Source organism: Arachis ipaensis, chromosome B8, assembly GCF_059453495.1.
Source record: "Arachis ipaensis isolate K30076 ecotype BB chromosome B8, ASM5945349v1, whole genome shotgun sequence".
NCBI lineage: Eukaryota > Viridiplantae > Streptophyta > Magnoliopsida > Fabales > Fabaceae > Arachis > Arachis ipaensis.
This window is the reverse complement of record NC_142443.1, coordinates 28901065-29045243: the sequence shown is the minus strand read 5'-3', so window position 1 is coordinate 29045243 and position 144179 is coordinate 28901065. Positions and strand designations below refer to the sequence as shown.

At 33.6% G+C, this 144179-nt stretch overlaps 9 protein-coding genes, 1 long non-coding RNA gene, 1 other non-coding gene and 1 pseudogene across 37 annotated transcripts; 3 read left to right on the top strand and 9 right to left on the bottom strand.

Annotated features, from left to right (window-relative positions):
- Positions 1–25767: 25767 nt before the first annotated feature.
- LOC148547554 (uncharacterized) lies at positions 25768–28415 on the bottom strand. The gene is made up of 4 exons (XM_088495495.1): positions 26603–28415; positions 26299–26503; positions 26048–26214; positions 25768–25936 (listed from the first exon to the last, which is right to left on the bottom strand). The coding sequence occupies exons 1-4, from the start codon at positions 28413–28415 to the stop codon at positions 25788–25790; spliced, it is 2334 nt and encodes a 777-aa protein (XP_088351621.1). The 3' UTR covers positions 25768–25787.
- Positions 28416–30598: 2183 nt separating this feature from the next.
- LOC148547553 (small nucleolar RNA R71) lies at positions 30599–30706 on the top strand. The gene has a single exon (XR_015898874.1). It is a non-coding gene; the product is annotated as a small nucleolar RNA R71 (small nucleolar RNA).
- Positions 30707–45856: 15150 nt separating this feature from the next.
- LOC107613539 (leucine-rich repeat protein 1-like) lies at positions 45857–51177 on the bottom strand. Of its 22 annotated transcripts, none has more exons than XM_088496969.1 (9): positions 50698–51177; positions 50017–50223; positions 49523–49655; positions 48096–48165; positions 47846–47920; positions 47408–47489; positions 46490–47158; positions 46269–46389; positions 45857–46103 (listed from the first exon to the last, which is right to left on the bottom strand). In XM_088496969.1, exons 2-4 carry the CDS (start codon positions 50138–50140, stop codon positions 48132–48134), a joined length of 291 nt encoding a protein of 96 aa, XP_088353095.1. In that variant the 5' UTR covers positions 50141–50223; positions 50698–51177; the 3' UTR covers positions 45857–46103; positions 46269–46389; positions 46490–47158; positions 47408–47489; positions 47846–47920; positions 48096–48131. The 22 variants fall into 22 exon arrangements, with proteins under 22 accessions (XP_088353095.1, XP_088353096.1, XP_088353104.1 ...); XM_088496970.1 differs by having other exon boundaries at positions 46269–46338; XM_088496978.1 differs by lacking the exon at positions 46269–46389 and having other exon boundaries at positions 46490–46575; positions 46988–47158.
- Positions 51178–56529: 5352 nt separating this feature from the next.
- On the bottom strand, positions 56530–72513 carry LOC107612507 (protein NUCLEOLAR FACTOR 1). Of its 4 annotated transcripts, XM_088496508.1 has the most exons (27): positions 72287–72507; positions 71661–71759; positions 71425–71540; positions 70066–70557; positions 69878–69965; positions 69535–69626; positions 69105–69282; positions 68716–68854; positions 67863–67986; positions 66733–66830; positions 66470–66586; positions 65272–65352; positions 64217–64395; positions 64004–64076; positions 62787–62846; positions 62616–62654; positions 62425–62513; positions 62098–62162; positions 61612–61658; positions 61258–61317; positions 60421–60492; positions 59680–59709; positions 59483–59577; positions 59193–59298; positions 57991–58053; positions 57503–57574; positions 56530–56948 (listed from the first exon to the last, which is right to left on the bottom strand). In XM_088496508.1, the coding sequence occupies exons 4-27, from the start codon at positions 70085–70087 to the stop codon at positions 56871–56873; spliced, it is 2067 nt and encodes a 688-aa protein (XP_088352634.1). In that variant the 5' UTR covers positions 70088–70557; positions 71425–71540; positions 71661–71759; positions 72287–72507; the 3' UTR covers positions 56530–56870. The 4 variants fall into 4 exon arrangements, with proteins under 4 accessions (XP_088352634.1, XP_088352633.1, XP_016169682.1 ...); XM_088496507.1 differs by having other exon boundaries at positions 70066–70551; positions 71425–71759; XM_016314196.3 differs by lacking the exons at positions 71425–71540; positions 71661–71759 and having other exon boundaries at positions 70066–70551; positions 72287–72513.
- A 1754-nt stretch (positions 72514–74267) lies between these two features.
- On the bottom strand, positions 74268–78868 carry LOC107612508 (uncharacterized). 3 transcript variants are annotated; one of them, XM_021109194.2, is made up of 2 exons: positions 78377–78868; positions 74268–76279 (listed from the first exon to the last, which is right to left on the bottom strand). In XM_021109194.2, the coding sequence occupies exon 2, from the start codon at positions 76226–76228 to the stop codon at positions 74378–74380; it is 1851 nt and encodes a 616-aa protein (XP_020964853.1). In that variant the 5' UTR covers positions 76229–76279; positions 78377–78868; the 3' UTR covers positions 74268–74377. The 3 variants fall into 3 exon arrangements, with proteins under 3 accessions (XP_020964853.1, XP_020964852.1, XP_088353449.1); XM_021109193.2 differs by lacking the exon at positions 78377–78868 and adding an exon at positions 77412–77606; XM_088497323.1 differs by lacking the exon at positions 78377–78868 and adding an exon at positions 76537–76720.
- Positions 78869–82000: 3132 nt separating this feature from the next.
- On the bottom strand, positions 82001–85247 carry LOC107612509 (protein IQ-DOMAIN 10). Its single transcript, XM_016314203.3, has 6 exons — positions 85116–85247; positions 84442–84540; positions 83825–84004; positions 82875–83102; positions 82636–82749; positions 82001–82491 (listed from the first exon to the last, which is right to left on the bottom strand). Exons 2-6 carry the CDS (start codon positions 84517–84519, stop codon positions 82204–82206), a joined length of 888 nt encoding a protein of 295 aa, XP_016169689.1. The 5' UTR covers positions 84520–84540; positions 85116–85247; the 3' UTR covers positions 82001–82203.
- LOC107612511 (uncharacterized) lies at positions 82071–83290 on the top strand. Its single transcript, XR_001613789.3, has 2 exons — positions 82071–82211; positions 82339–83290. It is a non-coding gene; the product is annotated as an uncharacterized LOC107612511 (long non-coding RNA).
- A 7527-nt stretch (positions 85248–92774) lies between the features above and the next one.
- On the bottom strand, positions 92775–92987 carry LOC107612327 (protein transport protein Sec61 subunit gamma pseudogene; annotated as a pseudogene).
- Positions 92988–96696: 3709 nt separating this feature from the next.
- Positions 96697–97710, bottom strand: LOC148547552 (uncharacterized). Its single transcript, XM_088495494.1, has 2 exons — positions 97392–97710; positions 96697–97211 (listed from the first exon to the last, which is right to left on the bottom strand). Exons 1-2 carry the CDS (start codon positions 97708–97710, stop codon positions 96697–96699), a joined length of 834 nt encoding a protein of 277 aa, XP_088351620.1.
- Positions 97711–97892: 182 nt separating this feature from the next.
- On the bottom strand, positions 97893–99489 carry LOC148547551 (uncharacterized). Its single transcript, XM_088495493.1, has 3 exons — positions 98774–99489; positions 98275–98653; positions 97893–98072 (listed from the first exon to the last, which is right to left on the bottom strand). Exons 1-3 carry the CDS (start codon positions 99487–99489, stop codon positions 97893–97895), a joined length of 1275 nt encoding a protein of 424 aa, XP_088351619.1.
- A 20556-nt stretch (positions 99490–120045) lies between these two features.
- LOC107611941 (uncharacterized) lies at positions 120046–122391 on the top strand. Its single transcript, XM_021109188.2, has 5 exons — positions 120046–120672; positions 120750–120848; positions 121110–121264; positions 121361–121562; positions 121958–122391. The coding sequence occupies exons 1-5, from the start codon at positions 120127–120129 to the stop codon at positions 122141–122143; spliced, it is 1188 nt and encodes a 395-aa protein (XP_020964847.1). The 5' UTR covers positions 120046–120126; the 3' UTR covers positions 122144–122391.
- A 4289-nt stretch (positions 122392–126680) lies between these two features.
- Positions 126681–132126, bottom strand: LOC107612773 (sodium/calcium exchanger NCL). The gene is made up of 7 exons (XM_016314513.3): positions 131275–132126; positions 129281–129466; positions 128682–128863; positions 128326–128471; positions 127940–128216; positions 127553–127861; positions 126681–127122 (listed from the first exon to the last, which is right to left on the bottom strand). The coding sequence occupies exons 1-7, from the start codon at positions 131702–131704 to the stop codon at positions 126874–126876; spliced, it is 1779 nt and encodes a 592-aa protein (XP_016169999.1). The 5' UTR covers positions 131705–132126; the 3' UTR covers positions 126681–126873.
- Between the last annotated feature and the right edge of the window lie 12053 nt (positions 132127–144179).

Here is a 144179-nt window from a genome sequence, read left to right as displayed (position 1 = left end):
AGTAAAAAGTATTTTCAAAGGTTTAACAAAATAGTTTTATTGAGTAAGTTAATTATTTGCATTATATTCATTACTTTTACGACATGCCCATACCTTACTGAGAATGTGTGGTTTGTTCTCATCCCAAAATCTTCCACCATTTCAGTAACACAGGTTCAAAGACTCAGTTTGAAGCTGCGGGCGATTACTAGTCTCATTTGAGTTAAGTTTATGTGTTGAGTTGCTTTCATAGAATTTTCTCGCCTTTGTTATTTAAGATATATTTTATACAGAGGGATTGGAATTGTATCTGAATTTCTTTTGAATTCTTTTGTATAATATTTATTATTATTAATAATTATGTGATTATTATTACTTGGTCCTAGATATATGATTTTGATAAGTAGAAAACAAAATTTTCAGGCATTTTTTTAAAAATCGAAACGCGATATCGACGTAAAGGCTCAATATTAAATAGATAATAAAAGAAAGCAGGTTAGTAACTCCTTACTTTTAATACGATCATGACGTGATAAAAGTTAGGGTGTTACATAATACTTTACTACAAGTAGTAGTAATAATAATAATAATAATAATAGTAATAGTAATAGTAATAGTAATAGTAATAGTAGTTAATATTACTTACTATTGTTATTATTCATATGTATGATATTAATAACATTAATTATTACTATACTAGTAATACTAATGTTATTAGTAATTAACCAATGAGCTATACCTCAAATGGCATAGTTTTACTCATTTAAAAGTTGTGAGTTCAAGTTTCAATCCTATCTTTGATAAAAATATTATCCAACGAGCTATACCTCAAATGGTATAGTCTTATTCATTTAGAGGTTGTGGGTTCAAGTCTCAATTCTATCTTTAGTAAAAACATTAGTATTACTAGTATAGTAATAATTAATGTTATTAATATCATACATACGAATAATATCAATAGTAAGTAATATTAACTAGTAGTAGTAGTAAAATGAGAACTAAGTTGTTTAACAAAATAAAAGGTAATATACTAATTTAGTGATTAAAATTTATTCAACATTAATTAAATAATAAAATAAAAACATAATGAATGAAAATGGAATGTGTTAAGTTTTTTTTTTTTTTTTTGTTCTCCGTGTTAAGGTTAATTAAGTAATGTGCAATTGCAAAGTAACATGGCCCTCCAAAGTAGTTTATGGTCTGAAATCTGAATGCTTATATTAGACTTGTGAATCCACAAAACAAAACACAAAAAAAAAAAAAAAAAAAAAAAAAAAAAAACTAACGACTTGCTATAAAAAAATTTTAAGCTTTTTGTAAGAACGTTCAGTTTTTTTACAATATCAGTAATATATAATTTGAATAATATATGTCATTTTTTTAAATAATATTTTAAATGTCTGAATAAATTTATAAAAAAATATAGAATATTACTCTAGATTTTTAAAAAATTGAATATTTTAATCGTTATCAAATTAATAATAATTCAATTTCTAAAATAATATTACGTCCAACAAATCAGTTTTTACATCAGACTGTTTAAAATAAAAGATTATAGACTAATTTAATAATTCAAATTTATTTAACATTAAGTTGCATTGTTCGATTAAATATTGTTTACGAATCGAATTGTGATATCACTAAAAAATATAAAATAGAAAAATTATGTCTAAATAATATTTAAAAAATTGTGATTGTATTATTATTCTACTAAATTATATTATTAACATCAATATTGTTAATAATCATATGACTTTTATTACTATAATAATAACAGTATAATAATTTCAATTACTATTAATTACTAATAACATTAGTATTATTATTATAGTAATAATTAATGTTATTAATATTATACATATATATGAATAATATCAATAATAAGTAATATTAAGATTATAATTATTTATTATTAGTCAATAATAATATTGTTCATACCCTGACCCAACGATAAGGCCCAGGTACAAATAAAAGGCCCAATCCGAAGGGATGAGCCTCACCTAGCACCGACCTTCCTCCTCAAAGTCGGTTCTCACCACGACTTACCCTAAAGAAGTCGGGACGAGAGTTGGCTGGCAGATAAACACTCGTTTGAATGAGTAACTGCCCCTAGAATCTCTCTAACCACTTCCAGGAGCCATATCTCAACCTCCCTAAGATAAAGGGACGGTTATCACCCTAAAAAAGTGGCACTACTTCAATGGTGGTTATTGGTTCACCACTATAAATACACTGACATCTCAGGTATCTCTAAGTCCCAATACTCTCTAGACCTGCTCACACCCTTGCTGACTTAGGCATCGGAGTGTCTTTGTAGGTACCACCCCCATTCGTTCATACACACAAGTCGGACGGAGGCCCCCAAGACGCAGACCCGCTCAAAGGCTTCCTTCCTCAAACGATTGGGCCAACCCAGCGAGTCCAACCCAACAATCTCCGGTTACCCATCATAACATTGGTGCCGTTGCCGGGGACCCGAGAGATCAACCAGTGATGGAGGACAGATCCCCTGAGGAGGGTCATGTGGAGACAGATTCCGAACAAGAGAATCTGAACACCGAAAATAATGACGTGGACCAAATCCTCCACCAGGGAACCAACGATCAACACAGAGAAGGTACCTCTGGAGTCAAAAACCCGAAGGTAAATTCCTCAGAAGGACGCGAATCGGAGAAGGACGGGCAGTCCCACGCAACTGAACTTATGGGATTAGTCCATGTCCACCAAAGTCGCTTGGAACAGCTAGAACAAGAACGGGAGCGACAAAGGGAGATAGAAAAGCACCTAAGAGAGGAGATGGATCGACGAAGAGAGTTAGAGAAAAAACTCTTAAAGTTAGAATCCTCCCTCAAAGGTCGGAACTCCCGTGACGATAGAGAAGAGTCGCCCCCAGGAGGGGAGGATCCTTTTAGTGAGGACATAATGAGGGCAAAAGTTCCAAGAAACTTTAAAAGCCCCGATATGGACCTCTATGACGGAACCACAGATCCGAAGCATCATTTAAGCAACTTTAAAAGTCGGATGTATCTGGCTGATGCTTCTGACGCGACGCGCTGCAAAGCTTTCCCGACCACCTTATCGAAAGTAGCGATGAAGTGGTTCGACAGCCTCCCCCCGAGGTCGGTCACCAGTTTCGAAGACCTCTCAAGGAAGTTCTTGATGAGGTTCTCCATCCAGAAGGACAAAGTAAAACATGCGCCAAGCCTCCTGGGAATAAAGCAGGAGGTCGGAGAATCCTTACGAGCCTATATGGAAAGGTTCAATAAAGCGTGTTTGGAAATCCAAGACCTGCCCACCGAGGCAGTCATAATGGGGTTAGTCAATGGGCTTAGAGAAGGTCCCTTCTCACAGTCCATATCTAAAAGACACCCCACCTCCTTAAGCGATGTACAGGAAAGAGCTGAAAAGTACATCAACATGGAGGAAAATGCTAGACTGAGAGACTCGAGTTGGGGACCTGGGCATCTCCCCTCAACAAAAGAGAGGGAGAGGGAACCCAAGAAGAAGGAAGAACTCGGTCTCGATAGACCAAGGAAATATCACTCTTATACTCCTCTAAAGGTTTCCATAGTGGATGTATACAGAGAAATTTGCAATACTGAAAGGTTGCCTCCTCCCAAACCTATTAAAAATAAAAAAGGGGGGAGTCGCAGCGACTACTGTGAGTACCATAAAATATATGGTCACTCGACAAATGACTGTTACGACCTTAAAAATGTGATAGAAAAGCTGGCTAGAGAAGGCCAGCTCGACAGATATCTCATAGAAAGGTCGGACGGTCATGGGAAGAGAAAGCGAGACGATATGGATAGAAGAGACCCACCACCGCAGACTCCGGAGAGACATATCCATATGATCTCAGAAGGATTCGCGGGAGGGGGACTCACCAAGTCATCTCGCAAGAGACACCTCAAGCGAGTCTACCAGGTCAGAGGAGAGTCATCCGACCTCCCCACCATTTCATTCACAAGAGAAGATGCGCAAGGAATAATCCCTGTGCATGATGACCCAGTAGTAATCACTATGATCCTAGCCAATGCCCATCTCCACAGAACCCTAGTAGATCAAGGAAGCTCAGCGGACATCCTTTTTAAGCCCACTTTTGACAAACTAGGGTTAGATGAGAAAGAATTAAGAGCCTACCCTGACACCTTGTACGGACTAGGCGACACGCCAATAAAGCCACTGGGATTTTTGCCCCTTCACACCACTTTTGGAAAAGGGGAAAAATCCAAAACCCTGAGTATAGACTTCATAGTCATCGACGTAGGGTCAGCATATAACGCTTTGATCGGCAGAGCTACCCTTAATCGACTCAGAGCGGTGGTGTCAACCCCACACCTTTGCATGAAATTCCCAACCTCAGCAGGAATAGCAACGGTGAGGGGTGATCAGAAGTTGGCAAGAAAGTGCTACAATGAAAGCCTGAACCTGAGGGGAAAAGGCAAAGAAGTCCACACCATAGAGCTCGGCGTTGCAAGGGCCCGAGAAGAGCTGCGACCACAGCCGGGAGGAAAAACTGAGGAAATACAGGTCGGCAAAAAGGAAGGAAAAAACACCAACATAGGAGCCAACCTAGGGGAAACCCTAAAGCAAGGGTTGGTTAAGCTCCTAAGAGACAATTACGACCTCTTTGCCTGGAAGCTTCCGACATGCCCGGGATAGACCCCGAGCTTATGTCCCACAAGCTCTCGGTATACCCAGGGTCCCGACCTGTACAACAAAGAAGACGCAAACTCGGCCCAGAACGAGCCCTAGTAGTAGAAGAACAAGTACAAGCACTCCTAGAAGCCGGCTTCATCAAAGAAGTTAAATATCCAACATGGCTAGCCAATGTAGTGCTAGTCAAAAAGCAAAACGGCAAATGGAGAATGTGTGTCGACTACACCGACTTAAATAAGGCATGTCCCAAGGACCCTTATCCACTACCAAGTATTGATACCCTAGTAGACTCTAGCTCGGGATATCAATACTTATCGTTCATGGATGCCTACTCGGGGTATAACCAAATCCCGATGTATGAGCCCGACCAGGAGAAAACATCATTCATCACGCCCAGAGCAAATTTTTGCTATGTGGTCATGCCATTTGGATTAAAAAATACGGGAGCCACATACCAAAGGCTGATGAACAGAGTGTTTGCTCCCCACCTTGGGAGCTTAATGGAAGTTTATGTAGACGACATGCTGGTGAAAACCAAGAAAGAAGCCGAGCTCTTAACAAACCTCTCGCAGGTATTCAACACCATAAGGTCACACGGGATGAGGCTAAATCCCGCAAAGTGTACCTTCACGGTAGAAGCTGAAAAATTTCTAGGGTTTATGCTGACACAAAGAGGGATCGAAGCAAATCCTGATAAGTGTAGAGCTATCCTGGAAATGAAAAGCCCGACTTGCTTAAGAGAGGTCCAGCAGCTAAACGGCCGACTTGCAGCCCTTTCCAGATTCTTGGCAGGATCAGCACTAAAATCCCTTCCACTATTCTCCTTATTGAGAAAGGGATGTCAGTTCGAGTGGACTCCTAAATGCGAAGAGGCGTTCCAGGAGTTCAAGAGATTCTTGAGTCAACCTCCGATTCTGACCTGACCTGTAGTTGGAGAAGACCTCGTCCTATACTTATCTATAGCAGACAAGGCTGTCGCGTCAGCCCTGGTAAGAGAAGACGAGGTCGGTCAGCATCCAGTATACTTCATCAGCAAAGTTCTACAAGGCCCCGAACTAAGGTACCACAAACTAGAGAAGTTTTCCTACTCCTTAGTAGTAGCCTCACGAAGGCTACGGCCTTACTTCCAAGCTCATACAATAAGAGTCCGCACGAACCAACCCATGAAGCAAATCCTCCAAAAGACGGATGTTGCGGGGAGAATGGTTTAATGGGCAATAGAGCTCTCCGAGTTTGCAGATCAAGATAATAAGCAAACTACATGGGAACTCTATGTAGACGGATCCTCAAATAAGACAGGAAGCAGTGCAGGCATAATATTAGTGGACGAAAGGGGAACCCAAATAGAGGTTTCCCTCAAATTTGAATTCCCAGCTTCAAATAATCAGGCCAAATATGAAGCCCTGATCGCCGAGTTGAAGCTGGCAGAAGAAGTCGGTGCTACAAAAGTGATCGTATATAGCGACTCCCAAGTGGTGACCTCCCAGATAAGTGGAGAATATCAGGCAAAAGACCCAAATATGAAGAGGTACTTGGAAAAAACTCTGGAGCATCTTGGGCACTTTGCGGAAACCGAGGTCAAACATATAACTCGGGATCTAAATAGCAGAGCAGACGCCCTATCCAAATTAGCAAGTACCAAGCCAGGAGGAAATAACAGAAGCCTGATCTAGGAAACTCTCCAGGAACCCTCTGTGGTAAAAACGGAGGAAACGCAAGTGGTCCTTGAGGTAACCAGACTAAACCTCGAATGGATGAACCCCTTGGTCGAATACATGAAATTCGACATCCTCCCCAAGGAGGAAAAAGAGGCTAAGAAAATCCGGAGGGAAGCACAACACTACACTCTGGTGAAAAATATCCTCTATAGAAGAGGAATATCAACACCATTGTTAAAGTGCGTACCGACCTCAAGAACCACCGAGGTATTAGAGGAGGTCCATAACGGGATCTGCGGAAATCATCTCGGAGCCAGGTCGCTAGCCAGGAAAGTAATCCGAGCTGGATTCTACTGGCCGACCTTGCAGAAAGATGACACAGAATTTGTGAAAAAATGTCAACCATGCCAAATGCATGCAAACTTCCACGTGGCTCCCCCCGAGGAGCTCATCAGTATAACTTCTCCATGGCCCTTCGCAAAGTGGGGAATGGATTTGTTAGGTCCCTTTCCCCAAGCGCCAGGACAAGTTAAATATTTGATCGTGGGAATAGACTACTTCACAAAATGGATAGAAGCAGAACCACTGGCTACCATCACAGCCCAAAGAAGTCGGAGGTTCCTCTACAAAAATATCATCACAAGGTATGGGATCCCTTATTCCATCACTACAGATAATGGAACCCAGTTCACCGACTCTACCTTCAGAAGCCTGGTGGCCAGTATGAAAATCAAACACCAGTTCACCTCGGTGGAACATCCACAAGCCAATGGACAAGCCGAGGCAGCCAACAAAGTCATACTGGTAGGGCTGAAGAAAAGGCTACAAGAAGCAAAAGGAGCCTGGGCTGAGGAGCTCCCACAAGTGTTATGGGCTTACAGGACAACCCCCCAATCTGCCACTGGAGAAACGCCCTTCCGATTAGTCTATGGGGTAGAAGCTATGATACCAGTAGAAATCAGCGAGCAAAGCCCAAGGGTGATTCTCCATGATGAAATTGGAAACACACAGGGGCACAAAGAGGAGCTAGAGTTGCTCCCCGAAGTCCGAGAACAAGCCCAGATAAGAGAAGCAGCGCTGAAGCAAAGGATGGCTACAAGATACAACAAAAAAGTCATTCGAAGAACCTTCACCCCAAATGACTTAGTCTTGATCAGAAACGACATTGGAGTCAATAAATCGGAAGAAGGAAAGCTCGCCGCTAACTGGAAGGGACCCTACAAAATTAGCGAAGTCTTAGGAAAAGGTTATTATAAGGTGACCGACCTAAGCGGCACCGAGTTACCAAGGTCGTGGCATGCTTGTAACATGAAAAGGTACTATAGCTAAAAGCAAACTCTACTCCCTGATGTACTCTTTTCCCAACTTCATGATTTTTTCCCAAAATCAAAAGGGTTTTTTCTGGAGAAGGATTTTTAACGAGGCATCATAGTAGAGGCTAAGGAAAAATAGGCTACCAAAAGCCCTTAGTAGCAATAAGGTACCTCCCCAATAAATAAAGATCTTTTTCATTCCACAAATATCTCTTATAAATTCCTTCTAGTTTTCTTTCTACGAAACGCGCCAACTTAAGCTCGACAAAATGTAAAAATCCCATGAACCGACCTAGATGGTCGTCAGGATAAAACGACGAGGTACAAGTCGGTGTAAAGAGGTTATAAAAGATGATCGCGAAGAACTCGGAAACGTTCAGACTCATAAGTCGAAATGCAAATCCGAGTAGAAAAGAAAACGCATCGCAAAAATAACCTAAGTCATAGGAACTCAATAAATCACAAAATTGAGTATAAGGAATAGCAAAAGAGATCGAAAAACCTATTAAAGCGTAAGTACTGTCCTGAAGTCCTTAGAGAAGAGGAACCCAAAAGGACAGACAGCCAGGAAAAAGGTTTTCAAAACTGAAAAGATCAAAAAGGGTTTTTTTTTTTTTCAAAGACTGAAGTCAGAAAAGCATACACGCAAAAGGTAACTAAGACCCTTATCCAAAAAAGGGTATTTTTCGAAACTCAAAACCCTTATCCAAAAAAGGGTACTTATAAATATTTTGTTTACGACCTTAAAAGGCCAGAAGAAATTGTTCAATCATCACCAACACAAACAAAGAAAGAGTTTAAAAAAGGGGGGACCCACAGGCCAGGCCCCCATATAGCCAATAAAGTTATTTTTTCGGAAGAGGAGTAGATGGATCACCACCAGAGCCAGAAAGAGTAGTCGGAGCAATGTCAGGACCAGGGAGAGAGGCATCCATAGGAGATGGAGAGGAAGTCGGAGGAACCTTTGAAGAGCTTGGAGCATCCTTTGAGCGAGGAGGGGACTCAATAATCCTCTGCCCCCGAGTCTTCAAGTCTGACTCAGAAACAACTTGGGGGGCAGGAGGAGACACTATAGCACCATCAATGATGACCTTGTCAGGATCTAAAGGAAAGAGATCCATGCCAGGAGCAATGACTCCAACTTGCTCCTTAAAAATCCTCCAGGCCTCTTCAGATCCCTCGGCAATAGAGTCCTCCAACTCGGCATAGGCAGTCCGAGCATTCAGCAGATCTTTTTTCACAACCACAAGGTCCTCAAAAAGGCTTGAATAGCTCTCCTGTGCCTTCAGCCTTAAACCGACCTCCATGTTGCACTGGGCCTGCAACTTGCTCTCCCTCTCCTGGAGACCCTTCCTCTCCTCCTCTAGTCTGGTGACCTCCTCCTTCAACTTCTTCTCATGTTCTTGATATAAAAGAAGTCTCTCCTCCAGCACTTTAGCCCTCGAGGACGAACCAAGGGAGCTAAGAGGAGTCTTCTCGAAAATATCAAGAAATTTGGTGCACACCGCCGCCGCCCTGATACTCTCCTGAGCCAGAATAGTGAGGTGGTTCCGGATGGAAACATCATCCAAGCCTATACGGGCATGAGGATAGATGTACTTCCGGATAAATTCAGGGGCATCCACCTTGCGCTTCTTCCTTTCAGGCTCAGGGGAGGATCGGGGGGGAGGGGACGGCTGAGAAGGAGCAGAAGAGGAGATAACAATAGGTTCAGAAGGAGTCCCCAAATTTCGAGGAGGAGGAGGGGGAGAGATAACTGCCCTGGCACCACCAGTCCTGGTCCGAGACCTCGCCCTAGCCTCCTGGACCCTCTGGTAAGACTCATTCGAATTCCTCCTCACCATCTCTGTAAAAACAAGTAGTAGCCAAATGTTAGACAAGTTGGAAAAAGGTAGTCAGACAAGTAGGAAAAAGGTAGTCAGACAAGTCGGAAATCCAATAAAACAAATAAAAGCTACCTAATTGTGTCTGAACAAAGGTCGGAGACCCTTGGAAAAATTTTTTAGTATCCAGATATGGGGCCCTCCCCCATACTTCTCGGAGGAACCCCACAATGGCAGCCTCCACCTCATCCAGGTCATCCAGACCATATTTCTCACAGGGAGAGGCCTCCAACCAATACAGAGGGAAGCGAGGGGAAGAATTCTCATCCAGGAAAAAGGGGTGGTGACCCTCTACAGCTTGCACTTTGAAAAAATAATTTTTGAAGTCATGGAAAGATTCATCAAAAAGGGTGAAGACCCTCCGACCTTGTATAGCTCGGAAGGACACCCATTGTTGTTTATTATTTTGCCCACTGAAGAGCTTAGTCATATGGAAAAGAAAAAAGAAAATCCTCAAGGAAGTCGGAAAGTCAAAAGCATGGCTGACAAATTGATAAATTTTCAGAAAACCCCAGGAATTGGGATGAAACTGGGTAGGTGCAACACGGCAGTGGCGTAAAACATCCATCTCAAAGTCAGAAAAAGGAAGGAAAACGCCCAGGCGGGTAAGCATGCTCTCATACATAAAAAAGAAATGAGGGGCTGCCTCCGAAGCCCTCCCAAAACAAACCCGGTCTTCTGGACCCGGGGCAAGTAGCTCATACTTCGGCTCATCCTCATCAGAGGTGCAGAGCCGGTGGCGAGTGCGAAGATCAGTAAGAAAATCAGTGTCAACCAAAGGTTCCTCCCCCAGGACCGTAACATCGACCCACTGAGTGAGACTTTCAACAGAAGACATTTTCTTTCTTTTAAAAAGGGTTTCGGTAAAACCTACAAAGGAAAAAGAAAAGAAAATCAAAAACATGGTCTCTAAGGGGGAAGTACGGAATCAAATAGAAACCTATGAATCAACCTATCCATCCGAAAAATAAAAGCATGCAAACCGAAAGCATGTTGCAAAAGGAGAAGAAGAAAAATCTAACCTTTATCTGAAAAAGGGTTGGAGAAAATGAAAGCCTTCAAACGCAAGAGTGCAGCACGAACAGGTGAAGGAGAAATTTGAAAAATCGCAGAAACGAAACAATGAAAGAGAGGGAAAGTATTTATAAACACGTTAGGGGCATAATGGTAAAAACGGAGCAGTCATTAATGGGTGCACCGTTACCAAGGTAATCAATACCTACACAAACCTCTAACAGACGCGACGTTTGATTAGATGTAACTGTGAAAAATCAAAAGTCACGAAAAGTCACGTCGGTTCCTAACAAACACGTCGGTCCCCTCCCAAGTCGGCGACGTCCCCGAGTAAAATACTCGAACCCAAAATCTTAAAAGAAATTGGGCTCGAGTAGGGGCACTGTTCATACCCTGGCCCAACGATAAGGCCCAGGTACAAATAAAAGGTCCAATCCGAAGGGATGAGCCTCACCTAGCACCGACCTTCCTCCTCAAAGTCGGTTCTCACCACGACTTACCCTAAAGAAGTCGGGACAAGAGTTGGCTGGCAGATAAACACTCGTTTGAATGAGTAACTACCCCTAGAATCTCTCTAACCACTTCCAGGAGCCATATCTCAACCTCCCTAAGATAAAGGGACGGTTATCACCCTAAAAAAGTGGCACTACTTCAACGGTGGTTATTGGTTCACCACTATAAATACACTGACATCTCTCAGGTATCTCTAAGTCCCAATACTCTCTAGACCTGCTCACACCCTTGCTGACTTAGGCATCGGAGTGTCTTTGCAGGTACCACCCCATTCGTTCATACACACAAGTCGGACGGAGGCCCCTAAGACGCAGATCCGCTCGAAGGCTTCCTTCCTCAGACGATTGGGCCAACCCAGCGAGTCCAGCCCAAAAATCTCCGGTTACCCATCATAACGAATATAATTATTTATTATTATTATTATTATTACCTGTACTAGAGTATTAGTGGGGCACGCATGTTTTTTATTCCTTTTTTTCTTAATGTGAAAGGACATCGTTTCATTTTTTTATTTGGATAGTGTCAGGCCCACTAAGAACCCAAAGCACAACAATCAGTTAAACCACCCAACCCAGAGATCAAACCCCATCAGTTTTTTGTGCGCCGTTCTTCCTAGTTTTCCTAAGGAAGCCAATGATGCCCAAACCCTCTTTTTTGTGCCCCATATGCTTCAACTAAGAATGCAGTGATACCAACTTCAGATTAACCATTTGAGCATGATGTCTTATGTTGTCTTCCTTCCGATTACATGCATTCCTATAGAATAGTTGTCCGCGCATGCACCCTCCACAACCTTCTAAACTATCAACTCACACCCTTTCTTAATGTGACATCGTTTGATTTGAGTAATTTTTTTTTAACTAGCATGACTAAGAGTCTGTTTGGAAAATTTTAAAAATTATTTTTTTTTAGTTTTTGACTTATAAAAAGTTACATTAATAGTGTTTGGTACAATTTTTTAGATAAATTTTTAATTTTTCAAAAAATTATTTAAAAATTTTTAAAGAAGTTAAAAAATATGACTTTTTCTATTTTTAAAAGCTATTTTATCACTCCTATTTAATGCACAATTTTAAAATAAGGACTTCTATAATAACTTTTCAAACACAAAATAACTTATTTAAAAATTATTATTAATAAAAATCCTTATATTTTAATTTTTTTATCAAAAAAATTTATTTAAAAAATTTAGCCAAACTGATCTTAAATTTTTGTTTATTTTAATCATTCATCAAAAGTACTAGTTGTATCAAATTTTCAATAGGCCTAATATTATGCATTTCAAAAAATAAACAATACAAAAGAAGTTCATACTACTGAGACATAATTATCATGAGAATAAATTATTAATTATTGTGTAAACTCTTTAAGTATATACCCTACAACAACTGCAATAACAACTTGCAAATGTGCAGAAAAGATCTAAACCCTATTAACATTTGTCACACTCAAGAGTTGTTAAAGCTTATCTATACATATAGATAGAAGGAAAATTATAGTATACAGATCAATGATTATACAGAGAGCATACAGAGATTCGCATATTCCTTCTGCTTGAGTTTCTGGTCGACACGTGGTTATGGTGCGGAGGCAGGGGGATGCGGGCTGACAGGGTTGGCGAATAGAGGGGCTCCTCAAGCGTGATGACTAGCTTGCTGCAGGTGTAACGGCGTCACCATAAAGGCCGTGCAAACCAAACGTTTATTTGTGCTGGACCTTGTAATCCCCATAAAATGGGCCCGTTAATACCTTTCTTGTAATTTTTGCTCCGTAGAAGTAGTGGACTGAAAGATGAATTTTTGTAGTGAAAATAAATGGAGCCGGAAAAAAAAACTGAAGAAATGAAAAAGACGCTGAAGGGAGACGGGCCAAAAGGGTAACTGCCCGTAGAGTGTAATTGCAACACCCATGGGGTTATAATAAAGTTACTAAATCAAAAGGAAAATACAATAGAATAAAATATAATCCAATGGAGATAAAATAGAAAAATTAAAAATGTGCCTAAATGCTGTGAGTTATGTGTATTCCAATGGATAGTTTTCATATTAATTTAGTTTAAAATTTTTTATGGTTACTTTTTTGGAAAAATGAATTATTTTTGAGTTATGTGTATTTACTAAAATGAGAAGTAGATTTTGTATTTGTTTGGGTGCCATTATTTTGATAAAAAAAAAAGATCTTTTCTCAATGTATTTACTAAAATGGTGAAGAAGATGGACGTTAGTTCTAGCGGTGTTATCGATTCGGTTTGCGTCGATTTTGAACCTATGAAAAATTGAGCCGGCATGTACAAGAATGAGCTAATGGCAACCATTTTGGTTGCTGCTTTACGGACAACCGAACCAAATAGAACCGATAGCGGATCGGCTCGGTCGGTTTTCTCGGTTATTTAAAGGCGGATAATCGTTAGGGGTGTACATGGGTCAGGCCACACCGGGGTTTGCTTAACTCAGACCTGACCCGAAATATAGACCGGAGGTCTAAAGTCTTATGCATTTTAAACGTAAAACATTAACTTATAATGTTATAATGACTAATAACACAAAGTATTAACTTTGACAATAGTTAAATTCCATATAAGAGTAGCCATCATCCATGACTAATAACACGGAATATTAATTGTGTGTGATGAACGGGCCATCGGGCCGAGTTCGGGTGACCCGAGCTATGGACCGGACCCTACCCGAAATAATGACCGGGTCTATTTTTGAGACCCTTACCCGGCCCTAGACCCGATAAAATCACACTAAATTAGCCCTTAAAGTGTTTGGGGCCGGACCGGATTTTCGGGCCGGGCCGGGCCATGTACACCCATAATAACCCCTAAAGTGTTCAAAATATTATTGTGTTAGTAGTAAGTAATTGTTTCTTTCATAGTTATCATAACCGAACCGGTGATAGGATCGGTCAAACCACCGGGTCAATTGGTTATTGGTTCAACCGGTGGGTAACTGGTTGAACTGATTGGCCCTGCACTATAAGAAAAAAAAATAGAAAATACTAAAAAATTTAAAATTACATTTTAAAATACCTAATTTCACTAATATTTTTTGAATATGTAGCTATTCTAAAATAATACAGAGCATGAACAATAAGTTTTTTGTGAAGTTTATTCCATCGTAAATTTTTTTAATTTGTTTTTACATATAAAAAAACTATTATTTTAAAATTTTAATAATTTGTTAATTGGTTTATATATATTATACTATTATATATTATATATTATAAGTATTTACTTAAAAAATAATGTTAATGAATATTTTATTATTATGAAAAGAAAAAATAGGTGACTTTGTTAACATTGGTAAATAAAAGTATAATTAATTTAAGAATGACTGACTTTATGAGTAAGATTAAAATAAGTTAAATCGAAGTAAACTATTTGATGAAACATACCTAGATGTATTATAATTTGTATATATGTTAGTAAGGTGCATGATAGCTCAGTGGTTATGAAAGATGCTCTTTTTCTATGAAGACAGGGGGTGGAACCCCACGCCACACGTTTCGTGAAAGTTTAATTTCAAGCGGTTCGGTAAGAGCGGTCCTCAGCTAGCTTCACCGGTTAAATCCGGGCCTGACTGTTTCGTTTCGGTTGGTAACGTTGTACGGTCTAAATATCGGGTCAGAGCGAATATGCTTCCGGTTCATCAGTTTTTTGCTTGAACCGGCTGGTCCAGTCCGGTTCAAATAACTATGGTTTCCTTACAGCCAGACCCTTTACCAATAACTTTGTTGGTGTGTCAGAATAGTTAATAAAACCGCACTGGACAGGCCGGTTTGACCGAAAAACAGGTGAACCGAATTTAAAATTAGTTCAGTCCCCTTTTTGGGTCCCATAAGGTACAGAACCGGAACTAACCGGTCAATTCCGGAGTGCTCCGGTCAAAAAGCAGTCAAAGTAGGTAAGCCCGGTCTAACCAAATCGCTTGAAAGCCAAACTTACCCGAGATGTGTGAACTTGGTTTCGTCCCCATGTCTTATTTCTGAATAACGTATGTGCAAACTATAATATATATACTTGTCGTTCATCAAATTGTTTTCCTGTATTTAACCTATTTTAATTTGAATGATAATATCGCTCGTTGTTAAATTATTTATGTTTTTATTCAACAACAATCATAAAGTCAGTTATTTGTTCTTTTCATACTTGTATAACATATGTATATTAATTTCTAATAAATACTTGAAGTATATAATAGTCTGTTATCGATAAACTGCATGATAAATTATTAAAATTAAAAATAATAGGTTTTCTAATATAAAAAGAAAATAAACATACTCGTGATAGAACGAAAATTAAGCGTTCGGATCGGATGACTCTGTTCCTTAAAACCGAATCAAACCGCACCGCAAACACCTTTACCGACACATGGCAAAATAAATCTATGACCAACAGCAATTCTCTTTCTGTTATAATTTTTTCTGATTATTTTTATTAAAATCATTTGTTTTAATTATTTTAAACATTATAGAGAAATATCAAAAAAATTAAATATCACGAACATAAATTTGTTGATTATATTTATAATAATTATAAGATTATTATTTTAATTTTGAAGGAATAATTTATCATATTTATTTTGTTTTTATATTTATTTTTATTTTTTATTAATTTCTATCATTATTGTTTTGAATAATTTCAACAATAACACCGAACTTATTTTATAATAATTGTTGTTACTATTTTTACGAAAATGATTGCGTTGTAATGAATTTTTTTTTAGTTGTGAGAACCTAACATCTAAATGTTATTTTGTCTGTTGGTGTTAGTTTAATATTTGACTTTGAAAAACTATAGGAGAGAAGTGTAACCTTTTTAAAACTGCGAGAAGAAAATTATAGAGAAAGTTATAATAGCAAGAATAATAATGTAAATTATCACAAGAAGTTTTTTTTTAAAAATAAAAATAATTTTGACGTTATTTCAGAAATTATTAAGAATAGTAAAAATAAAATTAATTACAAGAAGATCAGGTTAGTAAAATAATTGTAAGATATTACTTTGTAAAAATAATTATAACAAAACATTTTATAAAAATGGAAATAATAATTATAAGTATAATGAAAACATTATTTCTGTGTTGTTTTAATAAAGGTATGTTATATAATTATAAACATGATTATAAAAAATTATTTCGATAAAAGTAATCGTAACAAATTATAAGAGAGAGAAAAAAAAATCATTCTTAGTAGAAAATTTGATTTTTTTTTTTGTACAGATACCATTTTTGGTTATTACGTTTCGTTAATTTTTTTTCATCAATAATTTTGTTGAAAGCAGATGTAGGCTTTGATCCTTGTAACCATCGTAACTCTACTACTTGAGGAAAAGTAAAAAAATTTAACTTTAAAATATAATAATTAGAGAGATTTTATCGTGTTATAAGTTTTGGAGATTTAAAAAGGCAAAAATTTAGCCTATAAATAAAGGTTTAAGACATAAGAAAAACTTCTATTTCAAATAAAGACAAATTTTATCTTTTATAATTTTTTATATATGATTATTTTTATTAAAATTTTTTTTTTAATAATTATGTATTTAATTTTAAATATTAATTGTTAAAAATTACAGAAACATACTGTTTTAACTGTATTTACAACTAGTGTTTTATTTTTTTTATTTATAGAAAATAACTGTTTGCATTTTTTTTAGAAAAAGACCTATTATAATTATTTTATTATTATTATCTTTAATAATGTCTTAAAACAACAGCAAAACTATTTAAGCCGTTTTTAATATTGGGTCGAATTTTTTTTTTTCTGGGCCCCAGTTGTGTTATTAATCCATTTTGTCTTAGAAGATTGTGGGAAGTAAATTATTTTTACGTTCTCAGCATTTTGTTTTCTTTTTTTTGAATATTCTCCCTTTGGGTTTGATCCACAGCAACGACTACCTTGTCTACCCCCACTCTTTTTTGGGTCAAACCTCAAGGTCCAACAACGGCACTAACGGGACCTTGTGCAACGCATACCCCGTTCTCAGCTGACTTATCTAACCGGCTCAGCCAGCCCTTTTCCAACTTTCTGAGAGCTACCTCACAGAAACAACACGTATCCCAGCAGATTTAAAAAAGACAAAAATCTGTAAATTTGTACAAAAATACAACTTTACCGTAGATGAACCCTTTTATGATTGGTTCTTATTTGCTCAATTTTGGGTGGAGTTGAAAAATTTAGAGCGTAAATAAAATTTAAATTAAAAAGTTTAAATTTATGGATAGAATTTGGATGGACCTTAAATTTTATCATATTTATTGTTATCCTAAAATTCACTAAAAATATTTTTTCTCAAATAAAAAATTAATAGTTTTTATTTTTTTTAAAAAAGAATATTTTTTTAGTTATTTAATTTTTAAATTTAATTCTTTTTATTTTTAAATTAAATAAATTGAAAAATTTAAATCGTAGTATTTTGAGTTTAAATATAATTTTTGAAAGTCTATTTTAAATTGAGAAACTATGTTTAAATTAAAAATATTTTAAAATGATATTTTTTATAAATTTATTTAAATAGATATAATTTAAATTATCAAATTTTAAATTTTTATATTCAAAATTTTGTTTATTAATTTAAATGGATAGTATTTAATTTTAATTATTATTTTGTATATTTTAAATGATAATTAATTAATTATTAATTTGTTTTAGGATGAAATAATATCCGTGTGAATAATGGTTGGTGTTACGTCTTACATAGGTATAGAAAGAAATTTTGATCCCCTTTTAATTCATTGTTATTGTTATTTAACACTAGTAGCAGGAATAAAAAAAAATAGCTATCTGCTTCATTACGGATTTATAATAAAAAATCATATTTACAAATTTGTAATTGTTGACAATTTTTTCATAGAACTTGTCCTTTAAGCACCACAAAATACAAAGTACCAAGGTTGCGAGAATCGGACCGGTCAATGAACCAGTGAGGCGATTAGTTCACTGGTTCAGTGGTTCAACTGGAGTTCAACCGGTTTAATTAAATATTAAATAAAATTATTAAAAATTTAATATATAATTTTATATATTTAAATTCATTAAAATTCATGAATTTTTAAGTAAAAAAAATTTAATAGAATTTAAGATATAAAAAAAATTAAAGATGAAAAGTTCATTGATAATATTCAGATTGAGTTAAATTTATTGATAACTTTAAAACAACTAACTGAGGCAGAATTTCCACTCAAGCTGCAAAAAATTAAAGATCTTGCAGGCAACATTGTCAAGCCTAAGGCTAATTATTTAACATCAATTCTCTTATACAATTCAATTATCCCTTTTTGGGCTGCCAATATACAATTCAATTGAATAACACATTAATGAAATTTTTTATTGTGCAACAAGCCTCTTATAACTAACCAAACCCTAACTAGATTCAACAAATTCAATGCTTTTCAACAACAAAAACTCAGAATACAGAGTTACAGACAACTCAACCTCCAAATCCAGAAACAGAAAAACTAAGTGAAACAATTCAAATTAAATTCAGACTCACATTAAGGAACAACCCAACTCAGAACACAATTCCTATTCAGAATCTAGTACAAAAAATCAACTCAGAAGCCAGAATCTTAGAAATCAAAACTAAAGAAGCAGCGACTTACTGGAGACACGACGAGGGAGGAATGACGGTGGTGACAGTGAGCTCAGAAGAGGATCATCAGTTTCTTTTTTTTATTTTAATTAAAGTTTCAAAATCAGATCAATTTCAGTATTGCACCATTCAAACAAAACAAATCAAATTCAAAACAACACAATTTACACAAAAATGTATACATATATATACAAAATTGAATCAGAGGAAACAGATCTAGAGAGAAAACCAGAGAAACCGAATGAAGCCATTATGGACGAGGAAGTTGAAGGTGTGGTTGTCGCAGTTGTAGGTGAACTTGTTGTTGGAGGAAAAAATATTCATCATGATCATGATACTGTTTGTATATGCATGAATATATTGATGACACAGAAGATTATGTCAACATACAGGTATATATGAGCTTCATTTGGTCATGTATATGAAAGATAAATTTTGCTGCCTAGATAATTGACACTGTTCATAATGTATGTAATTTGTTCATGCACCTTGACAGTCACAGAAATCAACTGATTCAGGTAAAATAAAAATTTCAAACTATTTCCATTCAGAAGCAACAAAAATATTCATGAAGCAGCAAACCGAAGCAGCAAACAGAACATGCAGCATAGAAAATCAAAAACAAAAATCAAGATCAGAACATATTCAGAAGCAGCAAACAGATTGAAAGGGTAATAAAAGTGTTCGAGACTCAACACGACTTGAAAAACAGATTGAACCTGAAGCATATTTAACTGGATTCATATGTTTTTTTTTTAACTCAGATACCCTGTTATTTATTTATTTTTTTTTTCAAACAGAACAGGCGAGGTCAGAATTCAGAAGGAAGCAAGTTCAAAATCAAGAAGACAAGAACAGAGTCTTACCGGCGAATGAGGAGGCGGGCTCGGCGAGCTCGGCGACGTTCGGCGACGAGGAGGCGGGCTCAACGCGGTGGTGGTCGGGCTGCTGTGGATTGGTTTGGGTGGCGAATGAGGAGCGCTGCTGCTGTGGATGGCTGTGGGTGGCTCGGTGGTTTCTGGAATCTGGAGCTTGGTGGGCGGTGGCAATGGTGGCTGGTGCACGAAATTGTGATGTCCAGGCTCAAACAATCCCTGGCAACGTGAGCAACTTGGTACGCGCAATCGTGATTACGCTTTGATTATGTAGAATTCATGGCTCTTTCTTTCCCTGGCAATGGCGCCAAGAACATGGTGCCAATACCATAGTTCATAACTTCGATACAACTAACCAGCAAGTGCACTGGGTCGTCCAAGTAATACCTTACGTGAGTAAGGGTCGAATCCCACGGAGATTGTTGGTATGAAGCAAGCTATGGTCACCTTGCAAATCTCAGTCAGACAGATATAAATTGATAATGATGTTTTCGAATACTAAATAATAGAATAGGGATAGAGATACTTATGTAAATCATTGGTAGGAATTTCAGATAAGCGAATGGAGATGCTTTTCGTTCCTCTGAACCTCTGCTTTCCTGCTATCTTCATCCAATCAGTCTTACTCCTTTCCATGGCTGGCTTTATGTGATACATCACCACTGTCAACGGCTACTTTCGGTCATCTCTCGGGAAAATGATCCAATGCCCTGTCACGGCACGGCTAATCGTCTGGAGGCATCACCCTTGTCAATGGCTTCATCTTATCCTCTCAGTGAATAATATGCTCACGCACCCTGTCACGGCACGGCTATTCATCTGTCGGTTCTCGATCATGCTGGAATAGGATTTACTATCCTTTTGCGTCTGTCACTAACGCCCTGCAATCGCGAGTTAGGAGCTCGTCACAGTCATTCAATCATTGAATCCTACTTGGAATACCACAGACAAGGTTTAGACCTTCCGGATTCTCTTGAATGCCGCCATCATTCTAGCTTACGCCACGAAGATTCTGGTTAGGAGATCTAAGAGATACTCATTCTAGCTTATTTCATGTAGAACGGAAGTGTTTGTCAGGCACGCGTTCATAAGGGAGAAGGATGATGAGCGTCACACATAATCATCACCTTCATCACGTTCTTGGGTGCGAATGGATATCTTAGAAGCGAAATAAGAAGAATTGAATAGAAAACAGTAGTACTTTGCATTAATCTTTGAGGAACAGCAGAGCTCCACACCTTAATCTATGGAGTGTAGAAACTCTACCGTTAAAAATACATAAGTGAAGGGTCCAGGCATGGCCGATATGGCCAGCCCCCTAAACGAGATCACAGGATCAAAATACAATCCAGGATGGTCAAAAAGACTAGTAAAAGGTCCTATTTATAATAAACTAGTCACTAGGGTTTACATGAGTAAGTAATTGATGTATAAATCCACTTCTGGGGCCCACTTGGTGTGTGTTTGGACTGAGCTTAAGTGTGGCACGTGTAGAAGTCCTCCTTGGAGTTGAACGCCAGTTTTAGTGCAGTTTGGGCGTTCAACTCTGGTTTTGGCTCCTTTTCTGGCGCTGGACGCCAGATTTGGGTAGGAAGCTGGCGTTGAATGCCAGTTTACGTCATCTATTATTGACCAAAGTATGGACTATTATATATTGCTGGAAAGCCCTGGATGTCTACTTTCCAACTCAATTGGAAGCGCGCCATTTCGAGTTCTGTAGCTCCAGAAAATCCACTTTGAGTGCAGGGAGGTCAGAATCCAACAGCATCAGCAGTCCTTCTTCAACCTCTGAATCTGATTTCTGCTCAAGTCCCTCAATTTCAGCCAGAAAATACCTGAAATCACAGAAAAACACACAAACTCATAGTAAATTCCAGAAATGTGAATTTAACATAAAAACTAATGAAAACATCCCTAAAAGTAACTAGATCCTACTAAAAACATACTAAAAACAATGTCAAAAAGCGTATAAATTATCCGCTCATCACAACACCAAACTTAAATTGTTGCTTGTCCCCAAGCAACTGAAAATCAAATAGGATAAAAAGAAGAGAATATACTATAAATTCCAAACTATCAATGAAACAGAGCTTTAATCATATGAGCGGGACTTATAGCTTTTTGCCTCTTGAATAGTTTTGGCATCTCACTTTATCCATTGAGGTTCAGAATGATTGGCATCTATAGGAACTTCAGATTTCGAATAGTGTTATTGACTCTCCTAGTTCAGTATGATGATTCTTGAACACAGCTTCTTTATGAGTCTTGGCCGTGGCCCTAAGCACTTTGTTTTCCAGTATTACCACCGGATACATAAATGCCACAGACACATAATTGGGTGAACCTTTTCAGATTGTGACTTAGCTTTGCTAAAGTCCCCAATTAGAGGTGTCCAGGGTTCTTAAGCACACTCTTTTTTTGGTTTGGACCTTGACTTTAACCACTCAGTCTCAAGTTTTCACTTGACACCTACACGCCACAAGCACATGGATAGGGACAGCTTGGTTTAGCCGCTTAGACCAGGATTTTATTCCTTTAGGCCCTCCTATCCACTGATGCTCAAAGCCTTGGGATCCTTTTTATTTGCCCTTGCCTTTTGGTTTTAAGGGTTATTGGCTTTTTGCTCTTGCCTCTTGGTTTTAAGAGCTTTTGGCTTTTTCTGCTTGCTTTTTCTTTTTCTTTCTATTTTTTTTTCGCCTATTGTTTTTTTTTTTCTGCAAGCTTTGTTCTTTGCTGCTTTTTCTTGCTTCAAGAATCATTTTTATGATTTTTCAGATTATCAAATAACATGTCTCCTAGTCATCATTCTTTCAAGAGCCAACATATTTAACGTTCTTAAACAACAACTTCAAAAGACATATGCACTGTTCAAGCATACATTCAGAAAACAAGAAGCATTGTCACCACATCAATATAATTAAGCTAAGTTCAAGGATAAATTCGAAACTCATGTACTTCTTGTTCTTTTGAATTAAAACAGTTTTTTTATTTAAGAGAGGTGATGAATTTACAGGACATTCATAACTTTTAGACATAGTTAGTACTACTAATGATCATGTAATGAAGACACAAACATAGATAAGCACATAACATAGAAAACGAAAAACAGAGAAAGCAAGAACAAGGAATGAATCCACCTTAGTGATGGTGGCGTTTCCTTCTTGAGGCACCAATGATGTCCTTGAGTTCTTCTATGTCTCTTCCTTGTCTTTGTTGCTCCTCCCTCATTGCTTTTTGATCTTCTCTTATTTCATGAAGCTGGAGTGCTCTTGATGTTCCACCCTTAGTTGTCCCATATTGGAACTCAATTCTCCTAGGGAGGTGTTGATTTGCTCCCAATAATTTTGTGGAGGAAAGTGCATTTGAGGCATTTCCGGGATCTCATGGTAATGAGCTTCTTGCGCCTCTTGAGCTCCATGAATGGGCTCTCTTGCTTGCTCCATCTTTTTCTTAGTGATGGGCTTGTCCTCTTTAATGAGGATATCTCCCTCTATGTCAATCCCAGCCGAATTGCATAGGTGGCAAATGAGGTGAGGAAAGGCTAACCTTGCCATGGTGGAGGACTTGTCAGCCACCTTGTAGAGTTCTTGAGGTATAATCTCATGAACTTCCACCTCTTCTCCAATCATGATGCTATGGATCATGATGGCCCGGTCTATAGTGACTTCAGACCGGTTGCTAGTGGGAATGATTGAACATTGAATAAACTCCAACCATGCTCTAGCTATAGGCTTGAGGTCCAATCTTCTTAGTTGAACCGGCTTGCCTTTGGAGTCAATCTTCCATTGAGCTCCTTCTACACATATGTCCATAAGGACTTGGTCCAACCTTTGATCAAAGTTGACTCTCCTTGTGTAGGGGCGTGCGTTCTCTTCCATGTTTGGCAAGTTGAACGCCAACCTCACATTTTCCGGACTAAAATCCAAGTATTTCCCCTGAACCATTGTAACATAGTTCTTTGGATCCGGGTTCTTACTTTGATCATGGTTCTTGGTGATCCATGCATTGGCATAGAACTCTTGAACCATTAGGATGCCGACTTGTTGGATGGGATTTGTTAGAACTTTCCCAACCTCTTCTTTGAATTTCATGTCGGATCTCCGGATACTCATTTCTTTTGAGTTTAAAAGGGACCTCAGGGATAACCTTCTTCTTGGCCACAATATCATAGAAGTGGTCTTGATGGGCTTTGGAGATGAACCTTTCCATCTCCCATGACTCGGAGGTGGAAGCTTTTGTCTTCCCTTTCCCCTTTCTAGAGGATTCTCCGGTCTTAGGTGCTATCAATGGTAATGGAAAAACAAAAAGCTTATGCTTTTACCACACCAAACTTAGAATTTTGCTCGCCCTCGAGCAATAAAAGAAAGAATAGATGAAGAAGAAGAAATGGGGGAGAGGGAAAGTGGGAAGGTTTCGGCCAAGAAGGGTGTAGAGGGGTGTGTTGTGTGAATTTGATGAAGAATGGAGGGCTTTATATAGGGAAGGGAGGGGGGAAAGGTTTCGGCCATATGGGTGGGTTTGGGTGGGAAATTGGTTTTGAATTTTGAAGGTAGGTGGGGTTTATGAGGTAGGTTTATGGGAAAGAGTGGATGGATGTGAGTGGTGAAGAGGTGATGGGGAAGAGAGTTTGAGGTGATTGGTGAAGGGTTTTTTGGGGAAGAGTGTTTTTGGGGTTGTGTGAAAGAGAGTGGTGAGAAGAAGTGAGTGGAGGTAGGTGGGGATCCTGTGGGGTCCACAGATCCTGAGTGGATCCTGTGGGGTCCACAGATCCTGAGGTGTTCAAGGAATTACATCCCTGCACCCATTAGGCATGTAAAAATGCCTTTGTACCCAACTCTGGGCGTTCAGCGCCAGGTTGGTGGCCATTTTGGGCGTTCAGCGCCAGCACCATGCTCTGTTCTGGCGCTGAACGCCAGACAGATGCTCCTCCAGGGTGTGATTTTTCTTCTGCTATTTTTGATTCCGTTTTCAATTTTTATATTTATTTTGTGACTCCACATGATCATGAACCTAAGAAAACATGAAAAACAATAAAAATAAGAATTAGATAAACATTGGGTTGCCTCCCAACAAGCGCTTCTTTAATGTCAATAGCTTGACAGTGGGCTCTCATGGAGCCTCACAGATGTGCAGAGCTTTGTTGAGACTCTCCAACACCAAACTTAGAGTTTGGATATGGGAGTTCAACACCAAACTTAGAGTTTGGTTGTGGCCTCCCAACACCAAACTTAGGGTTTGACTGTGGGGGCTCTGGTTGACTCTGCTTTGAGAGAAGCTTTTTCTGCTTCCTCTCCATGGTTGCAGAGGGAGATCCTTGAGTTTTAAACACAAGGGAGTCCTCATTCTATTGAAGGACTATTTCACCTCTGTCAACATCAATCACAGCTCTTGCTGTGGCCAGGAAAGGTCTTCCTAGGATGATGGATTCATCCTCTTCCTTTCCAGTATCCAGGACTATGAAATCAGTAGGTATGTAAAGGCGCTCAACCTTTACTAATACATCTTCTACTTGTCCATAAGCCTGTTTTCTTGAGCTGTCTACCATCTCTAGTGAGATTTTAGCAGCTTGCACCCCATAGATTCCCAGTTTCTCTATTACAGAGAGGGGCATGAGGTTTATTCCTGAACCAAGGTCACACAGAGCCTTAAAGATCATGGTGCCTATGGTACATGGTATTATGAACTTTCCAGGATCCTGTCTCTTCTGAGGTAATATCAGTTGATCCAGATCACTTAGTTCATTGATGAACAAGGGAGGTTCAACTTCCCAAGTATCAATGCCAAATAATTTGGCATTCAGCTTCATGATTGCACCAAGAAACTTGGCAGTTTGCTCTTCAGTAACATCCTCATTCTCTTCTGAAGAGGAATACTCATCAGAGCTCACGAAGGGCATAAGGAGGTTCAATGGAATCTCTATGGTCTCTAGATGAGCCTCAGAGTCCTTTGGTTCCCCAGAGGGAGGCTCCTTATTGATCACTGGACGTCCCAGGCATAGTTGTAAGAACCGGACCGGTAATCGAACCGGTCAGGTCACTGGTTCACTGGTTTATTGGTTCAACCGATAAACCGCTAGTTGAACCGATAAAACCGGTTTCACATAAATAAAAAATATAAAATACTAAAAATAGTCATAAAATTAATAAATTCAAAATACATATCGTTAGTTCTTCACCAACATTTTAAAAACAACCAAGTTTCAAAGTCTAAATATAACTAATACAAAGATAAACATGAAAGTAGTTAGTACTAGTACATTAGTATCTTAATTAAACACAATATGGATAACAATTCATAAACTAAATCCAAGGAGTGATTTCAAAGTCGGCAAGTTGCTCTTCATCTGACAAATGTGGAGCTACATCCTGATTGGTTTCATTTTGATTTGCATTTTCCACAGAATTATTAGCTCCATCTTCATCCCGATCATCTTCCAAATCCAATTGATCTAGCATTATAGATAATGTTTCACAAATCAAGATAAAAAATAATATAAAACATGTTATAAGGCATACAAAAATCATAGTTGATCAAAATTCATAAATAAATAAAAGCATACCTAAATCATCTAAAGGTGATTGAAGAGACATATTTGCAAGATCATTTCGTAAAGCATCAATTTCTTCAGGAGTTAAAAATGGTGGTGAATCTTCCAGTATCCATTCCGAATGATCCTCAAATGCATCAAGACAAATTGGATCATAAACTTGGTTTCTCATTTGGTTCCTATGTTATCAATATATTTCGTTACTCATGTGATGATTAAGATTTTAAAATAATGCTTTCAACTTAAAACAATAAAAAAAGTACCTTTGTTGTAACCTTAAGTTGTAATGAACATAAACAAGATCATTAAGTTTTTGATGCTCTAACCGATTCCTCTTCTTTGAGTGAATGTGTTCAAAAATACTCCAGTTACGCTCACAACCTGAAGAGCTACAAGTCTGGCTTAAAACACGAATAGCCAACTTTTGCAAATTTGGGGCTCCACAACCATAAGATTCCCACCATTGATCTTAACATAAAAAAACAGATAAATAATTTATCACAATCATAATATCACATAATTAATACATCACAATAGTAAAAGACCAAATTTATGAAGAAATTTCACCTGGCATAACAGTGGTTCGTTCACGTATTGCAGAGGGTCTTCCAAAATCTTTCTCAGCATTCTTAAAGATCCTCTTCTCACTTGTCAGCTTAGAATTCAGTACAGGATCATCATAAGCATATTTCTCAATGACATCCAACAAGCCAGAAATCGTTTCTTTGTGCTTTTCAAATTCTCCAGCATTAAATCGAAAAGCTGGATTTAACCAATAACCAGCGGCATGAAGATTTTTCTTAAGTTGTGCATCCCAACGGGTATCCAAAATCTTCAAATAAGGATCAACAACCTTCTTTCTTTTCTGAAACCTCTTCACCATTTCTTCTCTAGCCTTATAAATAGCTTGATAAAGAAAACCCATGGCAGGTCTGTCTTCACTATCCACAATACGTAAAACACGAACAAGTGGCTCAGTAAGCTTAACAATATCAGTGCATTGACTCCAAAATTTAGAATCCAAGACTTGATCCACGAATTTCTTAGCTTTGGCTTCTTTGGAGTAAGCCGAGCTTGTAAATTCTCTAGAAGTCACCATAGCTCTCAAAGGATCCTTTTGAGCTAAAATACTTTGCAAAGCAATGAAATTAGTAGCAAACCGAGTTGGAGCTGGACGAAGTATTTCCCGCCCACCTGTAAACTTTCTCATCAAGAACAGTGGATAGCAATGATTATAGATATACTTAGTGATCAGTGAAGCTTGTGACACAGTTTGACTCACTTCTTGCAACTTCCCAATATCTTGAAACATCAGATTAACACAATGAGCTGCACAAGGGGACCAATATAATTTAGGAAACTCAGCCTCCAACAACCTTCCCGCAGCAACATAGTTTGCAGCATTGTCCGTTACAATATGCACAACATTTTCAGGACCAACAAACAATACAACATCCCTAAACAACTTAAACAAATTTTCAGCAGTTTTTGAGATATTAGAAGCATCAACCGACTTTAGAAAAACAGTTCCTTTAGGACAATAAACTAAAAAATTAATCAAAGTACGCCTACAACGATCAGTCCATCCATCGGCCATAATAGTGCATCCAGTTTGCTTCCAAATCTCACGATAACCATCAATCATTTTCCTCACATCCTCAACTAATTTACTCAACAAATACCCACGGACTCTTGGATAACTTGGCCCTTTATACCCTGCACCCATGCTTGCAATAGCATCAATCATTGGCTGATAGTAAGCTGAATTAACCGCATTAAATGGAACAGAGGCATCCACCATCCATTTCGCAATAGCAATATCACACTTCTCCACAATTTCTTTGCTTTGAAGAACGCTTTTGATACTTGGTTGAGCTCCGGGTGTTGTTGCCGGTGGAAAATAGGATTGTAAACCTTTGACTTGTTTTCCTTTTCTAGAGTTAGGTGTTGGAACCCTGGATTTTTGTTGTTGTTGCATCTCATTACGTTCGATCTCATCAAATTCTCTTTCAACATCATCACAAGCATTATAACTTTCGGCATATTGTTCTTGAGTTTTTCTTTTCTTGCTTCGAAGCTCTTCAATACTTTCATGGAATTGGTGTCTCACTGCAGCTGGCACCTTTCGACAAGACTCAACATCTCCTCCTTTTCCAGCCAAATGAAGCTTAAACCGATGAATTCCTCCACCCCTAATAAGCTTCTCACAATATATGCATAGCAGAATTGTTTTTCCAGACTCCACAACTTGTTTACAATGACCCCATGCAGGATCGTTTTTTGCTCTATTATTGTTTTTTTGGGTTCCGATTGATGCATCAGCAGTTGATCCTTGTTCTTGCGAAGATGGTGTTTCTGATGGTGTATTCGCAGCAGACATTCTAAAAGAATATGGAGTAGCAAAACCGCAAAATTATAAAACAATAACAATCCTAAATTAGTAAATTCCCTAGTTCCTATTCCCTATTCACCAAGACAGCAACCTTAAATGCTTAAATAGTTAAATTCCCTATTCAGCAAGACAAACATATTCATATTTCATAGATTCAAATTTCAAATCAAGCATATAATTCAACAGTTTCATATTTCCAGTACAAATCAACAAAACAAGTAAACAACAAATTTACAACTTACAAGTCAGCAACGATATTCAGCTTAACAATTTCAATAAGCATATTCAACAATTTCATATTTCAAGCTTTCAAGTTTCAACAAGGATATTCAGCTTAACAATTTCAACAAGCATATTCATATTCATAACAGCAAGTCAGCAAGAAGTGTAGAAACAAAGTAAGTTTTTCACAGAACAGAGCGGGTGTAATGCATTTTTCACAGAAACAATCATTAAACTTCTAGCGCAGAACAGAGCAGAAGCATATTACAGAAATATTACAGAAATATTACAGAACAGAGCAGATTAGCAGAAGCATATTACAGAACAATCAACTGGAGCTTACCTGTTTCACAGAGTCACAGAGCAGAAGGGTGAGGCAACGGCGAGTTCGACCGGAAAAGCAACGGCGACTGGGCGAGGGCGACGGCGCTGGAACGGCGACTTCGACTGGGCGAGGGCGACGGCGCTGGAACGGCGACTGCGACTGGGCGAGGGCGACGGCGCTGGAACGGCGAGTTCGACTGGGCGAGGGCGACGGCGATGGAACGGCGACTTCGACTGGGCGGCAACGGCGACTTCGCGGCAACGGCGAGTTCGCGGGTGGCGCCGTCGCGGGTCTGTATCTGTCTCTGTCTCTGTCCTGTTCCTACTCCCTTGGTTGAGTTGGTTCCTTCAGAGTTCAGACCGGCGCCCGGCGGTGAGACGACGAGGATGACGGCGGGCGGCTGGGGGCTGGGGGCTGGGTGAGTGAGGTGAGGGACTGAGGGGGGCTTAGGCGCCGTTAGGGTTGGGGCCTTGGGGGGAAAAGGGGAAAGTGAAAACTGAAAACTGGGGTGGGGGGCTTAGGCGCCGTAGGACTTTTCTTTTTTTTTTTTTTTTTTTTTTTTTAAAATAAACCAAAACGACGTCGTTTTGGAAAAGAAAAAAAAATAAAAAAAAAACATTTCCGAACCGGTCGGTTAACCAGAAACCGCCGGTTTTCCGGTTTTTATCAAAACCGGCCGGTTCAACCCGGTTCGAAACGGCTCTCTTCCTTATCCGGTTACAGCACTCAACCGGACCGGTTATAGGTCCGGTTCACCGGTTTTCCGGTCGAACCGGCCGGTCCGGTCCGGTTCTTACAACTATGGTCCCAGGAGGTCTTCCTCCTTGGGATTCACGTCCTCCACTCCCCTTGTAGGTTCGGCCATGGTGCTTATGTCAATGGCCTTGCACTCTCCTTTTGGGTTCTCTTCTGTATTGCTTGGGAGAGTACTATGAGGGATTTCAGTGATCCTTTTACTCAGCTGACCCACTTGTGCTTCCAGATTTCTAATGGAAGACCTTGTTTCATTCATGAAACTTACAGTGGCCTTGGATAGATCAAAGACTAAGTTTGCTAAATTAGAAGCATTTTGTTCAGAGTTCTCTGTCTGTTGCTGAGTGGATGATGGAAAAGGTTTATTAGTGTTAAACCTGTTTCTTCCACCATAATTAAAGCCTTGTTGAGGCTTTTGATCCTTCCATGAGAAATTTGGATGATTTCTCCATGATGAGTTATAGGTGTTCCCATAAGGTTCACTTAAGTAATTCACCTCTGCTATTGCAGGGTTCTCAGGATCATAAGCTTCTTCTTCATAAGAAGCCTCTTGAGTACTGTTGGATGCAGCTTGCATTCCATGCAGACTCTGAGAGATCATATTGACTTGCTGAGTCAATATTTTATTCTGAGCCAATATGGCATTCAGAGTATCAACTTCAAGAACTCCCTTCTTCATAGGCGTCCCATTATTCACAGGATTCCTTTCAGAAGTGTACATGAACTGGTTATTAGCAACCATGTCAATGAGTTCTTGAGCTTCTGCAGGCGTTTTCTTTAGGTGAATGGATCCACCTGCAGAAGTGTCCAGTGACATCTTTGATAGCTCAGATAAACCATCATAGAATATATCCAGGATGGTCCATTCTGAAAGCATGTCAGAAGGACACTTTTTGGTCAACTGTTTGTATCTTTCCCAAGCTTCATAGAGGGATTCACCTTCTTTCTGTCTGAAGGTTTGAACATCATCTCTAAGCTTGCTCAGCTTTTGAGGAGGAAAGTACTTGGCTAAGAAAGCCGTGACCAGCTTATCCCAAGAGTTCAGGCTGTCTTTGGGTTGAGAATCCAACCATAATCTAGCTCTGTCTCTTACAGCAAAAGGGAAAAGCATGAGCCTGTAGACTTCAGGATCTACTCCATTAGTCTTAACAGTATCACATATCTGCAAGAATTCAGTTAAGAACTGAAAAGGATCTTCAGATGGAAGTCCGTGAAACTTGCAGTTCTGCTGCATCAGAGAAACTAATTGAGGTTTTAGCTCAAAGTTGTTTACTCCAATGGCAGGAATGGAGATGCTTCTTCCATGTAAATTGGAATTAGGTGCAGTAAAGTCACCAAGCATTCTCCTTGCATTGTTGTTGGGTTCGGCTGCCATTTCCTTTACTTGTTCGAAATTTTCAATCAAGTTGTCTCTGGATTGTTGTAATTTAGCTTCTCTTAATTTTCTCTTCAGAGTCCTTTCAGGTTCTGGATCAGCTTCAACAAGAATGCCTTTTTCTCTGTCCCTGCTCATAAGAAAGAGGAGAGAAAAAGAAAAGGAGAGGAATCCTCTATGTCACAGTAAAGAGGTTCCTTATTGTTAGTAGAAGAAAAGAAGAAGAAATTCGAACACAGATAGAAGAGGGGGTTCGAATTTGGTCATGATGTGGGGAAGAGATGTTAGTAGATGAATAAATAAATAAAATAAGATGAGAGAGAAGGAGGGAATTTTTCGAAAATTAATTTTGAAAAGGAGTTAGTGATTTTTGAAAATAGTTTTTGAAAAATGTTAGTGATTTTCGAAAATTAAGATTTAAAAAAAAAATAAAATAATTAATAAATTAAAAAAGAAATTTTGAAAAAGGGGGAAGATATTTTCGAAAATGAGAGAGAGAGAGTTAGTTAGGTAGTTTTGAAAAAGTTAAGAAACAAACAAAAAGTTAGTTAGTTAGTTGAAACAAATTTTGAAAAGATAGGAAGTTAGGAAGTTAGAGAAGATATTTTGAAATCAAATTTTTGAAAAAGATAAGATAAGAAGATATTTTTAAAAAGATATGATAGGAATTAGTTTTGAAAAAGATTTGATTTTTTAAAATCTCAATTAATGACTTGATTCATAAGAATTCATAAGATATGATTCTAGAACTTAAAGTTTGAATCTTTCTTAACAAGCAAGTAACAAACTTCAAATTTTTGAATCAAAACATTAATTGTTTATGTTATTTTCGAAATTTTGGTATAAAAATAAGAAAAAGATTTTTGAAAAATATTTTTGGAATTTTCGAAAATAACTAAGAGTTTTGAAAAAGATTTGATTTTTGAAAAAGATTTTGAAAAAGATAAGATTTTCAAATTGAAAACTTGATTTGACTCATGAGAAACAATTTGATTTTAAAAATTTTTGAAAAAGTCAATCCAATTTTCGAATTTGATGAGAGAAAAAGGGAAAGATATTTTTTTTATTTTTGAAATTTTTATGAAAAACATGAAAATTATGCAATGCATGAAATTTTTAGATAAAAACAATGAATGCATGCATGAATGATATGAATGTCAAGATGAACACCAAGAACACTATGAATGTCAAGATGAACACCAAGAACATATTTTTGAAAAATTTTTAATGCAAAGAAAACATGCAAGACACCAAACTTAGAATTCTTTAATGCTTACGCACTAAGAATTCAAGAATGCATATGATAAACATGAAAAGACACAAAACAAAAAATCATCAAGATCAAACAAGAAGACTTACCAAGAACAACTTGAAGATCATGAAGAACACTATGAATGCATGATATTTTCGAAAAAATGCAAGATGCATATGCAAGTGACACCAAACTTATGATATGACTCAAGACTCAAACAAGAAACAGAAAATATTTTTGATTTTTATGATTTTCTAATTTTTTTGGATTTTTTCGAAAATTTATTGAAAAGGGAAAATAAGGATTCCAAAATTTTTAATATGAATTCCAGGAATCTTGCATTCTTAGTCTAAAGCTTCAGTCCAGGAATTAGACATGGCTCACTAGCCAGCCAAGCTTTCAAAGAAAGCTCCAGTCCAAAACACTAGACATGGCCAATGGCCAGCCAAGCTTCAGCATTTAACACCAGAGTATATTGCTCTTGATAACAAATTGCTGCTCATCATTTATCAAGTATGTAACTTACCTCTGATGGTTTGGAAGCCTCAGTCCAAAAGAATTTAGACATGGCTTTACAACCAGCCAGGCTTCACATGCTTCATGAAACACTAGAATTCATTCTTAAAAATCTTGAATAAAATTTTTGAAAATATTTTTAAAAATTTTTTTTTTTTCGAAAACAGATGAGAAAATTTTAGAAGTTATTTTTGAAAGATTTTTTTGAAAACAAAATGAAAAGAAAATTACCTAATCTGAGCAACAAGATGGGCCGTCAGTTGTCCAAACTCAAACAATCCCCGGCAACGGCGCCAAAAACTTGGTGCACGAAATTGTGATGTCCAGGATCAAACAATCCCTGGCAACGTGAGCAACTTGGTACGCGCAATCGTGATTACGCTTTGATTATGTAGAATTCATGGCTCTTTCTTTCCCTGGCAATGGCGCCAAGAACATGGTGCCAATATCATAGTTCACAACTTCGATACAACTAACCAGCAAGTGCACTGGGTCGTCCAAGTAATACCTTACGTGAGTAAGGGTCGAATCCCACAGAGATTGTTGGTATGAAGCAAGCTATGGTCACCTTGCAAATCTCAGTCAGGCAGATATAAATTGATAATGATGTTTTCGAATACTAAATAATAGAATAGGGATAGAGATACTTATGTAAATCATTGGTAGGAATTTCAGATAAGCGAATGGAGATGCTTTTCGTTCCTCTGAACCTCTGCTTTCCTGCTATCTTCATCCAATCAGTCTTACTCCTTTCCATGGCTGGCTTTATGTGATACATCACCACTGTCAACGGCTACTTTCGGTCATCTCTCGGGAAAATGATCCAATGCCCTATCACGGCATGGCTAATCGTCTGGAGGCATCACCCTTGTCAATGGCTTCATCTTATCCTCTCAGTGAATAATATGCTCACGCACCCTGTCACGGCACGGCTATTCATCTGTCGGTTCTCGATCATGCTGGAATAGGATTTACTATCCTTTTGCGTCTGTCACTAACGCCCTGCAATCGCGAGTTAGGAGCTCGTCACAGTCATTCAATCATTGAATCCTACTTGGAATACCACAGACAAGGTTTAGACCTTTCGGATTCTCTTGAATGCCGCCATCATTCTAGCTTACGCCACGAAGATTCTGGTTAGGAGATCTAAGAGATACTCATTCTAGCTTATTTCATGTAGAACGGAAGTGTTTGTCAGGCACGCGTTCATAAGGGAGAAGGATGATGAGCGTCACACATAATCATCACCTTCATCACGTTCTTGGGTGCGAATGGATATCTTAGAAGCGAAATAAGAAGAATTGAATAGAAAACAGTAGTACTTTGCATTAATCTTTGAGGAACAGCAGAGCTCCACACCTTAATCTATGGAGTGTAGAAACTCTACCGTTAAAAATACATAAGTGAAGGGTCCAGGCATGGCCGATATGGCCAGCCCCCTAAACGAGATCACAGGATCAAAATACAATCCAGGATGGTCAAAAAGACTAGTAAAAGGTCCTATTTATAATAAACTAGTCACTAGGGTTTACATGAGTAAGTAATTGATGTATAAATCCACTTCCGGGGCTCACTTGGTGTGTGTTTGGACTGAGCTTAAGTGTGGCACGTGTAGAAGTCCTCCTTGGAGTAGAACGCCAGTTTTAGTGCCAGTTTGGGCGTTCAACTCTGGTTTTGGCTCCTTTTCTGGCGCTGGACGCCAGATTTGGGTAGGAAGCTGGCGTTGAACGCCAGTTTATGTCATCTATTCTTGGCCAAAGTATGGACTATTATATATTGCTGGAAAGCCCTGGATGTCTACTTTCCAACGCAATTGAAAGCGCACCATTTTGAGTTCTGTAGCTCCAGAAAATCCACTTTGAGTGCAGGGAGGTCAGAATCCAACAGCATCAGCAGTCCTTCTTCAACCTCTGAATCTGATTTCTGCTCAAGTCCCTCAATTTCAGCCAGAAAATACCTGAAATCACAGAAAAACACACAAACTCATAGTAAAGTCCAGAAATGTGAATTTAACATAAAAACTAATGAAAACATCCCTAAAAGTAACTAGATCCTACTAAAAACATACTAAAAACAATGTCAAAAAGCGTATAAATTATCCGCTCATCAGTGGCCTTGGTGGGTGAAGGGGGAAGAAAGGGGAGATTGGCTGATTGGGGTAATGGGGTCAGTGGCATAGACGCATAGTGGATTAGGGTTAGGTTAGGTTACGCGTACGCCTTTCTATTTTTTTTATTTTTTTTTTTTAAAAAAAAAGCCAAAACGACATCGTTTGGCATCTGAATTTCCAAACCACTAAACCGCCAAAAAATCGGACGGTTTTTTCGGTTTGTCGGTTAACCGCCGGTTCGACCGGTTTTTTTACCGGTTCTTTGTCATTCGGTTTTCGAGGTTACCCAGACCGGCTAGGCAATTGGTTCCCAGTTATTCTGGTTGAACCGGCCAGTCCGGTCCGGTTTTCAGAACCATGACTATAACTACATAATTAATACAAGAGAGAACAAGAAGGAAAAAAATACCCTAGGATGGAGCAGTTCTGAAATTCAAACAGTACAGAGAGAGGGAGGAGCTTTAAAACGCGACGGAGATGGTTGAACAACGGCGGAAGGCTGAACAGAAGGCTAAGCAACTCGAACAAAGGCAGAACAAGGGTTGGCCAAAAAGGGCAGAACAAGGCTCAGTCAGAAAACAGAGGCAGAAGCTTGGCCAAAAAGGAGGCAAACACGCGGCGAACAACGGCGACGTTGCGCCGAAGCTCTAGCAATGCGGACGACACCGGTGGCTGGACGTTGAAGAACGGCGACCAGATGGAGGGCTCCTTCGGTGCTTCCTCCAAGCTACGTTTGAGTTCTCTTCTCTGCGTCGTTCAGAGGCCAGAGAGAGGGAAGTAAGGGAGTGAGGAGGAGCTCAATGAGAGGAAGGAGGAGAGTAGCTGAGTGAGACTTTGTGAGAGAGGAGAGGGCAAGAGGGTGCTGCGCGTTTTCCGTATTGGTTAAGGGTTAGGGTTCCTCAAACCAACGGCGCCGTTTTAAGCAAATTTCAGAAAATCGGTCGAGTTCTGGTTCGGTTCGACCGACCAGTTCCCCACCGGTTCGACAGTCCAACAGCGATTTCAGAACATTGGTTATATTATATGCTTAATGCATTTTAAATCTGTAAGTATATATATATATATATATATATATATATATATATATATATCACAATATCTTCTAACCATTTTTTATTAAAGATTTATTATCAACTAATAAATTATTATATATAAAAAATAAAATTTAAATATTTACATTAATTTAAATAGATGAATGAGTTAATTACTCAATCTTCTTAAATTTATTATTTATTATACATATTTATTATATATATATCACATCTTAACTTTGTTGTAGGAACAATGGCAGTGAGTAGTGACTAATTGATAGTACTATGTACTTTTGCCTCAAAACAATAAATTAACATAAAATAAAATTAATATGTATATTTTTATATTTAATTAGGTGTTATATCTATTGCACAAATAAAAATAATTAACTTTTATACTTGTTATTTAAAAATAATTTTTTTCTCTTTTATATATATAAAAATATAATTAGATATTAATATAAAAAAATTTATATTAATAATTATAAAATTAAATCTAAATTATTTTTTAAAAATAATTAAATCTTGATTCTAATTATTAATTATAATATTAATATTCTCTCTAAATTATATGTAATAAATATTTAAAAATAAATATAAACTAAAAAGATAAATGATGAAAATTTGAAACTAAATAAAAAAACTAAAAAATGTGTATATAATAATAACATGAGTTATAAAATTGATAATATAAAATAGATATAATAGATAGTTTGTATTATTTATTAAAACTGTCAGCCTTAAATATTTACAACATTAGCGAGCGATTTGAAATCAACTCGCAAGTCACGACTCGTTTTGATAACTCTAAAATAACCACAAATATCCATTACTTAGTTGAACAAGTATGAGAAGAAAATGCTCTCCACTTCTACCAGGTCCGAAAGTCAATGTGAGCTTGTTGGGATCATAGCCATAAATATCATCCTTCAGAACTTTAAGAATGATGGTAAAAAGTCAATCTAGGCACCATCTTTTTTCATTTTATATATATATATAGAGAGAGAGAGAGAGAGATTGTAAGAGTTTTTACATTGTTAAGCTACATCCATAGATGAAACCAGAAAAAATTCAGGATAAAGACCCATATACCAACCATAACATTCTCAAAGATGATACAAAAAATTTTCTAATTGATTTTCAAACATCAGTGGAAGCAGCTTCTAATCGATTATGGAACATCATCCCCTCTTTTAAGTACTTTATTGTCATGAGCTGGACCTATAATTTCTCAAGTTAATAAAAAATTTGTTAATTAATTTCTCAAGGAGAGTTATGTTGGCCAATTTTATGTTTCAGACAGCTAAAGTACCATTTTTTTTGGAGAAGTTAGCACCTTCTAAGATATCAGAGCAAGTCTTCGAGAAATCATTTGCCCACTTTACGCAAATTGCCTTCCAAGCCTATCTATTTTATGAATCACTCACTATTGTTGGCAAAATAAAGTCCATCGTGCATTTGATAAACTGGGATAAAACTAAGCAATAATAGATTTTCCAAACATAAACAACCAGCTTGATTAAGGAATTTACTTCTCCATGCACTAAGGTGAATCTTAACCATAAGTAGTTCTCGTCAATCTATCACCCAAGCAGAACACCAATACACACTACAAAATTATTAACAAAACAAATCGAGGAGATGTTTGTGAATCTTTCGTCCCTCTTTTGCCTAGAAACATTAAGCAAATGGACCGTCTTTAATTTCAGAAAATTAGGGGTGAACGCAAATCGAATCGGATATGACCAAAAGTTCGATCCAATTCGCACTAAAATTATTGGATCAGATCCATTTAATATTCGCAATTTTTTTTAACTTGGATCCGATCTCAATCCGCATATTCACGGATCGGATCGGATATCGAATATATTCACAAAAAATAAAATTACTTTTTAAAAGTTTATTTTTATTTAAAAATAATAATAAAATATCCTTTAAACATGTTTACTTTTAAAATAATATTAAACATACTTTTCTTAAATAATAAAAATAAAATAATACAACATATATGATAATCATTAGTTGAAATAAAACATAAAAAGAATATTTACTTATTTATTTATTTATTTTTGCGGATATGCGAATATGCGGATAAAATCCGCAATCTGATTCTATTAGTGTGCGGATCCGATCCGATAGCCTTGCAGATCGGATCTATATCCGCAATTTTCGGATCGGATTCGGATAAATACTGCAGATATGCGGATCCGATCTATGAACACCCTTACTCAAAATTAACTCTCATCTTGGAAGCTCTACAAAAAAATATTAAGAGTCTCCAAACCTATGATGTACGGACACTGACACGAATACGGGATACGACATGACATGGGACACGCAAACACATGAATTTAATATTCTTATAAGACACGGAAACACGACATATATATAAAATATAAAATATTTTTTTTAGATAAATTGTAATGATATTTTGGTATTTTATTAATATTAAAATATAAATTATTTTTTAATTATTTTAATATCTTTTTTAATTATATAAAATATTTAAAATATTTTTTATTTTAATAATCAATAATATATACTTTAAACTCATTTTAAAAATATATATTAAGAGTAAGGTTGGACACACTGACACATAATGGTATTTAGGTGTGTCCAAATGTATCCGAAAAATAATTTTTTATTTTTTTATCATGATACAGTTTAAACAAAGAAAATACACGTATCAAACAAATATCAATAAGTGTGGTATCTAAAAGTATATCCAACACACAAACACCACAATAAAAAAGTGTCCATGTTTCATACCCCAAACCCATTATACTTGAGTCTTGTTAGCCTTACAAAGAAGAATGAGATTGCAAACATAAAATGATAAATGAATGGTCCACTTCTTGAAATCTTCATCATCAAGTCCCATAATCTTGAACTCACTTTTTGTAGTATGAAACAACAAAGTCATTCAATGCATAAAATAAATAAATTGAAGCATTCTAATCGATTCTCCTTCCAAAATTAGAAAACAAAATAATGAATACAGTGCATGGAAGAAAAGCCCAAAACTTCAAAATGTTTCAATTAGACTCTTTTATAAATACTTTCCAAATCAATCTTAAAGAGAAAAATAGTTTTTAAGATTTAGCCTCTTTTATAAAAATGTAAGACTTATTGGATAACAATTATATTAGTTAAAGAGTCTCATCTCAAAATAAAATCACCAATTATATCTTTTTAAATATACTCTTAAATACTACCAGTAATAATACTTCATAGTTCATATGTTAATTATTTTTTGAGAAAAAGATAAATAAATTTTAAAATTTTTAACTGAAAAACAAATAAATGATTGACTAATTGAAAATTATAGTTGTTAAAATCGAATTGGATTGACTGGTTTAATTGAAAAATTAGTGAATCATATTCTAAATCGGTTTAGTCTAACATTTTGATCGTTTAAAAAAGAAAATCGATAAAAACTGGATAGAATAAGTGAAAATAGAATAAGATTACAAATCAACAATTAACAAAAGAAAGCTCCTCCTTAAGTTCAAACTTGGGTCATCTTGTATTTGCAGCAGCTTGGCCTTATTACGTTTGTCTTTTTTTTTTTAAATATTTAACATATACAAATTAAATTATATTTTTAAAATTTATATTTGTTAATTATAATTTAAATGGTTCAACTAGTTAATCATTGATTGAACTAGTGAATCAATAATTTGACCGGTTTAATTACAGTTCGGTTTTGATAATTATGTTAAAAATACAATAATGTTTTTTATATTTTAAAATGTGAGACATCTAAATCCTTTTGTTACTTAGATTATTTCTTTATCAATAATAGGTTTACCATTGTAATTATTTTTTAGTGAGAGTACATAAAAAGTACATAGTATATAAGGTGTAATAACTAAACAAATATTTTCTAAGGGGATTTTTCATTCTCTCCAAAAATGAGAAGAACTTATTTCTCTCCCTCTCTTAATCCCTCCTGGTTCATCAAACCATCAACATCACAGCTTGAACAGCTTAGGGCATGAGATTTTCTTCATGGTGCGGTGAGCGTGGAGAGCAACCAAGTTGTGAATCAAATTATTAAAAAAAAAAGTTGTGAATTGAGATCAATCCAATTTTGCCATTTTCTTTCTATCCCTAATTTTTCTTTCGACATTTTCTTTCCCCATTCTTACCTCTTCCTTCAAACTCATTCAATAGAGTTTGATGAGAGGCTATTTCGCAAGATTCTTTCTTGGTGAACATAGCTGTTCCGATCAACGAGTTGGAAGGAAGAAGATCTGAATCCCTATTATTCTGTGATTCATTTATTTCTTAAAATGGCAAACATGGCAAACAGATCCTCCCATTGCAGAGGTCGTGGAGCTACATTGGCTTGCTCTCATTGCAACAAGTAAGGCCACAAAGAAGATGTATGCTATAAGAAGCATGGGTACTCTTCTCATTTCTATCAATGGCAGCAACATAACACCACCACCATCAATCACGTGATCACTGAGGGCCATGATGATATACTCAGTGACAAACAATCCCAACTCAATTGTCTCCAAGAGAACACTGGAATATCAAGATCTGGATTCACTCCAGAGCAAAGATTTGCCTTCTTAGAGTTGATCAAAGACAAAAATGTGCAGCAACAACCTCATAATACAAATCAAATTTTGACTAATTCCATTCAAACTTCCACTCCAGGTAAAACCATTGCATTACATTTTAATGCGAGAATTATGAGCATTATCACTCCAAAATCTGCACTATGGGTCATTGATTCTGGTGCAACAGATCATATGACTTTTGATTTAAAAGATTTTGCAAGTTTTCAAAATATTGATCCAATCAATGTGATATTGCCAAATGGGACCAAAACTGTTAGCACCATCATTGGCACAATCACATTCTCTAAAAAAAAATTTCTCAAAAATATTTTATACATTCCTTCTTTTGATTTTAAACTGATATCTGTGTCAAAGTTAACCTCAAACTTACATTGTCAACTGTTAATCAATGATAAGTGTTGTGAGATACAAGATAGATCCACATCAAAAATGATTGGCATTGCTGAGTGTATAGAAGGGTTATATACAATGAGTAGAGAACCAGAATTCTCTCACTTTCCCCCTCTTCCAACAAAGCAAGCTTCATTGGCGGCAACTACGACTACTACTCATCCCACCACACCTTCACACAGTGAGCACAACAACATTTGGCATCTTAGATTAGGACACATACCCATGCATAAATTGATTTTTCTGAAGAAGTATTATCCTTTTATAGATTGTATTGCTTCAAAATTTCCTTGTAATTCATGTCATTTTGCAAAACAAAAGAAATTATTTTTTAATCTTAGTACAACTAAAATAAAAGATTGTTTTGACTTAGTTCATATGGATATCTGGGGTCCTATTTCTGTCCCTTCCAATGAAGGACATAGGTATTTTTTGACTGTGGTGGATGGCAAGAGCAAATTCACTTGGATTTTTTTTATGAAAACCAAATCTGAAGCATCACAATTGGTTATTAATTTTGTGAATTTTGTCAGAGTACAATTTGAAAAACAAGTTAAGTGTATAAGGACCGACAATGTGCCAGAGTTTATTCTAAAATCCTTTTTTGCATCAACTGGAATTTTACACCAAACTTCTTGTGTAGAAACACCAGAGCAAAACGGGATTGTAGAGAGAAAACACCAGCATATTTTAGGTGTTGCTAGAGCACTACTATTTCAATCAGGAATTCCACATTGTTTTTGGCAATACGCAGTTGCTCACGCCATTCACCTAATTAATAGGCTGTCCAGCACTAACCTGGATAATGCTAGTCCTTATAAGCTTTTGTATGGTAACTTACCTGACCTTTCATATTTAAGAGTATTTGGTTCTCTTGCATATGCCTCCACATTAACAAATTCAAGAACAAAATTAGACCCAAGAGCCAGAAAAACAGCTTTTCTTGGTTTTAAATTAGGAACAAAGGGTTTTCGACTTATTGATTTAAAATCAAAGAAAATTTTCATATCCAGAAATGTAATTTTTTATGAAACTCATTTTCCATTTTTACATTCCACTAGCACTGATATTTCTGTGGTACCAATTCGTACTCCACAATGCATTGATCTTTTTCAATATGATACACCATCCACACATACCACACTCATAGATTCAAATGAACATTTCTCAAACTCAATGCACTCACCAATTTCCTCACACACCATTGCACCCATTACCACACCACACACTAACAATGCACCTGCATCACAACACTCTGACATCACACATGATTGTATTACTAGAAAGTCTGAAAGAGTCAAGAAACTGCCTGCTTATTTGAAGGACTATCATTGTATGACAACCCACACAGCTCACTCTAGCAACGTTGCCAACTCTAAGTCTTTATATCCTATCTCAAAACACTTGTCATATGATAAACTAACCCCAAAATATAAGTTACTTTCTCTAGCCATCACCTCAAATCAAGAACCTAGCACTTATGAGGAAGCGGTTGCACATGAATGTTGAAGAAAGGCAATACAAGATGAATTGACAGCTCTAGATCAGAACAGAACTTGGTGTCTCACTGAACTCCCAAAAGACAAGAAGGATGTTGGTTGCAAATGGGTTTTTCGGGTAAAATTCAATCCTGATGGCACCATAGAGAGGCACAAAGCGAGGCTAGTTGCAAAAAGATTCACTCAAGTGCAAGGAGTAGATTATGGTGATACTTTTAGTCCAGTTGTCAAAATGACTACCCTACGAGTAATGTTAGCATTAGCAGCGGCAAAGAAATGGCATTTGAAACAGCTGGACGTCAACACTGCCTTCTTTCATGGAGATTTGGACAAGGAAGTTTATATGAAGATACCACCCGGTTTGGCTGTGTCACAACCAGGTTTGGTTTGTAAATTGCAAAAATCTCTATATGGGCTTAAGCAAGCAAGCAGGCAATGGAACATTAAGCTCACTCAGACTCTTGTGGATGCTGGTTATAAGCAGTTTTTTTATGATCATTCACTCTTCATCAAGAAACAATCTGAAAGCTTCACTGCCATTCTAGTATATGTTGATGACTTGGTTTTAACCGAGAATGACATTGGTGAAATCAATTCCATCAAGCAAGATTTGGATGACAAATTCAAAATAAAGGATCTTGGTGATCTCAAATACTTCTTGGGAATGGAAGTAGCACGCTCTAACTCTGGAATTCACATTTATCAGTGGAAGTACACCATGGACCTTCTCAGAGATTTTAGTTATCTAGATTGCAAGCCTCTCTCTACTCCATTTGATTATAGTCAGAAACTCTCAAAAGAATCAGGTACCATTTTAACAGACAACACTGTTTACAGACAGCTCATCGGCCGACTCCTTTACCTCACAAACACTAGACCCGATATCTCTTATGCTGTGGGACGTTTGAGCCAATTTTTGGACTGTGCAACCACTTTTCACCTACAAGCTGCTTTTCGTGTACTCCGATATTTAAAAGGCCGACCTGCAACTGGTCTCTTCTTCTCCTCTACTTCTAATCTGCATCTCACTGGATTTGCCGACGCTAACTGGGCTACCTGTGCCGATACTCGTCGCTCTATTTCCGGTTATTGCTTCATGCTTGGGAACTCGCTCATTAGCTGGAAGAGTAAGAAGCAAACCACAGTTGCCAAGTCCTCTGCAGAAGCTGAATATAGGTCTCTTGCTGTTACTACTTGTGAAGCTAGTTGGTTATCTTTCTTAATGGATTTCATTGGCTTGCCGCTTCAAAAGTCTATCACTCTATTCTGTGACAACCAGTCAGCCATTCACATTGCCAATAATCCCATCTTTCATGAAAGAACTAAACACATTGAAGTGGACTGCCACATTGTTCGTGAAAAGCATTTGTCTAGTCTCATTCATCTTATGCCAGTTCATTCCAAGGATCAACTTGCTGATTTTCTTACCAAAACTCTGCTACCGGGTCTTTTTCTTGCTAATATTTCCAAGCTAGGATTGTTAGATTTACACAATTCTAGCTTGCGGGAGGGTGTTACCTAGATTATTTCTTTATCAATAATAGGTTTACCATTGTAATTATTTTTTAGTGAGAGTACATAAAAAGTACATAGTATATAAGGTGTAATAACTAAACAAATATTTTCTAAGGGGATTTTTCATTCTCTCCAACCATGAGAAGAACTTATTTCTCTCCCTCTCTTAATCCCTTCTGGTTCATCAAACCATCAACATCACAGCTTGAACAGTTTAGGGCATGAGATTTTCTTCACCTTTTAAAAGACCTATTTGTCTTTACATATTTTGGACAAAGGGATTTTTTTTTATATACTAAAGATAAGGAAATTCAAACTCGCGATCTCTTAGGTGAATATGGGAAGACTATGTCATTTGAGCTATAACTCATTAGCTTTTGACAAAGAGATTTAGATATCACTTTTTAAATACAAGATATCAAATTATTTAAGTCTTTTTTATTTTTCAAAAGATTTATTTGTCTTCATATATTTTATTGGGTAAAGTATATTTTTTGTCCTTGAAGTTTGACAAAAGTTTCAAAAATACCCTTAAGTTTTATTTTGTTTCAATTTTGTCCTAAAAATTTTCGATTTGTATCAAATATACCCTTAGGTGTTACATCTATTGCACAAATAAAAATAATTAACTTTTATACTTGTTATTTAAAAATAATATTTTTTTATATGTATAAAAATATAATTAGATATTAATATAAAAAATTTATATTAATAATTATAAAATTAAATCTAAATTATTTTTTAAAAATAATTAAATCTTGATTCTAATTATTAATTATAATATTAATATTCTCTCCAAATTATATGTAATAAATATTTAAAAATATAAACTAATAAGATAAATGGTAAAAATTTGAAACTAAAAAAAATTAAAAAATGTGTATATAATAATAATATTACGGAATATTTTTTAATTATAAATTTAATATGTTTTTATAATTTTATGAATTTATTTAAATTATATTATTTTATTTTTTTGTGAATAAAAAAATTAAAAACTAAAAAGTGATAGAAATTGAGAGAGAAAAGAAGCAAAAAGACAAAGAAGAATAAGGAGGGATAGAGCTTTTTTTTAAGATTCTAATTTTATTGCAATCAATGAGTTTCGATTACAATTCCCATGTCTTGGGGTGCATTATGCAAAAATGTCAAAGTATGGGGTCTCCTAGAATTGATAACAAAGGCTATTAAAAAAACATTACAATTTTTCAAATAACAAGAGTAGTCTTCATTTCCGTGGAGTTTGTTAATTTTTAAGAAAAAAATTTTATTTTAATTATAATAAAAAATATCTCTATATTTGATTTGTTAAATTTGTAATATAAAATATAACTTATAAGTTATATATAGCGCGAAAATGGTAGAGAAAAATAGAGAAGAAAAGAGAGGTAGATAAAAGAACGGAAGAATGAAGTTTATTAATTTTCACAATTAAAAAATTGTTTACTACAGACAGATTTACAGACAGATTTGGTCTATATCATAGACAGATTTTTGGTTACCGACGAAATTACCGACGGATTTTTACCAGTTACCGACGAATTTTTCCTCTGTAAATTCTCCATCCATTTCCCGTAGAGGTCAAACTTTCCGACGGATTTTCCGTCGGTAATTAGAGCCTTGAAAAACCACTCCAAACTCTAAATACAGACAGAAAATCCGTCTGTAAATCTATCTGTAAGATAAAATAGAATTTTTTTTAGATTTTTTAACTACAAAATAAACCTATTCTCATACAAAATAAATATAAATTTAATAAATACAAATTTTTATCTAATTTGTATTTGAATATTTATAATATTTCAAAAAATAAACAAATTCATCGTATTATCAAACTAAAGAAAAGTACTATAAACAAGCAAGTCAATATAATTCAAAATATAAACAAAATGTATTGATACATCAACTATAATCCTCAGTGTATTGTTCAACCGTACTAAATTTATCAGCTATAATTCATAACATTGTATTATATGAAAAAAATTACATTATGCAAATCTCTACAAGCCAATGAACCAGTAGCCCGCGCATGCTTTGAGTAATGTCGTGTTGCTTTATATCTCTTAATGCAATTGGAAAAGGGCTACACTTCTTGCCTGAAAATATTATTTCAAAGTACTGCATGTCAGTAAAAGTATACAATAGTGAAAAATACATGAAAAAATGTCAATAGTGAAAGTTATTCACTTTGTTATGGCACAAAAAACTCATTACTCAACATCCTAATGAAAATTATGTCAATTGAATGCATAAGGACTAACCATGATCAGTACAATATGAAAATGTTATGCTGTCAAATGTCTATGCAACTCGGTTTCTGCAACTCAGTTTCTGCCAACTAGTCAGTACTCAATGAATTCATGGTCATGGATCCACTCTAGCCTATATAGACTTAGTTTAGATTATATCAAACTGAAGGCAATTACAGCATAAAAAAATATATAAACAGACTATTAACATTGACCATTAATGCATTACTTACAACTTTCCCTATCTTCAGTGCATCCAAAGATCCCAGTCGTCCAAGGTTCATCTGCCGGAGGCGAATAGCTTTCGGGTAGCGGTTGTCTACATTCAGGGAATTAGCCTGTAAAATCTGTACTGTAGCATACACTAAAGGTGTATAAAACAATCTGCTCTTGTAGCTAACCACTATCAGAATTAGCCTAAATATAAAAGAGAAAACAACAAATGAAACAGACAAGAGTGTTGAGGAGTCTTTTAAATACAAAGCCAGCATGACTTCTCTTCTTGTCTTGGGAAATACTTTCCTGCAGGAACTCATTCAAATCTCATTTGTACATAAAAGAAAACAGTTTGTATCTGTGCATAGATACTGTTTCATGACTTAAACATGCAGTAATTGCTGTCCATGACTTAATTGGAATGCTGCCACACTTCTGCACCTCGATGAAAAATTCTTTAGTATTTTATGACATTCCATAATCATAAGAAAATAAAAAGAAACAAGATTTATTACCACATATAATTTTGGCGCGAAGTTTAGCATCCAATAAGATGTTGCTGGCTTTTATATCTCTTTGAATTATCCTAGTTTTTGAATTCTCATGCAGGTAAACCAATCCTTCAGCTGTCCCAATGATAGTGTCATATCTCTTCTCCCAGTTTAGTTCTCTTCCCTTGACTCTATCTAAAACAAGAGATTGGGTAATATTAGCCTTTCATCAGGTACAAAATAAGTTTCTCACAACATTAGAATAGTAACACCAATTCATCATGATATGCAATAATTGAGACAGATGGTTCAAGAAATGAGCATTGTGAGAGGCTTTTGAGGGAACAGATGGTTCAAGAAAGAGCAGTGGAGGTTGCAAGGGGCAATTTAGAGCAGTACTATAGGATGATTAACCGAAACTATGGGGACTTTATGAAGCGTTACCTGCAGCAACACAGGATACATTCTGATCTTTTGTCTAATTTTGGGAAGGATGTTGAGAGACTTCGATCTGTTAAACTTCACCCTGCTTTACAAAAATTTAATCTTTTTAGTTGAAAACTATAAGCTAGTTTCACACTTGAACTACTGCTATGATTGACAATGAGATAAGAATAATGAAATAGAATCAAATGGAACATTTGGGATAAATAATCAGCATCACAATAAGGTTGTGGAAACCATCTCTCTTAGATAGATCTTGTTAAAAGTGCAACTGATTTCCCACCATTCAATTAGTTCTTGTTAAAATCTAAGTATAACAATAAACCATTAATAGAATAAATGATCATAAAACTTCTTTTCTTCTCCAATAGGAGTGAATCACAGAAATTCTCTTAAAACTGAAACTGAAGGGATCCAATAAAAACAAGGACAACAGACCTGTATCTCAATTCCAAACTCCACTACCTTTTGAAATAGCATATCTAGTCTGACTAGATTATTAGGCAATTCCTCCTACACAACATTTATCACAAGTTTCAAAGAGGCATTTAGCCAAGCGTGAAAACATTTTAGGCAAAACCTCACAAAAGAAATGAAGTGCAACTTAAGAATATAAAAATAAAAAGAACTTATGCTCCACAGCATATGAACGTGCAATAAGTTGAGTTTTAACTCCGAAAAGACATACTTTGGTCAGGATAGTAAATATACTCCAACAGGTAGGTCACCATATCATATTTCTGGCGAATCTCTCTAATCTGAAAGAAAAGTGGTAAAAATTAGAAGGTTTTATATATACAAAATGTTATATTCTTAATATAAACTCAATTCTAGATTTTTCTCAAGAAAAATGATGAGCATTAATGGAGAGCCTACTGCCAATTGCCATATGTTTTGGGAAAATTTGCATGCATAAGTACTAAAAATAAATGACTCCTAACGTTTTTCATATATATACAGAGAGACACGAGAGACACACACAATCTTGTTGGATAGTAACTAAGCTCTACACCAAACCATACAAATATCTATGCATTTATTATAGATTTAACTTAATATAAACAAAAAAGTATACGTATATAGTTTACAATATAGTACTTTATCATAAGTACAAATCATCATAATATAGTACTAGTACAAATACATATCACAAGAATAGAAATCATAAGTAGGTATGTTATCCGATATTGTTGGTATTCTTTAAGGGAGAGGGCCGGATCAAAGTGCTATTAATTAGACTAAAAAAAATAGCACTAAAAAAACTTGGCCACGTTCCACAATAATACCAGTGACATGTGGTATGGTCGAATTGTATAATTAATTACTATATATTATAGTATATATATATATATATATGATGTAAACAAAAACAAGGATACTTGTACTGATAATTATGAAACTTGGCATAGTGTATGAGGGATTTAGGGCCTGCAAGGTGAATCAAAAATTCCAACTCCAAAGGAATGAATGGTTAGAAAAAGCATCATCATCACAATATTGTTATCCTCAAAAGTTGTTGGTGGTGTAGTAGTATACAGAAACTCACCTGAGTGCACCTTATCTATCCCTCCATAGTAGAGGCCAAAATCCAGGTATACAGACAAGAAATAATAAAATAAAAGAAAAAAGAAAAAAAAAGCAAACATGATAAGCTTTGTCCTTTGGATACAGATAATATTTAGTTGCTTCAAACCTTACAAAAAAAATTCCAGGTGCATAGAGAATGCAAATCTCAAATGTGCTATACCTAAAGGCTTAGAAAATAATAGTCTCAGAGCAATAATAGAGAGAAGATTTTTCAGAAGGCTAGTTCTGCATTTTCTGGGTATTAACCATTTGATTTATAAAGCTTCTCTTGCTTTTGCTGCGCTAATTATGCCAGAAATGAAGGAACCTGAAGTTATAAGGTTTCTGTCTCTCTTCATATTGATTCTTAATTTCTTGTTTGTGTGAAATGACAAAAATTATTAATGTATTGTGATATGTGATTTATTGTTCTTTATGTGAAGCATCTAGGACTTTGAAGCTGCCTAGTGGAGTCATAATTCAAGGTAAATCAAAGCATACACAAACGGCTATAAAAGTAAAAGTAAAAGTGATGTATGTATAACTTACACACGGATCACACTATTATCATTGCTGCAAGTATCATGAAACCATGTACATGGATTGACAAGAGTGGAATCCCAGCTTTGAAGAACACCAGCAGGATCTGTCAATCTGTTCTTCAAAAAATTCAGGGCATCACCTATCATAGAAGCAATATTTAGGTGCAACATCCTTATTGTTAAATAAATTGGAGTAGAAAAATTTTCAGCTCAAATTCGGTCAGTCACAAATATGAACCAATTAGCCAAACAATGCTAAAAGAATAAACAACAAAGCAAATGGAATTAAACATTTTTTTTGTCTGCAAGAATAAAAGCACTTGTAGATTAATTTGTAGAAGCCTTGGTCTCTATGATTAGGATGTGATGATGATGTCAGAGACCCTTTAATACAGTTTCATAGTTGAGTCTTTTTTGTTAACCATGCTCATTTCAAATACATGTCTAATTGGAATGGACATAAAATACCCTACAGAAAAAGGACACAATGTCACAACTCACCTTCTGAATTAGCAGAAACCTTCAGCATCACGTCAAGCACCAGAATTGCACAAATGAGGAACTGTCCCATGAAGCACCATGAAGTCACTCGCTCCATGCAGCTCCAAAAGAACCTCATTCTCATGAGTCTCTCTTAGTACTAGATGATCTCCATGATGCCGCTTAAGCTCCAAAAGCAGCGTTGACCTCAGCAAACTAGCACTGAACCTTGAAGTTAAACCAAAAAAAAAAAAAAATAGAAATATCATCTCTCTTTGATCAACCAGTTTTTGTATAAAATAGCTCAAACTTAATGCGGGAAGCTACCAGTAATTAATGAATATAAAATAGTATAATGAGTTCATGTTATAAGTTAAGTTTACTTCATCACCAGTTTCAGCAAATCATGAATGCAGACTCGAATAGAAGGTCGATCATCAAATTACAGTGTAACAATTAAGATGAGTTAAGTGGCTAACCCAAACTAATACTGACAAAATATTGCAAACAATTATAATTCAGATTCAAACAAATCATAGTCCTCATTCAAAAGTTTGAATTAGAAACTAAAAAAGAAACTGAAAAAGCACATAGATCACAATAAGCAATGAGAAAGCACATCGATTACGATAAGCAAACAAAATCATATGAATTTTGAGTTGAAGTCTGGGAAAAATATAATGCTGCCATTACGAAGATCACCTTGAATTTAGATTGCTTGAGAATAGGAGCATCGCCAGTGGCTCTTAGATGAACAACCACTGCCACAAAACCAAAACCCTAGTTCACGCACCTTATCGGTTCGAACAGGGGGAAAGAGAGAGGTGGAACCGCGGCTGGTGGAACTGATTTTGGTCACCACGGAGCTAGGGCTTGCGCGAAGGTATGCGAGCCAGAACTGAGGGGGATAAAAGGAGAGAGAGAGGCACGGCGGTGGTGGAGCTTGAGCTTGCTTTGTTCTGCGAACGAGAAAGACACGGAGCTTGCTTTGTTTAAAAAAGAGGAGAAGAAGGAGAAGGTAGCTCCGGCGGTTAGGGTGGCCGGCGGTGGAGCTGTAGGTGAGGAATGGAGAAGAAGGAGCTCGTGCAACGGAGAGGAGAAGGAGCCCTGTTGACGGAGAGGGGAATGCTGGGTTTCTTTGATTTGCGTGGTGTGAATGGAGTTCGGGCAAACGCTAGGTTTAACTAAAAATTCTGGACGGAAAATTTTAAATTACAGATGAAAAATTTGTCGGTAATAATTTAATAAAATATAGTATTTTTGTTTATTTAATTATAGATAAATTTTTTGTCTGTAATCATTTTTCATAACAAAAATTAATTTTTTGATAGGATTATCGATGTATTTTTTTTGTTTGTAATTTATGCTAATTCATTTTTTTTTATTTTTCGACAAAATTTTTTTTTAAAATTCCGTCTGTATTTCTGTGGGATAAAATCTATCGAAAATATCCATCTGTAATAATTAGTTTTCTAGTAGTGTTTAGAAGAAAATATTTCATCTCAATTTTAATAAAAAAATATCATATAACATATTTTGGTTGTTAAATTAGTAATATAATATAATTATATTTCAATTTTGGTTGCAATTAGAGAATGTCATGTTGCATATTTTAATTGTCAAATTTATAATTAATTATTAATAATGATATATAATAGAGATTGAGTCACTAAAGAAATGAAAAAGGTAGAAAAAAAGAGGGAGAGAAAGAGAAAAAATTTTTATTTTGGAGAGAAATATTTTATTTCAAAATTTTAATTGCAATGATGAAATAATATGTGACACATTTTAGTTATAAAATTGATAATATAGAATAGATATAATAGATAGTTTGTATTATTTATTAAAACTGTCAGCCTTAAATATTTATAACATTAGCGAAAACTGTGAGCCTTAAATATTTACAACATACACGACTCGTTTTGATAACTCTAAAATAACCACAAATATCCATTACTTAGTTGAATAAGTATGAGAAGAAAATGCTCTCCAATTCTACCAGGTCCGAAAGTCAATGTGAGCTTATTGGGATCATAGCCATAAATATCATCCTTCAAAACTTTAAGAATGACGGTAAAAAGTCAATTTAGGCACCATCTTTTTCCATTATATATATATATAGATTGTGAGATGAGATCAAATATCTTAGTTTTTACATTGTTAAGCTACATCCATAGATGTAACCAGAAAAATTCAGGATAAAGACCCATATACCAAGCATAACATTCTCAAAGATGATACAAAAAATTTTCTAATTGATTTTTAAACATTAGTGAAAGCGGCTCCTAATCGATTATGGAACATCTCTTTTAAGTACTTTATTGTCATGAGTTGGACCTATAATTTCTCAAGATAATAAAATATTTGTTAATTAATTTCTCAAAGAGAGTTATGTTGGCCAATTTTATGTTTCACATAGCTAAAGTACCAAATTTTTTTGGAGAAGTTAGTACCTTCTAGGATATCAGAGCGAGAGTCCTCGAGAAATTATTTGCCCACTTTACACAAATTGCCTTCCAAGCCTATCTATTTTATCACTCACTATTGTTGACAAAATAAAGTCCATCTTACATTTGATAAACTGGGATAAAACTAACAATAATAGATTTGTCAAACATAAACAACCAGCTTGATTAAGGAATTTACTTCTCCAAGCACTAAGGTGAATCTTAACAATAAGTAGTTCTGGTCAATCTATCATCCAAGCAGAACACCAATACACATTACAAAATTATTAACAAAACAAATCGAGGAGATGCTTGTGAATCTTTCCCTCTTTTGCCTAGAAACATTAAGCAAAGGGACAGTCCTTAATTTCTGAAAATTAGGGGTGAACGCAGATCGTATCGGATATGACCAAAAGCTCAATCCGATTCGCACTAAAATTATTGGATCAGATCCATCCAATATTCGCAATTTTTTTTAGCTTGAATCCGATCTCATCCGCATATTCACAGATCAGATCGGATATCGAAATATATTCACAAAACATAAAATTACTGTTTAAAAGTTTATTTTTATTTAAAAATAATAATAAAATATCCTTTAAACATGTTTACTTTTAAAATAATATTAAACATATTTTTCTTAAATAATAAAAATAAATAATACAACATATATAATAATTATTAGTTGAAATAAAACATAAAAAAATATTTACTTATTTATATATTTATTTTTGCGTATATGCGAATATGCGGATAAAATCCGCAATCTGATTCTATTAGTGTGCGGATCCGATCCGATAGCCTTGCAGATCGGATCTATATCCGCAATTTTCGAATCGGATTCGGATAAATACTGCAGATATGCGGATCCGATCTATGAACACCCTTACTCAAAATTAACTCTCATCTTGGAAACTCTACAAAAAATATTAAGAGTCTCCAAACCTATGATGCACGGACACTGACACGGATACGAGACATGACACGACATGGGACACGCAAACACGTGAATTTAAAATTCTTATAAGACACGGAAACACGACATATATATAAAATATAAAATATTTTTTTAGATAAATTGTAATGATATTTTGGTATTTTATTAATATTAAAATATAAAATTTTTTTAATTATTTTAATATCTTTTTTAATTATATAAAATATTTAAAATATTTTTTGTTTTAATAATCAATAATATATACTATGTTTAAACTCATTTTAAAAATACATATTAAGAGTAAAGTTGGACACACGGACACATAATGGTATTTAGGTGTATCCAAATGTATCCGAAAAATAATTTTTTAGTTTTTATCATGATACAGTTTAAACACAGAAGAAGATACACATATCAAATAAATATCGATAAGTGTCGTATCCAAAAATATATCCAACACGCAAACACCACAATAAAAAAGATTCCATGTTTCATACCCCCAAACCCTATACTTGACTCTTGTTAGCCTTACAAAGAAGAATGAGATTGCAAACATAAAATGATAGATGAATGGTCCACCTCTTGAAATCTTCATCATCAAGTCCCATAATCTTGAACTCACTTTTTGTATTATGAAACAACAAAGTCATTCAATGCATAAAATAAATAGATTGAAGCATTCTAATCCATTCTCCTTCCAAAATTAGAAAAAAAAAATAACGAATACAGTGCATGGAAGAAAAGCCCAAAACTTCAAAATGTTTCAATTAGACTCTTTTATAAATACTTTCCAAATCAATCTTAAAGAGAAAAATAGTTTTTAAGATTTAGCCTTTTTTATAAAAATGTAAGACTTATTGGATAACAATTATATTAGTTAAAGAGTCTCGTCTCAGAATAAAATCACTAATTATATCTTTTTAAATATACTCTTAAATACTACCAGCAATAATACTTCATAGTTCATATGTTAATTATTTTTTGAGAAAAAGATAAATAAATTTTAAAATTTTTAACTAAAAAACAAATAAATGATTGACTAATTGAAAATTATAATTGTTAAAATCGAATCGGATTGACTTGTTCGATTGAAAAATTAGTGAATCATATTCTAAATCGGTTTAGTCTAACATTTTGATCGTTTAAAGAAGAAAATCGATAAAAACTAAATAGAATAAGTGAAAACAGAATAAAATTACAAATCAACAATTAACAAAAGAAAGTTCCTCCTTAAGTTCAAACTTGGATCTTCTTGTATTTGCAGCAGCTTGGCCTTATTACGTTTGTCTTTTTTTTTTAAATATTTAACATATACAAATTAAATTATATTTTTAAAATTTATATTTGTTAATTATAATTTAAATGGTTCAACTAGTTAATCATTAATTGAACTAGTGAACCAATAATTTGACCGGTTTAATTACAGTTCGGTTTCGATAATTATGTTAAAAATACAATAATGTTTTCTATATTTTAAAATGTGAGACATCTAAATCCTTTTAAAAGACGTATTTGTCTTTGCATATTTTGGACAAAGAGATTTTTTTTATACTAAAGATAAGAAAATTCAAACTCGCGATCTCTTAGGTGAATATGGGAAGACTATACCATTTGAGTTATAACTCATTGGCTTTTGACAAAGAGATTTATATATCACTTTTTAAATACAAGACATCAAATTATTTAAGTCTTTTTGATTTTTCAAAAGATTTATTTGTCTTCATATATTTTAAAAAATCACATATGTAATTTACCTTATAAGAAAATACAAGGAGACAATGAGTTTAGTGTACAATGTGTACATTAAAGATAAAATTAAAATTATAATCCGTTAATAATAATTTAATTAATTTCTAATAATTTTGAATTTTAAATTTTAAAAACATAAGGATTTAGTTATGGAAAGTTACTATTCCTCTATTTTACGTGTGCGAAGAACGTGCTGCAGTTTCTTCCTCTTCAGCATCTCTTCCACTCTCTCCGAACTGATGTCGTGAAGATCACCCCATCCGACACCCAGAACATAACCCAACGCCGCCCAGCTATCCGAGAACGTTTGACGAAGACACCCCCTTCGCGCACGTTGCGTTTGTCGCGCAGCCCAAGACCGCCATAGCCGCCGCCTTCAAGGACGTTGCGGCTTGGATCCTCCTCGCTCACGCAGTAGCACTCGCCGGAGAGGCTGACGACAATGACAGCCACAAGAACCCCTTGGTGTCCGTGTGGGTTCTCCTCTCCGGCTTGGCGTTCGTCATCTTCATGATGACAGTTATTCGACCGGCAATGATGCCGGTGGCGCAGCGGCACGGGAGCACGATTCGGATTGACCATTCCGAAGGGGGGGATTTGCAGAGAGGCTGATAGAGAAAGGATTGAGGATTTCGTGTACAGGTTGTTGTTGCTGTACTTCGCTTTGAGTGGGTTGAAGACTGATGAATTTAAATGTTGGATGTTCAATTTACTAGTATGTAGATGATTATTTTAATTTTTAATTGGATGGTTATTTTCTTTAATTCAATTTAAGTATATATAATTAACAAATACTAGATGGTCATTTCACTAGGTAGTCGGATGATTATTTTAATAATTAGTTGTTTTTTATGGCCAGTAAGAAGCTTCTAACACCGAAGAGATGGGATAATTGATGAAAGTGTGGTAACTGACCGTTGGAGAGAGATAGTATTTAGATAAATTTTATTGGTAAATTAGAGTTGAAATGGTTAATTTTTTAAAATAACTGTTTAGATTGTTTTTTTCTTTGTATTGGGCTAAATTTAAAATTTATTATACACATTATCAAGATTTCTCATTATCTACCTAATAGAATTCTTATCTTATTATATTATTACTTTTTTTCGTGAAATTATTTTTCCTTCTTCGCACCATAACATTTGCATTGACTCACTAGTCACCAGACGAAGTTACCACTTTTACCAACAACTTCGTCAGGATCCCTTTATTTTAGCGCCAACATCTTTTTATTTTTCACTTTAAACGGAGGAAAAAACATAGGAATCTTTTTCAACAAAATAATAATAATTTTCCCTCTTCCTCCACAATACAATAATATAATGAAAACAGATTATTCAAACTTATGACCTAAATTCTAATAAACCTATGATTTAAGAACAGCTTAAATAACGCTATGTATCGAGGCAACGTAAAAATACTTGTTCCATATATATAGTCATGTAAGCCAAAAAGTATATAAGATTACAACCAAGATTACAACCCTCTCAAACTGCAATATTTTTTACACTATGGCTATTCAGTATTCACAATCTAAATTTAACTCGAAAATAGTAAGACTAGTAGAGACTCAACCCAACGCATAAGCTTCCCTTCATTTGTGTTCCGAAACTGAAATTGAGGCAGTCTCACAACGCACCACGGAAAAAAAAAAAAGGGTCATTTTCAACTTCATTTGGTCAAAAAGGATCGTTCTCAAAATCCAAGAGCATGCCTTAAAGGCTTTGGAATACTACAGATTTCTAATGACAAAAGACAAATACAGATTTCTCAGCCGTCACCATCCTTTTTGCTTTATTAGTCCCAACAATTCTTTCCAGCTGAATTGTGATTTCCATAGCAAAACAAATATCATAATATTATTACATTATGTTGCTGTTAGAAGAAATTTTAGGAGGAATGGCTAGCCAAAAATAAATAAATAAATAAATAATAGAACTAGAAAAGTGTTTCATTGAAAAAGTTAGATGTACAGATGTTTCAGACATCTTTTTTAGAAATATAGCGATAGAAGTGCAAGTAATTGGGGATTTTAGCTATATCTCAAGTGAATATGTTGAATGCGGAAAAATAATTTATAATTTATAAGAAACTTGCACCAAACTTATCACTTTCTAAACTAGAATCTACTGAGTTTCACTTTTCTTATGTGATACATAAACCAGTTACGTAAATCCTCCCTTATTTAGCCCTTTTCTCGTACAATTCTCATTACTACCATGCATTTCAATTAGCCAACCAACAATTACATACACACTACATGACAGCAAGTAGCATAATAATCGGTTATGATTTTTTTTTTGTGGGGTGGTGGGGAGAGGGTGTTTAAATTTGTATATATCCTAAAAGGGACATCAAGGAGAGAACGTATTACCCGAAACTTGTCAAGGGAAGAAAACATAAGAGTGCATGCCATACTGGCAGACCCATCAAGCATATTCAGAATCTGCAAGATGTAAAGGGATAGCAATAAAATAAGAGATATATTATGTTCAACTTGTATGGAAAAACTGAGAATAAGAACCTATTAAAGATTTTATCAACAGAACAACGAAGCAATGAAGTGATGAACTAATTACTGAAATGCATAGGCTATTGAAATAAATGAGAGCATAATAAATTAATAAGGTACTTTGAAGGGTAGGGCTCGTTTTAAATTCCTTGGCATATTTTGCATATTGACTTTTTCCAGGTTGTCAAGATTAGAGACCAAGAGAATAGTTGATTTGTGGAGTTATGTTATTTATTGTTTTCTCTTCCTTCTCTAGTTTCTTTGTATCCTACACTCCCATTTCACACTTTCCTTTCTTACGAATTCTTTGAAAGAAATAAAAACAAAACCTACTTGATTAGCCTGCTCACCTCAGGGAAAAACTCCTTCCTTTCTGGTAGTGAATACATGATTAAGTTCTGAACTCCACGAATCTGCCATCAAGAAATAAGCTATGTTTGTCAATATTGTGTATAACTCTGCCTGTATCAAACTTATTACAAACATTTTACATAGCCTGTCCCAACTCCAAATAAAAGAGGAGGGTTGCGTTAGGCTAAACAACCAACGTAAAATTCTTTTGAATCCCGATGACATGAATCAAAGATGGAATTGTGTTAAGGCTAGGTTGTTACCAAGAAGCGACGTGCTATGTGGATGAATCATAGCGAAAATCAATGGTGGGAGTGCACAGGTAAAAAGTCAAGTGAGTCAGGTGAAGGCAATGTAATTTGGAACCTTGGTATGGAATGAGATAGGCGTTATCCTTTGATAAGCATTGGGAAAAAGATGTGGTAGCGGTTAAAAATGCGGGTGATTGGATCATTACACTAAAATTTGCAGTTGAGGGGGAGCACTTCTTTGTGATTAGTGCCTATGCACAAAAGTCGGTTTAAAAGAACACTACAAGACAAAACTTCGTGAAGATCTAAAAGGTTTAATCCAAGGCATAAAGTAGGGAAACCAGACTTTCTTGGAACTTAAAAGGACATGCGGAGAAGGATGGGAATGGGTATGAAGTGATCCACGGAGATCATGGATTTGGAATAGAGAACAAAGAGGGTACAGCCATCTTGGACTTCTCTTTAACCTGAGTTTCTTATTGCAGTTAGCGAACAGTTGTTCTAAGAAGCGGGAGAACACTTATAACACAAAAGAATGGGTGAAAAACTTTCAAATCATTTTTTTCTTGCTAAGAAATTTCAACTAGAAATTTTGTACTGACTGCTAAGTTATCCCAAGAGAGTGCTTGCCCATCCAACATAGGTTCCCGACAGCTTGTTATGGATTTTTGAGTACATCAAAAGGTGAAGAGAAGAACACAAGGGTCAAGTGCTGGGAAATGAAAGGTGAAAAACAAAGAGATTTCCAAAGAGGGTAGAAAAAAAAATCAAGACGGGATGGGTATGGAAGTGCACAACTGCATACGAGACGTGGAGTGAGACCACCAAGTGATTGAAAAAACAACAAAAGAAACCTTTTTGTGTGTGTATACCCAAAAAAATCCACTAATCCTCTTGAATTTAGAGAAAATAGCAAAGGCAAAGGCAAAAAGAGAAAAAGTGTATACAACCTTGTATCGGTGGTAGAAGTGAGACCTCTCGGTGTAAAGCATGATCTTCCTTTTTCCTTCATTGAACCAATTACGTGCACGAGAAATGTCACTTTGGGTCGTATACCTATATTAGTCCAGAAAAAAAAAAAAAAAACACTCATAAATCATGCATAATTATGAAAAATTATTATATCAGGATAAGTATACCATCTCTGATTTACAGACAAACATTAGAGATATATTCCGAAAACATGCAATAATTGACAGCTACAAAGTTTCAAAGTAAAGATGAAAAGTAGGCTTCTTACTCCCCAAGAAGACAAAATGAAGCATTCTGTGACTTCAAAAAATTTCGGATTCGAATAAATTCAGAGTAAGAACTGATAAATATCATAATGCCTCCCTGTATCAAAGATTTCATCCAACAGAACCAAAATAATTAGTATATAAATTTCATTTATCACAGGCATACACATCAGAAATTGAACTACCTAAAAAACCTAACCTGATCAGAATCTTTGATCCGTGGGAAAACCTGCAAGATACAAATGACTGACATCATATCTATAAATTTGACTACAAATTGCCATAAATTTTTAACAATATTCACCTAATAAAAAAATATTTTAAACTGTCCTAAGGAATTTATATAAAGAAATTGAACAGAAGCATTTCAAACCCAGAAAAATAACACATAAAATATAGAAGTATTTCTTTCATCTACCAAAATGAGATTGGGCAGTTGGATAAATCAGTGTGCACCCAAATATCCAATAAATGGATAACATTGAAGCATACCTTGATGTAGTAGTCTTTTTAATTAGCTAATATTATAAATATTTGTTTAAATATTGACTACGATATCATAAATATCTAGATAAAAATTGGCCAACCAGGATAAATATAGGTCTAACTGCTTGGCATTGATTTCCAAGACTATAATTTATTTTTAATAACTGAAACCACAAGTATCCTCCAATCAGATCCTATTCCAACATTTGAAATCCAATACGGGGCATAACTCTCCCAATGCTTGTTACTCCATACACAGAACTCAAACTCAAGTTCACTTATTAAAAAGAAGGAGCATTTGCCACTCCAACTGACCATAAGTTAGCTACAAAAATGATGTTTATTTGACATATGACTTCATTCAAGTCACAGAAAAATATTTGGATAATTAGTTTTTCAAAAATAGTTCAACTCAACATGTAAAATTTCAAAACTGCAATTCTTAAACATATACCTTCTTAACAAAATAATCAAAGCGAGCATCATCAGCATCTACTATTGAGTCTACATGAAATCGTTCATAGATCTACAAGTCACGTGATCAAGAGAATTATTAGCATAAGGGAAAACGAGGCAAGATAATTTGGAATAATATTTGATAACTCAACACCTCAAGAATAATTAAGGACTACAAGCATGTCAAACGAATTAATAATAAGAATACAATAGTTGAGCATACATTATATATCACAACTGCCTAAAACAAAGTTTATCAAGACATTTTCAACTGTATGCCTCGTTTAACTATGGCAGTCATCCAACTAATCTATTGGCTCATTAGGACCTCCACCCAGAAGAGAATACAATTAAATTATCCATGATTTTTTAAATTGTATTAGCCACACTACCAGCAAATGAACAAAGATACCAAGCAGAGAAGAATGCTAGAGAGACAAGCCAAAATGAGAGTAATCTTAAGGTCTAATAAAAAATCAGCCACTTTCCAATTATCAAGTCCTTAGAGATCTTCACCACAAGATCCCAAAATATGTCAGAGGAGCAGGAGGTAGCTTTTTCAAAAGTCTACTGTAAACTCTTTCATCTTTAAAAATATTATTGTTTCTGCTTACAAGAAAAGATCAGTCTCACTAATGAGCTTCCCCCCTCCCCCCCAATGTACTTTTCAAAGGAACAGTACAACAATGAATATTGTTTTATGCATCACATAAGTGATCCAAGTAAATTTAAGTGCAATGATATTGTGATTACGCTATCAGAATGCATCTACACCCAAATGGTTTCATTCCCATCTGAACCTCTACTTTAAGAAAGTAATACCGAGAAAGCATACTTGTCTTATTTCGGGAAGAACTTTGTGTAAAACACCTTTATAATCACAAACCAGCTTCACCTGCAGATATCAAATACAAGGAATATAATTGGTTGGTGTAGTTGCTTAAGCAATAAGAAAGAAAACCTTCTTATGATTCTCATCTCATTATAAGGCACAGCATATCAACAATGCCTAGGGTTAAGTCCATATAAGAAAAATAAAAACCATATTAAAGAGAATGGCAAAAACTTGAGATTTTTCCATGAGAACTCTTTCGGCAATGATGTATCTCTAACCCTCCAGGAGTGATCGTAGGTACAAACATTGAGCCCATCTAAACGAATGTAAAGTGCAACCAGACATTTTGCATACCTTCCCTTCATAATTACAGCACTGATGATTGAATGAAGCATTTATATCTGCAACAAGGAAATGAATAAGCTGTAAATTACTCAACGTGGTTTCTTAATAATGCTAGTCAAAAAGGATTCATTAGAAAACTCTATAACTCAGCATCAACAAAGGTTACCATAAGTTAATCAAAAAAGGTCCTTCGGACAAGGAAAGTACACAAATTTTAACCATGTATTATAATTGGAAATAGATTATCTTGATGATTGTTTATGTAAATTTTGAATGGATATTGGATGAATCCCCAATTGAAATACTGAAGCAATAAAATATTCTTTCTTCCAGCAAATTAACATCCCCTATTTATCAAACAGAACAAAAGGATGAAGAATACAAAGGTCTGTTAAAACATATAATATCTATCCTTCTATAGAGAAGGTAAAGACAAAACTATGTGAATGCAAGATTGTTCTCAACATCTTGGCCAAAATAAGGAAGGTTCATCACCTGGATTTGAATAAAACCCCAGAACAATTGTTTGCCTGTAAAATCTGGCATTATCATCAAGATACCTAAACAAAGAAAAACTAAGATTTCAAGATTCTAGGGTAGAAAAACCAGAAATGCATCTCATTTCTGACACCTTAGCTTTCAATGACCTGAGTGCAACATGCAGTTCATGGAACAAAAATAATCGTGTACAAAAAGGCAGGTCACTCCCTCCCAAATATCCAATTCATGGAAATGAAAACTACGTCACTCCCCCCAAATTTAACAACCACCAACTAAATGGAAAGAAATGAAAATCTAAGAAAAATCCAACATAAAGTGTACCATGGTCTAATGCGCATAACATCAGTTCCAGGCTGCTTCGATGGTAAACGGTTCAAGTGGTCAATAACTGTATGTACATGATACCAATTCTGGAAGTTTCAAAAATAATAGCCAACATTTATACTCTTCCAACTTATAGTGACCTTCAAATTATTATTATAATTTAAAGAAACATACAAGATACAACAAACCTGCATTGCTATTACATCAGCATGATCAATAATCAGCACCTACTCAAACATAATAAAATATACTTTGTCAACTTCAAACTATATGATCCAATGACCTATACACAGGGTAACTACATATTCAAATAGAATTTATAAAGCATGGTCTAACAAATAACAAGTAGAGCCACTTACCTCGATCGATGAAAGAAAATCTACATCTTTTTCCTTGTTACACCCGGCCTCTTCAATTTTCTAACATTCACAACACTGATGTCAGGCACTTGCGATAAGGATATTAAGAAAAATCCAATTCAAATTCAAAATATGTAAAGTATAACAGTTTCTTTTTCATTTAGTAAGTTACAATTTAAATGCAGCAACAAGCAAAATCTAGATTTAAAAAGTAAGCCTTTTAGAAGCCAGAATTAATATAAAAAATAAAAATAAAAATTTGAAGCCAAACTAAGGGAACCATTTTTACAGCTACATGTTACGAACTTCAAAATTTAAAAATTGCACAATATTATCAAGATTATAATTGAACATATATGCAGGCTGTACCCAAAAAACAGAAAACTTGCATACCCAAGTCTAGTCTCATTCAAGAAAAGTGAATATATGCCAGAAATTTTCCTTATCCGAACTGAAGAGAGAGTGAGTAGCTACAACACAGTCTATATGAACCGGCGACATGGACCAGAATAAGCTAACTTTCTCTTGTTTCCTTTCATTCTCCCCTTAATTCTTCACTTACTGATCCAACATTCTTGACCCCCCAAAAACAATATTAAACACCTTTTACCTATCCTAGAAGGTTTAGGACTGTAATTGTTAAATCCTAAGGCTATATAAAGCCCAAGTGAAGAAAATTGATTCCTACAAAATCAGACCTAGAAAACTTGTTTGGCATAGTCACTTCCATCACTGTACCTCAGGAAAGAATCCAATCCAGACTGTTTTCATGTACCATCACCTTAACAAGTGACATCTGATTTTGATCATGTAAAATGTGTTGAAGGTGACATCACATGACAATGGTTTCAGGCTTTCAGCACAAGAACAAAACTCTCCAAAAACAAATAACACATCAAATAACATTTGGTAACTTTTAGCGGAGTAATTGCATTCTCATGACATTTCATGCCTTCTTGATAAAAATTTCTGTTTCCAGTCTATTGTTTCTTTTAAAGGATGTCTAGCTTGTCACTTGGAATTGTCTTCTATACTAATATTAATAAACCTTTACTGTCAAACAAAAATAAATAAATAAAACTAAAACACAAGGGGAAATTGCACAGAAAAATCACGAGTGATAATATAATCTAAAGTGAGCAAAAAAATATCTAGGAGGCAAATATGAATAAGAACCCAAGAATGATTCTTTTTCATAAAAGAAAAATCCCACTTACATTAACCAAGGAAAGCGCTGAAGCAACAATGATGTCTGAGGTATGGAAATCGCTGAACAACTTAATTGTCTTCCTGCAAGGAATTTTATGAATAAGAAAAAAAAAATTCATTATAATATACTAAAAAATACAGATAGTGGACTATTGCATAGCATGTCTTGGGAAAGGATAAAGAATAAGCAATCCTAATCACCAAGCAGTGAAATTTGTTACCTAGTAAATTTGATGCCGATCATAAAATCGTCCTCATTATTGCCACCAAAAAGTACTTCATAGTCAGATGGTTTGGATGTTTTTTGAGGTTTTTTATTTTCAGAATCATGGTCATTTTCCTCATTGCCCTCTTCACTTCCAAATTTAGTTAAAAAACGATCCATATGCTCAACATTAACCTGAGAAAACAAACACTTAAATATCACAAAGGACTTACAGAATTGTCTATCTTGCTCAACAAAAATGTAATAAAATTAGATAATACTAATAAGCAACACTTGCAACAGTGAGTCAGTTATCAGAAACTGCAGCAGAAAGTTACATGTAATAGCATGATTTAAGCCTAACAATGTTAAATTAAAGGTCATTTGTAGACATCCACCGATTAATGAACTAGGAATTTCACTAGCATTAGAATTGATAATGTGCATTGAATCTGGAAAAGAATGGTCTTCCTTTTACAGAACCTTGTATTCCTTTTAATCAAGGAGGCACACAATTTTCTAACATCTGCAAGAATGATACACAATAACAGAAGAAGCCTATTATACATAGTTACTGAAACCACCCATACAGTAGAAAGAAACTAATGACAAATAATAACCATCAACCATGTAAAACCTTAGTTTCCTAAAGTTAACGGGATCTATTGAGAAACCACTAATAAACTAAAAGGAAAACCAAATTGTACAGAGAGAAGCCGGCAAAAACAAAAGGAAAACACACAACATAAGCCAACTTTTTAAATGATATTTTCCAACACATGCAGAATATTAACCACCCAATGGAAGGATCACAATCATGAACCAGAAAGTAGAAGTCCGCATAAGAGAAATATAGAAAGATAAAACTGAAAAATAGTCCGATGGGGGAGTTCATCGATATATCCCGACTCTTTACTATGAGATAACCTGTAGTTGAGGGGAAAAAAAAACTTAAGAGTTGAGGCAACTCCTCAGAGTCTAGATGTGTATTGATAATTTAGCTCATGTTCAAGGGGCAATACCATGGTTAGATGGAAAGAGTATCAACTAGAGAGGTAGGTACAAAAGCACCTTGTGAGCTGAAGGTGTAAGTTGTATAAGCCTCTTCACAACACGATACACGATGCTTGCCATTGGCAATAAAATTAAAACCTGGAGCACAAGTAAATAAAGGATCATATACGTTGTTTGAAACATAACAAATTAACATGAAAAGAACTTTCTTGTATACCTATGATTCTTCTTAGACTACATGCATTTCTAGGTTTTACTAAGCTTACCAATTGAACATGATTAAGCAATAAAAAGAACAAGGCGAAAATACCAAATCTACTAATTCATTTAGATAATAAGATGCAGTTTAGAACAAGTATAGCAAAACACTAATTAGACAAGTGACAAATTTAATTATAATCAGAAATCCATTATAGAAATGATTCAATAACGGATCCAAAAAATTTTGATAGTGGGGGAAAATAATATATATAATATAATAATAATTTTTATTATAAAAATATTATGTGTATACAAAAATCAGTTATCAGATTATCTATTAACCATTATATATTTGTGTATAAATACATGTGTTGTTTAATTCATTTTCAATATGTATTTTGCATTTTAATATATATTCTATGCAGGTGGTTATTTTTTATGTACATGTAGCATGATTATTGTTATAATTATATTTTGTTATTGTAAATATGATTAGTCTTCAAAATATCTAATTTACAAATTAAAACACTAAAGTAGTAATTTAAATAGTAACATATAATATAAGAGTCTATTTTTTAGGTTTCATATTTTTAAAAAATTGAGCAATCTTTTTCTTAACAATACAATCAAAATATCTCTATATCAGTAACAATTATTTAGAAATTTACTTCTTATACAATTAGAAGCCAACTTTTATTGATATTCATAGTTGAAAAAGTTCTTACAATTAATGCAGTTGCTGCGGAAAAAACTAAAGCTAATTTCAAAAGAAAATAAATAATACTCTTTCGAGTCGATTTCTAAGAAAAAACACCAAATCTCGTTTAAATTGAGAATTAATCATTCTAATAGACAACTAATATAAAATTCTTAAATTGACTATTAAGTACCAAAAGTTGAGTAAAAAATTATTGTGGGGTCAAATTCAATAATTTAATGGGGGTAAATAAATATTATTATCATGTACTACGAAAAAAAATTTCAAATTGTAGTGGAGGCGCTTGCCCCACAACAATGGTAATAGATCTGTCCCAAATGACTAATGGTCCTTTACCTTTGGACGAGTAAAACCTTGATCTCGGAATTTGTCGCTACCAGCACTCTCTCCATCTCTGGATAATTTTGCATCATTCTTTTTCACACAATCTTTAGTTTTGAACACATGATTGAGCTGCGAACGATATAGCCATTATGTCATTGCTATCAATATAGCGTAGGCATGGGTGTGTAATATAATCTGTAATATACATTGCCACCATGCAAAAGATTTTGACAAAATCCACAATCTTAAATAAAATGGCAGGGAAATTTGCTTACAGAATGCATTATGTATGCATCCATGATGCTTGTATCTTCAAGACCTTTGACATAGAATGGTTTCTTATTACAGTGCAGTATATCCCGGTATCTGCTGCCTAGAAACATGTCAACATGAAGGCAATATCATTATAATGATGGAAGAAAAATAAATAAATAAATCACAACCTTTATGCAAAAAGGAACCAAGCATCCTCAACGGGAGTAAACAACAACAACAACAACAACAAAAGTGCTCGAGTGTGTAACTTGGATAACTACTATAAGAGAATTTCAAAATACACTCAAAAGTGGTTTAGTGCAAATAAGCAGCATATTGTGGTGTCAATTATCAATTTATCATACCAAACGACAAATAAAATGGAGATGGTGACGTGTACAACAAATGTCGCAAGTGGCATGCTCTAATAAAATGACATGACCATTGTGAATAAATTCACAAAAAAGGTAAAAATAAAATCCTAAAATTAAAAAGAAATTATAATAAGAGATTGAAGAGATAATTGTTCTCTTTCCCACTTCCCATCATCATCGTGTTCATGTGTCTATATGTAAAATCAGGTCCTTTTTTACCAAATTGCAGAAAACCTTCGGGCCGGAAAAGATATACAACCTTTGTTATTGCATTTTGATGGAATTAAATAAAGATAACAATGGGTCACTTTTAAAAACATTCGAGGCACAAATAGGACCAAAAAACATTACAGAAAACATTGATATATTTATTCTAAAAGTTTTGGATAAATATAATACTTAACCATTCAAGAAAGAAGTTAAATCCTATAGCTGTATCTATACTGACTCCAGTGTACCACATGAATTTTACTGCATAGACCATAAAGAGTAGAAGGTTTACATTCTCTCTTGTTGAGCATTAAAAAATTAAATTACCATAAGAGGATTTAGATTCCTTTGGCTTATTGCTATTTTTCAATATAGCCAATACAACCCCCTATCAGCTCAGAAAATTTTACATGAAATAAAAGAAATTTGGAAGTCTTCTAAAAAATGGAAGATATTGTTTAAACAACCCCTTAGTTTCAGGATAAAAATCAAGGGTAGTTATTATGCTAGATGCAAATAATGAGACTAGAACATGATTTATTCATTATAACTGAAAACGAACTTACAAAGGGAGAAAAATATTTTTTGCATAGATGAATTCAAATCCTTGCCCCCAGATGTCTTGTAGACATCCATCCAGTGCTCATACAACCTTGGTATCAGACCATCGAAAGAATTGGAGTTCAAATCCTAAAAGAGAAAACAAGAGACAAAAATGTAATACCCGTAAATATTTACACACCAAATAATGTTTTTAACGAATTAAGTTACCAGAAACAATTCTCCTTTTTAGTACATGGATTAAGATTCAAAGAGAAAAACTTACAATAAAGCAATGGGCAGTGTCAATGACAAGGAAAAGATAACAATAGAGGAAAATATTCTTCGTTGAACAATGTTGATTTCATCCGAAAAGAACTACTCCATATTTTTTTACCTTTGTTTAAAGGACTATTAATCAAAATCTCCATGAAAATAGCACACAACATACCATGACTTGATATACTAGTAGTCTAACATCAACTCGCATAGCCTTACCAACAAAATGATTAGGATGCAAACAATAAATCAAGTAGTTCTACTACAAAGCATATAGGTGATGAGCATTGAAATTGACATCAATGCTGTAATATCTAATTATTTTCCCCACCTAACATATAGCATTATCTACTTTGAAAAAGAGGTAACCATATGGGGAATGAAGTATCATCATTCTAGACAAGAAGGCAAAAGCAATGAATTCTATGGCCAGCTGCTAATGTCTACTATTCCCCTTTACTTTATTACAACCATTCAGCTTGTGGCCAAAATAATTACACTAGATTTAGCACTTCCACAAAGAAGCTACTCAATCTTGGATATGCCAATAGTTTTAAATAATAAAAAAAAAAGTAGTAAAAAATAACAAACATGAAATACCTCCAAAATATTTTCTCCAGTTCCTATCCATTTGCAACTCGACATGCCAATGGCTGGTACCTCCCATTTAAATTTGGAACCCTTTTGGTTGTCTATCTCTTCTTTTGTTAAATTATGTTCCAAATATAGGTTAAAAGAACTACAGACACAAAATATTGTATGTTAGACTATAGGATAAAAAGAATGAAAAGAGCAGGAAATTCATTTGAGTTATGTATAATGACAAAGAAATAAGTAGTTGGTACAATTTCAGATTCATTGCAGAACATCATAAGACATTGGTATTACTCGGATAATATTTTTCTTTCTCCATCTCCATTCCACACCTATATTTTATTTAGAAAATAAAAATAAAAATGAAACTGAGAAAGCAAAAAATATTAACAAACCTTAAGTGCACTGAATCCTCATAATTTGGTTGACCATCAATTCCAACATCCTCTTCATCTGACTGAGAAAACTCAGCATCATATTCAGTCTCAGAGCCTGTTGATTGAGAATCATTGTCATCTGAATCTTGCAACATCCTTTCCGCGTCACTGTTTCTAGGAGAATCATCATTAAAATCTAAGACAGTAAAGAATACAAACATCAATAAATGATATCCCGAAATTAAATAACCATCTTATGCTATTGAAAATCAGAGAGAGATTGCAGAAAACAAAATGGATGTACAGACCCTAATTACAAAACTGAAACAAATCCTTAATGAACAGAAATATTGACGAAAATTTAAGTTAAAACATTGCTATTTCTACTCTTCTCAAAGTTCTTGCCTTCCACATAATCATAATTTTTTTAAATATTGCAGAATCAAACCTTCTTCATCATCATGGTCATCCTTCCGCTTCCGATGCGCAGGGAGCTCCGCCTCTTTCTTCATTTCGTCACGTTTAACTTTTTGCCTTTTCCTGAAAATAGGGGTAAAGCGACGAAAAATTTTAAACCCTTTCTTTAAAATAAAAATATCCCAAACAAAAGGCAATGTCAGATGAGCATGATTAAGTGCTTGATCATTTAAATAAGATAGTAAACTAAATATGCATGGACCAATGTAACAATCAATACTAAGACTTTAGAACAAAGTAAATGAATTTATCCTAGCTTATGTGGTTGTTTCATAGAGCATTAAAATAGTTGAAAAAATACACACTGTTACTACCTTTTAAGGTTAGAAGTAGGAGGATCAGTCTGCAGAATATTCACATTCATATTATTGGGTTTCTGTTTGGATGACTTCTTCTTCTTCCCTACAAAGAATAGAAAGTTTAATAATAACCAAGCTTAGAAAAAACACATACTTAATTAACTGCCATAGTGGGAAAAGCAGAGAAGAATGAAAATTGGCACCAGCGTCAGCTCTCTGCGTCATCTTCGTCCTTTTAAAATCTCACTCTCTTGACCTCCGCACAGTAGCAGCGGCGGCTCCCTCCTTCAGCCGTCAAACTAGTCGTCGGCACAAGTGTCTGGAGAAAGTATGACCGGTGATGGAAGCAAAGGAAGGTGGATGCCGAGGGAGAGGAACAGAGAGGTAGAGAATACTAAACTTTGAAGACTATGGGGAAACACCGAGGCAGGAGCAGGAGCAGCAGCTTGACAGCGTAGGCAGTAGCTCAGCGGCGAGGCGACGAGAGGGAGATGATGGTGTTGTGGAGGAGAGCGGCGGGTCGGAGAAGAAGCAGAAGTCAAGGCGGAGGCAGTGTGCCGGTGGCACTAAGGTGAAGGTTTGAGGCAAAGTGCACGAGGAAGGGGCCCAATGGTTAAGGGTTAAGGGTTTAAGGTTTAACATGACAGGTTTAACATGGCAGGAGTAGGTTTATCATGGCAGGTTTTCATCTTCCACTCAATGAACAATTTATTAAATCAACAACAGCAAAACACAATATAACAATCAAAAGGTCAAGAACAACACCAAAACAATAATTTATCAAATTAACAAGTTAATAAGATCAATTAAAACTGAAAATCAAAATAACAAGAACAATTAAAATTTTAAACTACAGCAAACCAACAAAATAAGAACTAGAAAAACATACTAATCATGAAAACAACAATCAAATAAAACTATAACCAAGTTTGCGAGAACCGGACCGGTCAATGAACCGGTGAGGCGACTGGTTCACTGGTTCAGTGGTTCGACCGGGATTCAACCGGTTTAATTAAATATTAAATAAAATTATTAAAAATTTAATATATAATTTTATATATTTAAATTCATTAAAATTCATGAATTTTTAAGTAAAAAAATTTTAATAGAATTTAAGATATAAAAAAAATTGAAGATGAAAAGTTCATTGATAATATTCAGATTGAGTTAAATTAAACATTATCAAGCCAAGGCTAATTATTTAACATCAATTCTCTTATACAATTCAATTATCCCTTTTTGGGCTGCCAATATACAATTCAATTGAATAACACATTGATGAAATTTCTTATTGTGCAACAAGCCTCTTATAACTAACCAAACCCTAACTAGATTCAACAAATTCAATGCTTTTCAACAACAAAAACTCAGAATACAGAGTTACAGACAACTCAACCTCCAAATCCAGAAACAGAAAACTAAGTGAAACAATTCAAATTAAATTCAGACTCACATTAAGGAACAACCCAACTCAGAACACAATCCCAATTCAGAATCTAGTACAAAAAATCAACTCAGAAGCCAGAATCTTAGAAATCAAAACTAAAGAAGCAGCGGCTTACTGGAGACATGGCGAGGGAGGAATGACGGTGGTGACAGTGAGCTTAGAAGAGGATCATCAGTTTCTTTTTTTTTTTTTTATTTTAATTAAAGTTTCAAAACCAGATCAATTTCAGTACTGCACCATTCAAACAAAACAAATCAAATTCAAAACAACACAATTTACACAAAAATGTATACATATATATACACAAAATTGAATCAGAGGAAACAGATCTAGAGAGAAAAACAGAGAAACCGAATGAAGCCATTATGGACGAGGAAGTTGAAGGTGTGGTTGTCGCAGTTGTAGGTGAACTTGTTGTTGGAGGAAAAAATATTCATCATGATCATGATACTGTTTGTATATGCATGAATATATTGATGACACAGAAGATTATGTCAACATACAGGTATATATGAGCTTCATTTGGTCATGTATATGAAAGATAAATTTTGCTGCCTAGATAATTGACACTGTTCATAATATATGTAATTTGTTCATGCAGCTTGACAGTCACAGAAATCAACTGATTCAGGTAAAATAAAAATTTCAAACTATTTCCATTCAGAAGCAACAAAAATATTCATGAAGCAGCAAACCGAAGCAGCAAACAGAACATGCAGCATAGAAAATCAAAAACAAAAATCAAGATCAGAACATATTCAGAAGCAGCAAACAGATTGAAAGGGTAATAAAAGTGTTCGAGACTCAACACGACTTGAAAAACAGATTGAACCTGAAGCATATTTAACTGGATTCATATGTTTTTTTTTTAACTCAGATACCCTGTTATTTATTTATTTTTTTTCAAACAGAACAGGCGAGGTCAGAATTCAGAAGGAAGCAAGTTCAAAATCAAGAAGACAAGAACAGAGTCTTACCGGCGAATGAGGAGGCGGGCTCGGCGAGCTCGGCGACGTTCGGCGACGAGGAGGCGGGCTCAACGCGGTGGTGGTCGGGCTGCTGTGGATTGGTTTGGGTGGCGAATGAGGAGCGCTGCTGCTGTGGATGGCTGTGGGTGGCTCGGTGGTTTCTGGAATCTGGAGCTTGGTGGGCGGTGGCAATGGTGGCCTTGGTGGGTGAAGGGGGAAGAAAGTGGATTAGGGTTAGGTTAGGTTACGCGTACCCCTTTCTATTTTTTTTATTTTTTTTTTTTAAAAAAAAAAAGCCAAAACGACGTAGTTTGGCATCTGAATTTCCAAACCACTAAACTGGCAAAAAATCGAACGGTTTTTCCGGTTCGCCCGGTTTTTCACCGATTCTTTGTCATTCGGTTTTTGAGATTATTCGGACCGACTAAGTAATCGGTTTCTAGTTATTCTGGTTGAACCGATCGATTCGGTCCGGTTTTCAAATCCATGCAAAATACTTTTCCCATCCAAAAACTCTCCATCTGAACTTTACAAAATACAAATCCCTTTGTTTTTCAGTTTGTATACTTAAAATGCGTTTTTTTATGAAATTATTCATTTTAAAAATTGACAATGAATTTTTTTAATTTTTGAAAACAAAAATTAACATTTAGACTTTTTATCATAACAATTCTTATTTTTATATGATGAAATTTTTTATTTTGAAAGTTTAAACGAATTAAATAAAAATAGATAAATAATTAGAATACTTTCATGTATATAAAAATCAAAATATCTCAATTTTAAATCTATAAGACAAAAGTTAGAATCTTCATCTCACAGTGCAAGAATTAAAACCAAGCTATGTACTAAAACTAAAATTAATCATTAAAATTAGAAAAAAAATGATTTTAAAGAACTAAAACTAAGCTACATCCTAAAACTAAAACTAAAAATTAAGAAGAATGGTTTTGGGAGTTAGGACTAACATATGAGAGAGAGAGAGAGAAAAAAAAAGAAGATTTAAGTTGTTTCTTAACATAAAAAAAACATTCAAAATGTTAATGATATATGTGCCACAAATTTGCATGCTAGATGGATGATCTTCAACGCTCAAACCAAGGCATTTGTATAAAGTGTGGTAAGATGTTGAATATTTGATGACATGAATTGTATATTTTCTAGAGAAATATTTTTATTTTCTACATTTTTTTTTTTTACAAGTTTGTTCCTATTATCTTTTATAGTGTATTCAACCAACAAAACTTCGTTATTAGTGATTAAATATGAATATAAGCTACATTATAGTTGTATATATCTATATTCACAAAACAAATATTCTTTCTATTGTATATGATAAATCATTTCCATAATGAAGCATCATGGTTTATCAAATAGCATAAGCAACATGTGTTGTTAATTAAACATTTCAATTGTTTATTAAGATTCAATTCATACCATTAGAAGTGTTAATATTGTATTTATTCAAAAAAATATATAATTAAAATTGTTAACACATTATTTATTCAAAAATTTAATATCTTTTATTCCCGTGCATTACACAGGTTTATACACTAGTTATATAAAATTACAATAAGAAATTTAATAAAAAAATAAAAAATCCAAATATAAAAGAAAATACTAAAAATGATAAAAATAAATTTGAAATATTCACCTTAGAAGTGACCGATACAAATTTAAAAATTCTTATGAAAAAAACTATTGGAACCAATAAAGACTAGAAACACCAAATGTAAACGCACATTAAGTGATGCTTTTTAGAAAAGCGCATTTAGAATGGAAAATCACGATCGGAGCAGAAAAAGTTACCAAACACAAAAAAAAAAGTATTCAAGAAACTTAAATGCACTTTTCTCCTCTCTAACGCTAAACCAAACACACCCCAACTCTCATACTATAATTGTTGGGTGGCTAAAGAATGATTATATTTACAAACATCCCCAACAAGTTATAGGAAAAACCAAATTTTTGAGTATTTTAAGAGGATCTAAATCAAGGATCAACTTCATAATTGCATAAGTTGTCAGCTGGAAGCTCTTGAATGATATTGATTTTCTAGTGTTATTTACATGGATGAATCAAGAGGCCAGACTCAATGTACTATCTTTTTGGGAACAAAAATTCTCGAAATGCACCGTCTCCTTGATTAGTGGATAAGTAATTGATAATCAATTCTGTGGTGGTAGCATCTACTGAAAAGCCTTTGTCTGTCATTATTTGAAGGTATTTCATGGACCTTAAAGAATCCTTTTTAATTAGTAACCCTTGGACAAAGACATTGTAAGTGGAGTAGTTTGGCGGGCAGCCATTCTCTTCCATGTTCGTAAGTAAGTCTTCAGCTTCATCTATTAAACCTTGTTTACATTGACCTTTAACCATAATGTTATAAGTATACAAATTAATTTGCAGACCTTTAGCAGGCAAAGAAGAAAAAAGTTTCCATGCCCCGTTTACTTCTCCAGCGGCCCACATTCCATCAAGCATAATATTATAAATCACAATGTTAAGATCCAGACCACTCTTCTCCATTAATTCAAACAACGATGTTGCCTCGGAAAGAAGCTGGGATTTACATAGACCATCCAACATAACAGCACAAGTCTGGAGATTGGGCATCTGGCCATGTTTGTGCATACTAAAAAAGAGTTCTTTTGCAGCCAATGGTCGACCAACTCGACAAAACCCACCGATAAGAGTGGTCCAAGTGACAACATCGGGAACGAATCCAGCATTGAACATTTCATTCAAAAGATGCATAGCCTTATTTATGTTTTTAATCATACACCATCCATGTATAAGTGATGTGTAAGTTACAATGTCAGGTAAACAGCCCCTAGTAACCATTGAGTTAAATATTTTCATGGCCTCATTCATTTCCTTTTGTCTATCAATCAATGCATTATAGGTAAAGGCATCTGGCCGCTCGCCCATCAGAATCATAAATCCAATTGCACTCTTAGCCTGCATAACTTTTCCATCTTTGCAGAAAACATCCACTAAAATGTTTAGAGTTTGCAAATCTGGCATCATCCCCACTTTCATCATCTCATCCAGCAGGGAAGCAGCATCTTTCCATCTGCCAAAATTGCAAAGACCTTGAATCAAACAACTGTATGTGACAATATTTGGTTTAATACCTTTGCTGCACATTTCTGAGAACATATTTAAAGCCTCAGACACCAATCCATCCTTGCACAAACTATCAATAATTGTGCTGTGAACTACAACATTGGATCTACAATCTCTTTCTTCCATCTTATGTAGCCACCCAATAGCTGCATTAGTGTCGCCCATCTTACACAATCCATTAATCAACGCTCCATAAGTGTAAACATCCAATTGATAACCCATGCTTTTCAAACTTTCAACCATCCCCACTGCCCGAGCCACATCGCCTTGCATGCAAAGCCCATTAATGAGAGCAGTGAAAGTCGACAGAGGTGGCTCCAATCCAAGCTTGAGCATGCTCGCAAAAACAGAGAACCCGAAAGGCGTCAACTTTATTCGACAAAGGCAATTAATCACAATATTAAGAGTAAAGCAATCAGGTTTTATGCCCAAAGAAGAATACATGTATTGAACCAAAGATATCGCAGTTGTGTAATGCTTCATCCTCACAATCACACCCAACAACAAAGTGAAGTCAAACACAGATGGCAAAGGCTTCATCATAGCCATAGAATGAAACAAGTCAAAAGCTTCACCAACATTACTCAGTTTACCAAGCTTACACTTGTCTCTCAAGAAGTTCCTGAAGTCGTTTCTTTTGCTATTCCTCTCACAATCATGATCATGATCATCAAGGTTTGTGGCACTAACTATAGAAGTAAAGTGAAATATGGGGAAATGGAAAGAAGCAAAAGGAGGAAGATTGAAAATGGAGTGAAAGAGAGTACCCATGTGTTGATGAAGGCGAAAACAAGACAGAGAAGCTATTCGGGTTGGCACCATTCCTTCAAACACGCGCCACACCGTCGATGCTTCCTCGTACAGGTAAAAGCACTGTGAAAGAAAGAATCAGAATCAGAACAGAGAAAACCAAGGTTGTCGGAACCGAACCGGTCATTGAACCGGTCAAGTGATTGATGGTTCAATGGTCCAACTGTAGTCGAAGTGGTTTAGTTAAATATACAATAAAATTATTAAAAATTCAATATACAATTTCAAACATCCAAATTCAATGATTTCTAAACTAATAAAATTCAAAATTTTGTAATTTCGCATAATAACTTGTCCATATTTTATCATTAAAAACTTACAAAATAAAAAATTTCCAAAAGGATTAAGATCTCTCCTTGCTGGGAATAATGCATAAAAAATCCAGTTGCATTGATCTCTTCTTTGATTCCCAGTGTAAAGCAAAATATTCCCTAAAGAACTTCACTCTACTCCCAGCTTCCCCAAACTCCTCCTCAAACTTCTTCCAGAGGTCATTATTCCAAGACAGGTACCGCAGTTCTGTACACAAGCAAGCCACCCTAGCCACAACAACACTAGGAAGACTCTCCAAAATCATCATCTTAAGTTCTATGGGGACATGAAACACGGTGGAGAGTCCAATCCAACTTTGTCACAAAAATCAATCAATAATGGCAATGCAAGCCTATCCTTAACCATGTTCTACAACTCAAAAATCTCACTTTGTTGATCAACAACAGCATCCTCATCAAAATTATCCTTGGATTCAAAATTTTCCAGCATCAACTTCAAGGGCTTGGCAAATTTACAGTTATCCATAGTATTCAAGAAAACTCATCATCCAAAGCAAGGTTCTGAGAACCGGACTGGTCATCAAACCGCTTTAGTCACTGGTTCATTAGTTCACTGGTCTAACCGGTCCAACCGTGATTCAACCGAAAAAACCGTTTTAGAATAAGATAATAAATAAATTACAAATAAACACCCTAATACAACAGGCACAAGCACAACTCGCTTTTTATTTCTTCATAAAACATTAATGTGAACCATGAAGAAATATGGCTAAAACGTAAGCTCATTCGAGGGTAGAAATATATCTTGGTATTGAGCTTTGTGTCTCCACTTGAACTCATTCCACATGGATCTTAAGTTTGTTTCCTTATCCTTGCAAAATGGTAAAGATTTCAACAAAGGGCACCTGTATATATTTACTTACTCTGGAGAGGACCATCTCAATGTCATGTCTATGGTTACAAATCTGAGTCTTGGCAAGTTAGCTAGCAGCAGCACCTCCAGTTTTTGAAGAACATCCTCACCGATCTCTGTGACTGGAATAGGTTCTTCTAATCTAAAGCAATCAGTTTCTGGATCTCTGAGAGATATTGAATAGCCCCATTGCAAAAAAATGGTTCTTAAAAAGGGGGCAATTTTTCAATGTCAAAACCTTTAATTTGGAAAGGGATCTAGGATTCAGAGGACCTCAAAACACACAATTCAGTTCAAGCACTTTGTTTAACAGCAACAAAAATTAAAAAACAGCAACAAATAATTACCCTAAACCCTGAAATCAATAAATCTATCAACAAAAATTCAAAAATAGCAGACTCAGAAATTAAAAAACAGCAGCAGCATAGCAAAGCCATTTTTATCAATAATTTCAACAACAACACAACTTATCAATGATTATTCAGAAATTAGAAATTCAGAACAGAGAATAAATGATGCATTACAGTGTCACATTACATGTTTTTTGTGCATAAAATTTGATTGTGACCATCTTAGAGTCAGAATTATTGTTCACATTACAAGACACTATTATATTATATTATTCTGGTTTGAAGCTTTGTTGTTGTCAGCTACCCCATATTCTACAAACAGATGAAATTGCAAGATACTATAGACTAGAGAAAGGGCAAGTAGTTAACTTACAGAATAAAAAATAAAGTACACACAAAACAGCAACACAGCTACACACAAAACAGCAACACAGCAGAACCAGAGCTCATTCAATAAAAAATCACAACACACAAAAACAGCAACACAGCAGAACCAGAGCTCATTAGTAATAAAATAATCATTCAATAAAAAATTAAAACACAAAACATTCAAATAATCAGTAATCAAATAATCATTGAAGATGGCATAAATAAAAAAGGCAGAAGAAGTTAGCAGTGAACTGACCTTCGAAGTCTCGGGTTTTTTTCTTGGTTGAGCTTCTGCTCTCTGAACTCGAAGGAAGGAAATTGGAATGGAGAAGGGTTTTTCTTCTGAGCAGTCTGAGCAGAGGGGCAGAAGCGCGACGGAGACAGAGGCCAGGCGACGAACACGACTCAGAATTGGAAGAACCTGCGGCTGTGCAAACGAAGAGCAGACTCAAAGACTCCGAGCTCGAGCAAGAAGCTGCAATTGGTGGGTTGGGGACTTCGAGAACGACGACCAGACGAAGACGATGGTGCCTGACCGCGCGACGAACGGCGGCAGGAGCGCGACGGAGCAGATGAATACCAGGGACTGACACGCCGAGCTCGAGGAAGAAGCTGCGATTCTTGAAGGAGGAAGAAGCACGGACGACCAGACGACGATGGTAGTGCCTGAGCGCGACGGATGGCGGCCGTCCTTGCGGCGGTGGAGATGCTAGTTTCAAGTTTCAACTTCCTTTATGATTTGGGGAATGAAGACGGAAGGGAAGGAAAAGGTAGGTCATGACTCGTGAGTGCGGAACCAAAACGACATAGTTTCATCCAAACCGGCCGGTTCTGGTCTGACCGACCAGTTCTCAGCCAGTTCCACAGTTTGTTAGCGGTTTTTTAATTAGTAGTTTTACATGGTTAACAAAATCGTTAATAGTCAGTTTACGGTTCGATCGGTTCAACCGATTAGTCCGGTCTAATTTTCAGAACCATGATCCAAAGTCGAGAATTAAAAAACATAAAAACTAAGCAAAAAAATCCAAACTCATAATCATAAAACCTAGCAACTCAGAATCACACAATCAGAATTATTAACAAATTGACTCACAGAATCAACTCAAAACAAGCAAAAATAAATTGAACCATAAGTGCTTATCGGCGGCGAGGAAGGAAGGAAGTGACGGCGAAGGAAAGTGAGCTCGGACAGAGAGAGTGATAGAGAACTCGAACAGGAAAGTGAGCTCGGACAAAGAGAGCGAGAAAGAACTCGAAGAGAGACAGAGAGCTCGAAGAGACGATGACTGACGGACCCAGCAACCTTCGCGACGGCGACACCAAGAGCTCAACGCGGACCTTCGTGCGACGGCGAGGAAAAGACGAATGATGAGAAGAGGGTCGAGCAGACCTTTCCAATGATGGCACCCACGACGAGGAGAAGGGTTATGTGACCTCCTTGACTGTTTGGGTGATGAGTTTGGGATGATGGCTGCTCAAAGAAGGGTATTAGGGTTTTCTATGAGCGAGAGAGACCTAGAGAGAAAGGGTCGTAAGAATTGAACTGGTCATACTACTGGTTTATTAATTTATTGGTTTAATTAATAAGTTATTGGTTGAACTGGTAGAATCGGTCTTAAATAAATAAAAAATATAAAATAGTTAAAATTTTAAAATATATATTTTTATTAATATTTTAGAAACAATTAAGTTTCAACAAATTATAATCAACAAGTTATAATTCGATTATTATTAAATAAGTATATAAAATTCTAGTATTTTTTTATGATAAAGATTTATTTTATTTTATTTTTAGAATCCGTTACTTGAATGAAACTAGATATCGTGGAATCATATTGAATATTTGATGATACATTTCATACCTTGCTAAAAAATCGATCCTTAATTAAAGTATTTTTATATTTATTATATTGTTATAATTTATAAACTATATGTATTTATTGAAAATAATATTAATAAATATTATATAATCATAAAAAATAATTATATTATAATTAATAGAAATATTTGATTACATATTTAATAAAATTTATATTAATAATTATGAATAATAAAAAGATAATTAATTTAAATATAAGTGAATATAAAATTAAAATAATATCTAAAAAATTATTGTGCGCTTTTATTATATAATTAATAATTAGCATATAAAATATTAAGAAATAAAATAGTTTAGTGGCAAGAGAAGTATTAAGTACAAGGAAGATTTATGTTCAAGCCACTTCTTTATTAATTTTAGAATTTTCTCTTGAACGGTTTGGTTAGATCAATTTTTCATTGATTTTGACCAATTTTCACCGGTTCTTATCGATTCTTGACCTTAAACAGTCTTTATACTAGACCGAACTAATTGGAGGTTTAGTTCACCGATTTTTACATTTATGGAAAGGGGGTGGGGTGGGTCTTCTTTTTTCTGATTTGTGTACGATGCAATTTTGAGGCGTATGGATTCAAACCGGTGAGCCTCCAAAAATCGAGCTGATTCCGGCGGTTTACCGTCGATTTGGCTGATTTTTCACCAATTTTTTGTCAAGCGGTTCTTTGAGTTAATCGGACCGGTTCTTGGTTAACCGGCCAGTACAGTTCGGTTTTTCCAGAACCATGCAATTTATCAAATATTTTTTATTAAAATAAAAAAATTGAAGGAGCGAAGTAATTATGCGGTAAAAACTATATAAATAAGGGTTGATATATAAAGGCAACTAAGAAACCCTAAACCAGTAAACCCTAACACTACTTGATCTTATCTGAGCAGATCCGCCACGGCTGTTACTGCCTTCTCCGAACAACTCTTCCTTCTTCCAATGTGGGGGCGGGGGCGGAGCAACCCTTCTTCCTCCCTTGGAGGTAGTTGCAGGCGGCTCTGCCCCGAGAAGAGATGGACACGGAGGAGCGGCCATCCGCTGTGTCGGAATCTGCGATGAAGACTGCCCGCGGTCAGAGCCCCTCTCTTTGCTTGCTGGGGCCGTGATGGCCACGCGGGCTATCCCAATCCAAGATATCTTTTTTTTTTCTTTTCTTAAAATTTATAATGTTTTCCAAAAGTTTTGCTTGTTTACTTTAATTGGACCTGTATCAAACAACTTTATCTTGGAAATTTCGGTTTTTGCATTTTTTAGTGTGTTTCGAGTAAAACTAGAATATGTGTCTCTAACAGTTTTGCGGATCTTGCATAGTTGCATATATCAAATGTTTTGTGGTTTTCCCTTTGACGCAATTGTGTGGCTATGCTCATATTGATATGGTTTTTACGACTAAATTTCCATAATGGTTCTCAGATCCATGACTTCCACCGTTTTGGTCCTGAGATCCTACTTGTAATATTGTAGTCCCGGATATTGAACTTCAGGCACCATAGGGGTCCTTCGACTCCTCTCCGTCGCTGACTTAGCAAACTCAGCAATGAGCTGGCACTCCCTTGCTAGACTAGTGCGGAACGACGACATTTTCGTTTGGCGCCTAATGATGGCCCAAATGACTTTGTTTACATGCTCACAAGAATCAAAATACTATCATGTTGGCCATGATTAGGCGTCAAATTGTTTTACACTAGTCTGGCACGGCAAAGAGTGTCAACTCATCACTGCTTTTGGTGAGTGAGCGCCAAAAAGAGGTCGACGGACCACTATGATGTCCGTAGGTCAATCTCAAGGACCACAATACCAAATTGGTGAAAGCAGAGAATCTAAGGACTATTATGGGAATTTAGTATGGTTTTTTGCTTTATACTCAAGTCATTTAGTGCTTCAGAAATTTTCTTTGGACTATAATTCATACATTATTTTTCAGTTATAACTTGTTGATTCCTTGAGTGAGGATTTCTCAATCCATTTAAAGAACTTATGAATCAGTATGTGCGTTCAAATTGGTTGCGTGCTTATGGTTTCAAATAGAAATGATTGATATTTAACTCTCTACTTCTTTTAGTGCAACCTTGAAATACTAGGCAATACATTATGAAGCAAAAACCATAGCATCTCTACTAATGCAATGTACACACCAAATGGTAGATTCTCACCAAGCCAAATAGTTAAACAAACACAACAAACCGAAAAAATAGTATAGGCCTTCAAAGAAATGACCCTATTCAGGTATACAGTTCTTTGACAACTCCCAAGTGTCGTTTTCTTTTCCTTTCCCATTCGACAGGGCAGGAGTAGCTGAGGGAACTTTGCTCTTGTTATCGTCCATCTTATCTAACTTGGACTTTTGCTGCAGGCTATTGAGTTTCTTTACCTTGGAGGTATGAACTCGTACCCGGATTTCCCAAGGACGCGCTGCAACCCAACGCTCCGTCCAGCTCCAACCCCAGCTTTCCTTACCGAGACTATAGGAAGCCTGACCGAAATATTGGCTACAGTTTGGCCTCCACTGCAATAATTAAGGCATGCTTTTAGAAATGTTTCTGTTACATCTCTTCTATGTGCTAAATCAGTGTTTAGGTGTGAAAAAATGTGGTGGAATTCTTTGTAACAATTGGTATGTGATGTGCTGCAAGTTGATCAAGGTTTGTACCTGATGAGAGAAGGCATATGCCATGGCTCGCTCGCGTTTAATTGCGGCTTCTTCTCTCTGATATAACCTTGAAATTATCTCTTCCATTGTTTCTGAACCGCCGCACCATTCCACCTAGCATGCATTTTACCAAACAGCATTACAAGAAACAGAGAGAAGTGATGGCTGCTATTTTGATAACCCCATCAAAATCGACAGAAACCAAGTCATTGCGAGAAGATGGTTGAAACAATGTGTACCTCTAGCTGATGAATCTTAGCTTCGAGTTTTAGCTGGCTTTCCAATCTCCGTTGCTTAACACGAGCTTCTGTTATCATACAGATTCTGCGAGCTTTAATCTCGTCTTGTATTCTGCTCCATGAATGTATATAGCTTAATGCAGTTGCTGTTTGCTCTCTGGCCAGGTGATCTTGAATCAAAGCTTCAAATTTCTCTGCTCCCTTTAGATGGTTTAATGTTCTTCTTGCCTGCATAGTATGCGAGAAGGGGTATCATTTAATGTTCTTAGAGAAATATTTGGTGTACTCATTGTCCGATTGACGGAGTTGATATGTGGAAATCCAACATCTATTTGGTGTAGTAGGTTGAATTTGATTCATCATGCTCTAGTGTAATTTGATGGTATAATTTAAATAATGATTTATGTTCATCTCCCATGATTCAAATTGTTATGCTAAATTATATGAATTCAATTCGGTGCATTGTTACATGGTACTTAAACTTGATCTATGAAACCAACAAGGAAGTGCTATTTAGATTTTCACTTTTGTTCATAACTAGTTGATGGGAGCAACCACGTACACTTGATTGTTAGGAAGATTATAATTTATAAAGAACAGGTTTGTTTCATCAAAACATGGAGAAATGCAGCCAAGTTTCTAGCCTTGAAAATCAAGCAATTATATTTGTGACAATTTGTCAAGATCTTGTGTTTACTATTATAAGCAACATGAAATGCTTTTTTTTTACAAGGATAAATCAATTTTGCATAGTTGATACGTTGAAAAGCCATTATATTTGGATTTGGATATGTTAGGTTTCTCAACAAATTGCTAACTACTTTATAACCAATAACATCATTCGTACACTAAACACACTTGATATCTGCATAAAGTACAGTTGTTATTGAAAAAATTAATGATGTCAATTAGAAAGGGTTATGCGTAATGAGATTATTTTAAAACTGTACCATAAAAGAGCGAAATGCATTTTGGATCCTTGTAGCAGCAATATTATCAATCAACCTTGAAGGAACTGTTCTGTCCATTATCAAACCACCTTCATTAGGGATGATGCTACTTGACTCTTCATTACTGCTTTGCTTTCCATTCAAGGATTCTTCGTTTATCTTTTCTTCGGTAGGATTTACCTATATTCAAGGACCGGTGAGAAACCAAAAAACACCATGTTCTTAAAACGCTTTTAAATGTATCTTCAATATTCAAATTACTTCATTTTCACTGGATTTTATTGACAATGGCTTGGAAATCAAGAGTTAAAAATTTTAATTGAAGGGGAATTTTAAAAATTTCAATTCTTAGTTGTTGTTTTTACTTAAAGATATATATAGTAAATTTAACAGATTTAAGTGCAACTTGGTTAACTAATTATTCCGAAAAGTGCATAGAAGAGAAAAAATTCAATAATGCTTCATATACACAACTACCAAATCAGTTATTCGTATAGAATACATTTTAAAATAAATACATATTGAAAATAATCATCACATGTATTTATATATAAATGCATAAGAACTGATATTCTTTATACATATAGTATTTTTGGAGAAAATTATGGAGAAATCACCTTTTCTTCTTGGGATTTATCTTCTTTGGGTTTCTTTTTCTGTTTGAATAGTATCCAACAGCCTTTCGTTGCACCCATTCCTGTTTCTTAACAAGTAACCTGCACAGTAATATTCCATCCAACAACTTATAGTAAATTTCTTCATAGATCCATGCATTAGTGTGATGGAGGAACATTATTATTTGGTTATTTACTTATTTATAATTAGCCTTAACTTCCTTATCAGATGCATTAACCCTTTCCATAGTATTATGCAAATTATCAATATGTAAAAGCTTGAGAATTGAGGCTATCCAATAATGTAATATTAGAAATAAAAATTATTAAAAATGAAAATAAAAAATAAAAATACAAACAAGACGCATATTTTAAATGAGAAAAAACTATTTTGTCGAAATTCCATCATAATAGATGCCTTTTCTATTAACACCATGGAATTTATATCCAAATTAAAATCAGCAATCTATGTTTATTTCTTTTGATGTTGCACCCAGAACTCTTGAAACAATTTACAACACTAAATCACACAAGTAACAAAAAAAAAAAAAAGAGTCCTATTCCCTTAGAATATGAAAATAATTCCATGCTGAAGTTTGTGGCACAAAAAATAATCATAATCATATTGAATGCCAAGGATAAAAGCTAAAGATATGAAATGGTTAAGGGGCACATACCAAGCAGAGAGAAGGGGAAAAAAAAAAGCAAACAGGAGTTTTCTTGAAGAGGATGATGAATGGTGGGTAGTAAGAAGTGATACATTGCAAGAGTACACATAAATTGAGAGCAAAAGAGAGATAGATAGAATTGCTCAATAATGCAATGACAAGCCAACAACATTGAAGGAGATGTTTGATCTCTTGAAAGAGTAGAAGTCTAAACAAGAAATTAATAACAAGAGGAAAATAAGAGAAAAAGATGAGGTGAGGTGAGGAGGTATTAATTATATGATTATTTCCCAGCTGTGCTCTTTTGAAAATGAAATATCATCATCAAGGAAACATTGATTAAAATCTTGGAATAACAACACAAGAATAATCTGTTTTGGTCCTGGAAGGCTTGAACTCGCGAACTTCCGCCCATAAGACCAACTAGGGATGACAAAAAAAAAAAAAAAAACCAAATATGTGGGATATCTGTGGAGATTTTTTACACAGGAGGCTAAAGGGGATCCGCAAAATTTTTACGGAGATGGAGATCCACCCGCGAATAAATGGGTACCTACCCTCTAGGGATCCATGAAATCTCCCAAAAACAAATTTATTTAAATGTTCTTATATATGTAAGTAATTTTAATTCATTTTATTTTAATTTATATGATAAAAATTTTATGTATATGTTATTATGTTAAATTTGTTTTTAAATTGTATTTGATTTGATATATTTAATTAAATTGTATATGATTTTATTATAGTTGTATTAATTTTTAAAATAAATTTAAAATTTTTGCGAAAAAATAAACGAGATCGGTGATAGAGATAGAACAGAGAAGAAATACATTTTACTAAATAGAAACGAGGCAAGAGCATGGGAGGACCCTCCACTCCTATAGAAATCTATTGTCATCCCTAAAACTAACGCTCTAACCGAATGAAGTACATATTGAATATTAATTAGCATATATTGATTTAAGACTAAACATGTTTAGGTCGGATTCTCTTCTAAATTAGTTTTAAATAATGGATTTGGATTTTTTAAATTTTAAAAATTTTACTTTAAAAGATAAAATGTGATCTCTCATTATTTATTTTATAGGTGGGATCAAGAAAAAATATAAGAGATAAACCATTCAAGGATGAAAGATCACATTTTACCTTCTCAAGTAAAAATTCAAAATTTAGAGAATCTAAATTTCAAATCATTTAGTATTATTTTGTTTCGTAGATGTTATAGCAAGATTTCGATTCCAAAAAAGAGGAAGTTCCAATACGAATAGCAAATACAAAAACAACAATAAAATATACGTAATACATATTTTTTATTAGTTTTTTATTTTTACCTAACCTATCATATATACTCAAACACCAAACAATATTTTTTACATGAACTCTTTTAAAGCTTTGGATCCTGATGGGTTTTAAGCTTTCTTCTTCAAAGAATATTGGGAGATCATTAGTCTTGATATTTGGAAGATGGTTAAGCAAGCATTCTTCGGTGTTACTCTTGATTCGAGAATGTTGGAGACTTTACTGGTTCTTATTCCGGAGGTTGAATCACCGGTATCTATAAAAGATTTCAGACCGATTAGTCTCTGCAATGTAGTTTACAAGATCATCACGAAGGTCCTTGTTAATAGGCTTCGTCCTCATCTTGCGGAGATTGTTGGCCCGCTTCAAGGAGGATTTATTCCGGGACGAGGAACTCCTGACAACATTATTATTGCTCAAGAAGTTCTCCACTTTATGAAGAAGACTAAATCAAAGAAAGGCACACTGACCTTTAAGATTGATCTGGAGAAAGCTTATGACAGAGTTGATTGGAGGTTTTTAGCTCATACCCTAAAGAGCTTTGGTTTTCCTATTCCTACAATTAATTTGATTATGAATTGTGTCACTGCTTCTTCCTTATCTATTCCTTGGAATGAGAATCGTCTGAATGACTTTACTCCTAGTCGAGGTCTTAGACAAGGAGACCCTATGTCACCCTATCTTTTTGTGCTGTGTATGGAGCGATTGGTATGCTTTATTAGTCATCAGGTTGATTTTGGCTTGTGGGAGCCGGTTGCTATTTCTAGAAGGGGACCAAGAATATCCCACTTAATGTTTGCGGATGACTTGCTTCTATTATGTAAAGCTACAAAGGGACAAGTGCAAAATGTGATGTTGGTTTTAGAGACTTTTTGCAAAGCATCTGGGATGAAGATTAATGTGGAGAAGTCTAAAGCGCTTTGCTCCAAGAATGTCTCTGCAATAAGGAAAGAGATTTTCACTGAGGTATCCTCTATCAGATTTGTCCAGGACTTGGGCAGGTATCTTGGAGTTATCCTTAGCCATTCTAGGGTGACTCGTTCAGCTTTCAATGGTGTCCTGGATAAGATTTGGAGTAGGCTAGCAAGCTGGAAAGGGAATTTACTCAATCGGGCTGGTAGACTCTGTTTGGTTAATTCTGTTGCAGCCGTTATTCCCATGTACCAGATGCAGGTCTCTATTTTTCCAAAGGAATTATTAGTAAATTAGAGTCTATGATGAGGAATTTTCTTTGGAAATGACAAGTTGATGGAAGAGGATTGAATCTCGTTAGTTGGAAGGTACTGGTTACTCCAAAAAAATATGGAGGTTTGGGGGTTAGAGATCCTTATTGTGTAAATATTGCTCTTCTTGGGAAGCTAGTTTGTATTTTTTTCCAGCAGTCAAACAAGCTATGGGTCCAATTGTTGGATGTCAAATACCGATCATCTCTATATGACTGTTTTAGTTATCCTAAGAACAAGGACTCTCCCATTTGGAGGTGTCTTTGCAAGGCTTGGAAAGTGTTGAATGATGGGTTTGCTTGGTGTATTGGAGATTTGAACCAGAATTTTTGGTTTTCTAGCTGGAGGAGAGAATGACGGTTATCTAATGAGATGGATTATGTTCACATTTCTGATTCGAATCTCCGGATACAGGATATTTGGTCGGTTTGTAGGTGGCATTTGGATACTCTTTATTCTCCTTTATATCAAAAGCTAAAAGGTAATATTGTCTCTTACAATCCAGATGAACAAGCAGGTCCGGAAGTGGGTTGGTATTGGTGTGGGTCTGCTGCCAAAGGCTATGACTCACGCAATGGTTACTTGTGGTTGTGTAAGCAGCTATTTGGTTGGGAGGAGCGGGAGAATTGGCTTTGGCTTTGGCGTCAGCTTGTTCCAGAAAAGCATAAGTTTTTGGCTTGGTTGTGTCTTAAAGAGGCTCTTCCTACTGTAAGTTTTCGCTTTAGAAGAGGGATGTCGTCATCAGATAGGTGTCCAAGATGTCTTTCTAGCCAGGAATCAGTTTTACATTGTATTCGGAATTGTCCAAAAGCTCAGCTTGTCTGGCATAGATTGGATATTTCTTGTCATCCTTTGGATTTGAAGAACTGGTTCTTGTATCATAGCAGAGAGCATCCGTTCAAGTTCTTTTCGAGACTTTGGTGGATATGGCGAGCAAGGAATAATGACATCTTTAATCCTCATGAAACTTGGCCTCTGAAAAAAGTGATTTGTCTGACATTATCTTCAGAAAAGGAGTTTAGGAATATTTTTGAATTACAACGTATGTCCCTTCCCTCTACTCTAAATGGTTTTTGGAATCCCCCATCCATTAGTACTTTTAAGATTAATTGTGATGCTAGTTATTTTGGTTCGGGTGATAGTGTTGGTTTTGCTTGTATTATTAGATATTGTAATGGGAGTTGGCAAATGGGGTGTTTGGGAATGATTGAGAGTAATAGTATTCTTCAAGGAGAATTGTTTGCCATTTGGAGAGGATATCTCTTAGCTTGAGATGTGGGTCAACGAGATGTTATTTGTGAGACAGATTGTGTGGAAGCATTTAATCTTGTTACTCAAGATGATTTTGGGCTTATTGATCCATTGGTGCTCAAAATAAGAGATATCATGCATTGGAATTAGCGTATTGACTTTCGTTTGATTATGAGAGATGCAAACACGATGGCAGATACTATGGCAAAGATGGCGATGAAGTTACAACTTTCACATGTGGAGCTTCTTTCACCTTAGGAGGAATTTAAGAATAGTCTTAAACGGGACTGTCCCTCTATTTAAGCAGTTCCTTATTTTGTTTGTTTTGTTTTTCTTTATTTAGTTTATTTCAGTCACAAAAAAAACACCAAACAATAATTTCACAATAATCTCTTTAACATTACCATCAAAATTATTGTGAAATTACATCCTTATTTACTTCTAACACTTCTGAAATCATTCTCTGATTTTATGTTATAGTGTTCCGTCTGTAGAATCTGTTATCCTTTTTGTGTTTAATGCTTTCTGGTTATTCCTCTACTTGTGGGTCTTACAACAACCCTCATGTGTATTTCATATAGTACTAGCGAATTGATATTGAATTAAAACAAAAAGGTTAATACTTAAACAATATAATAAAAATAATGGTGATAAATAATTCCATAAAAGAATACTTTAACATTAGTAAGTATGATGAAAAGAAACATATTTCAAAAAAATTTTTCGTACTTTTTAGAGTTTGTACAACAGTTTCGTTTTTGTTACGCTGCTTAAATTTCTTTTGAATAAATATAATAGAGAATTAATTTTTAATTAATATATAATATTAGTTAATTTTTTATTGTAAAATTATTTTTTTAACTTCACTTTTTGGAGGTTTAAGTTTAAAGATTTAGAATTTAGAATAAAATGTAATTTTTTTAAAGGACTGATATTGATAGGAAAATATTTAATTTCCTAGTTGAATTCATTTATTTTGTATCAAGCTGTAAAATGATGCTAAAAAAAATCAAGATCATTAAAATCATTTCAAAATCTTTCCTTAAAATATACTCTACTTTATTTCCTTATAGTTATGGATTTTGTTGCTACTTATGGTATATAGGGGAAAGTTTTAATCTCACCCTTCAAATTTTGAGAGAGAGAGAGAGAGAGTGCAAATTATCTCCAACACATATTGGTTAGGTTCCAACGAAACATGGTACTTGAATGTGAAAAATGAAGGAAACATCAAATCTTATGATATGGCTTGGATGAACACACAATATATATTGTGCATCTAAATCTAACAAAGATCTTTAAGTTCCTTAGATGACAAAAGAGTGGTGTCATAATACACGTGGTGGTGGCTGGTGGGGTATCCACTCCTAATCTATGAAGCACGGACGCTTCGCTGAGTTATCGTGTCTGTGTGTCAGACACATTTTGGACACGACACTCGTTTGACACGCGTGTCTGCTGTGTCCAACTGTGTCTTAATAAAAAATAAAAAATTCTTCTCCGGACACGCCTAGACATACTTAAATACCATCACGTGTCTGCGTGTCCAGTCTTATTCTTAATATATATTCTTAAAATAAATTTAGATATAGTATATATTATTATTTATTAAAACAAAAAATATTTTAAATACTTGATATAATTAAAATAAGACATTAAAAATAATTAAAAAATTTTATTTTATATTTTAATATCAATAAAATATCAAAATATCATTATAATTTATCTAAAAAATACTTTATATTTTATATATATGCGTGTCCCCGTGTCATGTAAGATTTTAAAATTCGCGTGTCAACGTGTCTCGTATCGTGTCGTGTCTCGTGTCCGTGAATCATAGCTCCTAATATTTGAGTCCAAAGGTTAGTGGTGTTTTGTAACATATCTTTGCTAGAAACAAAACCTTTTTGTAGAGGTGTTTATAGATAGGGTAAAATCGAGTTTATCTTGACTTAGATTCGATTCTAAATATACATCGGATCTATTTTTTAGATTCTAATTTGGTCTTAGATCCAATGAAACCTAAATATTTTTGGGCCACAACTATACCGATTCCAAATCAGGTGAAAACCGGATCTTTAAAGCTTTAACAATAATTTATTAAAAAATTTATTTATAAAAAATCTTATTTATGATGCACTTATTTATAAAGAAAAAACTTGTTATTGAAAAGTTGATATCCATAATTGAACTTGAATTTGTCTATAAATTCTAATTTGATACTTCTTTGATCTATTTTCTAATTCAATAAGAGTGATTAAAAATAAAACAATAAGCTTATAATTAATATAACATAATATTGAAATTAATTTAAAATATATATATTTTTTAGTTTCTTTGTTCGTCTTGACCCAGATCCGATCCGAAATAATCATCGGGTCTATTTTTGAGACTCTTACCCGACCTTAGACTCGATAAAACCACATTAAATTGATTTTGAATTTTAAAATAAGATAAGAAGAAAAAAATAAAATAACAAATAAAAATAATACAAAAATTTAATATGCTCCCACAAGTTGGTGGATAGAAGATGTCAATAATTCATAAGTTCCGATGAAATAGTTGAGGAAAATGCATATGGTGTGGTGATGCAGAAACATAGAAGGAGATGTCGTGTTTGAGGAAGAGAGAGCAAGCAGCGATCTTTAGAAGGCGCGTAGAGCGCAATAAGAGAGGCCGTGTAGAGCGCGATAATAGAAGGCGCGTAGAATACGATAATTTTGGGTCTATTGGACTCGGAAGGATAAGAAAAGAAAAGATGAAAGTGATGCAGAAACATAGAAGCAGATGCTATGCTTGACGGAGAAAGAGCAAGTAGTGATCTTCGGAGTGCGCGTAAAGCGCGATAAGAGTGATCTTCAGAGGGCGCGTAGAGTGCGATAAGAATAATTTTCAGAAGGCGCATAGAGCGCGTAACTGTCTTCCCGCAGACGGAATTGCGGAAAGGATGCGTAGACTGAACTACCAGAAGGAGGCGTAAACGGAACTGTCGGAAGGAGGTGTAGACGGAACTGTCGGAAGGAGGCGCAGACGAAAACGAAACTGCGAGGAAGTGCAAACGGAACTATCGGTAAAAAATTCATATTTATTTTTGGGGGAGTGCTAGGTAAACAATGACTATCTTGAACAACATGAACAACCACCAATTAAATAAAAATACACTACACCCTAATTTAATGCTACTAATCAAATTTAAGATTAATTTACTCTTTTAACCCTATTAATTCACATTGTTCACATATTGTTCAAAAATATTATTGGTTACCTATACTTTTCCTATTTTTTTGGAAATTATGGCTATAGTGAATGATCTATTCTATAAATGGTAGTTGTTTTCTGTCAGAACAATGGTAACTAAGATTGAGGTAGGATTTTTACTTGGATGGATGTAACAGAAATCGTTTAAATTCTGAATTAAATTAAAAGATTGATTATTTATTGTGGGAGGAATTGAAAAAAAAAATATGGTAATTTTTCACCAAAAATAAAAAAAATCAATAATTTTTATTATATGTTATTGTTATGGTATGTTATGAGAGAACAATTTTTTTTTAAGTACCACAACGGATTTTATCAAATATGTAACGGACCATTTTGTCTATCAAATTGAACTTTCAGCTTCAACGTGAAAACAAAAAAGCATAACACTAATGTTACATGTAAATCAATCAACTATTTTTCTCTCATCAGTGCTAAATTAAACGGTGCCAACTCTAACACATGTAAAAAAATTGTTAAATTTAAATTAAAACTGTAATGTTCCTAAAGATATGAAGAATGGAAAAATAAAAAGTAATATACGGCATAATTATGATCAACAAAAAGTTGATATGGGAACAACTGTTGCTACCATTTGCTTGAAAACTCTCTTTATGTGATTGTGGCTGTCATCATCATCCTAACCAGATCCGACGATGATGTTGTTAACGGGAATGAAGATGAGCTTGACGAAGAAGCCAACGAATCCCATAACCATGATTCCGATTGCAGTACTAACAGCTACCTTGAAATATTCTTTGCGATCGGGTTTATGGCAACGGTTGACGAGCCTTACGCTGTCCTTGGAGAATTCTTTGAGAGGTTCCAACACTGAATCAACAGCGTCCATTGCCTGTCTTATACTTTCAAAACTGAGATTGAATTTTTATTGTATATTGTTGGGGTATCTTGCGAAAGAATAATACTATTTATTTATATTAATTATTAAATTAATTTTAAATTTTAAAATAAGATAAAACATTAAAATTTTTAGACGATTCTATTAAAAAAGATAAGCATAAATAATAAAAAAAAAAAAAAGTATAACAAATTTTAAAAAAAAAAGATGAAATAACAAATAAAAATAAATATAATTAAATAGATAAAAATTATAAAATAATTAATAATAATATTTTTTAAATTTTAAGTGACTTAAAGTTTTTAATAATTAAATCAAAATTAAATTTTTTAATAATTCTTTTAATATAAATAACCAAATTATCTTTCAAAAAATTGTCTTTCATAAAAAATTAAATAATAATACTAAACTAAATAAATAAAAAATACCTAATTTTATTGCAGCTATTTCTATCATTAAAAAAGTTACACTGCATTTAGGAAAAAAAATATGTGTATTTAGGTACTAAGTGAATAGTTTTTTTTTTTTTAATTTTTGAGAAGCAATTTCCAAATCTAAGAGATTTTAATGCTTTGAAATTAGAAATTATAGAAAAAATATAAAAAAAATGAGAATTGAACACATCAAAATCTTAATTGAGAGGAAGAGGACTAAAAATTGAACTAAATTTATCCTTTGACATAAGAACTACTAATATTTTTATAAACAATTTGGAGCCATGGCCCCAATTTGTCCCACATAAGCTTCGTCATTGAGTTTTTGGTGACTGAACATAACACAAAGAAAAAACATCTAAGAGAAAGAGTAGCACTCTTCTCTAATAATAATGTCTAAATTATTAGGGGGCTGTAACCACTCCAGGTACACCTGCTTGTTTAAAGCAGCAGTCTTAACCATTAAATCAACCGCTCTGTTTGCTGTACGCTGGATGAGCACTAAAGTGGCTATCCAATTGCGCTGAAGCATCTCTTTGATTTTGTCAAGCAGATCAGAGTCATTCGTAATCATGCTGATTGTGCCTCGCGAAACAAGAAGAAACGCATCAAGATTATCAGTTTCACATATGACCTCTTTACACTCGCAATCCCAAGCCATAACAAGCCCTCTCCAAATAGCATGAAGCTCACAAGAGAGAACACTAGAAAGAGGTATACTAGCAGAACAACCTTTCATCCAAATTCCCATGCTGTCTCTAATAATACATCCAAAGCCAGCTAATTGCCCATTTTCAAAAACGCTTGCATCGCAGTTCACTTTACAGACATTCATTGGAGGTGGTTCCCAGTTATATTACAAAGAGGAAGGAATAATATGTTTTTGGTTGGTAACAACCTTAGAGAAATCGCGAGCAGCATGTTGAACTAAGTGAACAATTTTCTCCTTATTCCATGGATCATCTTGATGGAAGATGTCATTGTTCCTGTCCCTCCAAATCCACCAAAAGGCCGCTGCAAAGAGAAACTCATTTTTGTTGAGGTTAGAATGAATCCAAGACACAAAATCCAAACTAGAGTCCTCAGCGGTCATTCCCAAATTTAAGCTAATCCAAATCTGACGAGCTTTTTGGCAAGTCCTAAAGTAGTGGTTAATATCCTCTAGAGCAAGATAACATCGCTGACAAAAATCAGAAGTAGCAAGACCTCTTTGAAACCGGTAACTAGCTGTGGGAACTCCGTTGTTGAGACAAAGCCAGAGCAGACACTTTATCTTCTCCGGTATTCTCAAGCGCCAAAGCCAAAGCCAATTTTCATTATCGTTCCAGCCAAATTTCTTCTTCAATAGCCATTCATACTCGCTTTTAGTCGAGTAGGTGAGAGTATTTGAGTTTGTCCAAAACCAACCTGTTTTATCTCCTGCCTGCTTGATAGGATCAAAGAGCATCAAATCAAGTTTAACTTCTTCCGGAATCATTGTGCAAAGAATATCCCACCGCCAATGTCCATGGTACCAGACATCTTCTAGCTTCAAGTGAGAATCAGAGATGTGCACAAAAGGAACCAAAGGAGCTAGCGTTCCACATGGTCGCCAAGCATGATACCAAAAGGATTGAGACATCCTGTCTGTACACCAATTAAAACCATCACGAAGCTTTTCTATTGTCTTATAAATTGCTCGCCAAGTTCTTGAAACATTATTAAAAAAATTGGGTGAAAAGCAAGACCTCCCAGATAAATATTTTGCCAACATAATTCTTACCCAAAGCTTATCATTATTATGCAGTAATTGCCAAACAAGCTTTCCTAATAAAGCAAAATTTACACACTGGGTATCTCTAATTCCCAAGCCTCCATATTTTCTTGGAGTGACAACTTTGCTCCACTTGACATAATGTAAGCAACGCTCCCCCACCTTTCCCTTCCACAAGAATTGTCTAAGCACAGAATCAATCTTTTGACAAACCGAAGTAGGAAAAAGAGTCACTTGCATCTGATAAATAGGAAGAGAAGAAGCAACAGATTTAATTAAGCAAGCCTGCCTGCTCTGTTAAGGAGCCGACCTTTCCAACTAGCCAGCCTATTCTTGATCTTCTCTAAAGAGTCCGAAAAAATAGACCTAGCAGCTCGAGGATGATTAAGGTTCACCCCCAAGTATTTGCCTAGGTCACTAGTAAAAGGAATATGAGAAACACCAGACAACATTTCCTTCCTTCTATTAGAGATATTTCTAGAACAAATAGCTTTAGATTTTTCAATGTTAACCTTCATACCTGAAGCTTTGCAGGACAACTCCAAGGTGTGCACAACATTCTAAACTTGATTTTTCTTCGCTTTACAAAAAAGGAGGAGGTCATCTGCAAACATCAAGTGAGAAACTCTAGGTCCTCCTCTAGAAACAGCCACACCATCCCAAATACCCTTGTCAACTTGTTTGGAAATGAAGCACGCCAATCTCTCCATGCACAAAACAAATAAATAAGGAGAAATTGGATCTCCTTGCCTGAGCCCTCTGCGAGGTTGGAAGCTGTCCAATCTATTCCCATTCCAAAGGATGGAAAGATTTGAAGGCTGAACACAATTCATTACAAGCCGAATAATTAGAGAAGGAAAGCCAAAAGATTCAAGAGTGTGCTCAAGAAAATTCCAATCAACTCTATCATAAGCCTTTTCTAAATTAATCTTAAAAGCCATAGCTCCTTTTCTAGACTTTGTCTGCTTAAGAAAGTGAAGAACTTCTTTGACTACAATAATATTATCAGGCGCTCCTCTACCATGTATAAACCCTCCCTGAGTTGGGCTAACAATCTCATCCAAAAAAGGTCGTAATCTATTAACCAGCACTTTAGTCACTAGCTTATAAATTACATTACAAAGGCTTATTGGCCGAAAATCCTTCAATCTAGTTGGAGGGTCGCATTTAGGGATAAGAACAATCAAAGTTTCCAACAAAGAATGGCTTAAAGTCTCCCCTAAGAATGCTTTCTGAACAGTACGCCACACCTCATGACTCACCACATCCCAATATTCCTTGAAGAAAAAAACTTGAAAACCATCCGGTCCAGGAGCTTTGAACGAGCTCATATTATCCAGAGCTTCTTTAACCTCCAACATTGTTACTGGGTAGACAAATTATCACAAGCATCCTGGCTAAGAGATGCCATAGGAATTTCTCCCATGCAATTAACCTCAACAGGCTCAGTAGAGCAAAAAATATTTTTGAAAAAAAGAACAACTTCTCTTTGCAAAACTTCCGGATCATCAGATCAGGACCCATCACTGACCAGCAACCCATGAACCTTGTTAGATTTTCTTCTAATGATGGTTTGCATATGGAAAAAGCTAGTATTTCTACCACCATACCGAACCCATTGATCTCTTAACTTCTGGTACCAAAGCAATTCTTCCTGGGCCAAAACTAGATTATACTCAGCTCTCAATTCTTCCTCTTTGTGCTTCAAAATCGGATCATCATCAGCTTCCATTTTCTGTTCAATACAATTCAAATAAGCCTCCAATTTCCTCTTTTTAATAAAAATATTGCCGAAGACCGTAGAGTTGAATTCCAACGAAACTTCTTGAACCCCCAACAACTTCCTATGGATGCCAAAGTCTGTACTATTCCAAGATTTATGAACAATGGCCTTGTAATCAGGATGCGTTGCCCATGCCGCTTGGAATCTAAAAGGCCGGTTTCCTTTCTTGATAGGAACTCCTTGACATCGGATAAGTAGGGGACAATGATCAGAGTGGGAACGGTTAAGAACTTCAACAAAAGTTTCTGGAAAAAGAAGACGTCATTCTGCAGTATAGAAAGCTCTATCCAATCTCTTTGCAATTTCTCTGTTTCCTTGAATTTTACGGAACCAAGTAAACCGTCTTCTAGAGGTTGTCAGATCAAAAAGACCACAAGAATCTAGAGTACTTGTAAAGACACTACTGCGAGTCGAATAGTAATTACCCCCCTTCACCTCATGAACACTCAAAATATCATTAAAATCCCCAACCACCACCCATGGGTCCTGAATGCACAAACCAATATCAAGCAGATGACTCCATAATTCTACTCTATTAGTGGCTTGAGGGCTGCCATAAACCGCACTGCAAATCCATCTTCGCCCACCACCATCAATTTCCAAAGTTACACATTGATTCATAACCCAAAGAATTTTACAAGAAAATTTTAAATTAGCAGAGAGGAACCAAATTCCTCCCTTATGTCCAACAGCATCTACAATCCCTACAGGATAATAGCCTAATCTCCCCCAAAATTCTTTCATAGTTTCAAACCCAATATGAGTTTCCACCAAAATAAAAAAAGTTTGTTGAAATTTTCGTACTAACTCCTTACAGTGCACCGAGACATCTTATTTGACGCCCCCTTACATTCCAACTAATAATATTTAAATGGTCACAATTCATAAAAATAAATTAAATAATTGGAATTTATAATCATTCTACCTCACGTTGATGGACCCCTGTCTCCAATTGTCTTCTGGTGGACTTGCGTCGCAGAACCATCATTCTTCTGTTGAGGTTGGTTCTCCAAGTTTGTTGTTGCACTAGCTTTATCAAGCTCCTTTTGTACTCGAGAATCCATTGACAATGCTTCAGTAGGTGAGTTTTGAAGCGAAATAGGACGCTGCCTTTTGTGCCATGCTTTAAAAAAAATGAGTACTCTGATCCTTGAAAGCCACCTGAGTTGTTCCCAAAGAGCTAAGCGTGGATGGAGGATCTTTCTTTTCCTTAGGCTCCACCTTTGAATTTGATAAAGACTTCACCTTTGCATTTGATGAGGATCCAACATGCATTTTATTATACCCAAAAGAAAATTTCTTACTCACCAAATTGGAGCATATTGCTACATTGGCTTTTTTTGGCACCACATTGAGGCCTTTACCCACTTTTTTCTTGCCTTTTCTACTAACTGTAACCCATTCACCCTCTTTTGCTTGAGTATCTCTATCCATGCGTGATTCTTGTAAATTATCATGCACAAGACCCGCTGCTCCATGCTTCTCCATAATTGGAATTGATTTGGCATTAATTCCAAATTCAAAAGTTGAATTTTGATTTTTTACTGGGATTTGACTACCTTCTGCCGTTTTCTCGTTGTTATCCACCGGAAACAGTGACGGCAAATTTTTCTCCTTCACCATGGTTTCCTTCCCAATGCCATTGTTGTTCTCTTTCGCACATTCTCTTGTGATATGTCCAAAGAAGCTACATTTTTCACAAATTAAATTCAAGTGCTCATATTCTATGTCATACATATGACCATTAACTTGAATCTTTTTTATGACTAGAAGTCCTAAGTTAATTTTCACACATGCTCATGCATACTTTCCCCTCTCTGCAGACTTGGTGGCTAAGTCGATGCGGATCGGTTTACCAACAGCTGACGCAATCATTTTCATGGCTCTCTCTTGATAATAGTTAATGTTTAAACCTGTGATTCTTATCCAAACCATGGTAGATCCAAAAGTGTTTTCACAAGGTCTGCATGAAGAACTCCAAGGTTTAACCGCAACATAACTACCAGTAATCATCCATGGTCCTCCAAGGAGAACTTTTTCTATATCCTCCAAGAGATCAAATTTGACTAAGAAATAGCCAAAACCGATATCTAGTACCTTATATCCTCCTTTGGTTCTCCAGACTCCTTTAAGCCTGTGCGTGATCGCCGTATAGCTAAAGTTTTTTCCAAGAACTTTGATCACGATGGCATCTTTGTAGGGCTTTGGCAATATCTCTTTTGCTTCTTCAGTAAACGTCACAGTTGGTATCTCCGAATCGCCTTGCTTACCAACTACTATAGCCATCTTATCCCCATCAAGAGAATCAGCAACCTCCAAAGCTCTTCTTGTTGAGGCACCCACAACTTTATCTCTGAACGATATCCGCTGACCTTGAATCTTGTTATTGTCTCCTTTAATTCCCTCCTTTTCACCTGATGCATGCCCACCTTCACTCTCCCCCTTATTGCTCTCGCTGGCATGGCCGACTGCCTCGCTATGTGCCACCCTCAAAGATTCTCCCCCGCTCTCTCCCCTCTCCATTTCAAAATTCAAAATTTAAAAAAAAATTGAGCATTTTCCGTCATTGAGTTTAACTGAGGAGTTAATTTTTTTAACCAATATCAATTAATTTTTTTTAGAGAAAAGCTCAGTATACAAGCGATTAGGGCTTGTAATTATTACAAGTTCATTAACGCCTAATCCACCAAAACGTGCTGCAACTCCTACGTCACTTACACGCGCTATATTCACGCCGTTTCACGTTTTTTTTTGTGCCTCTTTTTCTTCTTCTTCTTCTTCCTCTTCCTCTTCCTCTTCCTCTTCCTCTTCCTCTTCCTCTTCCTCTTCCTCTTCTTCTTCTTCTTCTTCTTCTTCTTCTTCTTCTTTCTCTGTGTCTCTTTTTCTTCTCTTCCTCCTTCTTTTTTTATTGAAATTTCTTCTCCTCTTTTCGTTTTCTCTTTCTCCTTCATCAAAATCACCAGAAAAAACAAAGAAACATTATTCAAGGTACGTTTCTTGCCTTCTCTTTCTCCTTCTTCTTCTTCTTCTTGCTACACATTCTTCTTCCTCTTCCTGTTCTTCTTCTTCATTTACGTGCTTTTCTCTTTGTTTTCTTTCTTCATTATTCTCGGTTTCCATTATTTTTTGACATCAAGCTCTAAAATTGTTTTTGAAGAAGAAGAAGCAGCAGCAGAAGATGAGGAGGAAAAAGAGAGAGAGTTCTGAATTATGCATAAGGTGTACTTCAACGAATTTTGGGTGTATTTCTTAAATTCTTTGGGTGTATTTTTGTAATCCTTTGGGTGTATTTCTATAATTCTTTGGGTGTATTTCTGTAAATCTTTTGGGTGTATTTCTGTAATCGTTTGGTTTATTTCTGTAACTGTTTGGGTGTATTTCTATAATTCTTTGGGTGTATTGATTTCAAGAAAAAATATACTGTCTTTCCCTATATTGGGTGTATTTCTTAAATCCTTTGGGTGTATTTCTTAAATCCTTTGGGTGTATTTCTGTAATCGTTTGGTTTATTTCTGTAACTGTTTGGGTGTATTTCTGTAATCCTTTGTATGTATTTCTATAATCGTTTGGGTGTATTTTTGTAATCGTTCGGGTGTATTTTTGAAGTTCCATCATCTTCAAAACAATTTCAAAGCTTGATTTCAGAAACCATGAAAATCGAAAAAAACTGAAGGAGATCGAAGGCAAAGAGAGAACGCTTTTCCATACAAATCATACAAGTCATTTATATTCACGCTTCTTCTTCTTCTTCTTCTTCTTCTTCTTCTTCTTCTTCTTCTTCTGTAACGCGCGTATTAGGCCCATCTTCTTCTGCTTCTTCTTCTGTAACGCGCGTGTTAGACCCAACTTGTAAGACTTGTAAACAAAAATGAATTGTTAAAATCTGCAGCAGAGGTGTAAATTTAATTTTTTATCGGGTGTATTTATAGTCTGTGTTTGGGTGTATTATGCAGATCTCTATGCAGACCGTCATATATGGGTTCCAATCTATCTGGATCACCACTTCATATTATAGTACCTGTAAATCAGACATTTTGAATACACCAGAGAGAGTTTAATTATGGAAAAAAAATTTACTTATAATTGGATCAAATATATTTACACCATGTGTTCAATTTCTTACAAGAGTATATAACAGTTACATTAATCAGTGACAATATCATTAGAATCTATCTGACAAAATGGACTCAATAACAATGAGGATGGCCTGGACAGTCTTATTGCATCACTTCTCCTCACTCATATTTCTGAATTTCTCACTCAACAGATGGGTTGCACACTTTAGGTCCTTGATTTGCTGTAAACAAAGCAAAATTAGACTTAGATATATTTCTATTATGAAAAACTAATTTGATCGAAGACATATATTTGTTCTTACATTTTTTTAAGCTTGGTTTTTGCCTTCCATTTTTACTGCAATGAAAAATACACCCATAGATATCAGTCAGATACACCCATAGATCAACCACATACACGCAAACCGATTTTATAAGTATTTAATGAGATCAGTTCAAAATGATGTTCAATTGACTCAAACAACGATAAATATACAAGCTCTAGCAATATTACAATGTCAAGCAATATACACCCAAGGACAAGCAATATTAGAACAGTTGCAACAGTTGATTATATTACATGATATGGGTTCAGGAATATACACCCAACAAATTACGCCGTATACACCTAACAAATTACGCCGTATACACCCAACAATCAACCATATATACACCCAACACATTACGCCATATACACCCAACAATCAACCATATACACCCATACAAATTACTCCATATACACCCAATAAATTAAGCAATATACAGCGAAAAATCAATTACGAGAAGAACTAGAACAAGAAGAACAGTAAAACCTAGAACCACTTTGAAGAACAGTAAAACCTAGAGGAACTTACAAGAAGAGTAAAACCTAGAATAAGAAGAATAGTAAAAACAGTGATATGAGATTTAGAACAAGAAGATCAATAAAACCTAGAAGAACATAGAAGAACAGTAAAACATAGTTCTTCGATTTCGAAATCAGAAACAGAAATGTGAAAAATGTACAAGATGAGTAAAGCAATAACGTACCTTGAATAATATTTTGTTGATGGTTTCTGCTATTATTCGCGACGAGTTCAAATGTCTCTTCAGTTTGGAATGTTGCTCGAAACTTGAGGATTTGTGTTATCTTTGAAGGAGAAGAGGAAGAGTGAGCCATAACGAGCGGTTTTTTCGAAGCGTAATCATTTGAGTGATGCGCGTGCAATTGACGCTCCATTTAAAGGGAGAGAGTGTGCGTGGATTAAACCTGGGTTGGACCAACTTGTAAGGATTGTATGCGTTATTTGCATATATGTGTAGCGGGGCCCTTTTTTTTTAACGAATATCAATTAATATTTTAAAATTAATTTTTACAATAAAAAAGTAGTCAATATTAATTAAAATTAATTTTTTATATTTATTATTTCGAATTTTAGCCTGATAAGAATCGATAGATTCACATCTCAAATACAATCCGCAAAATTCGAATGGAAATCGTATTGGATCCTTCAAGGATTTTTTATTTTTATAAATTAAATAAAGGTAATAATTACTGAAATAAATAATTTAAAAAATATTTATCGAAATAAATATTTCTCTTAAACGAGATAGAGATATATGTATTTATAAATAATTAAATATAATTTTTAAAAATAATAAAAAATATTAATAATATAGTTTGGATTAAACTTTTAAAAATAGAATGTTTTAGATAATAAAAAAGATAGATGATTTTAAATAACAGAAAAGATAAACCGTCCATTATGTGAAAGCACGCCGTTCCACTATTAATACGGTTATCTTTTTTTAACTGTCCACTATTAAATATACTCCCATACAATAAATAAAATTTGAAATATAATTATATTTAAATTATATTTCAAACTTTTATATACTCGTACGCAACAAACAAAATTTGAAATATATATAATTTAGATTTAAAAATTAATACTCAAGAGACATAAAAAATTTAAAAATTTTGTCGGTTAAAAGCAACAGTATTAATAGTGGATAGTTAGAAAACGTACTTATGTACTTATTACGTACTTTTACGTAAACGAGATACATACAAAATTATAATTTACAATATAAATAAGATAAGAGAAGTATTTATTTCTGTAAATATTTTTTAAATTATTTATTTCTGTAATTATTATAATTAATTTATTTATTAAAATAAAAAAGCCCGATCCTTAAATTGCGCATAAACTAATCGGACATGTACATCCCTAGTGATTATTGGTTTGCAGGGTTACTGAACCAGTGATTTAAACATGACATGTAGATGCAATTGTTGTTTTAAACTTTTAATAATAGTGGGTGTTTGTACCAATTTTAGGTTTAAATAATCTTAACAGCAAAAATATGTCTTTTTACCGTAAAAAATAGTATGTTAATTAACCTATATGATTAAAAATAAATGTATACTAAAATTAACTAGTAAAATCAACTATTAATATTGTTTTGGACTTACTTAAAATTGGATGGTGGTTGGGCTTGTTTGTGAGGCCAAAGCGCTAGAGGAGGGTGGGCTCCGTCTTGGTTTACATCTGGGAGCCGCCGTCCGAATTATGTATGTGAAAGAATGGAGGTGATACCTACAAAGACACTCTGATGCCTAAGTTAGCAAGGGAGTAAACAGGTTTTGAATGTATTGGACCTTCTTTTTACTCGAGTGCTTCAGTGTATTTATGAACCAATAATCACCGTTGAAGTAGTTCCACTTCTAATGGTGGATAACCGTCCCTTTATTTTAGGATTGTTGAGATCTCTCTTCTAGAAGTGGGCGAGAGATTTAAGGAGGTAGTTACTTATTTGAATAAGTGTCACTTGCCAACTCATGTCGAGTCCGATCTCTTAGAAGAGGTCTGATTGATCAGCGAAGACCAACCCTTTGGATTGGGCCTTTTTAACTTAGTTGGGCCTGGCCATGGCATTGGGTCAGGGTATGAACAGTGCCCCCACTCGAGTCCGATCTCTTAGTTATGAGTTGGATTCGAGTATTAATTGAACTCGGATATGCTCAAGTCGGTGTTTCTTTTCAAGTTGGAAAACCGACGTGATTTTGAATTCAACCGTTGCGTCTAATCAAACGTCGCGTCCGTTTGGGTTTTGCATTTACACGTAGAGGCGGTTACATTGGTAACGGCGCGCTCCTTTAATAATCGCGTCATTTTACCATTATGCCCCTAGTATGCTATAAAACCTTTCCGTCCTTCTCTTTCTTTTTCTTTCGTCTCCTCTTTGAATTTTTTCTTCATGTTTCTTTTTACTCTCGTATGTCCTTCGTGCTTCTGGTGCTCGCTTTCTCTGTTTCTGAATTTTTTAGTATTTATGGCGTTTCTTCCATTCTTGCAATCAGTTCTTTTCTCCAAGGAAGGTTAGTTTCTCATTATCTTAATTCCTTACTGGCTTTCATAGCGTCTTCACTGTTTTTATTGAGTGTACTGATCGAGGAGGAGTTTTTTGAGTAAGCTCTGTGGCCCCTTTATTGTTTGTGGTTAACTGTTTCTGTTTTGGAAAGAAACTGTCTTGGTTCAAAACCTGTTTTTGATGGTTTCTTTTTTCTACGTACTGTAGGTATATCTCCCTATATATTTTTTCTTTTTTGAGAAATATTTTCTCGAGTTTCTGAAGCCTTGTTGAGATGGGTAGATTCTTCCGTTTTATCTGAACTTCCCCTAGTAGATGATGTTTTTATAACTAAACTTAGGAAATATCATAGGGTTTGTGTCCTTGAAGCCGATGAACCCAAGTATGAGTTAGCAGCCCTAGACCCAGAGGATAGAGTTTGCTGTGGGAGTGGGAGGCTTACTGAGTTTGACTCTCATTTCATTTTCATGTACGATTGCCTTTTCACCCGTTTGGGAGTTGCATTCCCTTTTTTTGATTTTGAGATGGAAGTTTTGTCCCACTGCCGAGTAACTCTTACCCAACTCCACCCTAATTTCTGGGGTTTTTTGAAAATTTATCAACTTGTCAGCTGAGAGCTCGACTTTCTGATTTCTTTAAAGGTCTTTTTCACTTGACAAAGCCCTTTAGCGCTCAGAACAAACAACAGTGGGTCACTTTTTGAGCTATTCAGGATCGAAAAGTGTTTTCTATTTTTGACGAGTCGTTTCATAGCTTTAAAAATTTCTTCTTTAAAGTTTTTGCCGTTGAGGGCCATCATCCCTTTTTCCTTAATGAAAGCCATGAAGCCCGCTTTCAGTTGTATTAGGCAGATGCTGCCCCTGTAGAGAAGTACAATTTGGTGGATTTGGATGAGGTTGAGGAGGCTGTGGTGGGGTTCTTTTGAGAGGGTTGGGGACGAGCTCCCAATCTTTCGGGGCTTACCTAGAATCAGATGGTGGTTGGGTTTATTTGTGAGGCCCAAGCGCTAGAGGAGGGTGGTCTCCGACTTGGTTTACGTTTGGGAGCCGCCATCCGAGTTATGTATGTGAAAGAATGGGGGGTGGTACCTGCAAAGATACTCCGATGCCTAAGTTATCAAAGGGATAAGTAGGTTTTGAATGTATTGGACCTTCTTTTTACCTGAGTGCTTTAGTATATTTATAGATGATGAATCAATAACCACCGTTGAAGTAGTTCCACTTCTGATGGTGGATAACCGTCCTTTTATTTTAGGATTGTTGGGATCTCTCTTATAAAAGTGGGCGAGAGATTTAAGGAGGCAGTTGCTTATTTGCATAAGTGTTACTTGCCAGCTCATGTCGAGTCCGACCTCTTAGAAGAGGTCGGATGGATTAGCAAAGGTCAACCTTTTGGATTGGGCCTTTTTAACTTAGTTGAACTTGGCCATAGCATTGGAGTAGGATATGAATAAATATAAAATAATATGTATTAGAATATAAAATATATATTAAAAATTTGTTGAATTATACCTAATTTTAGTCTAATTTTAGTGTATAAATAATATTTTTGATTAAAAATATGGTATATGCTGCTCTTACTACGAAATGATTAATTAATTGAATCTCAAATAAATGGTGAGGAAAGAGAAGGAAAAATAATTGGTAACCAATCAGTTGTCTATATTTCTTATTTTATGAAAATTAGATCCCATGCATAAGAAGAAAGCGATACTCCTACTGAAATATAATCAAGATGAGATGTCAATATAATATAATTGCATGCACACCTCATATATAGCATAGTAGCTTTGGCTTTCAATATTTCTTTAATTAGTGATAAAATACCGAAATTCAGTTCATATTATAATAAAGTTAACTAAACTAAATTAGTTTGATTGGATTAAAAATTTTATAAAACTGGTTGAAATAATTTTTATTCTTTAAACTAGTTAAGTTACCTTCAATTGATGAACCAATATAGTTATTATCTTTGACAATTTTTAAAGTAATTTATAGATATACTTCTATCTTAAGTTGAAAGAAATAAATAAGTTTCTAGCTTCATGTCATGCCAATGAAGAAAGCTATCTCAATCTTTTCCTTTTCTCTTCCATGAGGACCACTTTTTGTTTATATTCAGGCACAACAAACTTCAAATCGATCTCAGTAAGATAGTAGAATATCTAATACATTTTAATAAGATTTTTTTAAAAAATTTCAGTTACATTATATAAGATTGCATTAAAAATTGAGATTTAATATTGTGCTTATTGATTAGAGACTGAAACTAAAATTTCAGTTTATTCAATAATTTCAGACAATAGAAATACAAAGAACTGAAATTTTTAACAATAAAAACTGAACTTTAATAATATTTTTTTAATAACTAAATGTATTTTAGTAACGACTATGTTACGTGTATACTAAAATTAGTTATTAGTATAAAATATATGTTAAAATGCAAATATATATTGAAAATAAATTAAACCACACATATTTATATACAAATATATTTATGGTTGATTTTAGTGGCCGCTTTTAGTATAAAAATAGCATTTTTGTTTTAGTAAATATTATTATTTCATCTCCATATATATTTATCTTAAATCAAACAAAATCCTAACATATAATTTAGTCTTATATATTTTAAGCTAAATATAATACAAAAATTTAATTTAATCTCAATATTTTAATTCAATCTCCTTTTCAAAAACAACCTAAGAGATTTTGTCATTAACAAATAGACAAGCACCACCGTTTTTGAAGCCTGAAGAGGAGCAAACTAAGATCATATGTGTATGGCCCTACAATTTTGTCTTTCATGGCATTTAAGGAGAATTAAGATCTTGCTACCTACACAAAATATTTGGGGTATTCACCAAGCCATCTATGATAAGATTCTATGTTATCTTAATTTTCACATTCATAGAACCATGTTTGGTTGAACCTTGCACCTACCATATATATTACACCTCATTAGGTCTACCTATTTCATATAATGCAACCAAATATATGACGTAAAAAAAATTTACACTCTTTCACTCAGAATATATAGCTCTAAGATTTGATTTCACAAGCAAGCAAGAATTTCCCATGTTAGCAAAAATAACAAACAAAAATCAACCCTACATTAAAAGGTGCATTGAAAGAAAACGATACAAAGTATATTTGGCCATATCAAATTCTTAAATAAATTACTAATAACTCTGCAAAGTAAGAAGAAACTTGAAGCCACGCGCATTTAGTGTTTACAAAACACAAATGGTTGTAAAGCTAATAACCATCAAGTATTACCCTATAGAATCCAATGGTATATATCTTTAGTGGCTTACACTCATTTTATCCAAGATTAATTAGCCCAAAAAGCATTAATTCTTTAAGACTTAGCTTGCACATGCAAAAGGTGTGTTTCACCAAATGAAGAATGCTTTTTTGATCTCATCCCCCAATAGAATCTAAGTCAGATATACATATAATTTCCACTAAATTTCTTTTCCCGGCTCCCTTAAAAACATCTTTTCAGAGGTGAAAAAAAAGATACGTGCAATATAAACTATTTTTAAGAAATTATTTTTAATATTATTTATTATTTTAAATGTAATTATTTTATTTTATCATCCACTTTCTATTGACTTTTATTTTGGTCGTTCGTACTGACAAAGTATATAACACTATATATATATATATATATATATATATATATATATATATATATTGCAATAATTATTTTAAGAGATTATTTTTCTTGTTGTTTATATTTTTAACTGTATTTATTTTAGAGTTTCTTTAGGAACCAACTAGGATCTAGTCAAGTTCTGCCAATTTTTTAACGGATTTGATTTCAAAATCCATCTTAATAAAAGTAAGTTGATATATATGATGTTTTTTTCGTTAAATATTATGATATTTCTTCTTCATACTAAATAGATGTTTTTTAATGTATTTTTCGAATTTTTTGTATTACTGATGTGGATATTTCTATTCTTTTAAGAATTTTATGATTTTTTTAAAATCTTATAGACACTTCTTTTGTTAAGCATTAGGATGTTTTTTTAATAGTAAATGGATGTTTTTTTTATATATTTTTGCAATTGTTCAAAAATAGCCCGTGCTCCACCACTCCTTCTTTGAACAACTCCTGAAACTGAACCAGATTGTACTTTTCGCAAAATTGCACCACCTCCATAGGCATTGCAAGGTCACTCCTCCGAGTCACATGAGCTTTGTTTCATCGACCACCACAATGAACTTGTCGAAGGTGGCCTCCTTTTTTTATTCCCAAAACAATAGCAGTAAAAACAAATGCACTTTTGTTAGTTCCATTGATAGGAGGAGCATTGGCATACCGGCAGTCCGAGCAGCTCCTCCAAAACTTCCAGTGATTACGTCAGTAAGAATAGGGCTGAGAGATGGCACATATTTGGCGTACAAAGAGTTTGGTGTTCCAAAAGAATCGGCCAAGAATAAAATCGTCTTCATGCATGGTTTTGCTTCTTCGACGGTGAATTTCTTGAGAGAGAGAATCTGTGTGTATTGTTGTTGGGAGTATACAGATTATTATAGAAGAGAAGAAGAAAATTTTTATAGTTTTTAATTAGGTTTAATTAATTAGTTTCTAATTATTTAAATTTTAAATTAAAAAATTTAAAATTAATTATTACTAATTATAATTAATTGAGTTGTTTAATTTTTGACTTATTACACACTTAGTTCTATATATTTTTTCTTTATTTTATTCTCTCATTAACTTTCTTTTGACTTATATTATATAAGACAAATATATTTATTTTTTTTAATAAGTCAACGGAAAATACATTTTATTCTATCGTTAAGTTTTTTCATATCACATATTTAATTAATCATATGAGTACAATAGTATATAATATCATAGTTAAATTATTACAATAATACATATATTTTGGATATACTATCATTAAATTCGTTATAACCATATTTGAGGTATTCAATTCCCGGTATGTACAATCCCGGAACATATTTTTTTAAACTTTTATCATATTCGTGCATATCCGATCGGTATTTTTTAAAATTTCTTTATCACAATATCTGAAATGTGTACATATATTTAAAATTGTAAATTGTCTACATATTATAGGTTTTGATAAATATTATATTTATTTAATTTAAATAAAAATTAGCCTCTTATCATATCATTAGTTTTAGCTTGTTATTTGAATATTTATATGAAAAAATTAACAGTGGAAATTAAAATAGATATTTTTTAAATTATTGGACTATTTTTTTTATGAAAACCAAAATAAAATGCATTTTATAAAAGTCAAAATCTTATTCAAGCAAAATTTAAAATTTATATAAAAACTTTTATTTTCATGCTTCCTCATCAAGTATCTTTAGCAAATCCTACAAAATAAATGTGTATATTAGCCTTTATAATGAATCCAAATATGGCTCTCCTTAGACTCTTCAAATTTGGTAATTTCTTCAAACAATAATTCAAGTAAGGAAACGGAAATTGATATCTATATGAATGAGTGATATGGGTATTTAAATCCAAACTGATTTAGATAAAACTGCTAATTTAATTCATTCTAAATAAAAAATTAATTAAAATCACACTAATTTAGATTAAATTGAATTTTATTTTAAGCAAATCAAATAAATTTAATTGGGTTTTGAAAAATATATAATTTATTGGGTTTGGATTGTATCAGCTTAATTTTATTTTTAAATCTAATCCAATATGATCCAAAACTATTATGGTTTGAATTGGATCAATTTATTTGAGTTTTTCAAAAAATAAATTATTATTAAAAAATAAAATAATTTTAAATTAATAAATAAATAAATTTGACTTTCACAAAATACTCAATGAATAGTAATAATATATAAATAAGATAAAAATAAATAATAAAGTAACCATATTATAAGTAAAATTTTAAATTTAATAATAAAATAAAAAAACTTATTATCAGTGGTGTTCATGGATCAGATTCGATTCACATATCCGTAGTATTTATTCGAATTTGATTCAAAAATTGTGAAAATAAATAAATATTCTTTTTTATAATTTATTTTAACTAATATATATATATATATATATATATATATTATTTTATTTTTATTATTAAAAAAATATATTAGTAATATTTTAAGAGTAAACATGTTTAAAAGAGTGAAAAAAATAAGTTTTATTGATATTTTTAACAAAAATAAGTTTTTTAAAAGATTTTTTATTTTGCGAATATATCTGATATCCAATTCGATCTATAAATGTGCAGATCAGATCGGATCCAATCTTAACAAACGGGAATATATGATTTTAGTGCAGATCGAATTGAGATTTTAACTATATCCCATTCGATTTGTGTTCACCCCAACTTATTAAAAGTATAAAATTTTTCAAACGTACGATAACAAAATATTTTGTTAATTATTCAAATTTTAACATTGCAAAATAGTCAAAATTTAAATTTAATTTGTACAATTTTTCGTAGATTGAGCTATTTAATAAATAAATATAAAAAGAAATATATAGTATATTTGTAAATTGTAACCATTAACAAATTTTAATGGTCAAGAAAAAAGGCAATGAGCTCGGAGTCGTAAACGTAAATTATAAAAATATAAAAAAATATAAGAAATTTTACAACATAAAATTAGTTACATAAAAACTATTTCAAGCAAATTACAAGTATATAAACAAAAAATAATTATTTACATAAAAATAATAAATAATTATCATATAAAAATAATTTTTAATATACATAAAAATAATTATAATATAAAAATAATATAGTTACTTTTAATCTTTTAATTTAGTTACATAATATTAAATAATTTACATAAAAATAGTATATAAACAAATTACAAGTATATAAAAATAATTTTATTCTAATATAGCAAAATTAGCACAACAAAATAACAAAAACAGGGCACAATCGCAATTTTGTCAATTACTCAACTTAGTTCTCAATTTTTAATCTTCTAGAAAAAAAAATCTTTCTATAAAATTTTAGATAATAATTCTAACTTTGAAAAATTTTGTAAAATTTTTTAATGTTTTTTTATCAGTAGGAACCACAATGGATCCCAGATGCCAACCAAGGTCTACCAGAAGAGAGGCTCTTTATATGGAACCCAAAAAATGATTTTGAGAGAAAAAGAACGAGAAAGAGAGTACATGTATGTGACTGTGTATTAGTTCATCAAGAGTCATTGTAGGAACAAAATCAGGCAGATTTGAGTAAGAATTTTGGCTTCAAAACACTGAAATAGTAATGATCACTCATAAACCTCTTATAGATTAGATTTGCATGTGTTTGAATTTTGAAAAGATTTAGGCTTTTTTTTCTTTAATTATCTTTTATACTTTACTGTATTCGTTTTAACATTAGTTCTGTATATCATCGTAGACAACAACTGAATTTTGAGCAAAATCTTCATAATCTTAAATTTCTCAAATTTTTGCGAGATAAATTAAATTTATTTATTATTATTTTTTTTTGTCATGGGTTGAATAAATAAATGAGAGATTCTATGGTGCTTACCCAAAAAATCAACATAATATGCTGCCCTTATGTGTCAATTGTTGAGGATTATTGAAGGCTATTTTTTTTTTAAATAAAAATGGAGAAAAAAGATTAAACTAAAATAATACAATAAAAATTTTATTATAATAATTTATTATAATAATAAAAATATTAAAAAAATTTAAATAAATAAATTAAATATTTTATTTATCAAAATATATTATTATAAAATATTTATTAATAATGTAATATTATTTATTCCATTTATATTTAAAACAAGATGTATATACATATATTTTATTTACACTATAAATAAAATAAATAAAATAATATAAATAAAATATAAAAAAAGTTTATTAATATCTGAAATAATAATAATAAGTATAAAATAATTAAAATAATAAATATTTGATATTTTGTTTAGCTGTTCTTATGTTTTAACAATTTTATAATAAAAAATATCAAATATTTATTATTTTAATTAATTTTATACTTATTATTATTATTTCAGATATTAATAGATTTTTTTAATATTTTATTTATATTATTTTATTTATAATGTAAACAAAATATATATACATCTTGTTTTTAATATAAATAGAATAAATAATATTATATTAATTAATAAATATTTTTATAATAATATATTTTGATAAATAAAATATTTAATTTATTTATTTAAAAATTTTTTCAACATTTTTATTATTATAATAAATTATTATAATAAAAATTTTATTGTATTACTTTAATTTAATTTGTTTTTCTATTTTTCATTTAAAAAAATAACCTCCAATAATTCTTAACAATTAACACATAAGGACAGCATATTATGTTAATTTTTTGGGTAAACACCATAGAATCTCCCTAAATAAATTGGCATAGACAAAAAAAAATTAATCTCCTCGTTTAACATAGGACGACCTTTATACCAGAAAAATACTTTGAAAACTTGATGAAACTCTTCCATTATTCTGTTATTACCCATGTGATGTCTTTAAACATTTCCGTTACTCTATTTTTTTTTACATGCAATATAAAAATAGATAAATATAATATTTATTTAGTAGGTCCAATTATGTAAAATTTTTTTGTTACCATATTATTTGATGAACAAAAAAAATGTTATTTTAAACAAAATTAATAATATATTTTTAATAATATTATTAACACAAAATAATATATTTTAAATGTTCTTTTAAATAATATATATTATTTAAGATAATATAAGTATTCCAAATAATATATTTTTAAAATATAATAAAGTAACATATTTCAATAAAAAAATTGTTATTCAAAAATTATATCAATATTTTTTATATGAATCTTTTTATTAAATTTCTTTTTCTTTTGCAAGAATAATTATAATATCATTGAGATGATAAAAATAAACATAAATATTTGACTTTATTTTTTATTTGGTTTGAATTTAGTCAACAATAAAATATGATATATATATATATATATATATATATATATATATATAAAATATTTAAAATATAGATCTTGTGAAAAATAATTTTGACAAACAAATGTTATTATTCTATTTTTATTATTATCTTTTTTTAAACAAATTAATTAGACATGTAACACACACTGGCTTTATTTTTTACTAATGGCTCAACAGTTGTGTCTATTTTGCCACTTTTCTATTGAGTATTTAAAATTAACTTTATATATTTTTAATTTATAAATTTAATATTAATAATTAAAAATAAATTATAAAAAATAAAATATTTTAAGTTATTTAACCTATAAAATATATAAAATAAATAAATTGAATTAAAAAAATAAAATTAAAAAAATAAGTTGTTATTATGGAAACAAAATCAATACAAAAATTGACTAATATTATTTAAAGATTATTTATTTATAAATATTATTAAATTTATTTATTTTTCAATCCTATTTAATTAGAAACAAATTTAAAATTTTATATACAAAATCCATCTCTATGAAAACACTATTTATATATAAAATATTTTTAAAATTGGTATAAAAATATAATTATTATTAATTAATTATGTATTTACATTATTTTTCTATTAACAAACTAAAGAAAAAGCGTATTGATTCACTAGCAAAATGTTAGTGTCAAAATAGTGTTTATTTAATTTGTTTATTTGTGTTTCAAAAATAAGCATTGAAATAAACCACTATTTCAATTTTTAAAAATTTTTAAGCCATTTTAATATATGTACTAACATGAAGGCTAAATTATCAAACATACTGTTAGAAATATTTAAAGTATCAATAGAAAAATATAGTTAAATTAAGTACATGAATAATTAAACATATGTTATTATTATTATTATTATTATTATTATTATTATTATTATTATTATTATTATTATTATTGTCAACAATATTAAACATTATATATATATATATATATATATATATATATATAGAGGTAAGTTTGTATAAATATACAGATATTCTGTTTTAGTTATTATTGTAATGCAAGATTCTGAAAATTAGTTCAAGTCGGACAATCGAACCGTGAATAGGTGGAAACAACGAAACAGTTAGATACTATAATCGGAAGATTCAAAAACCGCAGTCGATTGGTCAAACCAAACTGGAATCCGACCAGTTTTTTTCCAAAAGTCCAAAACCACACCGTTTGGTTTAGAGGAGAGAAACTCTAACCAACCTACCAAAGTCCAAAACGCTCAGCAGCACCCTCATGCCTCGTCTATCTCACAGTCTCATTCTCCATCTCCTTCCTTTCATTGATCTCCTCCCTCACTCCCTCACTTCTGTCCAGCCACCGCCCTGCTATGGTCGCCATTGCAACTTCTGAAAGCGGCCTCCATCGCGCAGGTATCATCGCTGCTGTAACTGGTTTCGCCTCCTGCCTCTCTCACGCAGCACTGTCCTGTCGGCGCCAGCTCCGTTCCACCACGCTCGTCCCCTTCAGTCACGTGAGCCCCTCCAGTTGTGCCCTGTCCCCTTGTGTGCTCACTGCTCAATCTACTCTCTTCTAGGTATTTTTTTAACTGTCATTGTTGTTAGTTAATCCGTGAACTGTGATTTTTCATTATTGTGTGGGGTAAGATTGTGAATAATCTTGAATAGTTTATCATATGACATTTTACGTTTTTTTTTTAATTTGATTTTTGAATTTGTATTTGAAAGAGATCATAACATTGTGGTTTATGTAATATTTTTATTTTAGATAATATTTTAAAGTTTATATTAGATTATAATTATCTTTTACGGTGTGTATTTATATTTTATATACTATTTTATTAAAAACAGATTTTTGATTAAACTACGGTCGAACCGGTTGAACCATGAATTAGTAGTTAGAGCGACTCGATGACCAGTTCGGTTTCAGCCTTGCTATAATGACACATGTATTGTAGGTACAACCGTTTTCAACTTTTGGTTTTAATCAAGGAGCAACTTTGTAGGAGTAGTTATGACTAATTGGCTAACTTAGAGTGAATTGTATTTCTAGGAATAGTTTTTATTATAACTTTATGTCTTTATGCAATGTAAATGGACATTATTAGGTTTGTTTGAGATGAAATTGAGTTAGAATTCTTCTTTTTTTTTTTTCCTTAAGTAAAAAACATTTACATGAATAAAGCATAGTTTATAAAAAGGCATGAAAAAAATTTAATTTAAAATATAAATTCATTTTTGAACCGAAAATATATAAATTTGTCTCTTAATCAATTTAAAAAAAATTTGGATAATCAAAATATAGTATATAATATTTTGTAAAAAATTATAAACAAATTAATTTATCTAATAAAAACAAGTTATGTCACTAAGAAGTAGAAAAAAATATAAATTACTAAAAATATTTTTAAGAATCTAAGTGCCAACAAAAATAATTTTAAATAACAAAAATAATAAAAAATATCACCAATAATTTTAAGATCATGATAAAAATAATCAAACATGAATAAATTTGTGTTCATTAAAAATATCACTGTGATGAAAAACAACAAGGTACATGTATAATATGTGAAAATAATATATTATTTGAATTTTTAGGTATAATTATACATTAATTTTTTAAAAGGATTAAAGACTTTTTTCAATATTCTCAAAAGTTAGTATTTTAGGATTAATATTAAACGGATTAAAATACTCTTTTATGTTTAATTTTTTTTAACTATATTACAAATTAAAATTTGAATTTAATTGGAGGAAGCCTAAAATACACACCAAATTTATTTAAAAAATAATTATTTTTTAGCATTAATTAAAAACACTGAAATACATTTTTAGAACAAAGTTTGTTTAATTGTATTAGACATAATAAATGTGAATTCTAAAAACTAAAATTTTCTCATAATAATTTTAAAAAGAACAAAGTAATTGTTCATGCTACACCCATTAAACATGGGTCTAGCCCACACTCTGAATAAAGAATGGATAAACCACAAAATAAGCTGCATATAAGTCAACTCAACAATGACAAGTCCAATCTACATGGTGTCACCCACACGGATTGGAAATAACAACGAACAAGTTAGAACCCTTAACCTTAAGTGTTTGGACCTCACGTCCAGTTCAAAATCTACCTTAATTGATAACAACTCGGAACAACAACATTTTACCGTTAATTTTTTAAAAAATAAATCTAAAATGCCATTATAAAATTAATTCATCTTGTTTGATTGTATTAGAAATTAAAAATTTAAATTTGATTTAAAAAAAATTTAATAACACTTTTAGTACATTTAAAAAAACTAAAATACCTTCTTTATAACTCAAACAAAGTTAAACTTTAAGAAAATTTTAAAATTTTTTTCGTAGATTTTATTTTAAGAGACTAAAAGATCGTTATAGCATTAGTTTAAAAACAAAAATAAAAACAAAAAATACTCTTGTAGTTCATATTTAAAGCACGAGTAAATGGTCAAATTAGTCCCTGAAACATCACTCGTTTTTCAAATTGGTCCTCGAATTTTTTTAAATCAAACTCGTTCTTTAAAGGTTTTAAATTAGTTATGGTAGAGTCACCAAAAAAATTAGTTATGGTAGTCCTTTCATCACTTTCTTTGTTGATGGGGTCAAAATTTGCTAATGTGACACGTTAAGTGACACCACAATACACACTTAAGGGTGCATTTGTTTACGGGCACGAGAAACTGAGACAGAAACACAGAGACACAAAATCGTGTTTGACAGATGAGACATGGATAGAGACATTGTGTCAAGAGACGTTGAATTAGTGTATTTTGTGTTCATCCAGCCAGGAAAGACACAGAGACACTAACAAGAGGCATAACTTATTTTTTATTTTTTCTTTTATTATTCTTGTTAATTTTTTTATAATTATAACTCTTATTATTATAATTTTCTTCTTAAATCTTTTGAATGAACAAAATTGATAATAAATTAGGCTTTCATAATTTGTTTTAGTTTATCACCAAACAAAATATAAGAATACTAATTTGTGTGTCTCTGTCATTTCTGTTTAACTCTCAGTGTCTTGTCTTGTCTTGTTTTTAAAACCAAACACAGTCTAAGTCTTAATTGACTATTAACATTATAAATTTATGAAATTTGATCAAATCAAAGTCTAATTGAGGAGAGAACTTGAGGTATTGGAATTCCTCAATTTGGGGTTTTATTTGATCTAATTTCATTAACTAATAATGTTAATAGTCAATTAAGACTAATAGGTATGTGTTGTTATGTTATCTAACGTACTACATCAACAAATTCTGACACCATTAATAATAAAAGTACGAAATGACTAACATGATTAATTTAAAATCTTTAAAGGACGAATTTAATTAAAAAAATCTTTCGAAAATCAAATTAGAGAACACGTGATTTTTCAAAAATTAATTTGACTATTTACTCTTTAAAGTACTAAAATAGATTTTACGCATTAATTTTAAAATACTAAATTACACTTATAAGATTATTTGAAATTCTTTGATTGCATTAAAAATTAAAAATAAAAAATATTAATTTAATATTAAAATAGAATTAATCTAAAAAAATTAAAATACCCTTTTAAAACAAAAATTAAAATATTCTTTGAGAATAAATATTTTTTAATTATATTAAAAATTATAAATTTAAATTTTAAATAAAAACTAAAATACTTTTGTAATTAATTTTTATAAAAACACAACAACTTCATGTTACTAAAAATACTATAGTAATTTTATAAGAACCAATTCATATTATTTAATTGTATTGGGAATTAAAAATTTAAAATAATTTTAAAAATATTAAAATACTCTTATATTTAATTTTTAAGATATTAAAATATCTTTTTAGGAGTAATCTTGAAAATAATAAAATACTGCTTTAAAATTAAAGTTGTTTAATTATATTGAAAATTTTATATTATAATTTTAAAATATTAAAATATCCTTTAGAAAAAAATATATTTAACTATTTTTGTTTGTTTCAGTCTTTATATTTATCTAAAATAAAAAAGATATTGAGACATAACTCAATTTTATACACTTTACACTAAATACAATACAGAGAATTATGTAGTCTTTGTCGTCTTTCAGTTTTTATTTTTCAATCTCTCTCTCAGTATTAGTCTATAATCCAAATGCAGCCTAATAATTTTATTTATATTTGAGAAGCTACATTTAGTTTTGGATAAATAACAAATGAGATTATTATTATTATTATTATTATTATTATTATTATTATAATATGTTTGTTTGCTTTTTACGTAAGTATACATGTTCTTTTAATTAAATTTATATAACGTAAAATTTTTTATCATTGTGTTTATATTTAATATTATAATTTTGTTTCACACGAAATAAAATTATTATATGTGTGTTTATGTTTTACATGAGTATATATGTTTTTTTAGTTAAATTTATATAATACAAAATTTTTTATCATTGTGTTAATAAAATTATTATATGTTTGTTTGTTCTTTATGTGAGTATATATTTTTTCTTAATTAAATTTATATAATACAAAATTTTTTATCATTGTGTTTATATTTAATATTATAATTTTATTTTACATAAAATAAAATTATTATATGTTTGTTTATTTTTTACGTGAGTATATATGTTTTTTTTAGTTAAATTTATATAATACAAATTTTTTTTATCATTGTGCTAATAAAATTATTATATGTTTGTTTGTTCTTTATGTGAGTATATATATTTTTCTTAATTAAATTTATATAATACAAAATTTTTATTATTATGTTTATATTTAATATTATAATTTTGTTTCATACAAAATAAAATTATTATATATTTTTTTGTTTTTTACGTGAATATATATTTTTAATTAAATTTATATGATACAAAATCTTTTGTTCATATTTAATATTATAATTTTGTTTCACATAAAATATAATTTATTTAAATTTTAATATTATATACATAATATATATTTAATATTATTTTTTATAAAATTCTAATATATCTTTTTTTTTTGAATTTGGTAAATGAATTTTTAATTTATTTTTATATATTATTTATTTTAATTCTAAAACCCAATTTTTTTTACAGATATGTTATTTTTAATTTTATATACTATCTTTTGATTTTAAATTTTAGCTTGATATCTAAAACTTACAAAAAAAAATTCAAAATTTATATAAAAAATGATTAATCTAATTAATAGAATATTTTTTTTAATTCAAACTATTCAAATAAAATATAATAAATAAAAAATTTAAATTTAATGAATTAACTAGGTGTTAGCACTCCATACACAAAGAATGTTTAAAGATGAGCACTCAGATTAGACTTAAGATTAGATTAGATTTTTTTTACCTCTCAGAGTATGGTTTCGGATTGTGGGCTAAAAAATTTGGATATGAAAGTAGAATGAGTGTTATACCTTAACGTGGTAATTTTTGGTGTTTTTTAAAACTATAGGAAGTAACCCTCCGATTTGTATTTAAAAAATTTTAAAAGTTCGGCTTCGATTTGTATACTCCAAATTTTTTTAATTTTTTCAACACAAATCGAATAGTCCGAGCATAGAAATCAAACAGTCTGATTTGTACTCCGTACATTAAATCATCCCACATTCTAAAAAAATAACACAGTAGATCACAATTTTAAAAAACACATTTTGTTAATCCAATATTAAAAATAAAAAAGTGCCGGATTGTGTGTGTTGCTGTTTTGAGATATCAAAAAATGAGTTTGACCCTATCCTTGTTCTGATTCGGTTAAAGATTTTGCATTTATATTAAAAAGATTCTGTTCTAGATTTTCCGGAAAACACAGACACATTATTAGAGAGAGAGTAGCTAGCGAGCTTTTCTTTATTTTTCTTTTCAATTAAATGGAAGATGATCATAATACAAAAGTAGCTCAAGAGCTTCAAAAACAAACCTATAGTAGCGATGGTAACGGGAATGGTAGCGGCGGTGGAGGAGGCGGCGGCGGTGGTAGACCTTCGAAGAAGCCAAAGCAGAAAAAGGTGCCACAGAGAGGACTTGGTGTGGCACAGCTTGAGAAGATAAGAATGGAAGAACTGCAGAAGAAGAATGCTGTTACCATTCTATCACCACAACAAGATTCAGTTGCATCAACAAAACCCACATGTATGCATCTACCGATCCAAAACTTTCATCACTCCAGTCAACCTCCTCCTAGATCACAAGCTGAATTTAGGCCTATGTCACTCAAACAGATGTTGGATGCTAAGGTTCCGGGCACCGGTACTGTTCCATTGACACACAATTCAGGATTTGAGGAGGAGAGGTTTTGGGTTGATCCTGCAGCTATGCAGTTTCTACCAAGCTTTCCTTTTGAATCCAATCCTGTTTGGCCTTTGCCTTATTTGGGGCAGAAAGCACCACAATTTCATCATCAATTGACTTCCATGGTAAGATCGAGATAATTTATTGTATGAAGTGTTTTCACTTGTGATCTTTGTTAAGATTTGTTTTGTTGAATATGCAGGTTAATGTCTCGACACCACCAATGCCTCATTACTCAAGAGAGCCCCCTTCAAACCAAAATTGTAATGATAACGGCCTGTTCGCAAGGCAGGCCGAGAAGGTAAGTGCAATTTGCCTAGTAATTCCAATCTTTCATTCCCAGGTAGCCTTGGACCTGAGTTGAATTGTCTTTTTTAACCACATTGTTCTATTTAACATGGAATTTAGAGAACAAATACCAAATTCCTTGGTTATGTAATTGAACTCTTTGCTTGATTTGGATCATGTTTTTTTAGTGAATTCAGTAGCAAGACATTAAGGTAAACTTCATTACCCTCCCGATTTGTTTGTCTGTAATGTAGAGGTTTGAAACTTGATACAGATTGTTGGCGTGAAGAGGTCTTACCCCTTCTGCCTGGATGCTCCTCCTGTGCCTGCTTACAATTATAAGTTGCATCCATTTGCCGAGACGCAAACGAATGCCACAACTTTGTGTAATAGTGGATTCAATAATGATGCTAGCAATTCAACTCTCAGGTTGTTGATTTTTTATTGTTTCTTCTGTCACATTATTGTAGTTGCAACTTGCAAATGTTGTTTTGTCTCACCATGCACTATATTAATCATCTGCAGGGAACTGCCATCATGTTCTGCTTCCAACTCAGAGCTAAACTCAAGGAAAAGAAACAAAGAAAATGAGAATTTCGTTGGAGATTTTCTAACATTGGCTTCTCCTACTTCTACTTCATCCCCGCCTTCAAAGACGAAGCCTTTTTCGGCTTTCCTAGCGATTCCCAATAAGGACAATCCTGAATCTGAATCACCATCTTTTCAGGTAGGAAAAATCATTTGTTTGTCTGGTTCCTAACCATTTGTCCAAAGGACAAATCAGCTCTTTATAATTCGAAAATCCCTAATTAGTTCTTAACTATTCAAGTAATTGATTTAAATAGTTCTTATAAATGGTGACATGCTGATATGTTAGGGGCTGCTTAGACCAGTAATAGAGACTGCTTAGACCATTTACTTGAATGGTTGGGGACTGGTTAGTAATCTTTAAATTGTGGATGACCGTTTCGGACAAATGATCCGGGACCAAATATGGCATTTACTCAAATGTTTTTAGTTCAATCTTTGCCTTTGTTTTCTATTTTGTTAATTTCATTATTTCATCTAATGTGACAAGATATACTAATTTCATTCTTAATTTCAATTTTGCATTCGCTAAAGGATACTATAGAAGATCAAGTTCCTCAAGTGCAAGCATTCAACCGCTTCAATCAACAGAAGCAACCTTTTTATTATTTCTTCCCTCCGGTGGCCGATGAGCTGCAAATCGGACTTTCAGCAGCTAGAACTCAGAATGTTAATGAAGCTAAAGAAAACGTTGATCTTAATTTGAAACTTGGAAAATAGAAGATCAAGTTCCATCCCCCTAATTCATATGTATTATCATCAAACTTTTAGGCCCGTTGACAGTTGTTCCTCACTATGAAACTTTTCATAGTCATATCTTAGGTTAAATTTTTTGCAAAGTGGGTAGATGTTTCTATGTTTGCACATGTAAAAGTTTGAGACTGAAAAGGACTTGAAATATTGGCCATGTGTAGATAGAGATGTTGCATTGCTTTGTTTCTTTAGAGACTTGATTTGATCTGGCCAAATTTTCTGTTTTTCCATTATTGGATTGTTCATGCTTTAACAATATGGACATCCACTTATTTTTATTGATAATATTTAAAAATATAAAACATAAAAAATTCTATATTCGATACATTCATATTAAATGCATTTGAACTTTTGAAGAATATGCATATCAATAAAAAATGATATTCTATCACAATAAGATTATATTTGTTTATATTTATATGTATTGTTTAATTTATTTTTAATATAAATTTTATATTATTATATGTATTTTATATAAATAATTGATTTGGTAATTAATTTTGTATTTAATTTTTATACTCTCGAATATTTTTATATTTATAACCTATTAGAATTCTGTATTTGTGTCCAAACTCCCAAGAAACACATAAACCAATGGCATGGTAGGAATTAGTCAGGAACTGGTGTGGCAACAAACTCTTGTATGTGGTTTGTGGAGGGCAACTGATTGTGCTTTGTCTTTTTCTTAGTTTAGCTGGGTCCAGTTGTGCTTCTATTGTACTTGTACAATTTACTTTGGAAATTAGGCATCTACAATACAAAGGACTAGTTGAGTTTATTCAAGTTGAGTTCAGTTGGAGTTGGATACAAATCCAACCTAATTTAACAACAAAAAATCTTATGTTTACGTCAAAATTAAATAAATTAAGTATGAGAAAGTATTGGGAACTAATACTAGTTGTGTACAATGTGTACAATGAATTAAAAAAAAGATAAAATTATAATTAAAAATTAGATTATTAATTAATTATTTAATTTTAAATTTTAAAATTTAAAAAATTAGGATTAGTATTTAAACTTATTCATACTACGTACGGTTATTTCTAATTTTACCGTAACCTTTAATACACATTCAAAATTCACCGTCATCTTCTCCAGTCCTCACCTCGCATCACTGAATTCCTCATCGGTCATACCGACGCTGCTGCATCCTCTCACCGACACCGTCCTCACCTTTGCCGGTCAGCCCGATGCGCCTCGCCCTCCGACGCTCAGCCTAATGTTGCTGCCGCTTTTTCGCGTGCCTCTCTTCCGAACTGGCTTCGCTTTCTCCCATTCCTTCAAGCCTCTTCTCACCGATAATACTACCATGCTCTTCTTCTTCGGATCCAAACATGGTTAGCTTCTTTCATATTTGAGTCCTATGCTTCACATTAGTGCCGCTTTCGTCATGCCTAGTCCTTCAAAATTATATTTCACCACAATAGTTGTTTCTTCTATTTATTCATCTTCTTCTTCTATTTTAATGGTCAATTTAGGATGGTCATTTTAGTAGGTATGCGGATGGTTATTTTAATTTTTTTATAGATGATTATTTTGATTGGATTGTGTTTAGTTATATATAATTAAAATATGTTAGATGTTCAATTTATTAGGTATGCGGATGATTATTTTTATCCTTAAGTGAATGGTTATTTTTACTAAGGGTGAGTGGCGTGTGGCAAGCCAAGTAACGACGATGAAATGTGATGATTATTGATGAAGGTGGGGTGGCTGTCGGTTGAAAAAGAAGAGAATATCGGAGTAAAATACTTTAGTAAATTAGGATTTCAGATGGTTATTTTTTTGAAATAACTAACTAGATTTTTTAAAAATTTAAAATTTGAAATTAGAAAATTTGAAATTTAAAATTTGATGTGAAATAATTGAATGAAAGTTTTTAAATTTATTATTTATTTTTATTAGACTAAATAACCAACCCATTGTACATATTGTCATTGGCTCCCTAGCGGGATTATATATTTATATGATGAATCCCGCTAGGGAGCCAATGAGAAATCGTGACAATGTATACAATGGGTTGGTTATTTAGCCTAATAGAAATAAATAATAAATTCAAAAACTCTCATTCAATTATTTCACATCAAATTTCAAATTTCAAATTTTAAATTTTTAAAAAATTCAGTTAGTTATTTCAAAAAAAATATCCACCTGAAATCCTAATTTATTAAAGCATTTTACTCTAATACTCTCTTCTTTTTTCAACCGGCGGACACCCCACCTTCATCAATAATCATCTCATTTCACCATCGCTACTTGACTTGCCACACGCCACTCACCCTTAGTAAAAATAACCATCCACTTAAGGATAAAAATAATTATCCGCATACCTAATGAATTGAACATCTAACATATTTAATTATATATAGCTAAATCCAATCCAATCAAAATAATCATCTATATAAAAATTAAAATAACCATCTGCATACCTACTAAAATTACCATCCTAAATTGACCATTAAAATAGAAGAAGATGAATAAACAGAAGAAACAACTATTATGGTAAAACATAATTTTGAAAGACTAGGCATGACGAAAGCGGCACTAATGTGAAGCATAGAGCTCAAATCTAAAAGAAGCTAACCATGCTTGAATCCGAAGAAGAAGAAGAGCATGGTGGTATCATCGGTGAGAAGAGGCTTGAAGGAATGGCAACAACGTTAAGCCGCGCATCGGAGGGCAAGGCGCGTCGGGCTAACCGGCGGAGGTGAGGATAGTGTCGGTAAGAGGATGTAGCGGCGTCGGTATGGCCGGTGAGGAATTCAGTGACGCGAGGTGAGGATCAGAGAAGATGACGGTAAGTTTTTAACGTGTATTAGAAGTTATGGTAAAATTAGAAATAACCGTACGTAATGTGAATGGGTTTAAATACTAATTCTAATTTTTCAAATTTTAAAATTTAAAATTAAATAATTAATTAATGATCTAATTTTTAATAGTAATTTTATCTTTTTTTTTAATTCATTGTACATATTATATATAATTAATATTGGTTCTCAATACTTTCTCTTATATGATAGATTTTAATATGTTTATATTTATAGTGACTACCGTAGTTATATAAGTGTTAATAAAATTAAAGTCATATTTTTTTATATTCTAGTAATATTTTTTAATAATACTTTTTGAAACACAATAATCAATTAGAGTTGGCAAAACCAGAAAATAATAATAATAATAATAATAATAATAATAATAATAATAATAATAATAATCAAGGTTGTCAAACTCGCGAGTCTAAGTAAACTCGTGGAGCTGACCTAGACTCGACTCGCGAGTTAACTCGTAGACTCGTACGGGTTCACATGTTATGAAGTTTATATATATATATATATATATATATATATATATATATATATATATATATATATATATATATCATACATAATGTATATTTACTCAATTCTAACCCTTCAAAATTAATAATATCAATCTTAAAGCACATAATAAATTAAAATAATAGCATACATTATAACAAATACTTTAAAATACACATTCAAATCCTCTATAATTATTCTTATACAAATACAACATAGAACACACAAAATTAAAAATTCTAAATCTGTAATACTAAATTTTTAATTGAACATTGAACAATATCAAATAATCAAATTAACTATAATAAAAATAATTAATTAATAAATAATTAATTACTAATCAGCCATGAATAGATGAACCATCTGGCCATCTAACATAAACGATAAGCAATAGGCTAAAATTAGAAGCAATAAAATTAAAAAAAAAAAAACTAAACCAAGAAGCAAAGGCTCAAAGAGAGGGCAAAAGACACAAAAAATAGAGGATACAGAAGAAAAGAAGGGGCAAAGTCTCAGCAGCAGCAAATCGAAGACAATGAAGACAATGGTACAACAGGCAGCGGTGGTGAGGGTGCAGCAGCAGCACGAAACGATGGCAACAAATAGTCATGGATTTCACAACGATGCAACCAGAGCAGCGATAGGACTGTAGGAGAAGTAGTCGAACTCGTGAACGGTGATAACACGATGGAGTTGCGGATAGTGGAGATGTGAAGAAATGCAAAACAGAGGGCAACATAGGTAAAATTCACAAAGACAATGGCGCAAATCAGAGCAGAGATAGCAGACGCAGGTGAACAACGGCAGCTCGACGAGGAACGGCGACTGCAGCAGTACATGGAGAAAGTGAGATTTGAGAGAAATGACGCAGATGAGTGAGTTGTGAGTGAGTTTTCTTTCATTGTTTGGGAGTGTTATCGTAACCCTAATAAAAAGTGTTCTTTTGGTTTTAAAATGACGCTTTTTTGAGCAAAAATGAAGAAAAACACAAACTCGCTAACTCGGTCTTAGACTCACGAGTTTGTCCGAATTTATCCGAGTCTAGCTGAGTTTACTCAGGATAGAGTCTATGCCCGAGTCAACTCGATTCCATATCTAAACTCGTAAACTCGTCGTACGAATTTACGAGTTAACTCGAGAGTTTAACAACAATGATAATAATAATAATAATAATAATTCTAGAGTAATTTCAATCAAGTCTAATAATTATTTATTATATAGATGGGCCAAAAACTTCACCCTCTCAGCCATTCACAATGGAAGTCAATCCCATAATAGTATCCCTCAGAACTATAATATCCACACAACCCAAAAAAGGGTTAAGAGCCATAACAGCATTATCATTAACAAAGAAAAACAACAATTTTGGTGTCTATGGGACTATGACCAACCAAAGACATAATCAAGAACATAGACTAATGCCAGGGTGAAAGGGTAAAGGAGGATAGCTATTATGGCTGTCCATAGAGGGAAGCATGTACGGAAGCTGCCAAGTACACCCATCACAATGCAAACAACAAGAATCACCAAAACTTCTGAAGAGAAATCCCATGTCAATCCTCTTACATAGACCAATGCTAAGAACACTGATAGGCATAGCACATTGTTCATTGTCACTGCACCATATATCTGCGAAAGTCACAATTGAAATAAATAATAAGTTGTTAGTTCAAAGTAGAAGAAAAGCTTTGCAACGTATATATAATGCAATGTAAAATCAAAGAAATGCACGTTGGATGAGTATAAAATCAGCATCAAGATTATGGAAATAGCCAAATTGAAGTGATTATGATCTTTCCGAATATATTCCAAAATAGCAAGGTAATTCTCTCATGTTGTTTAGCAAGGTTAACAAACTTTCATGTTGACTATTAAACTCGTACAAGTACCCAATCGATTTTACAATTTTACAGGTAAAATTGAACTGAGCTAAGTATTTAGGTGGACTTCTAAGTTTGATTACGTTGCGGCAAATTAGTCATTTGAGCCAAAGAACAAATCCAAACATACTAGAGTAGTGATCCAAAACAGATGATGAGTTTGAAAGAAGAAAACAAACCTCTGAAAATGTTAATGAGGCAGTTTGTCTCTTATCGCGACTAGCGAAAATAATTGCCGAAACTGCTTCGCTTGAATTGGTTGCCAAAGGCAGAGCAATAAAAGAAATGAAGAAAGCAGGAATACTTGTAGCATCGGAAAAGTTGTCGACTGCATCAACCAGAGGATCAGCGAATGCAGCAGCGATAACAGTTCCCAGTAATAAAAACAGCAATGACTTGACTGTAGTCCATTTTGATTTCTCAACACCTTCAGAAACTTCTTCATTTTGACCACTCACATCCAGGAGATCATGTTCCCTCTTTGTTTCCTGTAAAGAAAATCGCAGTCAGATAATCATAAACCCAGGAAGTGATAACATCGTGAACTCGAGCATTGCAAAACTAACATTGTGAAAATTGCTTAAAAATTTCACTGTGTGGGGGCCAGCATCACCAGACGCAGGTCGAGAACCCCTGGCTCTGTCAAGCCATCTACAGACGCCATTAACAAATTCTTCTTCATCTACAAGTTCATTGCGTGAAGTATCAAAGTCATTCATTATTCTTTTTACGGCATCATCATGATCCAGGTCAACTTCCTCAAATTGAATTCCAACAACTAGTGCCCTCAATTCACCATGAGTAAGATTCCCATCACTGTTTTCATCGATTGTTGTAAACAACCTGCATATATCATTGAGAAGTCAGTGAAACCACAATTGGGAAAGAATTTCAACAAGCTCCTTTAAAACTAACATGCTTAAGTCAATGCAAAAAGGGTAAAGAGCCTTACTTTCTAATAATTTCTCTGTCAGGTTCACCGTTTTCTTTGAGCAGCCTTCCCAATGCACGCTGCTTCAAATGTCTCAAAAGTCCTAGAATAACATGCTTGTGCCTAACATATTCAAGTTTCCTCCTCTGTATCCAGGGTTGGAAAACCTGCAAAAAAGATTCTATTTCTTAATTCCTATAAATGAAGCGGGAAAAAAGGAAAAGAATCTTATAACAACAAGGATCAAATATTCATCCAACATACAGTTTAATGAAAATGCTAAAATATGTATTACCATGATCAAACTGCTATCATATCAATCACAAGACACGTATTTAAGCAAGCAAGCACAAGTACAACATGAAAGAAAAAATTACCTGATAAAAGCAATAAGAAGCTAGTAACAACAAAGAGACAATAAGAGCAATCAAAACAGCCAAGTGCCTTCCTGATGATGAATGGAGAAGTTGTGGTAATTGAACAATCAAAAACGGAAGTACAGATATAATCATAATCCTTGCTGCGTAACTGGTCCAAATGTCGGTACTAACACCAGAACCTGCACATCAAGATCTTATTAGACCAAGGATCCAAAAGAATTATATCTTCAGGACTGGCAACAAAACAGCATTATTGCACATGCACATACATCATGGTTTTGAAGAAATAATAAATAAATAAGAAAACCATGAACCGCATTTTATATTTATAGTTTCAACCAGCATCCTTCACAAAGTTCAAAAGTACTCTAGCCTATAATGTCAACAACAACAATTGCCAGTGCACAAATCCAGTTCTTCGAAACTTGAAAGCGTTATGAATCCTTGATCCAAAATGATGGAAGAAAGGTACTTGCTTTCATTACTAAGTTAGTCATTTCAAAGATATACTGGAATATTCTGAGCAAAGAAAAGTTTACTCCAGTAACTCTCAATACTACAAAAAATTAAATATCGAACAATATCAATAGATATACCAGTTAAACTGTATCCCCGCGTGTCTACTGAATCCAATGCAACTGAATTCACCAGATCACACTTGCCGACAATTACGCAGGTACCCCATATTATAGTCAGAAGCAGCACAGTTGACCCAGCTAGCAGGCCCATTCCAACAGAGACCTGGTCTTGAGCAGTTTCTTTACTACCTGAAAGCCCAGACACTGTAGAAAACAAAAGTAGTCAGAGTAGAAGTCAAAACAGAGAAGGGTGGGGAGGAGAGGGTGGTGCAAATTAATACACGTCACAAAAATTGGAATTTCAATAGATTGGTAAATCCAAAGCAACTATAATGTTACAAGATAAGAGAGATCATATAACTAACTATTTCTTCCAACGCAAACAAAATACAAAAAGAGACATCTAAATGCAACAGCTGTACTACTTAGCTAAACCATGAATATCTTAAATTCGACTTTTTCTGCCTCTGACAGCCAATGCTGAACTGCACTTAATTTAATAACTCAGGAGTCTGAATTTAAAATAAATTCCCGCACTGTTAACTGGTAAATAAACATGATGAAGTTAAAGTAACTGCCAAAGCATCATTCAAAACTCAAATGTGTTTAGCCCTTCAAACTTTCTCAAACATAAAACTTGATGTACTCCTTACGAGATGCATCTCATGCATCAAATGTTATTTTTGAATATCCCTTATCAGGTGTATAAGAAAACAAAGACAAGTGGAAAGCTAATGCATTCAAGCATAATACAATGTCAAAGTAGGGCATCAAGATCCATATAATTTGGTCATAAAGCAACTAAAAAGAGTCGATGTAAAATAACATTCATTAATGTAAAGCTATTCAAAGTCATCATCACATTTACTCATTCTCCCTCTCAATTTAAATTTTTAAGATAAATATTAGATATAAATTTTCCAGAATAACCTGCTCCTAATCAGCTTCAACCGGCAGCTGCTATCAATTGGACACCATGAACATGACAAAAGTAATTATTGACTCGGCTATAGAAGCACCAGCCAACAAGTATAGAGGTTTAAAAAGAAAAGCATACTATAGGAACGAGAAAATATGCATCCAAGACTAGTGGTTTTCAAACAGATAAAAAAAAAGGACAAGTCATAACACATGAAGACAAAGGTGTGGGGTTCACACTGAAACACGAAAGAGCGTATGAAAAAGAAAGCGCCCCCCACCAAAAAAAAAAGGGTATGGAGACACAAAATTCAGATAAATAATATAGAGTGAAAATATCATAAACAAAATGCTAAAGAATCCTAGGAAGGCCGAAAGAGGGGTGGCACTGCCGCAGAATCCATCCTAATTCGTGACTAAAAATCAAGAAAAAGAGATATCCACTGGGTTTAGATAATGAGATGTGATTTTACAAGTGCCTCAAAAGATACCAAACAGCCAAAAAGTAAAGACACTTATCATTTACGGCGAACAATGAGGTTCATATTCTTCTCAAACAGGTAGGGATCAAAAGGAAACATTCGAAAAGGAACAACTCACCTTAACAATTCGGAGGGGTCAGAAAAAAAAAGAACCACCAAAAACAGTGTTCAAACCAATCTCAAAACTTCTTAATGCTAAAGTCATCAAGCTCCACATCAATCACTTTACCCGTAAAGCTTAAGAGAAATACAAAATTCTAAACTGCTGCATCTTAAATCTCAAAAACTTGCCCAGAAATTCTTTTTCCAAAACCCCACAATATCAAAGAAAATTGCAAGGTACACATCAGTTCTAGTGAATTGTCCGTCACATATATATGCTTACGTGGCAATCAGAAAATATGCAGAAAAATCTATATGAATCGAATCATACTCAAATCAGCAACAAGTTGAAAAAGGAACAAAACTTACACAAAATTCAATATTAAAAAAATGAAAAATTAAAGCTTCACGAAATTCGCGCATTTTTAGTCAGATCAAGTCAAAACATCGAATCAAAGTACAGTGACATTTTCATTTCATTTCCCAATTAACGAAAGAAAAGTATCTTACCGAGAATGAGCATGGCATCAGGTAAAGCACCAAGAATTGGAAGGAACAAGCCACCAACGATTCCAGGGCCCAAGATCTCAAGCAAGAGCTCACTCCCAGTGGACAAGTAGGTAGCAGCGGTGTACATAAGGAAGCCATAAACTATGATCAAGAACAAGTTCCCAAGCACCGTGGTGGTGCACGGTAAGAACCCGTACGTCTGCTCGCACTTGGATTCAGCAGCACGCAGGAACCTGAATGATGACGCTGTCGGAAGCCGAATGAGGCTCCCCTTCTCATCAGAAGAAGAAGGTTCTGGAAGACCATCAGAAAGCAGATCGGAAGAAGGTAAAGAGTGCGAGAAGAAGCGAACAGCGTGGGCGTGAGCGCAGAGGATGACGAGGACGGTGAGGGGGAGCAAGACGTGGCGGGAAGTGAGAGATGGAGCCATTTTTAGGTTTCTGAAAACAAAAATCAGAAGATTGGAGTGAAATTATAAGGGTTTGGAGCTTGTAATAGTGAGAGTGATGGACATGGGAAACGGTGTAAGTGAATTACGTGTGTTATTTTGCGGTTGGAAGGGTGTTAAGAAGAGAGTGTGATTGGGTGTTTGGAAATGATGAAGTTAAGGAAGGTTATTGGGGCCACGCGGTGAAGTGTGAGAGAGCGTCTGAAGCGTGTTGTAAGATCAGAGTGAGAAGTAAAGAATTGAGTAGTGAGAAGAAGGGACGAGTGGGGAGGGGTAGATCAGTAGATGGATGAGAATTGAGAAGCCGAAGATGGAAATGTGAAGCTAAGCTGGTGAGACAGATGTCAGTTGAGGTCTCAATCAAACCTATGGATATTTTTAACGACACTATTTCAGTTATTTTTAACTTTTAAATTAGTAAAAATGTATATGCATGTGTTATGAAGTATGTATGTTTCCATGAGTTATTGTGTTTGCGTATGGGATATAATTGTGTTAATAATAAATAAATAAAAATTTGGACACACTTAGATATATTTAAATGTCATTGTATATTAGCATGTCCAACTTTATTCTTAACATATATTTTTTAGATGAGTTTAGAATATATTATTATATTATTTATTAAAATAATAATATTTTAAATACTATTAATAATTAAAAAAAGATATTAAAAATATTTAAAAAATTATTTTATATTTTAATATTAATAAAATATCAAAATATCATTATAATTTATCTAAAATATTTTTTATTTTATATATATATACCGTATATGCGTATTTTATAAAATTTTAAAATTTATTTGTCTGCATGTCCCATGTATAGCGTGTCATGTTGTGTTCGATATCCGTGTCAATGTCTATGCATAATAATATATGTGTTATTTGTTTAAATATTTATAAAATATATAAAAAATGATGTTACATGCAGTCATGCACAGTAAATATTATTTTTTTTGTTAGTATTTTATGAGCAATAAATTATATCTATATTTATAAAAATTTTACATATAAAAAATATATATCTAATATTTATTAAAATTTATACTTATAAATTAATATAGTTTATATCTATAATTTTTAGAATTTATATACATAAATTAATAAAATTTATTTATTAAAAATAATTTAATATTATGCTAGTTAAATAATAACTTAAAATATAAAAAATTATTGACTCTCAAGAGTTTTCTATTTATAAATTTATTTATTTAAGAAGTAAATTAGAACATTCGGTTTTTTCTTTCTAATTTTATCGGATTCGAATGAAAGATCCTGAAGAAATCAATTATCGATGATAGTTTATTAATTTATTGTACTTGTGTTTGTGATTGTGTTGTGTACTTGTGTACAGTGTACTTGTGATTTTCGAAACTGGAAGTTGAACCTACCGCTATAGTTTAGTCGTTATATAGAGTTCACGTAGTTAATTCCGTTCTCTGTTTTTGGCGTGTAAACTAAGGTTATCTTTTACTCTATTCGCCATCCCCATCATACCGAATTTTTATCTTATGAATTTGAAATAAATTTTAGAATAAAGTGACAAATAAATTTTTAAAAATTTATATTTTTAGACAGATTAGTCTTTATAAAAAATATTAATAAAAATTTTTAAAATAATAAATGTGGACATGCGGTAGTTTAAATGGCATATTTTTTTCATTTTCACTTAGAGATTTTGAGTTCGAGTCTCTTTAGATTTTTGATTTCGTTGTGTTCTCCTCTGATTTTATTCTTTTTCTCTTTAGATTTCAATATGCATTTACGTTGAATCGAACAATGTATTATTCTTCTGAATCGAATGTATTATTCTTATCAAAACAAGTGGACGAAGTTTGATAATCACATTTTTTCGGTTTATTTGTTATTACACAATGATCTTGTTATGATAATATTTTTGGTTCATTGTTCAACAATTTTGATTTGAATGGAATACAATCGAATAAAGTGATAATGAATAACTTCACCCTTCTTTGCTAAAATCAGTGTTGTTTATTAATTTGAATTTGGATAGAATGCAAGAGTTTCTGAATTTGAATAATGCACATTTTTCGGTTTATTTGTTATTACACAATGATCTTGTTATTATAATATTTCGGTTCATTCTTCAACAATTTTGAATTAAATAGAATAGAATATAATTGAATAAAGTGATAATTAATAATTTTATCCTTCTTTGCTAAAACCAATTTTGTTTATGAATTTGAATTTAGATAGAATGCAGAGTTTCTGAAGTCATATAATACACAATTTTCGGTTCATTTGTTATTACACAATGGTCTTGTGTATGATAATATTTCGGTTCATTTTGTAATCCAGGTGTATTGTCGATGAACAATTTGTCCCAAAGGTTGGGATGACTTTCAAGATACTTGAAGAAACTGGAAAGTTCTACAAAGATTATTCCAAACTTGTTAGTTTTTCTACGAAAATAAGAAACACCACTCGGAGGGGAGAAATGAAAATCCAAGATATCTCTAACTCTGAAGACAAACCCCTTAGCTGGAATAAACGGTCCAGCCAGGATTTATGTACATATATTAAAGGACGTTGGTCTTTGGATCATTTCTAAAGTTGTTCTGAATCATTCACATCTTTGCCGTCCAGATCAAGCGGAGATGCTTAAACAACACAAGGAGTTAAGCATATTTGTATGTTGTACCATTAAAAATATCAAGGAAGCTGAAATCATATCAAGTAAAACATATTAGTCATTTGTAGCAGTAGTGGGTGATCATCGTGAACTAAGTTTTATTGAAAAAGATATGAGGAATTACATTACAAGAAAGGTACAAAATGTCTCTGAACAAGATAATGCCAAAAAATTTGGGAAGTACTTATTAAGAATGAAAGAGAAGAAATCAAAATTTCTTTTTTGAGCTTAACCTTGAAGTTGATCACTCTATAAAAAATGCATTTTGGGCTAATACAAAAGTAAGACTGCGTATGAGTATTTTAGAGATGTTTCATTTGATACGACTTACAACACAAACAGGTAATTTTTTTCGTTCTAGTTTCGGTTCATTGTGATATACTATTCGGTTCATATGCATAACTAGTTTTGGTTCATAACGGATTTTCCTTCTAGTGTCTACTACAGATACAATTTGGTTTTTGGTTCTTTTTGTCGGTGTGAATCACCACGGTCAGTCAACACTTCTTGGATGTGGTTTGATAAAAAAAATGAGGATATTCAATCATTCAAATGGTTATTTGAATGTTGGCTTTATTGCATGGGAGGAAAGATGCCAAAAGGGATTCTTACCTATCAATATGCATCGATGCAAAGGGCTATTGAGACTTATATGCCAACAACAATTCACTGGTGGTATATTTGGCATATCATGAAGAAGATCCTAAGTAAATTAAATGGCTACAAGAGACACGAAGAAATCGAACAAGTGATGAGTCATGTTGTTTGGAACTCGTTTACGAAAGATGTATTTGACAGAAATTGGAATGATTTTCTCATGAAGTATGGTGTTGAAGGCAATAAGTGACTTTCAGGTAACCGTGATTTCATTCGAATTAATTCATGTTGTTATTTTTTCGGTTCAAATGAGTATAACTTTCGGTTCATTTTCTTATCTGATTTTTGAATTGTGTCCCATTTTTTAGAGCTATTTGAAGAGCGTCATTTATGGATTTCAGTTTATTTCGATCACCACTTTTGGACCGGGATGAGAAATACACAAAGGATCAAGAACATGCATGCTTTTTTTAACAAATTTATTACATGCAATAGCTCCTTGATTCAATTTGTAAAGTAATATGATAATTGCCTAGGAAGCAGAGAGCAAAGAGAGAGAGAATTTAATGCTGCAGATTTTCAGACTGTGATACCGTGTGCAACAAAATTACCAATAGAGGCTCAATTTCAGCACGTGTATACTAACGAGAAGTTCAGGGAAGTTCAAGTACAATTTAGAGAAAAGGTGAATTGCATCACAAGATCAACGCAATCTGCTCTAAGTTTTATGGCATATGAAGTTGTAGAGTAGGTTTCTAACTCAACATTCAACAAGTTTGTTGTTACATATGATGTGATATCACGTGAAGTAAAGTGCCAGTGCTTATTGTTTAAGTCAAGGGGTATACTGTGTCATCATTCCATGAGTGCCTTAATCTTTGAGTGAGTAAATAAAGTGGCACCGAAATATATATTAGAACGTTGGGGTAAGAACGTAAAGAGAAGGCACACACATATCAAGAGCAGCCAAAACAAGCCTTTATTAAAGCTAAGAAGCAAGAGATTTGACGATTTGGTGTTTCGCTTGCACAATATTTGTGAATTTACATCAGAATATGAGGAGTTGACTGAAATTTTGCATCGAACTTTTAATGATGTCATGGTTGAGATGCAAGAATATCAAGCCAAAAGTAAAGGTAAATGTTCGTTATCTCACGAAGACGTTACGTTGAATGATGTTAACGACCATCAAAGTTTTCCACATGTTAGAACAAGATGACGTTCCAAGAATAGACTGGGATCGAATATGAAAAAAAAAGGATCGCAAATGCATCAAAGAATTGAAAAAGAAAAAGGCAATTATAAGTGAGGTAACATTGATTTGCTTTTGATTAGGAAAAATGTGTTTGTGCATGTTAATAAATTTGCTAATATATAATTTACTTCTTTTGCAGTTGAACCTTTTAGATGGTGGATTAATGATTCAGTCAAGCTCCAGTGTTTATCATGCACAGGACATAAATTATCCCGGAAAAGGATGATAAAAGTTTTGGTGTTTATTAAAATAAATTTCGGTTCATTTATGTTTTAGTCATATAATATTTTCTCCTTTGATAAAATGAAGGTTAATTTTTTATGTGTTATGTTTTATTGAATAGTCACATTTTGATTTTTCAAATTAGTTTATGTGATTGTGTTGTAGTAAATAGTTTTAGGTGTTTATTTGAATACATTTCGATTCATGTATGTCTAAATTTTGCTCCATTTGAGTTCTAGTCATATAATGTTTTTCCATTTGATGAAAATGAGGATTAGTCTCTGATTTATATTATGTTTTATTGAATGGTCACTTTTTAGTTTTTCAAATTAGCTTCTGCAATTGTGTTGTGGCAAACAATTTAAATGTTTCTTAGAATACATTTCGGTTCATTTGTGTTTTTGCCACTCTTGAAGTTTGATAAATACATTCAATTTATTTAGTGTGAACCTAGATTCATTTAAATTAATGTTATCTCAATAAAATCCAGACATTTTCAACAAATAAATCAAAAGAAATTTAAGAAAAGATTTTTAAATATATACATTAACATTTACAACAAGTCAAAGAAAGGTTTGTCTCTTTACAATTCCTTACAAAATAATGTTCATTACAATTTTGCAGATTAAACCTATTTACTTTCTATATCCTGAGATGAGAATTTATAAAAAGGACTTGAGAGGGCTGCGGATGGCTTTGGGATTCTTATGCCTTCAGATGCCTTGATAACTTTGTCTCTGAATTCATTTTACCTTGTCCAAGAGAATGGTTGAACCATATTCCCATCTGAACGCATCTATTTCTTTCTACAATTCAATTGAAAGAAATTACTTAATATGAACCCAAATGAACTAAGAAATGAACCGAAATTTATTAATTTAGAAGTAGATGACTAACTATGTTTAATGATACTTATCTGTTTCCAGTTTTTACATTTGTATTTCCCCTTTTTGATTTTTTGGGATCAATTATTTTCAGCCATTTCATGACATATATTCCGCAATCATAACTAAGAAAGAAATAAGAAAGTAAAATATGATTAATAGGACAGATACAGAAAAGTACAGTAAAACATATTAATAATAATACTATAGCAAAGAAAGAATAATAGAAAGATTGATACGATGATCGTTGACCGCTGATCATAATATATGGTGCTTCAACGTCCTCTTTGTTGTCCACCAAAGGTTTTGTCCCAACATAGACCCTTATTTGGGATACTATTAAGCCCTGAAAAGGATACAAAAAATGTACTTCAATTCAGTAATAATTGAAAGAAACCAAGCCTATAAACAATGCTCAATCAGGCACAAAGAGTGATTGATGTGATTTGATTAGAGAAAAATGGCTAGAAATAAGAGATAACTTACAACAAAAATATATATTATGTAAATAATTTACAACAAATTTATTCAAAACTATTCTTTCCTCATGTATATCCTTTTTTTTTGAGGTCAAGCACACAAAAGACCTTCTTCTGAACATCACCAATCCACAACCACCAATGGCCTCGATGGTAAATTGGTGCAAACATCTAAGATTTGGGAACATGATAGAATATTTCAGTCTAAATGATAGCAAACGACATAATTATTAAAGAAGTTTTAGAAATCACAACTTACAAATAGATGAGATGTTAGTTTTTTTTGTCAAGAAAAGGTAGGTAGTCCTTAAATTCATTGATCTGGTAGGCCTTCTTAGAGTTTGGATCAATGTATTCGTGGTTATGCTTTCCCAACATGAAATTCTGAAAAATGAACCAAAATAAACTAATAAATGAACCAAATTACTTAAGGAATAACAAATTTGGTCAATACTTATCAGCAGCATCAAATAAATCTCAATTAACAAACAAATAAACCAAAATTATTTCAGATATGAACAAACAGTGAAAAGGACTCAATCATCAACAAAAACACATCGACTTCATTTCTGGATTCAATTGAACCTCAATTAAACTAAGAAATGAACCGAAATTACTTAAGGAATAAAAAATTTGGCTTACCAAAATATTTGTTGGGACGCAGTATATTTCTTCATCAAATCTACGACATTTTTTGTTGTTGAGAACCATACACAATGCAGAGACCACCTATAGGACTAAAATTTATTAGATATATGGGAATATAATTTTTTAGAAAAATCATTAATGTTAATATACTAAAAGAAGAATTTATCGTATTTTCTATGTCTTGTTTGGGTGTTAGAGACAAGAAGTGGCATCTATTCCCCTCTAAATGAGCTTTGTGGTCTAATATAAATATGGTTTCAAACTCATTGCTTGCCCCTTCTTTGTCAATCTTGATTTGCGTCATCCACTGATAACAGTTTTCCCTAAGCTCTTCTTTTATTTCGTTTTCTTTCACCGGAGTCTTGTACTCTTCATGGGTGCTCAAACTTGTCTCTGCACTTGTTTCCTCTGCATATTGCAATGCTGCTGTCATCCTAGCATCCATCACCGCCTCTACCAATTTTTCAAGTTGTATTACTATTGGTTGAGAGGTCGGTGGATTTATGCTAATGTTGAATGAAGGTAAGTCATCTTTCCAATGCAAAGGACGGGAAAAACTGCAAGATGACAGAGGAAAGTTTTCAAAATAATCAAAAAGCCTTATGATATAACATCAAAACTAATGAAAAAGATTTTAAGTAAAACTTACACATTAAGAGGAGCTTCTTATTCTGATTGCCTTGCCGAATTTTCTTCGTAGGCTTGCTGTTGGGGTTTCGGAGGGCAGCTAGATGTTTAAAAATCAATCAAAATTGTTATTATAGGAACTTCTTGCCCTGATTTCCTTGCTAAAGTTTTTTCGTGGATTTGCTGTTGAGGTTCCAAAAGGTAGTTAGATTACAGAGAAAAATGTTTAATAATGAACCGAAATTATTATTATATAGCATCAAAAGTAATAAATTGGATTTTAAATAAAACTTACTCATTTACAGGAGCTTCTGGCTCTGATTCCCTTGCCAAAGTTTCTACAGGGGCTTGCTATTGAGTTTGGAGATGGTAGCTAGATTATATAGGAAAAGAATCCCAAGGATACAGATATCAAAGCTCCTGACCTAGCTCACAAAGTTAAACCGGCCAAAATACCAAAATACTGTTCACAAAACTTGTTTCTCCAAGTCAGCCTCTAAGAGGGACAAACATCAAACATATATACAGTGGAGATACAATTATATAACAACTCTACCAAAATAAAACTCCTAAAAGAACAGTTCATCACTTCAGAAAGCTCCCAGCATGCCTCGGTGAGGTGTCTCACGTCCTGCATCTGAAAACCACAAAATATGTATGGAGTGAGAACCAGAGGTTCTCAGCATGGTAACGGTGCCCACATAACTAACATATAATGTCCCGGAAAAGCCAAAGGCGACCCTAGAACTCCGACAATAGATTCAAACTTAAAACTAACATTTAAACCATAAACAGGGTGAGGTATCTAAGGCTTCTTGGTTCCATCTCAAATCCTAACTTACCCCTAAGCTCGTCATCCCTTTCTCCAATCCTCCGAAATACCGATGCACAGACAGACAAAGCAGACAAGGCAAGCACAAGTAGATATTCAAGTAAGCAAATCCAAGTAGTACAAAACCAAACAAGTCACATAAATGCATATGATGCATGCCTTTCCTACTGGCCGTGAGCTCACGTGTCGGTTACTTTGCCAGAACCCGACACATCTGGTAGCTAACCCGGATATCGTCCTCTTGAAAATCGGTGGACGGTACACCACCACGAACCCCACCTGGCGGGCGGTACACCACTACGAACCCCACCATTGTGAGCGGTACACCACCACGAACCTCGCAAGATCTTCAATTGAAAAAATAACACACACATGTGGGCGTTAAACCACCACGAACCCCACACAACATTCTCTTTCTTTTAAAAAATATGTGGGTGGTACACCACCGCGAATCCCACATAACATTCTCTTTCTTTTAGAAAAATATGTGGGCGGTACACCACCACGAATCCCACATAACATTCTCTTTTAAAAATATATGGGCGGTATACCACCGCAAACCCTACATACATCTCGACACTGGACAAGCGGTAAACTACCACGAACCTTGCCAGGTTAAGCTCAAAACAAATTCATTTTCAAATTTATTATAACTCATTCATTCATATCCATTCATAATCATTCAAAACCGTTCACTAAGGCTAGATTTATCATATATATATATATATATATATATATATATATATATATATATATATATATATATATCACCTTCCAATGCCCAATTCATTCCATAGTACCCCAATACACAACCCCAATAAGCTTAACAACTTTAACTCACAATTAACCAAACTCAACCTCAAAATTCACATTCAATTCACAATCATATATCCAACTATCATCATTCTCACCTCAAGTGCACCGTAATCTATATAACATACCTCATTATTCATCAAGATATCATCATCCTGGTTCATCATTAATTTCAATATCAAACATCAAAATCCACAACTCATGCTCACACAATAAGTAATCAATCCAACCAACTAATTCAACATTCATATACATCAAATTCAACAATTATCCTCATTATTTATTAATCACAATAATTCACATATTCATCCTATCCTACGGTCGACTAGCCTAAGTCTTTACGACACATTATATTTTAATTACGAGAAACCGAAATCATACCTTGGCCGATTTTTCGATAACCCGGAACACCTCAAGCATTTGCGAACCACAAGCTTCACAACTCCAGCCCCCTCACCAACGATACCCAGCCTCCAAAGCTAATCCTCTAGCTTTCAATTTCTCAAATTAACTCCAACCAATAACCAATTTCAATCTAACATCACAATTATCACTATAATCAATATAGAATTCACTAAATCAACATCTCACAAAGGGTTTGAGGGTGCTTACCTTTCCCACAGCTTCAATGAGCTAAACCCGACAATACCCGCAAGCTAATTCGTCCCTAAACATCGAAATTACACAAAATTCAACATGCATTCACATTGAATTTTGAAACTGGAGAAGGAGAAAATCGAAGCTGAGAAGTGATTTCCTTATCTAATAGATTACTGGGCTTTGTAGAGAATTTCAAGATGAATGCGTGGCTGCTGACGGCTTGTCAATCGAAATTCCGGATCAAAAGTTATGTGAGGTTGAATGAGAGGTTAGGGTTATAGAGTTTTCTTCCTTCTCCTCAGGCAACCAGCAACGTGTTTCATTACTTGGGGAAAGAGAAGAGTTGTTGCTCTTCATATAATTAGTTAGTTGGGTTGGGCCTCGGGCCCAATACAGGCCCGGTTTGCTCGGTTCGGCCCAATTTTGGGCCAAATTCTTTAAAATTAGTGTCGAAATTCTTGTTTTAATTTTCTCTATCATATTAAACCATAAAATTCTATTTTCTAATTTTCTTGATTAATAAATAATTATTAACTAATTATTTACTAATCTCTCGAATTTTACATTGATCCCCTTGATTAGGAAGCTCAGCACATGAGACACCCAATTCCATTGTCGAACTTTCTCCATATGAAGGACAGGTGGCTTACGGATCGGGAAGACTGTGCTTATTGTTGTTGGCAACAAAAAGCATTTATGGACGAAGAGGATGAACGTTGTCTTGAATTTCAACAAGTTCTCCTCTCCTTCAACACTCATATCCGTCACAGATTTTGTCAAAGATACCAAAGTAGCACATTTGAAGCTGTCAATAATCTCCTTCTGCTGGTTAGTCAGTTTGTTGTACATAAATTTTTCAGAAAAATTATCCCTTATAGCACCAATACCGAAATATTTTAATATATTGAACAAGTACTCAAAAAGATTCAATTATCAATAAAAACTCATCAAATTCATTTCTGTATCCAAATAAACCTAAACTAAAGAATGAATCGAAATTACTTAAGGAATAAAATATTTGATCAATACTTATCACCAGCACCGAAATATTTTAATATAAACAAATTAATATAAAAATTACAAAAAAAATACAAATGTAAAAACTAGAAAGTTAATATCGCCTGAATTTAAGCCCAGTGCATGTCCTATCTTGGCAGGGGTTATAGAAATTTTTCATAGCGCATGTCCAAGAATGCATGATAGAGATCAAAGCAAGAAATCAGTTCCCTCAAGAGCTTATGCGAGACATTCAATTCTGTGATATGTCTTAATGCACCAAATCTCATTTCGTCAACAATAACTTTCCTTTGTTCACTCAAGTCGGCGAATACTCTAGCTATCGATCTCGTTGAGCATCTCAAATCGTGAGTTTTCTGCAAGGATTTGAAACATTATGTTATATGATATATTTATAATACAAAAAAAGAGTTGATTTAATGTGTATATACTTATATTGTAATGTGACTTCTCTTTCTTTGAGATAGTCTTCTTTTTTATTTTAGCTGTAAGGAATAAAAAATTTGGTCAATACTTAACAGCAGCATCAAGTGAACCTCAGTTAATTAACAAATGAACCGAATTTGGTTCAAATTTGAACGAAAACTAACTAAACTACATGAACAAGTTTAGCAATTCAAGCAAAACGAAACCAAATGAACGTAAATTAAACTAAAAAATGAATCAAAATTTCTTAAGGAATAAATATTTTGTTCAATACTTAACAGCAGCATCAGGTGAACCTCAGCCAATTTACAAATGAACCGAAATTGGTTTAGATTTGAACAAAAACTAACTAAACAACCCTACATGAACAAGTTTAGCAAATTCAAGTGAAACCAAACCAAATGAACCTAAATTAAACTAAGAAATGAACCTAAATTTCTTAAGGTATAACAAATTTGGTCAATACTTAACAGTAGCATCAAGTGAACCTCAGTTAATTCATAAATGAACCGGATTTAGTTCAAATTTTAACAAAAAGTCATAATGACTCAATCAGCAAGAAAAACACATTCAATTCATTTCTGTATGCAAATGAACTCAACTAAGCTAAGAGATGAATCGAATTATTTATCAGAACCAATAAAACTAACAACACAATTTCATTCGATGCCCTAGTTACAGAGAAAAATAAAAAAAAATGGAATTAGAGAAACTCGAACTACTAAATGAATGAACTTGATCCACTAAACCTTAAACCAAACTAGTAGAAATGCGAGATTTTCAAGAAATTAACTGAACATAATAACAATAGTTTTGCCAGTACCTTACGAAATCTTTGTTCTTCTTTTTGTGTGTTTTTTGTTAATGATCTTAAATGCACCACCAGATTCTGCAGTAGTTTTCACAGAGAATTTGAAAGATTTTTGAGAAATTTTGAGAGAGATTTAAAATTCTGTTGTTGCAGTTTTGAGTAGGAGATATGAATGGTTTTTCATCTTAGAGCATGAAGAGAAGGGATAACGTTTTCGGGATTTCTGGTGCGTGTACACGCTCTCTTTAATGAGAGTGATTTTTTTTTTTTGTGTTAGGCCTGCTTGGTTGGATTTGGAGTAATAAGGTTTGAATGTATAGCTCAACTATTTTAAATTAGCCCGTATAATTAGGATAAAAAGTCTTAATTTAAACTAATTTATTTACGTTTACTATTCTAAAAGATTTTATTAATATTTTTTTTAAAAAATAATCTATCCTAAATATAATTTTTTGGAGATTTATTTATTATTTTACACTAAATATTATTACCTAAAACTAAAAATACAAAAAAAAAATTAGAATAACTTTTTCTATTGATCATAATACTTTAAATATTTTATTTTTATTTATTTTATTGACTGATTACTAA

Excerpts from the sequence above, each read along its gene's own strand:
- LOC148547554 (XM_088495495.1), bottom strand. The coding sequence starts at position 28,415 with ATGTCTGCTGCGAATACACCATCAGAAACACCATCTTCGCAAGAACAA. Across the intron at positions 26,504-26,602 it reads ACGAACCACTGTTATGCCAG|ATCAATGGTGGGAATCTTAT; the intron begins GTGAAATTTCTT and ends TTTTATGTTAAG. Across the intron at positions 25,937-26,047 it reads ATCACCTTTAGATGATTTAG|ATCAATTGGATTTGGAAGAT; the intron begins GTATGCTTTTAT and ends CTATAATGCTAG.
- LOC107613539 (XM_088496969.1), bottom strand. The coding sequence starts at position 50,140 with ATGAGAATGAGGTTCTTTTGGAGCTGCATGGAGCGAGTGACTTCATGG. Across the intron at positions 49,656-50,016 it reads GGTTTCTGCTAATTCAGAAG|GTGATGCCCTGAATTTTTTG; the intron begins GTGAGTTGTGAC and ends CTTCTATGATAG. Across the intron at positions 48,166-49,522 it reads GATAATAGTGTGATCCGTGT|ATTAGAGAGATTCGCCAGAA; the intron begins GTAAGTTATACA and ends CTTTTCTTTCAG.
- LOC107612507 (XM_016314196.3), bottom strand. The coding sequence starts at position 70,087 with ATGACGCAGAGAGCTGACGCTG. Across the intron at positions 69,283-69,534 it reads TGACCATGATGATGAAGAAG|ATTTTAATGATGATTCTCCT; the intron begins GTTTGATTCTGC and ends TTACTGTCTTAG. Across the intron at positions 65,353-66,469 it reads AAGGTTTTACTCGTCCAAAG|GTTTTAATTTTATTGCCAAT; the intron begins GTAAAGGACCAT and ends CTTGTGCTCCAG.
- LOC107612508 (XM_088497323.1), bottom strand. The coding sequence starts at position 76,590 with ATGCATTATTCCCAGCAAGGAGAGATCTTAATCCTTTTGGAAATTTTT. Across the intron at positions 76,280-76,536 it reads TTTTGGAAATTTTTTATTTT|TGCTTTTACCTGTACGAGGA; the intron begins GTAAGTTTTTAA and ends TTTCTTTCACAG.
- LOC107612509 (XM_016314203.3), bottom strand. The coding sequence starts at position 84,519 with ATGGGTGCAACGAAAGGCTGTTGGATACTATTCAAACAGAAAAAGAAA. Across the intron at positions 82,750-82,874 it reads CTAAGATTCATCAGCTAGAG|GTGGAATGGTGCGGCGGTTC; the intron begins GTACACATTGTT and ends AATGCATGCTAG. Across the intron at positions 82,492-82,635 it reads CATATGCCTTCTCTCATCAG|TGGAGGCCAAACTGTAGCCA; the intron begins GTACAAACCTTG and ends TAATTATTGCAG.
- LOC148547552 (XM_088495494.1), bottom strand. The coding sequence starts at position 97,710 with ATGAAAGAATTTTGGGGGAGATTAGGCTATTATCCTGTAGGGATTGTA. Across the intron at positions 97,212-97,391 it reads TGTTCATGAGGTGAAGGGGG|AAACTTTTGTTGAAGTTCTT; the intron begins GTAATTACTATT and ends TTCTTTTTCCAG.
- LOC148547551 (XM_088495493.1), bottom strand. The coding sequence starts at position 99,489 with ATGGAGAGGGGAGAGAGCGGGGGAGAATCTTTGAGGGTGGCACATAGC. Across the intron at positions 98,654-98,773 it reads AAGTCTGCAGAGAGGGGAAA|CTTCTTTGGACATATCACAA; the intron begins GTATGCATGAGC and ends TGAAAAATGTAG. Across the intron at positions 98,073-98,274 it reads TAGCAATATGCTCCAATTTG|CGTCCTATTTCGCTTCAAAA; the intron begins GTGAGTAAGAAA and ends CACAAAAGGCAG.
- LOC107611941 (XM_021109188.2), top strand. The coding sequence starts at position 120,127 with ATGGAAGATGATCATAATACAAAAGTAGCTCAAGAGCTTCAAAAACAA. Across the intron at positions 120,673-120,749 it reads ATCATCAATTGACTTCCATG|GTTAATGTCTCGACACCACC; the intron begins GTAAGATCGAGA and ends TTGAATATGCAG. Across the intron at positions 120,849-121,109 it reads TCGCAAGGCAGGCCGAGAAG|ATTGTTGGCGTGAAGAGGTC; the intron begins GTAAGTGCAATT and ends AACTTGATACAG.
- LOC107612773 (XM_016314513.3), bottom strand. The coding sequence starts at position 131,704 with ATGGCTCCATCTCTCACTTCCCGCCACGTCTTGCTCCCCCTCACCGTC. Across the intron at positions 129,467-131,274 it reads TGATGCCATGCTCATTCTCG|TGTCTGGGCTTTCAGGTAGT; the intron begins GTAAGATACTTT and ends TGTTTTCTACAG. Across the intron at positions 128,217-128,325 it reads GACAGAGAAATTATTAGAAA|GTTGTTTACAACAATCGATG; the intron begins GTAAGGCTCTTT and ends TGATATATGCAG.